This window comes from Vulpes vulpes, chromosome 2, assembly GCF_048418805.1.
Source record: "Vulpes vulpes isolate BD-2025 chromosome 2, VulVul3, whole genome shotgun sequence".
In the NCBI taxonomy this organism is placed as follows: Eukaryota; Metazoa; Chordata; class Mammalia; order Carnivora; family Canidae; genus Vulpes; species Vulpes vulpes.
Genome location: NC_132781.1, coordinates 22322533 through 22433666, shown reverse-complemented (window position 1 = coordinate 22433666; position 111134 = coordinate 22322533). Strand labels below are relative to the sequence as shown.

At 50.9% G+C, this 111134-nt stretch overlaps 5 protein-coding genes and 1 non-coding gene across 13 annotated transcripts; 4 read left to right on the top strand and 2 right to left on the bottom strand.

Annotated features, from left to right (window-relative positions):
* The first annotated feature begins 15018 nt into the window (after positions 1 to 15018).
* On the top strand, positions 15019 to 27616 carry LOC112918044 (gasdermin-A). Of its 2 annotated transcripts, XM_025996216.2 has the most exons (12): positions 15019 to 15194; positions 16696 to 16914; positions 17096 to 17276; positions 20966 to 21131; positions 21921 to 22017; positions 22506 to 22553; positions 22965 to 22988; positions 23708 to 23728; positions 24335 to 24489; positions 25233 to 25347; positions 26244 to 26317; positions 26816 to 27616. In XM_025996216.2, exons 2-12 carry the CDS (start codon positions 16701 to 16703, stop codon positions 27056 to 27058), a joined length of 1338 nt encoding a protein of 445 aa, XP_025852001.2. In that variant the 5' UTR covers positions 15019 to 15194; positions 16696 to 16700; the 3' UTR covers positions 27059 to 27616. The 2 variants fall into 2 exon arrangements, with proteins under 2 accessions (XP_025852001.2, XP_072598935.1); XM_072742834.1 differs by lacking the exon at positions 22965 to 22988 and having other exon boundaries at positions 15078 to 15194.
* A 2601-nt stretch (positions 27617 to 30217) lies between these two features.
* Positions 30218 to 44901, top strand: PSMD3 (proteasome 26S subunit, non-ATPase 3). Its single transcript, XM_025995747.2, has 12 exons — positions 30218 to 30846; positions 33454 to 33644; positions 35365 to 35502; positions 37096 to 37232; positions 37960 to 38150; positions 38322 to 38425; positions 42265 to 42379; positions 42483 to 42602; positions 42745 to 42848; positions 43106 to 43261; positions 44199 to 44249; positions 44448 to 44901. The coding sequence occupies exons 1-12, from the start codon at positions 30627 to 30629 to the stop codon at positions 44523 to 44525; spliced, it is 1605 nt and encodes a 534-aa protein (XP_025851532.1). The 5' UTR covers positions 30218 to 30626; the 3' UTR covers positions 44526 to 44901.
* A 6018-nt stretch (positions 44902 to 50919) lies between these two features.
* Positions 50920 to 52547, top strand: CSF3 (colony stimulating factor 3). The gene is made up of 5 exons (XM_025996214.2): positions 50920 to 50944; positions 51057 to 51211; positions 51634 to 51741; positions 51882 to 52028; positions 52383 to 52547. Exons 1-5 carry the CDS (start codon positions 50932 to 50934, stop codon positions 52545 to 52547), a joined length of 588 nt encoding a protein of 195 aa, XP_025851999.1. The 5' UTR covers positions 50920 to 50931.
* A 2454-nt stretch (positions 52548 to 55001) lies between these two features.
* On the bottom strand, positions 55002 to 90015 carry MED24 (mediator complex subunit 24). 7 transcript variants are annotated; one of them, XM_072747312.1, is made up of 27 exons: positions 89868 to 89993; positions 80889 to 81097; positions 80718 to 80800; positions 70606 to 70644; positions 70181 to 70254; positions 69591 to 69823; positions 69390 to 69446; positions 67823 to 67934; positions 67542 to 67692; positions 67116 to 67229; positions 66524 to 66571; positions 66043 to 66125; positions 65687 to 65773; positions 65132 to 65243; positions 64464 to 64606; positions 62762 to 62799; positions 62243 to 62325; positions 61721 to 61899; positions 61508 to 61607; positions 61022 to 61197; positions 58615 to 58879; positions 58096 to 58277; positions 57792 to 57882; positions 57378 to 57477; positions 56208 to 56288; positions 55735 to 55883; positions 55002 to 55563 (listed from the first exon to the last, which is right to left on the bottom strand). In XM_072747312.1, exons 2-27 carry the CDS (start codon positions 81016 to 81018, stop codon positions 55447 to 55449), a joined length of 3027 nt encoding a protein of 1008 aa, XP_072603413.1. In that variant the 5' UTR covers positions 81019 to 81097; positions 89868 to 89993; the 3' UTR covers positions 55002 to 55446. The 7 variants fall into 7 exon arrangements, with proteins under 7 accessions (XP_072603413.1, XP_025851530.1, XP_025851528.1 ...); XM_025995745.2 differs by lacking the exon at positions 89868 to 89993 and adding an exon at positions 81467 to 81536 and having other exon boundaries at positions 80889 to 81074; XM_025995743.2 differs by lacking the exon at positions 89868 to 89993 and adding an exon at positions 81467 to 81533.
* Positions 62407 to 62510, bottom strand: LOC112918206 (small nucleolar RNA SNORD124). Its single transcript, XR_003234637.1, has one exon. It is a non-coding gene; the product is annotated as a small nucleolar RNA SNORD124 (small nucleolar RNA).
* THRA (thyroid hormone receptor alpha) lies at positions 89527 to 110400 on the top strand. The gene is made up of 9 exons (XM_072747316.1): positions 89527 to 89687; positions 100259 to 100611; positions 103015 to 103082; positions 103686 to 103786; positions 105915 to 106062; positions 106696 to 106901; positions 107922 to 108068; positions 108683 to 108941; positions 109571 to 110400. The coding sequence occupies exons 2-9, from the start codon at positions 100559 to 100561 to the stop codon at positions 109819 to 109821; spliced, it is 1233 nt and encodes a 410-aa protein (XP_072603417.1). The 5' UTR covers positions 89527 to 89687; positions 100259 to 100558; the 3' UTR covers positions 109822 to 110400.
* Positions 110401 to 111134: the final 734 nt, after the last annotated feature.

Genomic DNA, 111134 nt, shown 5'->3' with positions numbered 1-111134 from the left:
CTCCCAGGCCTGCCAAGCAGGGATCCTTTTTCTGGGCTAGGCTCTGGGCAAGCAGCAGAAGCTCTAGGAGGCCAAGTCTCAGCCCCAGCTCAGAGAACAGGGACAGGAGATGCGATGTCAAAGCCTTGGGAGGGGAGCCTGAGGCAGAGAAAGGAATTGGGGCCTGGTTTCCCCATGGCAGAGTTCATCAGGGTCCAGGATCTGCCCTGTCTTGGCATCTCCTGACCAGGCCACGGCTCAGGTATCTGACACCTGGGGCCCAGAGTCACATGCCAAGAAACCCAACACTTGGGCCCCAGCCCCCAACGTCCAGCAGCTACGAGCAAACAGGCTTCTGGAGGAGGAAGCGGGTCTCCAGAGTTGGGCAGCAGGGAGACAAACTACTTCCGGGAGAAGACACACAGGAGGAGGCTCTCCCACCAACAGGGGTGAGAGGCTGAGAGGAGGAGGGAGGGGAAAGGGGAGGAAAAGCGGGGTGGAGAGGACAAAGCTGGGCCAGGCAGAGGAGTGGGTGTTCCTGGAAAAGGGGAAGATGGAAAGCAGGCCTTAGTGACCTAGCCTAGCCGAATGCCCTGAAGTCCGATCACTCATCTGTCTTCCTTGTCTCCATACCAGTGCCAACCTGGCCCTCTGGCAGCTACGAGGCCCACCTGGCAGCCACCCGGGTAGTTTGGCAGAAAAAGACTATTTATTCCAGTAGGAGAAATTAATACATGAGCGGAAGCAGAGACTTAGAAGCCCCCAGACCCAAAGGGATCAACACGGCCTTGGACCAAGAGACTTCATAGATTGACCCTCCAGAAACAAAGGGACGCTAGAAGAATCTCAGGCCCAGGGGACCTTATACCCAAAGGGCCTGAAACAGAAGGAGCCTTAAACTCCAAAGAAGAAGCAAAAGTCACCCAGACCTGAGTGAACCCCCACAGGAAAGCCCCAGCCCACAGAGTCTCCATGGGGTAACCTCCAGAAGAGAGAGCTAGTAGTGGTGGGGAATGGAATTCTCTCGACTCATTCTTCCTTTTTGGGGCTTTTTTTCCCCAGATCCTACTCCACTCCAGGACTATGCCAATCTTTAGCCATGCTCTCACCAGCCGGTCACCTGCTGTCTCTCCTGCTGGTGATAGGCACAGGTGGCACGGTGCCCAGTCCCTGGGTACCCCCCCAAGGCTGCTACGTGGCAGAAGAAGCTGGTGAGCGGACGTTCCGTTGCAGCCAGGCAGGCCTGAGTGCTGTGCCCACCGGCATCCCCAATGACACACGCAAGCTCTACCTGGATGCCAACCGGCTGGCATCAGTGCCAGCTGGAGCCTTCCAGCACCTGCCTGTCCTGGAGGAGCTGGATCTGTCCCATAATGTCCTTGCCCACCTCTCAGGGGCTGCTTTCCAGGGCCTGGCAGGCACGCTGCGCCACCTCGACCTCTCTGCCAACCGGCTGGCTTCAGTGCCCATAGAGGCCTTCGTGGGCCTGCAGATCCAGGTGAATCTATCCGCCAACCCATGGCACTGTGACTGTGCCCTCCAGGAGGTGCTCAGGCAAGTGAGGCTGGCACCGGGCACTGGAGCAGGCATCGTGTGCGGCCCCGGAGCCCGACCAGACCTCGTGGGGCAGGAGTTCCTGCCATTGGCAGGGGAGGAGGAGCTGTGTGGGACAGGGCGAGGCGGGGCCCAGAGGAGCACTGACGTGGCCCTGCTGGTCACCATGGGGGGCTGGCTGGTGCTTGTGGTGGCTTATCTGGTCCACTACGTGTGGCAGAATCGGGATGAGACCCGACGCCCCCTCAAGCGGGCCCCAGTGCTGCCCATGCGCTCAGAGGACTCGTCCACCCTCAGCACGGTGCTCTGATGACCAGCGCCACTAGTCCAGCCCCCCTGGCCTACACCCTCCCCCTGTGCCCTCTCTGACCCTCTCTGCCTTCTCTACAGCCCCATCCCATCTCCCAAGCTCCACCCCCCCCCTTCTTCCTCTGTCTCCCCTAAAAACCCACCCCTCTCTCTCTTTCTCTGTCTCTCAGCTAACACCCTCTATGATGCCTGGGTTGTTGTTGTTGTTTTTAAGATTTCATTTATTTATTCACAGAGAAAAAAAGAGAGAGGGGCAGAGACATAGGCAGAGGGAGAAGCAGGCTCCCCACAGGGAGCCTGGTGCAGGACTTGATCCCAGGACCCGGGGATCATGCCCTGAGCCAAAGGCAGAGGTTCAACCGCTGAGCCAACCAGGCGTCCCAGATGCCTGGAGTTTTTGATGCCTATCCCGTGCCTGATTTGAGCTAGACTCAGACACCCAAAGCTTCCCAGTCTGCAGTGGTGGGGGCAACAGAACAGAGAATGATGGTGGGTGATCCATATGCCCACTCAGGGGTAGGGGCAGGTGGTGTCAGAAACACGGAGGAGGAAGCCTTTACCTGGCTGAGAGATCTCAGAGCTTCACTGTGTGGATATTTGAAATGACTCTTCAAGAATGAGAAAGGTTCTGGGCAGAAGAGGGAGGACCCCAGCTAAAAAGTGGTGGACAAAGATAAAGAAGATGCAAACAACTTGGAAAGCATGGGCCGCAACGAGACCCACCCTGAGGCAAGGGAGGGTGGGCCTGTGGGCTCCTGCTCTCCTCTCTCCACCTTTACTGAGAAGCCTTCCCCTCCACCTTCAGTTCCTGCCTCTCTCTTGGCCCCAGGCTCCCCTCCCCATACCCTCTGTTGGGGACGTCCCTGGCTTAAGGTGCCCTGCTTCCTTTTCCAGAGATGTCCCATCTCTCTGCTCTCTGCTTTATACGCTGACAGGCTCTTTCCCTTAGGAGAAAAGTGGTCTCCTCTATGTCTGAGCAGAAAATGGGTCACTGGGAGCTGGAGGGGGATGAGACAGGAGGTCTGCCACTCCCAGAATATCACTGGACAAATCAATAAAGTCACTTTTATTAATGCCCTGATCTCTTCCTTATTGTTAATTCCTTTTTTAAAAAAGGATTTTATTTATTTATTTGACAGAGAGAGAGAGAGAACGAGCACAAGCAGGGGGAGCAGCAGGCAGAAGGAGAAGGAGGAGGAGAAGGAGAAGGAGGAGGAGAAGGAGAAGGAGAAGGAGAAGGAGAAGGAGAAGGAGAAGGAGAAGGAGGAGAAGGAGAAGGAGAAGGAGAAGGAGAAGGAGAAGGAGAAGGAGAAACAGGCTCCCCACAGAAGTGAGCCAGATGCGGTGCTCAATCCCAGGACCCTGGGATCATGACCTGAGCTAAAGGCAGATGTTTAACCAACTGAGCCACCTGGGCACCCCTACTGTCCATTTCATTGAACGCATGTGGCCTGACAGTGAGGAGTGGGAGAGTGTTGAGCTCTTTACCACAGCCTCTACCACCACTTTAGTGGTGGGTGCTCCCACTAGGATGGATGCCAACTCCTCTCTCCTGTCCTACCTCCCAGCTCCTGACACCGGAGTCTATCTGCTAGGGATGCCAGGGCCTATGAATTAGTGATGATGGAACCAGAATGGAGGATGGGAGGCGGCTGGAGGGAGGACAAAGAGGGAGGAGGGATGGAGGACAAGGTCCAGGCATCAGTCATTAGCTGGCAGCTTCCAGCCTGTTGGAGGGGCATAGGAAGCAAAGGAAGAGGGAGCTGTTAACCCTCTTAGCAACCTGTCTTTTCTCTCAGTGGGAGTCTGAGTTGGGGGTACAGGGAAACTAGATGTGCTCGACATTAATGAAAAAATTCCTGGGGTGGAGGGGACCAAGTTGGCTAAAGGCAGAGGGGAACCACATAAGATCTCTATTACCAAATGGGCTTCTCAAGGGGCCAAAGGAGTCAACACACTCCATCTCTTGCCCCCATGTAGGATGATCTACCCATGTGGCCTCTGGGGAGGAAACAGCTGCTTTGGGGAAGCTCATGGAAACCACAATAGAAGCTGAAGATAAGAACCATTGAACCAGGGTTCCACCCAGTTTGGGGCAAGGCCTGGGGCAAGCAGAGCAGCCACTCAAGGAGAAGCAAAGAGGAACCCATCACCTCCCCAATTCCTCTGACCCACCCTGACTTCCCTGTCTCCTTTCCAACACCCCACCTCCTCTTGCCATCTCTGAGGCTCCCTCCACCACTCCAAGGCTGAGCTCCCTCATGTCATCCAGGAAGTTTCGACTTGACCTGTCTCAGAAAAACTTGGGACCCCCCCATCCTCTTTTCTCAGGAGACATGGGCCTCTCCACTTCCAGGGATGCTCAGGGATAGGGAGAGAATAAGGGTGTGGGAAGATGCAGGCTGCAGTTGGACCTCCACCCCAGCCACACCCTGGCATCCGCCTTGGAATCTTGGCCCCGACCCTATCAAACCCTCCATCAGTTTCTCCCCCACCACTTCCTGTCCCTCTCTGTTCACCCACCTGTTCCTGAAGTCAGGCTGGGACATGTATCACTGAATGCTGGGAAACAGACTACGTAGATCTGCGGGGAAGCTGGGGGACAGGCAGAGCCCTGAGACTCTATCATCTGTGCCCATCTCTGGAGCCTCATTTGACTTCCTGTCATGCTGAGCAGCAGAAATGGCATCTTTAAGATCTGCAGAGAATTGGTTCCCCTACCGGGACACTTAACACCAATTCCCCAAGGTAAGCCCAGGATGGAAAAGGATCCTGGGAGGGAAACCTTGCCTGGAACCCAGATCAGGAAGGGTCCTAGAGCCCTGGATACTAAACGTTATCTACTAGTTATCCCCATGGCCCCCTCTGGCTCAAATTCCTTTCCCTCTTGGGATCTAGGGCAGGAGAGGGAGAGGAAGGACAAGCGGGGAGATTCTAGGACAGAAGATGGGGGGTTGGGAGGCGGCAGGAGAGATGTTTCATTGGCTCCTCTCTCCAGGGAGAGAGCCCTTCACCCCAGGCAGTTGAGGTCCTGAGTCAGAAATTGGTGAGAAGGGGGCATCAGAAGCTACAGCTTGAGCTCAGTGCATTACAGGACGCTGGACAGAGTGGGGCCTCCACAGACTTGGAGATGCTCCCTCCTGAAGCAACAGTCCCTGACCCCTAAGCCTGTCCCTCTGCACCCTGGCGTCTGGGTTGTATTTGTCCACTGGGCAGGCAGGAAAAAGTGGTGTCATAACTGGTTTCTCCCCCATTTTTCCCTCTACCAGGGACCAAGGATCATAGGACCTGTGTTCTGAGATGCCAAGGAGGAAGTTGGAAGTTGGACAGTTTCATTTTTGCTGACTGCCTCTCACACTTCTGGCTGATACAGATGCACTCTCTCAAAACCAACACTCCCACCGGGATGTGCAGGAGCCAGGAACAAAGCTGTCAGGTGCCAAGAGAGCCCGACCACATATCCGGTCCAGAGGAACCTGGGAGGTCTGGGGCAGGACCCAGGTTGGCATCCACATGCAGCATCCTGGAGCCAGCGGGCTGTAGGTAGGGGTGGGAGAAGAGAAGTCCCTCACTCAGCCCTTCCACCACCAATTCCTTCCTGCCTTGTGGAGCAGAAGCCTGGAGCAGCCCTGAGGGAGCTCCCAGCCTGAGGGGGGCGAGACATGAACTTGACTCTCAGGGAACTGCCAGACTAAAGGAGGAAATAGGATCCTTTCTCTTTGAGGACCTCTGAACCCAGGGAGACCAAGATCTACCCAAATACACAGACTCTGCAAAGCCTCGTTATTTACAAAAGGAAGTAAACAGGGAGCCAACCATGAGTACCCAGGGGCTGAGGGAAGCGGTGAAGAAGCATCGAATAGTGTGCAACTCCCCCACCCTTCCTGTCCTGGGCTCACATGCAGACATTTCAAGTCTAACACTGAGCTCTCCTAAAAAGGCGGGGCGGGGGGGGGGCATATCAGCCTCAAAACCAGAAGCAGGGTACCTGGGTGGCTCAGTGGTTGAGCCTGCCTTTGGCCCAGGTCATGATCCCAGGGTCCTAGGATCGAGTCCTACCTACATCAGGCTCCACAGAGGGAGCCTGCTTCTCCCTCTGGCTATGTCTCTGCCTCTCTCTCTGTGTGTGTCTCTCATGAATAAACAAATAAAATCTTCAAAAAAAAAAAAAAAAAACAGGCAAACCGACAGCTTACTCCAAAGGGAGGGCTGCACCTCCCCCATGAGATTAAGAGGAGCTCCCACTATAAAGTTTCGTCTCATCTGGCTGCGGACTTTGTCACCAGCAACCTCACTGCTTATGAAGAATGGTGACCCAAACCAGGAAGGCAGAACACAAAGCAGAGTGAGGCCTTGAGCTGCCAAAACAGACACCAAGACAAGCCCATTCATTCATTTGACAAACATTTATTGAGTTGCTACTATGTGCCAGGTACTACAGATACAAAGATGAGGAAGTCATCTTTTTTTTTTTTGAAGGTATCATTGCATTTTTATTTTCTCAGTATTTAACTGCGGTGTTGTAGCTGGGAGGAAAAAAACAAAACAGGGTTAAAGTACTTCTCTTGTTTACAGTAGCAGCTCACTTGAGATTAATTGCCCTATCTATAGAGTTAAAACAGTGCCTGATACATAAAGCAGTCAGCAAATAGTTTTGATATACATTTGTATGCTCTGGGGCACCTGGGTGGCTCAGCTGGTTAGACATCTGCCTTCAGCTCAGGTCATGATCTCCAGGTCCTGGGATTCAGGCCGCGTCGGGCACCCTGTTCAGTGTAGTCATTGGTGGGGACCTGACAGGGTAGTGATGCCAGCTCCCCTGACAGGCATGCACCGGGGCCATGTGAGCCCAGAGGGGCGCTGAAAGCAAATGCTAAGGTTCAAGCCAAATTCTCTTTGGATGGGTGAAGATGGCTCTGGAATCTCCAGTACCGGGAATGAGCATATCATAGTGCCTCTCAGCTCTTGTTCTCTACTGCCACCACCACTCCCACCACCTCCAGGTCCCTGGAATCTATCTTACCTGCTCCCAGTCGCAATGCTCATTTCTGCCGGTAGGGCCATCACTATCTCCCTCTTTTAGAACACTAAAAAAAAAAAAAAATCCAGTCTTTTGACTGAGTGTCTGAAGTCAGCCCTCAATTCTTCTTCTGGGGTCAGGGGCAATTTATCATGTTGGTGGAGTTTTCTGCAAGGGATGTATGGGAACAAGCACAAGGGCATATCTGTCCTCTAGAACCAAGAAGGTGAGGTAGGGGAGCAGGTGGAGGGTTCCAGGCCGGGTAAGAGGGGCTGGCACCAAGGGCTGTGCCCCCACCAGAGCAGCACAGGCTGTCAGAGCTGGCAGAGATATTTATTTTACAAAAAGGCCCAGAGAGGGCAGTGAGTAGTCCAAGATTATACAGGAAGTCAGGGAAGAACTGGGACTAGGACCTACAGGGGCCCTGTCCCTCTGGGACACACACAAAGACCCTTCTAAGGAAAAGAGACCAGGGATGGATAGGGAGAAACAAAGGTGGACCCAGGGATGCAAGGAAGAGAACTGGAGGGGGATAGGAAGAGCGCCCCACCCACTCAGAGCCAGCCCCACTCCACCCACCACAGGAGCTGAAGAAGCTTTGGCAGCATGAGGGGAACCTGTAGGTTCTGGTGACCGAGGCTGTGGAGACGCTGGAGGAAGCCACCCTGGAGGAGGCAGGCAAGGCCAGAGGGGACATTCCATCTCCCCCTCACTGCTGTGGGGTTCACAGCTGGGAATTTCCAAATGCTTCCTCTGCCCCACCACTGTGCTCACACACACTTGCCCATCTCCTCCCCTCCCACAGCCCTGGACTTTCCCCTGCATCCCTGCCCACCATTAGGGCAACCTGACCTCTCTCCTCCATACCTGCCTCTCATTCAGTTCCCCTAATAGTACCTTCATCTTTTACAATGCCCCTCTTCTCTTTCTTTTTTTTTTTTTTAAGATTTTATTTATTTATTCATAGAGATGCAGAGAGAGAGAGAGAGAGAGGCAGAGACACAGGCAGAGGGAGAAGCAGGCATCATACAGAGAGCCTGACGTGGGACTCGATCCAGGGTCTCCAGGATCACGCCCCGGGCTGCAGGCGGCGCTAAACCGCTGCGCCACCGCCACCGGGGCTGCCCCCCTCTTCTCTTTCTGAGGACATTTCTGTCTATTGTCTCAATTTGACTCCTGTGAGGCAGGTTAGATTGCATTGGAAAGGTCCAATGGCTCATCCAGGTTTCGGGGAGTCTCAGCTGAGCTTTCCCTCCCGGTCCCCGTGGGGCTCTCCTGCTCCTCTATCGCCGCCACTCAGGGTGTTGGGGTGTGTCCCTTTGCCCCCTGCAGGATCCTCAGTGCCCACTGGAAACTACTGTAAGGAGCAGAACCTGCCCTGATCATCTTCCCCTTGGGGAGGGGTATCTGAGGGAGGGTACAGGACACCACGGCCCAGAAGGGGGCCTCTACGCCAGGGGATGGGGGACCCTCTGAATAAAGTCGTGTCAAGGCGGGTGAAGCGGGGTAGGATCCTGGTCACCACTGTCCTGAACCCAAAGCTCAATCCGGGCCTGAGCCGGGAGCGCACGGAGTTTCGGGAGCTGCGGGCCGCGGTGGAGGGGAAGCGCCTGGCGCTGAGCCGCCCGACCCGGGAAGCGCAGCCGCCGAGTGAAGCCGGGGATGCTGCGGGAGGACGGGGACGCGGTGGGCCGGGCCGGGCCGGGCCGAGCTGGCTCTCTTAGGCCGGGGGTGGGGTGACAGACGAGATCCGGGGCGGGGGGTGGAGATGCTCTGGTAGAGGGCAGGGCTGATGTGACTGGCGGGTGTCCTGGCTTAGACCCAATGGTACCGAGCCAGACCTGCGACATAACGTATGGTCTCAGTGCAAAATGAAAACTACAGGAGTTCTTAAAACTTTTAAGAATTATTTTTCCAGGTGGAAACAGCAGAGCATTAAACCAAGCATGGAGTCCTGTGTGCCTTCACAGGTTGCACGCCCTCTGGCACCAAACTACAAGCAGAGTGAATTAGGATCCAAACTCTGTCGTCTCTTTCCGCAGGGAAAAGGCAGCAAGCCCACCTAGCTCTACACACACACACACACACACACACACACACACACAGGAGCATGTTCTCTCTCCCTCTCCTGGCGGGCAGGAGATTGTAATGTGGCTGCATCTCTCACACCATCTCCTCTCCTTTACCCTCTTCAGAGCTGAGCAAGGAGCACCAGCAGCTGCTGGCTGTGTCCACGCAGAAAGAGTTCCTTCCTGATGGAGTCGGTGAGGGGCCTGGGGGTCTCAGGACAGGTGTGGGGAATGACAACTAGGGTAAAATGGAGTTTGAGCACTAGAAGGGATGCAAAAGCTCATGCAGCTCCACCCCCTCAGATGACTTTTCTGGCCCAGAGAGAGGAAGGTACTTCTCCAGAGCCACACTGCAGGATCCAACAGAGCTCTATAGAATTCAGATTTCCAGACACTTAACCTGTGCCCATTTCTGCTCAACTCTGACACTAATGAGCAGAGGGGTGGTGGCAGGGGTGCTGAAATTTTAAATTTTGCTGCAGAATACCCCTGAAGCTGGCAGTTCCCCAAATGCAAATATCTCATGATATTTATTCTCTGTTGTGCAGATGGAGACCTCCTTGGACTAGAATTTCATCGAGGGGGAGGTAGGCCTCTTCTGTCTTCACTTCAAGCTGCTCAGGGACTTTCAGGTCGGAGCTAAAAGTGACACAGGCCCTGGCAGGCCTCTGCAGCCTTGCCATACCAGGGGATGGACCCCTCTATACCAGGGAGCACAACGCCCTGTCACCACCCTGCCCTCTATGCCACCCCTTCCATCCTTCAGGTGCTGGCCAAGAACACCTGGCTTTCCTTGACCAGGACTAGGGAAAGCAGAAGGGGCCTTTGCATAGACCCAAGGTTGCCAATGAAATGGGGAGGCACTTAGGTTCCAAGTTCTCTTGGAGGCAAACTTTCAAGCGTCCATCTGGGGCCCATCATTATGTTTTTTTTTTAAGATTTATTTATTTGACAGAGAGAGCATACAAGCAGGGTGAACAACAGAGGGAGAGGGAGAAGCAAGCTCCCCACGGAGCAAGGAGCTCCAATGCAGGGCTCAATCCCAGGACCCTGAGCTTATGACCTGAGCGGAAGGCAGATAACTTAACCAACTGAGCCACCCAGGCACCTGGGACCTGGTATCTTTTATAAGGGTCTAGGGGCTCTGTCCCATCAGGAGGGGCCTATCAATCACAGCTGAGGAGGAAAGCTTCTCTTTCATCAACTATGAAGTGGACAGGGGCGCCTGGGTGGCTCAGTGGTTGAGCATCTGCCTTCAGCTCAGGGCATGGTCCCGTGGTCCCAGGATCAAATCCCACTTTGGGCTCCCTGCATGGAGCCTGCTTCTCCATCTGCCTATGTCTCTGCCTCTCTCTCTGTGTCTCTCATGAATAAATAAATAAAATCATTAAACAAACAAACAAACCATGAAGTGGACAGAGCTCCAACACCCATTATAGCTGCATTTCACAGGCTCAGGAAGAGCTAGGGTCCTGAGGGGGATCAACTGACAGAGGAGGCATCTCTGGATGCACGGGTCAAGAGATTGGCAGTGAAGGGCTGTGGGTAGCGGGGACTGACACCTTGAAGTTTGACACACTTCTTTAGTTCTTCAGCACAAACTGCAAGTTGAACAAGTATCACAAGACCTTGAACTGTGTCTACTCAGCCAGGACTTTGGAGTTGTCTTGGGCTCCAAAGCTAACCTGGGAATTTGGGAACAGACCCCAAGGTATTTTAGGGATAAGAAAGGATTCTGGAAGTTTAACTTTGCTCAGAAAGAAGAATGTATAGAACTATAGTTCACAGTCTACAACCTGCACTCCAAAACTTCCAACCTCTCATAGGAAATATAAAATGCAAGGCCCCTGGGGCAGGCTCTTCCTGCCCCTCTACCAGACAGTCACGCCTCCATTCCAGCCTGTCTTCCTCCGTAGCCAGCTCACCTCTTTTTGCTCAGAGAAGATCTGGCATTATGTCTGTGCTAGCTGCTTCCCATTCTTGCCAGGATCAGTACCTTCCACCCTCTGAACTCCACTGCCTAGCCCCTCTCTGTCCTCTTTGGCCACTTCCTAGGGAGAAAATAAAAAATAATAAAGGCTCCCAGCATGGAGCCTGCTTCTCCCTCTGCCTGTGTCTCTGCCTGCGTCTCTGCTTCTCTGTGTGTGTGTCTCTCATTAATAAATAAATAAAATCTAAAAAAAAGGTGGGGGGCAGCCCGGGTGGCTCAGCGGTTTAGTGCTGCCTTCAGCCCAGGGTGTGATCCTGGAGACCCAGAATCGAGTCCCATGTCAGGTTCCCTGCATGGGGCCTGCTTCTCCCTCTGCCTGTGTCTCTGCCTCTCTCTTTGTGTATCTCTCATGAATAAATAAATAAAATCTTTCAAAAAAAATAATAAAAATAAAAGGAAAAATGGGTAAGGAAATAACAGCCCGTCCCAATGTCTGCGTCTGCAGTGCACTCTATGGGGCAGAGAGATATTCAGGTTCCCAGAGAACAGGTGGCTTCTTCCCCTAGGTCAGCTCCCTTCCCTGAGCCCCATTTTCCAGCAACTACACAGGAATCTCTAGCTTGGTGCCCACATTAGAGGTGATCATGGCTATTACCTCCCCCGAGTGACCACCAGAGGGAGATAGAGAGCAGAGCCTGCCACCTACAACACCACCAAGCACCACCCCGCCTCCTGTTTTCAGTAAGTCACTTTTAATTGACCTAACAGCTCTTACGAATTAGTCTAAATTAATTCTCTTGCAGCACAATTTAAATTATATCCCAGATTCCCCTGATGATAAACCAAGACTCTAAGGAGAAGGAGCCTCTGTACTCTAAAGGGATTCTGCAGGGACACCTGGGTGGCTCAGTGGTTGAGCACCTGCCTTCAGCTTAGGGCGTGATCCCAGGGTCCAGGGATGGAGTCCCGCATCAGGCTCCCTGCTAGGAGCCTGCTTCTCCCTCTACCTGTGTCTCTGCCTCTCTCTCTCTCTCTCATGAATAAATAAATAAAATCTTTAAAAAAAAAGGGCGGGGGGAGGATTCTGCAGCCTATCCGTAAGACTACAGGGAAGGGGGGCTGGAGAAGTAAAAAAAGGATAGGGTATCCTGGATAGGTGGGAGGAACAGCACTGGGATAAGCCCAACAAAAGCAAAAGATCTTCAACTTGCCTGGCGCCCACAAGCCCTTACTTCTTCTTTGCCTTATAACCTCAAAGCTGCCTTCTCAGAACACCATTAGGCAGTTTGGAGAATGGTGCGATGGGACAGAGGTGGGATGGCGGGTGGCATAAGGAGAACGAGGACAGGCCTGGTTGGGTCCAGAGCAAATGAAGGAGGGCGAGAGATATGAAAGGAGCAAGACATCCAGGTCAGAGGAAAGAAAGCTGGTGACATGGACTCTTGAGATTCTCAGAGAGAGCAGATACACATGTGACTTCTCAAAATCACTGTTCTCCAGATCTTTGGAGGATGACCTGGACAGGAAACTTCAACCTGCAGCCAGTGGAAAGAGGGTAGACACCAGTGGGAAACTCCCAAAAGTCTCACAGGGGCAATGGTGGGCCAGTGAGAGGGTGGGGAGTGGGGCCACCTTCTCCAGAGCTGATTAAAGATGAGAGACTGGGGATCCCTGGGTGGCGCAGTGGTTTAGCGCCTGCCTTTGGCCCAGGGCGTGATCCTGGAGACCCAGGATCGAATCCCACGTCAGGCTCCCGGTGCATGGAGCCTGCTTCTCCCTCTGTCTCTGCCTCTCTCTCTCTCTCTCTCTCTCTCTCTCTCTCTCTGATGACTATCATAAATAAATAAAAATTAAAAAAAAATAAAAATAAAAAAAAATAAAGATGAGAGACTGCACAGCCCAGGACAATGTGCTGATTACAGTGGCATCACATCAACACACTGATTAAGAGATACAGAAGGGAAGAGATGGGAAACTGGTAGAGAGGGAATGAATATAGCACATACACCTATTTCTGCATATGTGCACCCATGTGACGGGATCAAATGACTAATGACAGCTTTCCTACACATCCAAGCCCTTGGTGGTGGGAGCCATTGAAGGAGGAATGCTAGATAGCCACACAAGAAGGGGCTAGGGTATAGGAAGGAAGGTAAGCCCAAAGATAGAGGGCAGGGACCAGAGACCCAGAGGTTTTATTTTATGATACAGAGAAGAGAGATTTGGGAGCATGTCATATTGAATGACACTTTGGGGACAGAGGTATAATTCGGGTTTTAGGGAGTTTTGCCAAACATGGTGTGGTCTGCTCTTGGTATTCACCACCAGCCCCTCAAGAAAACTTCCAGTAGGGGGGATGCCTGGGTGGTTCAGTGGTTGAGCATCTGCCTTTGGCTCAGGGTGTGATCCTGGGGTCCTCGGATCAAGTCCCACCACATCAGGCTCCCTGCCTGCTTGGAGCATGGAGCCTGCTTCTCCCTCTGTCTGTGTCTTTGGCTCTCTCTCTGTGTGTCTCTCATGAGTAAAAATAAAAATAAAAATAAAAATAAAAATAAAAATAAAAATAACCTTCCAGTAAAGACCTAACTTCTCTTTATCTCATGACTTTCTCTTTTCTTTTTTTTAGAAAGAGAGAGAGAGAAAGAATGAGAGCTCAATGGGGGAAAGGGGAGGGGAGGGCAGGGGGAGACAGAAGGGGAGAATCCTAGGCAGGCTCTCCGCCCACCTCAAAGCCCAATGCCAGGCTCCATCTCACCACCATAAGATCACGAACCCAGCTTAAATCGAGAGTCAGACCCTTAACCAACAGAGCCACCCAAATGCCCCTTTTCAAGGCAGCTTTTCCTTTTTAATGAGTGGAACCGAGGAGAGCCCCAAAGTTAGAACATGAATCCAGGTTCAGTTGTATTCAGGTTATATATGCATACAGACATAGACACATATCCCAACACTATAGGAGTCTTACTTGGAGATGTCTTGATTTGTCATCTAGAAACCCAACCATGTGTGTAAAATGCCCTTTAAAATTCTTATGTGGGGGCAGCCTGGGTGGCTCAGCAGTTTAGCGCTGCCTTCAGCCCAGGGCCTGATCCTGGAGACCTGGGATCGAGTCCCACATCAGGCTCACTGCATGGAGTCTGCTTCTGTCTCTGCCTCTCTCTCCCTCTCTCTCTCTCTCTCTCTCTCTCCCTCTGTGTGTGTGTGTGTCTCATGAATAAATAAAATCTTTAAAAAAAAATAAAAATAATAAAAAATAAATAAAATAAAATAAAATTCCTATGGGGGCACCCGGGTGGCTCAGTGGGTTGGGTATTTGCCTTCAGCTCTGGTCATGATCTCAGGGTCCTTGGATAGAGCCCTGCATGGAGCTCACTCCCTCAACAAGGAGGCTGCTTCTCTCTTTGTGCTTGTGTGTGCTCTCTCTCTGTCAAATAAATAAATAAAATATTTTTAAAAATAAAATAAAATTCCTATCAGGCATGAACTTTAGAACAACTCCCAAGACAGATGTCCCTTAGCCTTGCCACTAACTCTGCTCTGCCTCTGCCTATGTTTGTGCTAGTATGTGTGGGTACAACACTCCAAGAGGAGCCTACACAATGAACACAAAACAACAGAAAACCACTTGGTCTCTCTCCATCTCTGCCTACACAGACAGAGGTGGCTAGCAGTGCCATTGATATGTGTATGTAGCTAAAACAAAGGGAGGGAGAGAGTGATAGACAACAGACCTGCAGAAAGATGGAGGACAACTTTTCAGGCACTCTGCTTTCTGCTGGAATCTGTAGACACACAAGATTTCTTATCCCCTTATCACATCCACAAGGTCTCATCATGAATCCTAAATACTTCCTGATGACCATGATGATGACAGAACAGAGATGCCTTTCCTCATCACACGTGCACAAATGTGCACGCGCACACACACCCAACTCCCACTGCCTCTCTGTTGCCCCTCTCCCAAAGGTACCCTCTTTCCTCTCCTCTCAGCCCATCAAATCAACCTTCAGTAGCCACCTTTCTGTGGTCTGGCTCCCTCCACCCACACTGGCACCTGCTTGGCAGCTCCCCACCCCCTCAGCCCTCAGGAGGCCAGGGCCCAGGGCCTGGGGCAGGGCACGTGGAACAGGTTGATGCTGTTCTCCTGGAAGTAGAGCAGGAGAGGGGTGGGGTCACTAGGGCAGGCGGGGTCCCTGGAAGCCTACATCCTTGACTCCAGAGAGGCATAAAGCTGTAGCCCGTCCTGGTGAGGGCCAGTAGCTCTCTTCATCTGCAGAGTCCTGGGCTCTTGTCCCAGGTGCAGCTGCTGGACAGGACCTAGAACTGCTCTCTGGTAAGTGCTTGATGACATCAGGGGAGGTGGGAGGTGTTCTGGGGATGAACAAGAACATGGGTGGGAAGAGGAGAGCCTAGGAGTCCCTTAGAGCCCGGGAAGGGGGGATGTATGTATCTTCATAGGCTTTGGAGAGAGATGTGAGAAGTGGTCCTGTGAGCACCTCTCTGGTAGGGAAGAGACAGAAGTCTTCTGGTGCCTTCCCAGGGGCATCTGGCCAACCCCTGGAGGTTGTCCTGTCCCATCCTGGCCCACCTAGGAATGAGGGGTGAAAAAGACACACTGGAACCTATGCGGTTGGCAGGTGGCCCCGTGCACCTATGTGTGTGCCTCCTGCTTCTCTGACTCTGTGAGGTGCCCACGGGGGTGGTGAGGCAGTTCTGGGCTAGCTGGTGTGTCCTCTTCCACCCACGGCTGTGCCAGCTGGCCACCCACCCAAAGCACCTAGACTTGAACCTCAAAGACAGGGACCTGAGACTATGAAGTTCAGGCTCTTGCAGAACCCACATCTCCAGGACCCTCTTGCCCCAATATACATCTCCCAGGGCCACATTCATTCATTCATTTCTTCATTCATTCTTTCCACAACATTTGAAAGGCTCCAGGCCTGCACCAGGCACTGTGCTTGGTGCTGACACTACAGAGATGACTAAGACTCATTTCCTGCCCTCTGGGAGGCCACAGTCGAGTAGGCGAGAGTCAGGTGAACAGATCGTAACAACATGAGGTTGCAGGTGTTTCTGAAGGGCACATATAAAGTGCTTTGGGGACACAGGATAGAGTGACTAGCTGCCTGTAGGGGAGCGAGAAGAAAGTCATGAGAAAGGTGACCCAAATTGAATCTTAAAGGATGAATGGGGATTCTTTAGATTGGGAGGGAGTGTAGTACAAGCAGGGGGAGCAAAGGCAAAGATTGAAACGCCTGGGTATATGGATGGCACCTGGAAGGAAGTGGGTCTACTCACAGCCAGGAGCAGGAGGTGGGCACAAGGGAAGCACAGGGTACAGGGAAGTGACCCCCACTCAAAGAAAGGGCAACTGGGCCAGGTGAACCGCATCCGCCCCCTCAGGCCCTCAGTACCAGGGGTGGCTGCCCCCCTCCTTGGCACCCCAGGTCTCAGCCATCAGAGTTCTCTGGGGAAGACAAGGTGGGCATAGTTGTATGAGAGGAGCTTTACTTCCATCACTAATGAGATGTTCCAGCCAGGCCCCAACTCCATGAGGAACATGAATGAGGGATAAGCAAAGAGCCCTTGACAGAAGCCCTTAGCTTCTTTAACCAGCCATGTGACTTCCGGGCAGGTAGTCTCAGCTCTCAGGGCTGTTTCCTCATCATAAATGGAGGAACTCCTTTGGTTCCTTTCAACTCCAACATTCCTAGAGTCTAGGCTTCTTTAAAGGCACCCTCTCCCCGGGAGCCAGGTGATCTTTCTCTCTGCTGGGGCCTTACCATCTCCTGGTCTCTCAGCTTGTCACCTCCTATCTTCCCCCACCTCCACAGAGAAAATGACCATATTTGAAAATGTCACCCGGGCCTTGGCCAGACAACTAAACCCTCGAGGGGACCTGACACCCCTTGACAGCCTCATAGACTTCAAGCGCTTCCATCCCTTCTGCCTGGTGCTGAGGAAGAGGAAGAGCACTCTCTTCTGGGGTGCCCGCTATGTCCGCACTGACTACACCCTCCTGGATGTGCTTGAACCTGGCAGCTCACCCTCAGGTCAGTTTCAGTATGGTGTTGGGTACTGAACAATGGGGGCTAGGCGTTGGCTTACCAGGAGAAGCCCGAAGCTCCCTCTGCCCAGATGTGGTTTGGTGTCATGTAGCCCAACATTCTCCCAGGAGGCAGAGGAAGAGGGATGCCTCTCAGCCTAGGCCCTTTCATCTTCTCTCTCCTGCAGATCCAACAGACTCTGGGAACTTTAGCTTTAAGAACATGCTGGATGCCCGAGTGGAGGGAGAAGTGGATGTGCCAAAGACAGTCAAGGTGACGGGGACTGCAGGGCTGTCCAGGAGCAGTACCCTAGAGGTCCAGACACTCAGTGTGGCTCCTAAAGCTCTGGAGACCTTGCACCAGGAAAGGTGAGAGGGCCAGGGCTGGGGGGCTACCGGGATGGGGTGGGTGGTGCATGGAAAGGGTGCTTGGGTCCCGAGTTAAAAGGCAGTGCCCTCACACTGACCTTCACTCCTGTGGTGACCACTGAGTATGGGGCCAGTACAAGGGAGCTCTTAAAGATGACCATTCTGGCCCATATGTGCATCTGGGCCATCCCCTAACCACTCCCCTCATCCTTCCACCACTTCTATTACCACCCCCCTGCTCTCTCTCTCTCTTTCTCTCTCTCTCTCTCTCTCTCTCTCTCTCTCTCTCTCTCTCTCTCTCACACACACATACACACACACACACACACACACGAGGATGAGCATATTGACATTAACTTGCTGTGTGACCTTGGAAAAGTCACTTCTCCTCTCAGGACCTCAGTTTTCTTTCCTGAAAAATGATGGGGCTCCAAGAAAATCTCTAGAGTTCCTTCCTAAACTATGACTCTATAAAATGGAAAGCATCTTTTCTGCTCCCTACTGAAGTTTCTGCTCCCCTAAATCAAGCCATCTGCCCGGTCCTGTCCATACACCAGGTAGCCCTCAAGAATGCTATTCTAGAAGCACAAGGGGTGTGGCAGATGCCATGTTGATGCTGAGTGCCTCAGATGTTTGGCTTGCCAGGGGAACTGATTCCTAATTAGTTAAGTAGTGGTTGAAAGAAGGGAGGCAGGAAGGAAGAGCTGGGATCTTGGCAAGTCACCCGGTAAACATTTATATATCCTCAACGGAGTGTAAAACACCCCACTAGGTGCCCAGGTACACTGAAACATCTTTGTCCAAGAACCTTGCAATCTAGGAGTTGTGAAAAAAGATATGTACAACAGTAACTATATAATCCAAGGCAAGGAGTACCATAGGAAGACTTTGCCTGAGTTTTGTGGCAGGCCAGAAAAGACTTCTGGCTGGGGAAATGAAGAAGGACTTCACGGAGAAGGAAGCTCATGATCTAGGCCTTGAAAGATGAGTAGAAATTGAACGTGCAGGTTTAGAGAAGGACATTACAAAGGCAAATGGGTGTGAAACCTCAAAACCTCTAGGGAACATGAACATCTGGTTGTGCAGGAGCAGAAAACGCAGGAGTGGAGCAAGTGGGAGGTGGACGGAAGGCCCAGGTGCCTGGTCAAGGATGTGAAACTATTCTGTAGGCTTCAGGGGGACCCTGATGATGCCTTGATGTGTGTCATGATTAATCTGGCCAGACGATGAAGTATGGCAGCTAGAGGATGAGAGACTGGGGTTTGAAGCAGGCAGACAGGCAAGACACTGTTGCACTGTCCATCGGAGATAAAAATGAGGATGTGAACTGGGAAGAGCAGTCAGAATAAAGAAGGGGAAGCTGTCAGGGCTGGGGGACCTCTGGGTTACAGAATAGACTGGACTTGGGGATCCCTGGGTGGCTCAGCGGTTTGGCGCCTGTGTTTGGCGTGATCCTGGAGTCTCGGGATCAAGTCCCACATCAGGCTTCCTGCATGGAGCCTGCTCCTCCTCTGTCTGTGTCTCTGCCTCTGTCTCTTGTGAATAAATAAATAAAATCTTAAAAAAAAAAAAAAAAAGAATAGACTGGACTTGGCAGCTGATCGCAGGCCAGATTGGTCAGAGATGACACTGATGGAGATCCAATGTACAGTGTAAAGACTACAGTCAATAATTCTACACCATACACTGAAATTTGCTGAAAGAGTAGATTTTAGGTGCTCTCACCACACATGCACAAAATGGTAACTATGTGAGAAGCTAGATATGTTAACTAGTGTAACTATAGCAATCATTTCTCTATGGATAGCTTAGATCAAAACATGCTGTGGGGCACCTGGCTGGCTCAGTTGCAAGAGCATGTGACTCTTGATCTTGGGGTTGTAAGTTCAAGCCCCATGTTGGGTACAGAGATTACTAAAAAATAAATAACTAAATAAACTTTAAAAAGTGTTATACACCTTAAGTATACACAGCTTTTATTAAAATAAATCATTAAATATATGAGAACGTTAAAAAGATTATGCTGAGATTTGCCCCAAGTGATGACATTAACAGAAACAAGAAGACAGACTTTAGAAGCGTTTTTGGAAAGAAAGACTCTGGAAAAAAAAAAAAAAGAAAAGAAAGACTCTGGATGCCTTTTGGACATTTTGAGTTCGGGGGTGCAGTGAGACATTAGGTGAGTGACCACAATTAACAACACTGCATTGCATATGTTGTACATCTAAAACTAATATGATGTTATATGTCAATTATATCTCATTTTATTTTATTTTTTAAGATTTTATTCATTTGTTTATTTAGAGATAGAGCGTGTTAGTAGGTGGAGGGGCAGAGGGAGAGAGAGAGAGGGAGAATCCCAAGCAGAACTCCACCTCCCTGCTGAGCCTGGAACCCAACGTGGGGTCGGATCCCACAACCCCAAGATCACGACCTAAGGCAAAACCAAGAGCCAGATGCTCAACAGACTGAGCCATCCAGGTGCCCCAATTATATCTCATTTTATATTCTTTAAATGTTATTTATTTATTTGACAGAGAGAGAGAGCACAAGCAGGGGGAGCAGCAGGCAGAGGGATAAGGAGAAGCAGGTTCCCCACAGAGCAGTGAGACAGATGAGGGGCTTGATCCCAGGGTCCTGGAATAATGACCTGAGCCTAAGGCAGATGCTTAACCAACTGAGCCACCCAGGTTCCCCTATATCTCATTTTAAAAGAAAAATTTTAAGGTAGTTGGAAATGAGGGCCCAGAGCTCAGGAGAGAAGCCAAGGTGAAGTTCCCTATGGGGTGGTCGGCCATATAAATATGGAAAACTATAGGAGTGGGGATCAGGGAGGGGATGTTCAAAGAAATCCAGACAGCAGAGAACTGAGAATAGAATCTTAGAGAACATAAAATTTTAAGGAACCAAAGAAACTAGCACAGGAGATGCAGACAGAGTGGATGTGAATTAGAAGCCTGAAGGTAGGAGCAGAAGCAGAGTGGCACAGTGGGACTGGAAGCCAAGAGAAGACCGAGTCTCAGGGGGGCTTTGGCTAGCAGAGTCAGTGTTGTGCAGAGTTAGGGAAAGTCTTTGAATTTGGTGGGTGCAAGATCCTTGGGATTTCAGTTGAGGAGTGGAAATAGAAGCCAAATTATACAGAATTTAGGAGTGGACAGGGAGAAAGTAAAGACAGTGTATAGGGGCTCATCTTTTGAGATACTTAGCAATGAAGGGAAGGAAAGAAACAGAATGGTAATTTGAGGGAGAGGCAAGATCAAAGGACTTGTTTCGGTATGCAAGCAAGTGGGGAGGAGGAACTGGTGTTGATCTCACGAGGGGGAGAGGGGAGGGGACACCTGGGTGGCTCAGTCAGTTAAACCACTGCCTTGGGCTCAGGTCATGATCCCAGAGTCCTGGAATCAGGCTCCACTGGGCTCCATCAGGGTCCACTGGGTTCCCTACCGGGAGCAGTGCCAGATGATTTCCTAGTTTTCCTCTCAGGCTCCCTGGAGAGAGGTGTCATTATCCTCATTTTATAGATGAGGCTCCCCGGACTCAGAGTAGCTGCCCTGCTAGTAAGTGGGAGAGCTGGGGTTCAGCCTCCATCTCTGACTCAGAGTCCTCACCCTTCCCCTAAGGCGACCCGGCTAGCTCCCGGGAATGACTGAAGAGAAGCAAGTGGCACCTTAATGTTTCTCCTGCCACAGGAAGCTGTCGGCTGAGCACCCATTCCTGAAGGAGATGAGAAACAGAGGGGAAAACCTGTATGTGGTGATGGAGGTGGTGGAGACGGTGCAGGAAGTCACCCTGGAGCGAGCCGGCAAGGCGGAGGGCTGCTTCTCCCTCCCATTCTTCGCTCCTTTGGGGCTACAGGTTTGGTTCACACACACATTTAGCCTCTCCTCAAAGGCCGCATTAACACATTGACTTTGCCTCATCAGTGCCAACCTAGGATCCTGGAAAGGACACACTCCTTTCTGCTTTTCAAGATCCAGGCCCAATTGGGCCAAACACAGATCCTCAATCTGGTCCAGGGTGCTCTGTGTGAGCAGATCCCCATGTTAGGTGCCACAGGGAGCTGTCAGGAAAGGGAAAACCTCATAGTCGTGGATTATTCCTCATGGTGCTCCCAGTATACCAGAGAGACATCCTTGCTCTCAGAAAGTTCTCGGTCTCATGGAGGAGACATGCAGGTGAAAGCCCCAAGAAGACAGCCTCGGAAAACTTGATGTAAATAAGCAATGCTCTACATACCTAAATCTAGTTTGTATAAATATTCAAGGGGTGAGTTGGAACTGAGAGGAGGGTTAGTCATGGAAGGCTTCCTGGAGGAGATGGGCATGGATGAGATGGCAAAGCGGAAGAAGGAACAGAGCTTGTGGAAACTCTCAGGTGGGATGGAGATGCACAGGCAGGTGATGGAGCAGGTCTGCCCAGTTCCTTCCTGTGTCTGAACCAGGAAGAGAGATACAAATCGTTAGAGGGATGATGCAGAAGGGCTCTGAAGTGCATGCCACCAAGTTCAGACTGGGTAGAAAGGCGTTCAAGGACACAAATGAAGGGTTTTCAACTTCTCATCTCCCCAGAGGCACTCAGGCCTGCCCCTCCCAACCCCATGTCTCAATCTCTGCAGGTTCCTAAATCCTCATTGTCTGATCCTAGGGATCCATAGACCACAAAGAGGCCGTAACCATCCCCAAGGGCTGCATCCTGGCCTTTCGAGTGAGACAACTCATGGTCAAAGGCAATGAAGAGTGGGGTGAGCAGACACTGGCATGTTCTCCCCCCAAGATGAGCATTACCCACATTAGTACTAAGGTGTCCTGGTCCCCTGTTGTGGCAAGCCAGGGAATGAGTGCAGGAATATACTGTACATGGCCCGACTGCCAGGCGCAGAAGTGCAGGAGTGGCTCTGGAGAGGGAGGGAAGGAACACCCTGGGTTCTGAGCACCTCCTGGGTGCTAGCTGGGGGCAGGAGGCAGAGAGATGAGCAAACACAGCCTTGCTCTCAGGAAGTCTGTGGCCAGTGGAGGAAATAAACACAGATACTAGCACCAGGATGCAAGGCAGAAAATAGTGTGGTCATAGGAAAGGATTTACAGAGCAACAGAGGTAGAGCAGGGGATTGGCTGAGGCATTTGGGGACAGAGACCTAATCCTTAGCAGAGTCCATGGACTTGGGAATAAAGAAGGAAAGATGGGCAGCTGTTAAGTGTCCTCCTGCTCTCCTCTCTCTTGCCCTTACAGATATTCCACATATCTGCAATGATAACATGCAAACCTTCCCTCCCGAAGGTAAGTGACATTGCCTACCCTATCTTTTGCCCAGCCCTGACATTATCTGCTAAAATCCTGCACCCTCTAATAGCATATATCATAATCCCTCAAGAAGCCCCTCATTTTCTTTTACAAGTCCCTTTATAAAGATATCTATCCTTAATATCTATCCTCTTTAGGAAAGACAGAAGCACATAAATACTGCCCTAGAGAGACAGAGAAAGATAAAGAGACCGGAGGGCACCATCAGAAGCAGAAATAAGACTCAGAGATATTGTGTGTTCCCAAATGCGGGGGGGGGGGGGGGAGCTAACATAATCTCCGTGTGTTTTTATAATGATCACTGATAAAGCTGCCTTGACATCCGCTCTAGATAAAAAGGTACAAATAGGTTTTATGCTGACATGTGTGCATTGTTTCTGTCTTCAGAAAAGCCAGAGGAGAAATTCACCTGTAAGTGTTTCCTCTCGTTTCTTTCTTTTTTTAAAAGATGTATTTATTTTAGAGAGAGCACAAGTGAGAGGGGCAGGGAGGGGGAGAGAGAATCTCAACCATTCTCTGAGCTGAGCGCAGAGCCCAACACAGAGCTCCATCCTGCGACCCTGAGATTGTGATTAAAACCAAGAGTTGATTTAACTGCCTGAGCCACCCAGGCACACCTTGACATAGAATTTTAAAACTCCACAATCTTTTTCTTCTCTTCTCAGAAAGACTGACAGGGAACATGGCAGAGCAGGTCTCAGCAAACAACTGTCCCCAAAATATGGCAGAAATTCCAATAGCTTAGGGAAAAGTGGTGGATGGGGGATCTCTTTGGACAAGGTACCCAGGTGGTCTCTGATGCCTTAGACCTCTGTCCTCGAGGGCCTCCTTAGCTATAACCTGTCCCACGCACATCTGTTGTTCTGCTGCCCAGGTTCCAGGAAGGATGAGTCACTGACTCACAGTGATGCCAACTCAATCAATCCAGGATCCCTATTTCACATCACATTAGCTTCTCTCTCACCCCATTTCTGCCTCCCATGAATGGAGCAGCAAGTATAGCCTTAAGATGGCTGAGATATCCCAGGAGACAAGATATATTTCCTAAACCCCATTAATGTTTCATCCCCTGGTATGTGGTATGGCTACTGTTTTGGAGTACATTCTTGTCTTTTCTTTTCTCCCCTCAGTTATCCTGGCATCTGATGCTGGTAAGGAATTTTTTAAATTTCTCCCAAGACTTTGGCAGGAAGGCAGTGGGGTGGAGGGAATGAAAGACAAGTGCTGAGTCCCAGCACTTGAGTCTCAGTGGCGATTGGAGCCACTCCCAGGAAGTTACTCTCCTGGACATATTCTTCGGATGCCAGGCCACTAGAGGGTCAGGCCAAGATTCAAATTACCCCTGATCCACGCACATCCCCAGATAAAGACCCACCCATCCTAGCCTTCACTCAGTCGCCAAAGTCGTTCTTTGTCGAATAGCTCATAAGAAGGGGAAATAGACTTTCCTTTTCAACTTTATGTGGAGTCTTAGAGGAAGGGAAGTCAACTGTCTACTGACACGTGATAGAGCTTTGGAGCCTAGGGAGAATCAATGCTCGCTTAGATAATAATATGGGTCCTGGTCCACCTCCTTGCCCCAGATCATCCCCAACAACACCTCAAGTCAGGGCTCGTGGAAACTTCATAATCATGTTCCCTGGTCAAGAAGAGAGGCCAGGCTCAGGCGGGGAGCAGAGCACAGGGCCCTAAGGGGGCTGGGTGGGAAGGCTGCCAAATGGAGGGCACTTTGTCTACCATATTTATTATCTCAATAGGGGAGGAACATGAAAACTTCAAAACCCTAAAAGAAGAAGTTCAAAGAGAGATCCAAGAAGTGGAGAAGCTGAGCAGTGTAGGGCAAAGATCCCTGCTCACCTCCCTCAGTAAACTTCTTGGGAAGAAAAAGGAGCTACAAGACTTGGAGCTCACGGTGAGTTCCCAGAGGAAGATTGCCAGTGGGAGCGTGTGTGGGTGTTGTAACTCACAGGGGATCTGATGTGACAGAAGGTGGTCAGTGGGCCTGGAGAATTGATAGTGGATGTCTTCCTAGAGGCTGGCCAAGTACCCCCAGCCTGCCTGGCTGCCACTGCTCCCCTCGTGCCCCTGGAAAAGAGCAAACAGTGCAGATTCCCTGAAAGCATGTGCTCCTTGCCGACAGACAGAGGGTAGGCAGCAGGCCAGCGGGGCCCTTTCTTGGAAAGGGGATGGGAAGGAACCTTTCCTTCCCAGAGCTCAAGGCTCAAGGACCAAGGAATCTAGGAGTCTGGTACTTTTCAGGACTTGATACCTTGAAATAAGAAACAGGGACATGAGGGGCACCTGGGTGGCTCAGTGATTGAGCATCTGCCTTTGGCTCAGGCCATGATCCCGGGATCCTGGGATCGAGTGCTACATCAGGCTCCCCTCAGGGAGCCTGCTTCTCCCTCTGCCTATGTCTCTGCCTTCCTCTGTGCCTTTCATGAATAAATTAAATCTTTAAAAAAGAAAGAAAAAAAGAAAGAAAAGAGAGAGAGAGAGAAAGAAAGAAAGAAAGAAAGAAAGAAAGAAAGAAAGAAAGAAAAAAGAAAGAAAGAACATGAGAGATGGTTAACACATCTCAAGGGACTGTGACGTGCCAAACACTGTGCTGGGCCTCTTACCTGTGTTATCTTAGTCACCCACCTTTTCCCACAGCTTGAAGGGGCTCTAGACAAAGGACATGAAGTGACCCTGGAGGCACTACCAAAAGATGTCTTGGTATCAAAGGAGGCTATGGGTGGCATCCTCTATTTCCTTGGAGCCCTAACAGGTAAATAGAGAACAAAGTCTTCATTTATATACCTTTTCGGTGATAGGAATGAATCCCTAGGTGAATTCTCAGATATATGAATGAATGAATGAATGAATGAATGAATGAATGAATGCCAAGCAAATTATACCACAAAGTAGTTTACATCTACATTTAAAGAAATTGGTTATAGGGTTGCCTGGCTGGCTCAGCTGGTAGAGCATGTGACTCTTGATCTTGGGGGGTCATGAGTTAGAGCCCCACGTTGGGAATAAAGATTGCCTTAATAAATAAAATAAAATAAAATAAAATGAAATAAAATAAATTTAAAAATTATTTACCTTTCTAAGGATTCATCTGGGCACCTTGGATCATCTGAGAAAGTGGCCTAGTCTTGCTAATAGAAGTTGGGAAGTAAGCTTAGTTTTACCAGCTACGTATTTAAAATTTCTACATATAGCTAAACTCATATCTCTTTTATAGAAATTTGCTAGCTTTAATTTCAGAGAGTAACACCTTCTATCTTACCCTGAATTCTCTTCTTCCTTCTGCATGAAACATTGCCCCACTTAGAAAAACTCTCGGGTCCTTTAGGAGTAAGCTGCAATGTTTGTCCCCTTAAAAAACGTCAAATGTCAAGACCAAAGTAGACTCTTCAGCTATCACTCCCTTAAAACCCTATATTGTCCCTGCACATGGCTTTGTCTTCTCCACTAGCCTGCAAGTTCTCTGAGTGAAGAGGTATGCTTTCTTGCCTGATACCCCCAGCAAAGGTGCCTTGCACTGAGCAACATTCAACCTTGAATAAATGTGTGGATTAATTAACGCTGAAATTCTGAAGTGTACCACTCTGGAGTCTGGAGTCCCCTTTGTACCAGCACCACACATTTATTTCTCTGATTTTTTTTTTCCTCCAGAGCTAAGTGAAGCCCAACAGAAGCTACTGATAAAATCGATGGAGAAAAAGATCCTATCCGTGCAGCTAAAGCTGGTGAGAAAAAAGAACAGGTGCTGGGGAGAGTTTGGGAGGGAGTCAGCTAGAACCAATGGAAAGAGAGACTTAGCTTAATGAAAGACTGTCCTGGAGGGCCTCTGTCATATATGCAGGGGCTCATGTCCACTGCCCACTTTTCTCCATGCTCTCCCTTGTTTGCTATTTCGCAACCAGAAGAGTGAATTTCTGGGAAGTTATCTGGGTTTTTCAGCTTGAGAAGACAGAAAACCCTGGCTTTGCTTATCCACAGCCAAGTGATGTGAGAAAATTTCTTCATGTCTCTGAATCTGTCTCAATTCACTCCTCTGTAAAATAAGGCTAAAAAGAAAAGTGCTGCCCACCATACAGGATTGTTAAAAGGCTCACAAGGAGTTGTAATGCAAGGAAGGGAGTTATAATAAGAGAAAGGTAGCCCTCTCCATGGTTTTTATGAGTTAAGAGAAAGGAAGACAGGTTTCCAGTTCTTTCTTTTCATGCTATTTTGGTTCCTTGCAGGTGGAGAGCACAATGGAACACAGTTTCCTACAGGATAAAGAGGGTGTTTTCCCCCTGCAGCCTGACCTGCTCTCCTCCCTTGGGGAAGAGGAACTGACCCTCACAGAGGCCCTAGTGGGGCTGAGTGGCCTCGAAGTGCAGAGATCGGGCCCCCAGTACACGTGGGACCCAGACACCCTCCCTAGACTCTGTGCCCTTTACGCTGGCCTCTCCCTCCTGCAGCTGCTGACCAAGGCCTCCTAATTTGCCTTTTTCCACCTGCTTCCTGCCTCCTAATGCCTTCCCTACCTCACTGTGCCATGTCCTTAATACCCAAGGGTATGTTAGAGCCATCAGGCAGAAGATGATTGAAACCCTAATCACCCAAGATAAGCAATTTCTACCTATCCAGCTCTACCTCTCCCCGTATCCCTTCAGCTCCGCAACCCAGCTACTAATGCTTAAATCCTTTAAAAGTAGAAAATTTCAGGGGATCCCTGGGTGGCGCAGCGGTTTGGCGCCTGCCTTTGGCCCAGGGCGCGATCCTGGAGACCCGGGATCGAATCCCACATTGGGCTCCAGGTGCATGGAGCCTGCTTCTCCCTCCGCCTGTGTCTCTGCCTCTCTCTCTCTATGACTATCATAAATTAAAAAAAAAAAAAAATCTTAAAAAAGAAAAGAAAATTTCAAAATTTTAAAACTATGAACCATTTCAGCAAAACCACAAATAATTAATTTCTTGTTCCAATTCCTCCTACTTATGCTTTTACAAATCAAGTTTTACTGGAATTAATGGAAAATATTATTTCACTTTGGATGAAATGTCTTTTGGTGTTTTTCTTAACTTCTGCCAAGAAAAAAATAGACATTATCCTACTACATATAGATCATGTGTACATAAATACTATTATACTGTTCACGGGCCAGCTGGAAAATGCCAAGAGAACTACAAGGGTGTAGAATTTAGAATCTAGATTCTAAAGTGAGAAGATCATAAAAGCAGCTTATCTTCAAAGAGGAGGGTTTAGGGTGCTCTGGACTCGAGTTGAGGGACTGGGACAGACTTATTTATGGTACAAACCCAAAACAAGAGTAAGACAACTTTCAAGTATATCAAAAAGAAATGCAGATAAGTGGGATGCCTAGGTGGCTCAGCAGTTGAGTGCCTGCCTTCCGCCCAGGGCATGATCCTGGAGCCCTGGGATCCAGTCCCACATCAGGCTCCTTGCATGGATACTGCTTCTCCCTCTGCCTGTGTCTCTGCCTCTGTGTGTGTGTGTGTCTCTCATGAACAAATAAATAAAATCTTAAAAAAAAAAAAAAAAAAAAAAAAGAGGGGCAGCCCGGGTGGCTCAGCGGTTTAGCGCCGCCTTCAGCCTGGGTTGTGATCCTGGAGACCCAGGATCGAGTCCCACATCAGGCTCCCTATGGGGAGCCTGCTTCTCCCTCTGCCTGTGTCTCTGTCTCTCTCTCTCTCATGCTCTGTGTCTCTCATGAATAAATAAATATTTAAAAAAAAAAGAAAAGAAATGCAGATAAGTTAAAAAAAATAGTACCCAAGAATAAGACTGACCCATAACTTTTAAAAAGAAATTGTGATAGTATCTTATTTCACCTTTCCCTTCTCTGCCCTCATTTCAGGGTGGTTGTGGGAGGAAGTAATGTGGGCTTGCCATATGGACCTGCAAATATGAATATTGCAATCTTATAAAACCAGTGGGTTCATACCATCCTCCTCTGCCTAAAGCTGGGTTTTAACATCTTTCACTAATTTCTTTCAAAGTAGTTTTATGAGAAGAACAATTTCTCCAAGGTTTTTGGCCTCAGGACTCAGACTCTCCCCATTCTTAGCCACCCCCTCCCCCGGCTAGTTCCCTCACTCAACAAGAATTCATGATCAACTGCCAAAAGCTTTGTGTTAAGCCATCCTCCCCCATTCTGGGGCATCTTCCAATGCCTCACTATATTGCTCAAAGACATCCTGAGTAATTATCTGCTGACTTGGTTGTTTTTCTCCTGTGATGTATACTTAATAAAGAGGTGAGCTAACACCTTAACTATCCAGAAGGGTAACTTCATAAGGATGAACAACAAAGCTCATCTGTTTTCTGTTTTCTTCCTTTACCCTTCTCGCCCACCTTCAGTTAGATTGGCGTTATGAAGAAGAGGCTTTAATGAGTTTATTCCAGCAATGATTCAAAAGTCCTGTTATCCATCCCACAGCCCAAGGGGGAAGAGAGACAGGGAAGAATTGGTCAAGACACGTTCCCTAAAACCGGAGAAAACATTTTTCCCTTCAGCAAGCAGTTGTTTAGTGCAAGGAGCTATTTGCTGCAATAGAATGACAAAGGGGAGACAAGGAACACCCTCTCTATATATGAATATAAAGAATATGATCAAAACATATTCTCTGCCCTTTATACCCTTATAGCAGAGCTAGATTGTCTTGTAGGGTCTGACCTGGTTTGAAATGTAGGACTTCTGGGACGCCTGGGTGGCTCAGCGGTTGGGCATCTGCCTTTGGCTCAGGGCTTGATCCCGCGGCCCCGGAATCCAGTCCTGCATTGGGCTCCCTGCATGGAGCCTGCTTCTCCCTCTGCCTGTGTCTTTGCCTCTCTCTGTGTGTCTCTCATGAATAAATAAATAAAATCTTTAAAAACAAAACAAAACAAAACAAAATACCTTAGGACTTCAGCTACAGGAGAGAGAAAAGTTTAAAGATAGGGAGTTTTTTATTTTGTGTCTCAAGTGGTTGGAACCTCCATCCTCCTCCTGCAGAATCACTGGAGAATTCCTTTGAAAAATAAGTGGACAGAGTTTCTGGTCCAATTTCCTTCCCCTGGGGATTCTTAGATTCCCTTTAGGTGCACTATTACTCTGCTCCCCATTGCACTACAGTGTGCTTGGATGCAAACAGGCGCCCCTAAGCCTCTGCCAATAGGAACTTCCACCTGCTTTCCTCACAATACAGGGCAGAGCAGGGCCTCCAGCAGGCTACATTCTGAAGCTGTTTTTAACAACTCCGCGCCCCGAACGTGCTAGCCTGGGCCGTACAAAGAGCGGACCCGTATATTTTATACTGGAGTGACTGTCCACAGGCGCACTCTCGCCCCATCCGCACTCCCAGGCTGCAGGGATTTTATGCCTGATTCACAGCACTTGCAAAAATCTGACAAGGAAGTCTGAATCCCAGTTCGGCGCTCACATCCCTCTTTTTTGCAGCTTCCTCCCTCGCGCCGGACACACTGGGCGGCGGTTGAGTACCAGCCTCGCGAACCGAGACCCAGACCCCAAGCTGGGGGCCGGGAGGCAGGCGGTGGCTCAGGCTGAGCGTCTGGGAGCAAGAAACCGCACAGCAACTCATGACGTCATTACGCCCTGCGTGGCTATAGGCCTCACCCGCTCCACGCTGGTTAGAACGCTCTTGGGAGTCTGATGTGATCCAGACTGGAGCCTGAGGGGCCATCTCGTGGACACGCACGGAAATGCACTCCGGAGGAACGTAGAAGAAACTCCACACGCTGAAGCACTCCAAAGAACAAGGGGCAAACCCATACTGGCTCCTCCCTGCTCCTTCCTCGAAGATCCGCCTCCATCCTGCACCTCGGCCGTTGATTTCTTTCGCTTTTGTGGACTCGGCCTTCGGCCTGTCGGGCCTGGCGTTTCCCAGAAGGCCCAGCGCCGGGAAGAGGTTTGCAGCTGCTCCGTCATCGTGCGGCCCGTCGCGAGCCCGCGCTTGTGTGCAGGCCCGGCTCGGTTCCTGGTCTCTGGTGGGAGGATTCACGCGAGGCCCCGGTCTCAGTCCCCGGGCTAGGCCGCGACCCCGGGCGCCATGAAACAGGAGGGCTCGGCGCGGCGCCGCGGTGCGGACAAGGCGAAGCCGCCGCCGGGTGGAGGGGAACAAGAACCACCGCCGCCCCCGACCCCCCAGGATGTGGAGATGAAAGAGGAGGCGGCTGCGGGTGGCGGGTCAGCAGGGGAGCCTGACAGCAAAGCGGCGGCGGCGGCGGCGGAGCACTCCCAGCGAGAGCTGGATACCGTCACCTTGGAGGGTACGAGAGCCCGGGCCGGGGACGTGCCGTGTTCACGGATGACAGCGCCCGGGTGATCCAGCCTGTCCTCGGGACCCCAGCGCAGCTTCCGCCACCCCCGATTCCTTAGGATCACCCCCGCTGCCCGCCCCCCCCCCCCCCCACCCTGACACTCCTGACCCCGGCCCTAGTAACCTCCTCTCCGGGCTCCGGACTCCTCCCTTAACACACCTCTTCTCTCCCCCTACCTGCGTTGAATCTAGTAGGTCCCACTGGGCTGGTGGTCTCCCTCCATCTTTTAAGTCCCCTCTGACCTACTCTATTTACATCCTATTCTAACACCCCCACATGTGATTGGTCCCTCTAGAAACCAGTGTTTGTATTTATGGTGTGAAGGGGTCAGGGCGATGCCCATGAATTTTAAGACTTTACAGAAGTTTTCTGTTGTCTTATCTACGCCTGGCAAACTCCCTTAAGAGAAAGAAGCCTTTCTACTCTTTTCTGTAATTAAGGTGCCGTTGCTCTTTCTCTCCCTTCAAGCCCTTATTTCTGTTCCTAAAGAGTTTAAAAACACATTACAGACTTTGGGTGTCATCCTTGAGTTCCTAATACATTCATCCTGAACTATGTAAGTCCCCCCCCACCCCCCATTTCTTTTCTCCTAGGTGCTCATTCCCTAGGATTGTTCCTCCAAGTTCACGGTTCACTTTTCTCAGAGCATCCTGTGGGCATTTGGAGTGAGCAGAATGAGAGCTTCCCACTGTGAACCTGGTGCTGTTTTCCCAGCTCTGGCTCAAGCGGTTTATGGTGTTTTCTCTCTAATTGCATGAGAACTTTGCTCAAAAGCATTGAGATAAGCCAAGTTATCCTCCTGGGTGATGTGTTTGAGGATGTAATGTTGACTGCATCTGCCCCTGTCGAAAGTTGGGCAACAGGCTCAGTTTCTAATCAAGATCCTCTTACCTAAAATGATGATACCCGGTGGCAAAGGTGCTACTGGGCACATACATATGTTTCTTATAAACACTTCATTTTGTTGTTAGGAAGGAATTCATGTTTCCTTGTAGAAATTTTGGAAAATATCAGAAGCAGGGAGTAACATGAACCATGATTAACATTTTTTCCTATGAATTTTTGAGCTGCTCTCATGCAATTGAGATCAAGTTATACAGACAGTTTGGAAGAAGGCCTAACCAAATACAGATGGTTTTGTGTGCTTTCATCTAACATATCTGTAAACATAGCATTCAATTTTTTCCAGAAACATTTATTGACTACCCAATGTAGTGGCTAAGCATACAAACTCTGGAATTAGTTTTTTCATCTCTATAAATGAAAGTATAGTACCTACTTCATTGGGTTGATGTAAAGATTAAGATGCTTAGAACATGTGCCCAGCACATGATGAACACATAGCAAACCCTTTGTAATGTTAGCAGTTATCATTATTGTGCCATTAAGGGGACCCAGGCACCCTATACTATGTATACAAAGTTAACTAAGAAACTACCGATTTAGAGTGTTCCCTTACTCCTGGACACTTCAGTTGTGTCAGTTTTTTACATTATAAATAGCTTTGCAACGTCATCTTTGTGGCCCAAGTTTTTAACCTATCTTTATGATTTATTTTTTTGGTATAGATTCTCAATATACCTGAGTTGAGAGAGTAGATCTCTTTTAGAGTTGAATACGTAGTGTCCAGAGAAACTGTACTGATTTACAATATACTAACAGAAATGTTGTGTTCACCCTGACTCTATGTTAGGATTTTTTCTTTTTCTTTTTCTTTTTCTTTTTCTTTTTTTTTTTTTTTTTTTGAAATTTATCTATCATAGAGAATGTACAAACGCACAAGCAGGAGGGGTGGAGGGAGAGGGAGAGAGAATTTCAAGCAGACTCCATGCTGAGCATAGAATCTGACATAGGCTCCATCCTAGGACCCTGAGAGCATGACCTGAGCTGAAACCAAGAGTTGGACACTGACTGCACCACCCAGGCACATCCACCCATGTTATGATTTTTTAAATATTACCAGTTTGGTAGTTGAAAACATTTCCATTTGCAATTATTCAAATGCTACTGAAATATATTTTCATGTCTGTTAGCTGTCTTTTTGTATTGTCTATTTGTGTTTGTTTTTACTTATCCTAATTTATGCAAACTCTTTGTAAGGAGTATGACTCTCTGATCACAGTTGCTGCAAATATTTTTCTTTTGTTTACACAGATACTCAGATTTTTTTTGCAGAGTAGAGCCCATCATTCCTGTGTGTTTGTGTGTGTGTGTGTGAGAGAGAGAGAGAGAGAGATTTCTCCATATTGTTTACATTTAGAAAATAAATCTCCACGTGTTTGTCTTGTTTTTTTGTTTCTTATGGTTGCTTTTCCTTTCTTCTTTTTGTCACCCTCTACCCTTTCCCTTACCCCAGCTTTTTTTTTCTTTGTCTCTTGGTTTTGTCTTAAAATCATTGTAGGCATCTCTTAAGTATTGTTTAACCATATTAGGCAAAAGAAGTGACTGGCTACATCTCGCCCTTTTATAAGAGGTTCCCTAGACCACTTGCCTAGAGTGGTGGGAGGAATAGGAAGAGTTAGAAGTAACATTTTTCTCTTCTGTGGTCTTCCATAGATATAAAAGAGCATGTGAAACAGCTGGAGAAGGCAGTATCGGGCAAGGAGCCTCGATTTGTGCTGAGGGCCCTGCGGATGCTGCCTTCCACATCACGCCGCCTCAACCACTATGTTTTGTATAAGGCTGTGCATGGCTTCTTCACCTCAAATAATGCTACTCGAGACTTCTTGCTACCCTTCCTGGAAGAGGTAAGTGAGTCAACCACCCCCACCCCCCAGCCCTCAATGTAATTGTTTCCCATCCTAAAGACCTGACTTATTACCTGCTATAGCTGAGTAGTGAAGCAAAAAGCAGGCCGTTTTAACAGCCATTTGTCCACTAACAAGGGAACCATCCTTCTGCCTTGTAGTGTCATTCTTCTGAATCAGGGGAAAAGAGCTGGGAATCAGGACCCTTCCAACCAAACTCAGTTCCCACTGCTCCCCAGCAGAATACTCTCCTCCAGTTGAGTGGTGTCTCCATTGTCTTAAGAGAAGGTACCACCACCTCTCTGCCTCTGAAGCCTCACCATGGAGGACATATAAAATAGTGATTAAGAGCACAGGCTCTGGGGACACCTGGGTGGCTCAGTGGTTGAGCATCTGCCTTTGGCTCAGGGTGTGATCCCGGGGTCCCAGGATCAAGTCCCACATCAGGCTTCCTGCATGGAGCCAGCTTCTCCCTCTGCCTCTCTCTCGGTATCTCTCATGAATAAATAAGATTTTAAACAACAACAACACAGGCTCTGAGGTAGAGTTGAATTTGAATCCCAGCTCTACCATTTGGTACCTGTGGGACTTGGACAAGTGAGCTAACCTCCTTATGTTTCATTTTCTTCCTTTGCTAAATGTGGCAAACAGATTTGGGGGACAAAGAGGTGGAAAGGAACATGTGTAAAGCTCTTAGAACCGTACCTGGCACATAGTAAATGCTGATGAAGTTTGTTTGGTGCTGGCAGCGGACTCTGTGTCAAGAAAGACTTCTCCTTTTCTGTCTAGCTATACAATCCCCATTATGTCCAGGTCCTGCCCCTTCTCAAACCTAAGTGTCCCTTCAGCTATCTCCCTAAAGCCATCGTGGACATGGGCTATTCCATAGAAGAGACTCAAAAAAATCCCTTGAGGTGGAATGGTGAAGAATTTATTGTCTGGGAAAAGGGAAAAGCACTCTTCCCCAACATCATCTGGGAAGAAAAATTTTAACCTGTATATTTCTTTTCTTTTCAAGATTTTATTTATTTATTCATGAGAGAAACTGAGATGGAGAGGCAGAGATACAGGCAGAGAGAGAAGCCAGCTCCATGCAGGGAGCCTGATGTGGGACTCGATCCAGGGACTCCAGGATCACTCCCTGGGCCGAAGGCAGACGCTTAACTGTTGAGCTACCTAGGCATCCCTAACCTGTATATTTCTAAATACACCCCACATGTTTCCCTTTTGAACTGTTGCACATTATCCCAGTTTTGGTGACTAGATCTTATAATAAGTATGACATATATGTCAGTTACCCCCAAATTTCCTTTGTTCCTACCCCCCAAAAATTGGATCTCATTATTCTTGATCTCATCTCTAGTATTATAGTACTTTATTAAATTCTCTTTGATAAAATTTGCAGTGGTTCCAAGTGTGGTGGTTTAATCTCTCTACTTAGATTGTAGGCTCTTTGAGGGGTCCTTACATCATCCTTTCCATCCCCATTATGTTCTATGAAGATGTCTGTTTTACTTCTCCAAGCCTTTTTTTGTTTCTACTGCCAGCCTCCTTGACTTCCTTTGGAAGGAGACTGTGCCATCTTTATTTTTATATCCCAGCACCTAGAAAAATCTTGCATATAGTAGTGAATATTTGTTGAAATGCATCGTGAGTGAAATACATTCTTGGTTGGTTGATCTGACTGAGCTTTTCCACAGTAATTCATGGTTTCTCCTAGCCCATGGACACCGAAGCTGATTTACAGTTCCGTCCCCGAACAGGAAAAGCTGCATCAGCACCCCTTCTACCTGAAGTGGAAGCCTACCTACAACTCCTCATGGTCATCTTTCTGATGAACAGCAAGCGCTACAAAGAGGTATCCAGGACCAGTGAGCGAGAATAACATGCCCCAAGCAGTGCATGGGGTTGGTGGGAGAGAATGTCTCTGGTGAAAAATTGAAGAGAGTCACTGAGTTCTTAATCGTCCCCCTAGACTCTTCCCCCATGTAGAAACATACCTAACCCCACATCCAGGGATACCCCCTTAGCTCCTGTTCAGATACCATGGGAAGGGGCTGGCAGCCGCCATTCTGTGCTTATCTGTGGCACAGTACCAGTGCAGTGGATTCTGTTTGGAAAAGGAGATTTGGAGACAGAAATTTGACTTCAAATCCTAGCTGTATCTTGGACAAATTAATTTCTCCTGGCTTTATATCAGATGGGAAAAACAATGCCCAACTCACAGCATCACCATTGACATTAAATAAAGTACTACCACAATGATCTTCATATAGTAAGCTCTCACAGTATTTCAGTAATTGGCAGTTCTTTTCATGGGACTGAACAACTCCATGGATACTGTACTGCCACTGCTTCCTCCAGTTGGGGCCAACTTCTTTGTCAGTCATAGCCACTATGCAGAAAGCACACTCAAGAAATGACTCCAAGGTCCAGGATGCATGGGTGGCTTAGTCAGTTAAGCATCTGACTCTTAATTTCGGCTCAGGTCATGATCTCAGGGTCATTGGATCAAGCCCCACATTGGGCTCTACGCTCAGCTGGGGGGTAGGGGAAGCATCTACCTGAAATTCTCACCTTTCCTTCACCCCCACTCTGCTCTTGAGTGTATGCACGTACCCACCTGCGCACATGCTCTCTAGAATAAGTAAATCTTTTTAAAAAAGAAAGAAATGACAGTTCCCTCTGCTCCATCCCTGTTTTGTTTTTTCCTTGCCTTGCCACAAGTTGATTTTTGTGTGTTTTTAGACTAATTCACCCCCTATAAAGGGTGCGATTCAGGGGCACCTGGCTGGCTTTCAGTAGAGCATCCAACTCTTGATCTCTGGGTAGTGAGTTCGAGCCCAACATTGGCTGCAAAGATTACTTAAAATAATTTGATTGGATGCATTTTTTAAAAGTGTAGGGCTCAGTGGGTTTTGGTATGTTCACAAGTTGTACAGCCATCATCACTGTCTAATTCCAGAATAATTTCATCACCCCAAAAAGAAACCCCATTGCTGTTAGTAGTCGCTCCCTATTCTCCCCTCACCCCAGCCTCTGGCAACGACTCATCTACATTTTCTGGCTCATGGATTTTCCTATAAATGGAATTATGTAACACATGGCCTTTCATGTCTGGCTTCTTTGACTTAGCATAATGTTTTCTAGGTTTGTCCATGTTGTAGTGTGTATTCAGCCCTTGTAATGGATGGATGATATTCTGTTGTATGGATATGCTGCATTTAACTTCTCCATCCGCTGGGTGATAGACACTTGGGTTGATTGTTTCCACTTTTTAGTAATTCTCAGTAATGCTGCTGTGAACATTTGTGTACAGACTTCTATGTGAACATACGTTTCCAGTTCTCCTGGATTTATGCCTAGGAGAGGAGTTCCTGGCTCATATGATAGCTCCTTGTTTAACTTTTTGAGGAATTGCCACTTGATTCTCTTTTCGCCGCCTCCCCAGGCACAGAAGATCTCTGACGACCTGATGCAGAAGATCAGCACTCAGAACCGCCGGGCTCTGGACCTTGTGGCCGCAAAGTGTTACTACTATCACGCCCGGGTCTATGAGTTTCTGGATAAGCTGGACGTGGTGCGCAGGTACAGGTGGCCAAGGTCTGACCCAAGGTTAAGAACTGTCCCCCAGGCTCTTCCCTATACTTCAATCAAGGGAGGACTGATCAAGGGTAGGAGGATGGGCTGGAAAACACTTCACTCCTCTGTTTAAAACTTGTGGCGGCTCCCCATTTTCCTCAGGGAAAAGCTGAAGTCTTCATGATTGCATGTGAGTCCCGACGAGGTCTAGCCCCTGCTCACTGCCTGCTTGACTCTACCTCTCACTGCTCCCTGACTCACTTCTCAGCCACACTGGCCTCCCTGCTTTTCTTGGAGCCAGCCGGGCACGCTCTTCCCTCTGCTCACAATGCTCTTCTCCCTCCTTCAAGCCTTTGTTTAATTGTTAAGTTCTCAGTGAATCCTACTCTGACCAAGGTACTTCAAATGGCCACCCATCCTTCTTGCCTCCTGTGTTCCCCATCACACTTACCCTGGTTTCTGCATAGTCCCGATCTTCTGTCATGCTCCCTAAGGCACTTATTTATCACAACTGTCATCTGTCTCACCTATTTGAATGTAGAGTTAGTTGTGTCCTTTTTGTACACCCAGAATAGCGCTTCACACCACAGGCACTCAATAGTTAAATGTTCAGTGAATAACCAGAAAGGCAATTTGTGTCACTCTTTTTGGAATTGAGAGACAATAGAGAAGTCAAAGCCATTCAAAGAGTTATTTGAGGTGTTTGACATCTTTTTCATTTTCCTTCTTGAAGCTTCTTGCATGCCCGGCTCCGGACAGCTACCCTTCGGCATGACGCAGATGGGCAGGCCACCCTGCTGAACCTCCTGCTACGGAACTACCTCCACTATAGCTTGTACGACCAGGCTGAGAAGCTGGTATCCAAGTCTGTGTTCCCTGAGCAGGCCAACAACAATGAGTGGGCCAGGTACCTCTACTACACAGGTGAGCAAGGGGCCCCACCCCTCAAGTCAGGGAGTGTGTCTCAGGTTCACGTGATGCAAATTTCCTGAAAATTTAGTGTACTTGGTGCCTGAGGGGCCCATTTTGGCACTCTGGTTTGTAGGGGGCTTTGGATGACACCATTCTTTGATCCACTCTCTTTTCCACATTCAGGGCGAATCAAAGCCATTCAGTTGGAGTACTCAGAGGCCCGGAGAACAATGACCAACGCCCTTCGCAAGGCCCCTCAGCACACAGCTGTCGGCTTCAAACAGACGGTGAGCAGCAGCTCTCATCCCTTCGATGCTTACTCATCTGATAATGCTTTAGTTCTCTTTCCCTACTTCGGGGCCAGGGAAGGCATCCTCAACCTTCATGATCCAGAGGTTAAATTGCATGTCCATTTGTGTATAACATTGATCAGAACACATTAAGCAGACACTCCCTGCACCTCCAGTGGTTTATATTCAGAGGACTCTCCTTCGTGGATGGGATTAGAATATTCCTGATTCCCCAGCACTCCTTACAGTCATTCCAGGCATGGACCTGGATTGCGTTGAGAAATCCCAGGCTCTTTACTGGTCCCTCACATGCCCATTTGAGAGCAATGTTTTCTGTGGCCCGGGAACCAAGAAAATCCCCAGGAGGCTGACTGATTCAGGTGTGGATAAGTCTTGGTCACCTAGAGCTGTCAGTCACCAAGGCTTTTTCTGAGTGCTGACCTTGGTGTTGGCACTGTGAGATTGCAAAAGATTATTACTCAGAAAGGCTTGAGGGCCTGTGTAAAGTCACAGAGCCTGGTAGCCACAATTTGGACCCTGCTTTCCCAACCATGAACACCTATTTCCACCTCAACTTGACCTCTACCTCCTAATGAAAGAGAACAAGATGGGATCCCTGGGTGGTGCGGTTTGACGCCTGCCTTTGGCCCAGGGCGCGATCCTGGAGACCCGGGATCAAATCCCACGTCGGGCTCCCAGTGCATGGAGCCTGCTTCTCCCTCCGCCTATGTCTCTGCCTCTCTCTCTCTCTCTCTCTCTCTCTCTGTGTGACTATCATAAATAAATTTTTTTAAAAAATTTTTAAAAATTTAAAAAAAAAGAACAAGATGAAGATGACTAAGAATGACTAGGTCAGTATAGTCAAGTTCAGAAGTTGAAAGAAAGGTTTGGTTTTGGTCAAATAATTAAAGATACCTTAAAGAAAAAGTTAAATTTAATCTGGTTTTTGAAGGTGGGTAGAATTTTCACAGAAGGGAATGGCTTTTCAGACATACCATGATACATGTGCAGATTATTAGATTGCTTACAATATATGACATACACTAAAGTTCCTAAAAATACACATAATCAACATATAAACTGTGCAGTGTCTGGAGAGAGGTGTGGGGTAAATCAGAGTTCTCAAATCAGACTTTACTATAGATGGATAAGGTTTCTGGGATTTCTGTGGTGGAGCCAGGTGGCAGGAACAGAGAGAGCTGGAGTGAGATCTTTGGCCAGCAGACTGTTGACGAGGAAGCCAGAAAAGAGATGGAATGGTTGCTTGAGAGAGGAAGAAGAGTTGGGGGAACTTCCACCCACAGAGACTTAAGCAAATAGGTGATAGGCCAAGGCCTTGGAGGAGCTAAAGAAGGGAAGGGTTAAAGAACACAGGTAGAGAAGCTGACTTGAGCTAAAAGCAGGGAGGCGGAGAATGTGTAAAAAGAGGCCTCAGCTTTGAAGTGGAGTCCACAACAGAACACTTTGAAAGCTTATCCATCCATAGTAAAACCCACATTCTCGCCTTGGGTGATCTCAGCTCAACGCTGACCTCCTGGTGCTTCACCAAAGTCTATTTCTAACTGTCTTAGTCTGCTGGGGCCATCAGAACAAGCTACCACCATCTGGGTAGCTTAAGCAACAGCAATCTATTTCCTTATAGTTGGGGAAGCCAAAAGTCCAGCATCAGGGTGTCACCATGGTTGGTTTCTCCTAAGGGTCTCACTCGTAGACGGGCGTCATCTTTTATTCTCTTAAAACTGTCTTCCTTCTGTGCATGACTGTCTTAATCTCTTGTAAGGACACCAGTCATTGGATTAGGACCACTCATATGACCTCATTTTCCTTAATCTCTTTAAAAGCTCTGTCTCCAAATGCAGACATAGCTTGCTTTACTGCGCTTTTTACACATACTATATTTTTTATAAATTGAAGGTTAGTGGTGACCCTGCATTGAGCAAGTGTCTTTGTGTCACATTTTGGTTATTCTCGCAACATTTCAAACTTTTTCATTATTATATCAGTTATGGTGACCTGCAATCACTGGTTACATGATTTGTTGAAGGACGAGATGATAGTGTTTTTTAAGAAAGTATTTTTAAATTAAGTTATGTACATTAAATTATTTTTTTTAGGTAATGCTGTTGCACACTTAATAGAGTACGGCATGGCAGAAACCTAATTTTTAGGTGCCCTGGGAAACCAGAAAGTCACGTGACTAGCTTTAGTGTGGTATTCGCTCTATTGCGGTGGTCTGGAACACAGCCCATGATTATCTCTGAGGTACTGAGGGGTTAGCACTTCAACGTACAAATTTGGGGTTTCACAGTTCAGCCTGTGATACTAATTCTGACCCCTCTTAATGAACATCAGACCTACGAATCTAGCTTCCCACCACACATCTCTGTATAGATACTCCTCACACTTAGCTTATCAAAAATAGACCCCTCTGGGTGCCCCTTACCAGTCCTTCCTCCTGCTCTCACGATAAAGATAGGAGCTTTGGAATGACCCCAGACTCCCCCATCCCGCCCCACTCCTCCTTCCCCATCACTCAGTTGTCTGTTGATTTGCCTCCATGTCTTTTGTATTTGTCTCCTTTCTGGAATCACTGGCGCCCTTGTTTGAGCCAGTAGCATCCCTGGTCATCGTCTTCCCCTTTACGAACCCAGCTTTCACACACCTGCCTGACTAACCAGAGCACTCTGCCTTGTCCAGGAAGCTTGCATTGCTCCCCATTATCTCCCCAATAGGGATGATAAGTTTTGTGAGGTAGTCAGGCTGGGGGTTATGAGGACACTACTGCTGCCACTGCCGCTGCTGCTGCCACTACCACCCATTTTAGGGACTGGGAAATTGAGGGCTTGGTTGCTCTGCTTTTCCTAGTTAGTGAGTGAAGACTAGCATTCTGTCTCCAAACTCTGAACTCAGCCTGGCATTCAAAACCGCACATCCCCAGGCTGGCCCAGCATCCCCCATAACCTTCCAGACTTCCTTGAGACATGTGCTACACTTGTCCGGTCTGTTCATTTGACTAAAACATCCTCCCTCCTCCCCCTGCTTCATCTGAATCCTTATAGCATGTGTACAGCATGTGTTAACTTCTGCCTTTTCCCTGGGTTTCCCATCACTCCTAGGTTACTCCAGGGAACAGGGCAGCATCGTAGGTGTGTGGGGGTGAGTGTGGGCACGATCTTATAACCTCTTGCTTCCATCATGACTCTTGCTTCGTCTGTGGTCCTGTCCATCCTGCTTAGTGGGCGGCTCCTTCATTGCTGGCATCACCTCCCCCATTGTGGTTTTCCTCGCTTGGTGCTAAATCCACAGTAGGCAGCATCTAGAAATCCCTCACAGTTCTGTGGAGAAAGAAGGGCCGGGTTTTCCCACCAGCCTCCTGTACCCTACCCGGCTGCAGCCCATTCACTGAGGTTCTCCCAGTCTCCTCCTGTGCTTCTGCCTCTACACGTTCACCTCCTCTCCTCCAGCGACCAGCACCGTGGGCCAACTCCTGTCCCATTCTCTAGCCTCTGGGCCCTGCTCCCCCAGTGTTTCAGAGCCACAGGACCCTCCCCTCTGGCCTGTACCTCAGAGCATTGCCATTGCAGAGTGGCGTGCAAGTGGAGTGGCAGTTGAGATGGAGCTTAGGGCTCGGCATGGTCAGAGGGGCAGCTTTGACCTGGCTGCCAATATTCCCAGTACCTGGCTCCCGGGGGCATGCCCAGCTCTACGTGGGCCTGATTGCAGTACCATCTTCCCCATCTCGCAGTGTGTCGGACTGCACTGAAGCCCCGTTTCTCTCTCTCCTCCCTCCTGCTGGGGCTCCCTGCCCTTTGTGTTCCTGTGTCGCACACCACCAGGTGCACAAGCTCCTGATTGTGGTGGAGCTGCTGCTCGGGGAGATCCCAGATCGGCTACAGTTCCGTCAGCCTTCCCTCAAGCGCTCGCTCATGCCCTACTTCCTTCTGACCCAAGGTAAGGCTGGTCCCGCTCACAGAGCTTGCCGAGGTCTGACACTGTGGCCTCTTCAGTGCATTTGCCCATTTGTGTCATCTGATCCACTCCTCTCCCCCTCCAGCTGTCAGGACCGGAAACCTAGCCAAGTTCAACCAGGTCCTGGACCAGTTTGGGGAGAAGTTTCAAGCAGATGGGACCTATACCTTAATCATCCGACTGCGGCACAACGTCATTAAGACAGGTGTGGATCAGAGTCTGAGGGCCACTGGAAGAGCAGGACCCAGATGAGGCTTCTGCAAGGGATGGGCAACCCTAGAGATATCCGTGGCTGGGTGAAGGGGCTGTGTCTACCCTGCCCACCCCAGTGCTGCTTTCTCCCCCAGGTGTGCGCATGATCAGCCTCTCCTATTCCCGAATCTCCCTGGCCGATATTGCCCAGAAACTGCAGCTGGATAGCCCAGAAGACGCAGAGTTCATTGTTGCCAAGGTGGAGCTGATTCGGAGATGGCAATTGCCACGTTGCTGCCACATTTCAGGGGATGGGAATGGAAGGAGATTGGCCAAGGGGGAGGGCATGGTCTTTTCAGAGAGTGCTGGTCTTACAGTATGAAGCCAGGAAGTTGCCAGAGAGAATGTGTACATGAGTGAGTGTGAGAGTGTAAGGAGGAAAGGGACAGGACAGGGTGTTCTTGGATTTAGAAGATGGGCTTTCTGGTGACTTTGTATCCCTTTGGGGGCCTGCAGGCCATCCGGGATGGCGTCATTGAGGCCAGCATCAACCATGAGAAGGGCTATGTCCAGTCCAAGGAGATGATTGATATCTATTCTACCCGTGAGCCCCAGCTGGCCTTCCACCAGCGCATCTCCTTCTGCCTAGATATCCACAACATGTCTGTCAAGGTGAGAAGCCCGGGCTGCAGAGGGGATTTTGGCAGCATCCAAGGAGTCCCCAGAGGAGACTAGCCTTAGTTCCTGGCCCATCTCTGTAAAGTCATTAAATGGCAGGGCAGGGGGCCCCAGATGGAGCAGAGAACTCGTGAGCCTGTAAGACCTTCAACAGCTTCTGAGGGTATGGTTGCCAGGGAGGACTGGATGGATTCAGGGAGCAGGGTTCTAGATTTGCTTCCAAATTTGAGTCACTCACTTTCTCTGAGCCTCTGTTTCTCCATCCGTGAAGCTGATGATGAGATTACCTGCCCTGCCTGCTTCAGGGCTGATGACATTAAATGCAGTCACTGTCTCCAGGCACCTAGTGAAGCCTAAACTGTGGGGAAGGCAGGATGGGTATCTAGTTCCACAAAAGGCTATGAAGCCCTTATCCAGTGGCAGACACTGACTTGGGTGCTGGTACTGTGTGCCAAGTATTTCCTGGTCTCTTCTTGCCCCAAGAAACTGGGGATATTGTTGCCTTGCTTTAAATCAGGTAAATGCCGTGCTCAGAGAGAGACAAAAGGCCCTTTGCAACCTGGTCCCCTGTGTCTGTAGCCTTACTTCCACCTGATGCACCCTCCTCTCTCCTCCCCCTCCTTGTTTTTCTTTCTCCCCCCACCCCCCAGCTGGCCCCACTGAGCTCAGGCCAGGCGTTTTCACACATTGAAACCTCTGCCTGGAATGCCCTTCCCCCTTTCCCCCACCAGTCTGTTCCCTCCCTCCTTTCCCTCCTCATTTAGCATGCTATAGTAGTAATTTGCCTGCATGCCTCGCTCCCCACTAGACCAAACTGGAGAGCGAATGACCTTATTCCTGTCGTGGTGCCTGGTACACAGAAGCAGCACAATAAACGTATGTTAAGTGCGTGCCTTCTCTTCATCTTACTCCTCTCTCTACTGTGCTTCAGGCCATGAGGTTTCCTCCCAAATCGTACAACAAGGACTTGGAGTCTGCAGAGGTAAGGTGCCTTTTGCTTTGGACAAGACCGAAAGGTCAAGCTTTCCTCCAGAGAGGGAAGAGGGAGGCAGTTTCTGGAAGGGCTCGGAGCTGCTCTGAAGCTTTGTGTTGTGGTCCCTGCCTTGGGGTGGCTGGGTGAAACACTGTGAGAGCCCCCTGGCCCCCAGCAGCCCAGCCCTCTCCCCACCTCTTGCCCCAGGAACGGCGTGAGCGAGAGCAGCAAGATTTGGAGTTTGCCAAGGAGATGGCAGAGGATGATGACGACAGCTTCCCTTGAACTAGGGACTGGGGGCGGGGGGTGAGTGGGGACTGGCTCTTTATCTTCCCCCTCAGGGTCCCCTGCCCAGGGAACCGGCCCCTCTCCTGTACATGTCTCACAGACTGCGCATGTGCAGGGCGTGAAGGGTGCAGGGAGCCAGCCACCCCCACCTTCACCCCAGGACCCCTCCCCAGCCGGTGACAGCACACGGTGGGCAGGAGGTGGGCAGGTGGCCTCCCCAGGGCAGGGTCCTGGCTACTGATACAGGCAGCAGGATGGGAGGGGAGAGCCCTGTGCTCTCCAGAGAGCTGGGGACTGGAATTGGGACATGGGTTGGGTTGTATGTTTTTTGAAGCTTCAATTATGATTTTTAAACAATAAAAAGTTCTCCAGAGTTCTTTGTGCATCATTTAACGACACTGCTTCGCTTTCACACCTATGGGTATTAACAGACCCAGATTTTTCTTGCTCTTGGGGAGAATGGCCCAATGTAATCATCCAGTATGACCTTGGTTGAGGATGAAGCCAAAGACAGGGTGAAGAGGTGATCTGTCACGAGAAGGGCCTCTCCTATCTAACTGGCTAGCCAGTATTGGGCAAGTCACTAAACCTCTCAGTCTCCTTCCCCACATCTGTCCAATAAAGGACTAGACTCAGTGACCTGGCCCTAAAGTTAGAAATCTAGACCTCTTGGGCAGCCCAGGTGGCTCAGCGGTTTAGCGCCGCCTTCAGCCCAGGGCGTGATCCTGGAGACCCGGGATCCAGTCCCACATCTGGCTCCCTGCATGGAGCCTGCTTCTCCCTCTGCCTGTGTCTCTGCCTCTCTCTCTATATCTCTCATGAATAAATAAATAAAATCTTAAAAAAAAAAAAATCTAGACCTCTAGATCATCAAAGAAAAACTGGGAGTCTAGCCCTCAGGTGAGGTTTGCAGAGGAGAGAAGGGGCTCTGATAAGTCTGCTGCAGTTGGAGGAGAGCAGGGCTTTCCCCAGTTAGCCCTTAAATACGGAAGACGGGCTCCTCCCTGAGAGCAGAGTGGGGTCAGGCAGGAGGGGGGACCCTGTGGCCCCTGCCCACTGACACTAGCTGCGGATGGTGAGGAAATGTGTCTGCCTAGGTCTCGAAGTCTCCTGGCCACTAACAGTGGTAACTCCCCATCTTGGGCCATTGAATTATTGCTACGTTCTCTGCTCCTGCCAAGCGCTCTGTTACCTGAACACAGCCTTGTGGGTTTCTGCCTCTACTTAACTGTCTTCCCTCCCCTGTGGTGCTCTGGCTCTCCACCTCCTGGATTTCTACACCTCCTCCAGGCTTCCTGCCTCACAGTGATTTATTCCCCTGGTTTCTGGAACACTCGAGATCAGATACTCATAGGAGATGGTGTGAAAGTCTTACCTTCCTAACTAGTTTGTAGGTTCTTAGAGAACATGAGGCATTTGTATCCTCCCTGGGCTTTGCCCAGTGCGTGGCACACTGGGTTCAATGAAGTCTTGTTTGTTAGAGGAGGTACACTCTCTCCATCACAACTGAAGATTTTCATCCCCCAATAACCCTAATTTCCATTAAAGGCATGTTTTAGACTAGCCTTGCTTTTGTTCCTCGTCCCATCCCAGCCATGGTCACAGTGATCTGGCATTGGCCACTTCCTTTAAAAGAAAAAATTGCCACCTGCCGTATAATGAAACCCTTAAAAAAAAAAAAGTTATTTTGGGGGCAACTGGCTGGCTTAGTCGGTTAAGCCACCAATTCTTGGTTTTGGCTCAGGTCATGATCTCGGTTGTGAGATCAAGCCCTGCATCGGGCTCTGCACTGGACATGGAGCCTGCTTAAGATTCTTGCCTTCTTCCTCTTCCCCTCCCAGCCCCCTCCCCTGTGGTCACTCATGCACTCTAAGAAGAAACAAACAAACAATTTTTAAGTGATCTCTCTACCTAACAAACCTACAACCCCAAGATCAAGTGTCATATGCTCTACCAACTGAACCAGCCAGGCACCCCCAAGGTTATAAATCCTAGCACCAAGCCCTTAGTCCCTCAGACCCTCTCCTGGTTGGTAACAGATTGGAGAGTGTGTCATCCTGGTCCAGGGCACTCTGGATGGTGCAATTGTTCGTTTTGTTTCATGACTTTTTTTTTGAAGGGTTTCATGACTTGCTGTGATTCCCTGGTTCTCACCCACCTTGAGTCTATGGACTCTTTTCTGTCTGCTTGCTGTCTGGAAGTTTCTTGTAATTCATTCCCGTGAGCTTGGTTTTCTCTTCCCGGAGAAGCTTATTGCCCTTTTTATGCTTGGAGAGCTCACCGTGTTCTCCACTTTCTGGGCGGTGGTGGTGTTTTAATTAGAGAACTACAGAAGGGCACCTGGTGTCTGCCTTTGGCTTAGGGCATGATCCCGGGTCCCGGAATCGAATCCCACGTCGGGCTCCCTGCATGGAGCCTGCTTCTCCCTCTGCCTGTGTCTATGCCTCTCTCTGTGCCTTTCATGAATAAATAAATAAAATCTTTATTAAAAAAATAGAAAACTACTATTAAAAAAATAGAGAAGCAGGAAGAATAACAAATATCCATGTGCTTTCCACCCAAGTTTAATAAATGGTGACACTGGTTATCATGCAAGTTTCCTCAACCAAGGCAAACTGTTACACGTCAAGTGAAGCCGCTCTTGTTCCTTTCCCAGACCCTTGCCTACCTTCTAGAGGCAGCCACTCTGATGAATTCAGCTGGGTAGCTTTCCAGTTTATGCTTTAATACATTTTGGTACATTAGTGTCTTGCGCTTTTAAATCTTTTAAATGATATATCACATGAATGTAACTTGCTCTCCACTCAGTCTTGGTTTTGAGATTAGTGGTGGTGAGACCAGGCTCAGCACTGTCCTCGGCACTGCGAAACCACAAATTCCTCAAGGAGTTTTCATCCTGTGACGACTTGGTGGGGGAGGCGCATGTGGGATGAACGGACCACGATTTATTTAGCCCTTCCCCGACTGGGGCGCGTTGGTTTGCTCGGACATAGGATGCCACTGAGGACAGCTCCGGGAGTCTCCTGCTACAGGGGACTGTGTACATGGTGTGCAAACCTCTTAAAGGGCCGGATCGCACATTTTTTAGGCTTCTGAGCCATATGGTCTGTCACAACTCTTCATTTCAGTGCTGCACTTCTTGAAAGCGGCTATAAACAATATGTAAACAAAATTATTTAATAACCCTGGGGTTTGAATTTCATAGGATGTTTACATGTTATGAAATATTCTTTTGTTTTTTCCCCCAACCATTTAAAAATGTGAAACCCATTCTTAGCTCGAGGTGTACAGATCTTGGCTCACAGGCCAAGTCTGCAACAAATGAGTCACTCCAGAGGCCTTAGAAAGAGGCTCCAAGTCCAGGACCAGATGAAAACAGGAAGCGTGAGGGGAAGTCGCCACCGGTTCTGGCCTTTGAGAAACACCTGGGAAAGCCTTTAGGAGGCTGGACGGCGGAATGACCAGTAGGGGTCTCTGGAGCCAGTGCCTTTGCCAGTGCATCATGGCTTCTAACAAGCCCTGGCTCTCTACTTGGCCTTTATTGTCCCTCGGGTAAGGCTTAAGTCTGGATTGAGCCATTCTCCAATACAGCTATCTGAACAGGAAGGTAGTGTAATGGGGAGGATGCGAGCTGGAGAAGCCTGGTGTCACATCCTGTCTGCTCTGCCATGACTCGTTCTGTGATCTGGGCAAGACCCTTCGCTTCTCTGAGGCTGTCCCTTGTCTATAGTGGGAGTAACCCACATCCTTTTACTAGGTTTGTAGGATGAAATGACAAGAGTGTAATGGAAGGTGCTTGATGTACAAGAGGTGTCAAATAAGTGTCAGCCAACATTTGGATTTTCTCCCTATGGAATGGATGTCAGAACACTTCCCGGGATGAGCAGTTCACTTTCCCCTGGAAGCTGCCCACTCCATCTTCTAACACTTCTGATCATTGGAAAGCTCTTTCCCTCTGTGGAGCTGAAAACTCGCTGGCTGTGGCTTCCACTCCCTGGGCCACTTCCAGCCCTGGAGACCCGGCAACAAACCCCCTCCTTCACTTTCCCTGGTCAATACAGCCTGCTTTCTTCAAGTGGGATCTTGAGTCCTTTCACCCTTCTGGCCCCCCTCGTTAGAATTAACGTATTCTCTCAATCAAATATCCTACGCACTTGGACTGTAGGTGAAGATAAGAGTCTGGCCCTGGGGCTGCCCAGCCACTGGTGAGGAAGGCCAAACACTGGTTAAGAGATCCGATGGTTAAGGAGCTCTTGGGTGGCCCGGTCGGTTGAACGTCCAACTCTTGAGTGCAGCTCAGGTCCTGATCTCAGGGTGGTGGAATCAGGCCCCGTGGTGGCTCTGTGCTCAGGGGGAGCCTGCTTGGGATTCTCTCCCCCTCCCCCTCTGCCCCTCCCCCCCCCACTTCTAAAATAAAATAAATAAATCTTAAAACAAAAGAATTTAAGACTGTGGCACAGAGCAGACCTTGATTCTGCCACTTGGTCAAGTTACTTAACCTCTTTGAGGTTAGATTACTCTTCTGTAAAAGGGGAAATGGTTCTAGTACCTTCCTCATAGGCTTATTGAAAGGCATACCTGGGGATCCCTGGGTGGCTCAGTGGTTTAGCGCCTGCCTTTGGTCCAGGGCCCGATCCTGGAGTCCCGGGATCGAGTCCCGCATTAGGCTCCTGGCATGGAGCCTGCTTCTCCCTCCTCCTGTGTCTCTGCCTCTCTATGTCTATCATAAATAATAAATAAATAAATATTAAAAAAAAAAAAGAAAGGCATACCGCTCTCCTTGTGTGGAGAGTGCTCAGCACAAGGTTAGGGGCCTTATGGAGTCAGATGAGTCCTCTGGAGGTTCTTTGGGGGAGGATGAAGGGACATGTTTGTGGAAGTGAATTTCCTGCCCCCCAGTTCCAAACTCACCCCTCTGCTGCCGCAGAGCTGGGCACAGAGCTGGCCTCAATCAGTGCATGGGGACCAGCTACCCAGCGGGAGGTGGAGGTGGGGGGCGCCCTGAGGCCCTGGGAGGACAGGGGACTAGAGGCAGGATGCGAGTCAACAGGTGAAGGCCCTGCCAGCTGTGGCCACCAGGGGGCACCCCCGCCCCAGAGATGCCCTCACCCAGACAGACACACCCACTCCTCATCAAAAGGTGTCCTTCCTTGGCTGGTGCTGGGGTAAATTGAGACAGAAAGTGACAGCCTTGGGCGTGGCAGGGCAGCCGGCTAGGCAGGCCCCGTGGCCCGTGGGAAACCTTCAAGTCTGATCTGAGGCCCAGGCTGCAACCCTGAGTCGGAATCGGCTCTCCTTGACCTTAGGCTAGGCCCTTCCCTCTCTGGCCCAGTTCATGGGGTTTAGAACCGAATCAGAGACTGGCGCGGTTCTGGGGTTTGGGGCTAGGGCAGTTTCTTCTCTCTGCCCCCCAGCCCTTCCCCGCCTCAGGGCAGCGCACACTCTGGCAGGCGGTGACCGGGAAGCCACGTCAGGGACCTTCCCCCAGCTCCCAAGTGCTGGGACACCACTGGAGGGAGGGGGAGCGCTGAGGAGGAGGAAGGGCAAGGTCAGGTGAACCCAGAGCCCCAGAACCTCAAGGGTCTTGCTTCATTTGGGACAGACATCCGGTTTCCTTTGGTTTCTGCCAGGATTCCGGGGGCTTGGAGGCATGAGTCATGGGGGGGAGTGGGGGGTTCCCAGCTAACCAGTTCAAGACAGGGACCTGGGATGGTGCCCATCAAAGTGTGGGGTGGAGACAGGAGGCTAGATCCCAACGGCCCCATCTCAGGCCCCTGGCCTCTCAGGAGGGGGACTCAGGAAAGCAGCCTCCTGGGAGTTTGAGGGGTAGAAAGGGGGGCAAGTAGCTTCTTCCCTCTCCAACTCTAGACTCTAGAGTCCAGGGAACAGGTAGCTTGGGGATCCCAAGGAGGGTAGCGCCAGGGGGCTACTCCCGCAGATCAGGCAGGGGAGGGAGGGAGGGAGGGAGGGAGGGAGGGGCTGCCCCTGGCCTGCCTGGGCAGTGTGGGCCTGACTGGCCTCCAGGCTCCTTGGCTCTTATCTGTGGCTCAAGCTCACTTAGTTCAGTGCTTCAGATCAAACACCCTGGGGCAATTCGGGCCTGGGCGGGGCTGAGGGGAGGAAGAGTGTGAGGGGGATCAGACGTCAAAGAACGATCAGAGATTCCACAATTTCACAAACTTTCGCAAACAGCTTTTTGTCCCAGTGCCCCCCTACATTGTCCTGACACCAAATTTGCATAAATCCTAGGAAATTATTACTAAGCCCTGGTCGTGGCACCAGGTAATTTCCTCCCAGGCCTCCATGAGCTCCTCTATAAAGGCCCTCTGGAGCCCGTCCCTGCCAGAGCCCAGAGCCTGCAGACCCACCCAGACCTTCGGCTAAGCCTGCTGCCCAGAGCCCCATGAAGCTGACCGGTGAGTGTCCTGGCCCCAGGGAGGGAGGCTGGAGTGGCAGAGGGCTGGGAGGGCCGCCAGGCCCTGCAGTGGACCGCAGGGCTCCTGAGCCCCCCACCCCATCTGCTCTCAGCCCTGCAGCTGCTGCTGTGGCACAGCGCACTCTGGATGGTGCAAGAAGCCGCCCCCCTGGGCCCTACCGGCCCCCTGCCCCAGAGCTTCCTGCTCAAGTGCCTAGAGCAAATGAGGAAGGTCCAGGCTGATGGCACAGCGCTGCAGGAGACACTGGTGAGGGAGAGCACCGGAGGGGACCTCGGGGCTGGGAGGGGGGACCCAGAGCGGACAGCTGAGGGCAGGCACAAGGGGGAAGAGCTGAGGGTGGGAAAGGGAATGGAGAGAAGATATGATCAGGGAGGGACGTGGGAGAGGAGAGACCCAAGGGAAAGGGAAGAAACTTAGAGGTGGAGCCATGGAAGCCTGGCTAGGAACCGGGGAACAGAGTGCTCAGGGACAGTGCTCACAGCAGCTGCTGGCTGGCGGGCCGGCCTGCCAGGATCGCCGTGGAGGGCAGGATGGGGCTGAGCAGCCTGGCAGCGGCCTGGGAGGGCTGGGAGAGAGGGGAAGACCTGGGAGAGATGGGGAGGGTTAGGAAACAGGAGCAGCCGTGGCCCTGTCAGGTGCCCCTCACTCAGCATCCTTCCTGTCCCCAGTGTGCCACCCACCAGCTGTGCCACCCTGAGGAGTTGGTGCTGCTCGGGCACGCTCTGGGCATCCCCCAGCCTCCCCTGAGCAGCTGCTCCAGCCAGGCTCTGCAGCTGGTGAGTTTCTGGAGGGGAGGAGGGCGACAAGGAGAGGGAAGGATGGTCTGGAAGTCTCCCTGGACCCCCAGGCTCCAATGTGGGGCCCTGAGAGGAGTGTCCCAGGCAGCACGTCCTGACTCCTCTACTCCATCCCCCAGATGGGCTGCCTGCGTCAACTCCACAGCGGCCTCTTCCTCTACCAGGGCCTCCTGCAGGCCCTGGCAGGGATATCCCCCGAGTTAGCGCCCACCTTGGACACACTGCAGCTGGACATCACCGACTTTGCCATCAACATCTGGCAGCAGGTGAGCCTCATGGGAAGCGGCAAGCCTTAGGGGCCTGGATGGAGCCGGTCCCCAAAGATCAGGCTGCAAGCCTGGGATCCCGGTTCTTTAGGGCCAGGGTGAGAGCATTCCCAGGGTGTGTGTCGGGAGCTACCACTCCATCCCAGGCCCCTCTTGCTGCTGGCCCTTCCCCGCTCTCCCTGGATGAGGGGGGAACCAGGTCACTGGACCCTGAAACAGACCTGGGTTCAAGGCCTGACTCCACCATTAACTGCTTGGTGTCACCTTCCATGGCCTGTCAGCCCTTTGCATTTCCTTATTCAAAAATGCCCACTCAGCAGGGCCTGATTGCAGATCTCATCTTTCCCCCCACAGATGGAAGATCTAGGAATGGCCCCCGCTGTGCCACCTACCCAGGGCACCATGCCAGCCTTCACCTCGGCCTTCCAGCGCCGGGCAGGAGGTGTCCTGGTGGCCTCCAATCTGCAGAGCTTCCTGGAGCTGGCATATCGCGCTCTGCGCCACTTTGCCAAACCCTGAGCAAAACCCTCCCCAGCCAGTGTATTTATCTTTATTTAATATTTATGTTTATTTAAATCTAATATTTAAAGATGAGGACAAACAGAAAGGAGCCCTGCACTCTTGGGTCCTTCCTGCCGTCTCTGAGTTTCATTCTCCTGCTTTTGCAGGAAGAAAAGCCCCTGTCTTCCTGTCCCCTGGACGGGGAGGTAGATAGGTAAATACCAAGTATTGATTCCTGTGACTGCTCCCTGGCCTGGCTCTGTGGTGGGCACTGGGTAGAATCCCAGTGACCCCTTTACCCCAAGGGTACCCACCTTGAGGGCTTGGAAGCATCAGGAAGTCTTCCAGGTGGGAGACAAAACAACCCTGTTTAATATTTAAACAGCAGTGTTCCCCTACTGGGTGCCCCCCCACTCTGGCCTCACCAACTTGGCTTGCACGTGCCAGGTGGGCTGTCTCGCTTCTCCTCAGGTCCCCTTCCCCACAGGCATCAAGCCCGGCAGAGGCAGCCAAAGTGGGGAGGCTTGACCCTGGGGTCCCACGAATGTGCTGGGGAATCTAGTTTTTAAGATGTTTTCGGGAATATTTTGACTTCCAGTAATGGGGAGCCTCGGCATCACTCTCTCCTCTTTCTCGATGCCCTATGGCAACAATGACAGGCTTCTGACACCTGTCCCACTCTCACCAGGGTCAGGATTCTGACCCTTCAAGGGCTGGCCAGCGGGTCATGTGTCGGCCCTACTGAGGGGGACTGGAAGTGGGGAGGGAAAGATGGGGGGGGGTTATGTGACACGTGAGAGGAACACGCAGCTCTTCACCCTCCACCTCTGCCCGTACCTTCTCACTGTAGCCAAACTTGGTGATAATAAAGTATTTTGTTTGTCTCCAGTAAATGTCCTTCCTCCTTCTTGGGTCCAGCTGGTGCCCAGCCAGGGGCTGGGAGGCGGGGAGTTGAATGGTGGTGGAAGCCAAGAGGGAGGGAAAGAGGGGGTGCAGGAGGCCATCCTCTAGCTCATCAACGTTCATGCTTTTAGCAGGGATTTCTCTTGTAGGGACGCTGGGCTGGTGCCAGGCTAAGTGCTAGGGATGTGGCAGCAGACCAGGCAGGCATGGCCCCTGCCCTCACAGAGACACAGCCTAGTGGGAGGACAGGACGCAGATGGGTCACCACACAGGCAGAGGGGAACGTGGGGTTGGGGTGGGGAAAGGGGAAGCTTAATGGTCCAGACACAGACACTGAGGCAAGGGAGGATTTAATATTTGTCATCTTCCATAAACTCCAGCCCATCCACGCTCACAGGTGCCCACAAAGGTAGAATGAGAAGTGCCGTTTAGAGATTAGGATCTGAGATCAAGGTTTCAACTTGGGTCAGAACTCAAGCTGATCTGAGCCCTGCACTCCTCTCCCTCAAGCTCTGCCTCTGATGGGCAAGGGAGCAACCTCATGCCAGCCACCATCTTCCTGCTGCTCTCAGCCTCAGGGGCTGCCGAGCCTGAGCTCACAGGGCGGCTGGGCAGGTGCATGTGAGGGAGATGCAGAGATTGGAGGGGCTGCTTCACACCACAGGTCAGATGCACTCCTGTGTCCCCAGCCGAGGATGTACCTGTGGTCCCAGGGTGCTTCCACCAGACCTGTGAAATCCAGACTGCCAGCTGGTCCCCAGGCCCCCGTCTCAAGGCTTCCCCTTGGCTCTTCGGGCACCTCCCACTTCCTTTTTTTTTTTTTTTTAAGATTTTATTTATTTATGAGAGACAGCAAGAGAGAGGGAGGCAGAGGGAGAAGCAGGCTCCACGCAGGGAACCTGACGTGGGTCTCCAGGATCAGGCCCCAGGCTGAAGGCAGCACTAAACCCCGGAGCCACCGGGCTGCCCGTGGCACCTCCCACTTCCCTTCCCAATCTGGCTCCTCAGAAAGGAAGGGCTGGCTGAGCAGGGCCAGAACCCCCAGCTGCATGGCTCAGAGCCCTCCTTCTCCACTTGATCCTGAAGAAACCAGGACTTGGGAGATGTGTGTACAAGAAGATCAAGGGTTAAACAGATCCAGCCCCTCAGCCCCTAGTCCTCCTCTGGAGAGGGGCAGACCAAACTGGAGCCAGTCAGGCTCGGGGTGGGGTTGGGTCTCCTGGGAGAGCGTCAGAAGGACAGGACACCCTACCCCAGCACCAGCAGGGCCTTTAGCCAAAACCTCTCCCTTCTCAGAGTTCAGTCTGACTTTGGGGTGTGAGGGTAAGCAGCGGGCGTGTGTTGACTCCTTACTGCCTGGTGCCAGTACGAGGAAAGGAAGTCCTGCCCCTTCTGAGCGGACAAACACAGGAACCCAAGCCTGCCCAGCCCTGCTCTGCACACCTCTCCTGCTCTCCTCAGCCAAGGACTGGGCCTCTTCCTGGGCACAACACATGGGATTCTAAGGAGAAGATGCTGTTCCCTGCCTCAGTGGAACAGAGGCACTGACATCACTTAGAATCACACAGGGACCCACAAAAGTCTTTATTTACAAATGAGTTGAGGTAAACTTCCCTCGTGTGTTACAAAAAAAACCCAAACAGACACACACACACACACACACACACACACACACACACACACACACACAACTTTGCACCTACAAAGTTCCTCGGAGGTACACGTACTGCTGGAAGAGGGCAAGCAGGGGTGCAGGGTGCTGAGGGCCTGGGCTAAGAGCCAGGCTGCACACATTCTTCAGGTGCTGGCAGTGAGCAGAGGAAATTACGAAAGAAAGAAACTGGGAGACGTCTTAGAGGTCAGATATCAGGATAGGGGAATGATCTGGAAATGACATAGGGCTCTTACATCACATGGATATGAGCAATGATGTCTCATCTTCCTTCACTGTTCCCTTCTGAGGCGCCTGGGGCTGCGTTCCCCCAGATGGCCCCCCGTGGTCACACCAAGCCCCTCAGAGTGCAGCAATGGCCTTGGCGGCCACCTGGCGACCCAGAGACAGGCTGAGGTCCGTGATGGCCAGAACCACCTTGGGGCTGGACATGGCTGATACCTTCACCAGCTCCGATACCTGCCAGACAAATGGCCACTCACTGAGGCTGCTCTGGTCCCGGGGGTAGCCCTCCTACTCTGAGGGCTGTACTTGAACCCCATCTGCGTTAAGACTTGCTGCCCCCATCTGAGCTCCAAGGTGGGGCCAGGGCCGGGCCGGGCCGGGCCGGGCCTGGGGCAAAACACTCACGGTGGTGAAGGGCATGAACTGCAGGATGCTGCCTCGGCTGCCCTGCTCCAGGCAGTCCACACACTCCTCCATGAACCACTGCACAAACTGAGTGTGCGGGCCAGCGGTGCGCGACCCCAGGATGGAGGAAATGAGCAGGAACAGATTGGCTGTGCAGAAGGAAGAGGGAAACACTCTGTGAGGGGGGACCTGAGAAGAGGAGAGACTGGGAGGTAGTGGCACTGAAAAACAAAAAGAAAGAAGTGCTCAGAGTGCCCCCCAAATGGGGGCGTCAGAAAGAGGAAGTGTGAAAGGAAATCGTGGGACTGGATGGGAGCCTGGAGGTGACAGGAGAGCCAGCAGCTGGGGAGATGGAGGAACGAGATGGGTACACATAACAGGGGTGAAAGGGCACCAGGAGACCCCCCCCCCCCTCCAGCCAGTGAGGCCTCAGCATCCCCATTCCCCAGCCAGAGCACAGTGGAAGGACTCACCCAGGACTCGATTCAGCGGGTCTCTCATGTTAACTGTGTGCAGCTGGGAGGCTGACAGGGAGCTGCTCATGGAGCGGTCAGCTGTGGGGCCAAGTGGAGGGAGCCTGAGGCAGAGGCCCCCTAACCTTTCAAAACCCCCCTTCCCAGGGGACGCCCTCACCCATCAGGCGTGGAGGAAGGCGTGGGGAAGTCCCCAGATCCAGAGTCACAGAGGGGCCCTAAATACAGAGATCTCAGAGGGAGATGAGAGAGAACATTTGGTGAGCACCGCCAGGTGCCAATCTGCTGGCTGCACACAGATCAGGCCACCTGATCCTCACACCCTCACTTCACAAATAAAGACACTAAGACTCAGGGATCCCTGCGTGGCGCAGCAGTTTAGTGCCTGCCTTTGGCCCAGGGCGCAATCCTGGAGACCCGGGATCGAGTCACACGTCGGGGCTCCCGGTGCATGGAGCCTGCTTCTCCCTCTGTCTGTGTCTCTGCCTCTCTCTCTCTCTCTATCATAAATAAAAAAAATTAAAAAAAAAAGACACTAAGACTCAGATTTGCTGAGTAACCAGCCAAAGGTCATAAGGTTTGTGGGTGGCAGACATAGCACCCTTCCTCTGCCCAAGTGCACAGTTGGTGCCCTAATACCTAAAAGGCCTTAGAGAAACTTCCTAGACTCAAGAGAAACTTCTGGAAACAAGAAAAATTAAATGCCACAGAAGCATCCCTTGGCAGGGAGCGGTAATGACATCAAGGGGAGCCGGTAGGGGAGGGGTGCTCATCAGGCAGGAAGAGTGGAGAGCAACCCCAGTCCCAGCCCAGGCCTCAGGGCCTGTTTCAAGGGAAGGAAGACCAGAGCTCGTGAGTCAATGGTATAGACTGTGCCTGAGGTAATGAGCTCACTTGTGATGAGTAAAGGGTAGGGAAGGGACGGTGGTATGTCCGGGGCTGGGTTGGGGTCTGGGCAGAAGAGCTTCAGTCTTCCAGAGAGTCCCCAGCAACCTCTAGTCCGCAGGCAGAAAGCAGAGCAGCAGTGGGGAGCAGAATGGGACAACCCCCCACCACATTCTCTGACAAGCAAAGATGCTGGTGGCCAGGTACTATGCCACGCAGTTCTCCCAGTCAGGAGTGAGTTCCCAGGAAAAGGAGGAGCCTGCCCAGCCCCATCTGAACGCTCACTGGGACTCGAGAGGATGTTGGCATCTTCCTCATTGGAGCTCAGCAGGCGCATCAGCTTTGAGGGCTGCATGTCATCCAAGGGGAAGAGACTGACATAATCCTGGAGGGTGGAAGGGTCACTATTAGCCACCCTGGGCCCCCAAGGTTTCCGTTATCAGGGAAAAGAGTTGGAGCTCATACAGGAGTGAGGAAGACTCAGCTCCCCATAGGCCTCTGCCGGCATCTCAGTAGGGCCAGCCTCCCTCACCCTCCCACAGTCCTAATGAGAGACACCCTCACACGGACACCCCTGCAGATGCTTGGCCAGCCAAGCCCTGACACAGCAACCCAGGGGCAGGACCCGTGCCTCCTACCCCAAAAGCCTCAGTAAATGTCTGCTGAGCACATGAACAAGTGAACAGAGGGGTCCCCTACCTCAATGTCTTCACGATGTCTCTTTTTTTGGCGGGAGGATGCCTGTCCCTTATGGGAGGAATAGGAACTCAGGGCACACCAGACAGCTAGCCTGGCAAAGGGTTCCAGGAGAAGAGGGTAAAGTCAGACGGCCCCAGAGCAAAGGGTTCCAGGAGAAGAGGGTAAGGTCAGAGGGCCCCAGAGCGGGTTTCTGTGCCTGTGCCCCAGCTGACAGGGCTTCCCCACAGCCCAGCCTCCCTGGGCGGCCCCAGGCAAGGGGCACTCGGCACCGCTGTGGGGACTTGGGGTTCCGAGAGAATCCTACTTAGCCAGAGCAGTGCCAGGGGGGTCCATGAGGCTGTGCCACTTGGAGGAATCGGTGAGTAGGCCAGGCAGGATGTGGCCCAGCAGGACCAGGGTCACTTGCTGCATGTCCAGACAGAAGATGGAGTAGAGCAGCTCCACGGCCCGCAGAGTGTGCTCCTTCCGTGTCTCCTTCAACAGCTCCTGGATGAACAGGGAAGGGTTTGGAGCCGAGGGCTCCCGACACAGGGTTCTCTAGAAGGGCACACAGGGGCAGCCACATCAGCCTCTGGCCACTGCTCCTGAGAAGCTGGCTCCCCTCAGAGCCCAGGAGCCCCGAGACCAAGCCCTGCCTCTGTATTTCAAGGAATCTTCTCACAGGACTGATGCAGCCTCTCAGAGAAGCCCCGCCAACCAGGCTATGTATAGGACTCTGGTCCTGGTTGGTATTTTCTCAGCTCTCTCCCAGTCTGAGGGTACCTGCTGCCCCAGCCGAGGACTCGGTGAGCATCTGGCCCCCCAATTGCCATGCCCTTGGTACCTTAATCAGGTTGTTGCAGAACCAGTAGACGCCTCCCATGTGCAGCAGAGTGTCAAAAATGTGGATGGAGCGACTGTCCACCCATCCTTTCTCCAGCACCTTGGCAAATATGTCCGTCAGCACCTCCTTGATGGGTCGCTTGGGGGGCAGCAGATTCCAGTAGGGCATTGTGTCCACACCGGTGGACGGGAACTTGATCTGGGTAGCTGTCTGCTGCAGCACGTCAGCACACATGTGCTCCAGAATTGAGCTCATGATCACCACCCTGGGGGACGGGGAGAGGACCTCAGGTTCAGGTTCAGGCAACACCAGGTTTAAGAGCAGAACAAACACCCAGGCCAAACTTATCCCAGGACTTGAGTTACGGAAATATTCCTAGGGAATGAACCCCATTCTGTGCTGAGGGAGGAGACAAGAGGAAGTCACAATCTCCTAGCAGACCTGACCCTACTGGTCCTGCTCCTGGCAGGTCTCTCACCTGATGGGCACAAAGCCTAAGGTGGGGAGCAAGTTTGCTCTCCTCCCCCAGGTTATTCCAGTGACATATTCATATTTTCTCTTTTTCTCTGTCTCTAACTTCCCCATCCCTCAAACCTGAGCCCTGCCAATCCCTAGACATAAATAAATACAATCACTTCCCTCTGGGCTGAGTGCTGGGGGGGGGGGGGGGGGGGTCCCCGCCCAGCCTTGGCCTCCTCCCAAAGTAAACTGTTACTTCCAGGACAGGGGCCCAAGGGCTGCCCCACAAGACTCTTCCCGGCCTCTGTTAGCTGGGCAAACAGAAGCATATGTCCAGGAATTTTCTAACAGTCTTTGACTGAGTTAGCACTCAGACCCCCATGAGTTACCCGGTGAGTTACCCAGTGAGTTACCCAGGTCTGAGTGCTAACTGTTCCTGGAATGCTGGATGGCTCTTGGAACGTTGCTATGATTCTCAGAGCCACTTCTTTCCACCTGCATAATGTATCCACAGATTTCCCACTATTTCTCACCCAGAGAGGAGTCAGGGTGTTTAGCATGGATTATGTCAGAGCAAATTCTCCATTACTTGTGAAGGAAGGATGTGAGGGAAGAAGAACAGAGAAGGAGGTGAGGAAAAAGGAGATGTGACCTTACAGGCCCTCACCAACCATATCTAGGCACAGTGTTTCCACTTCTCCACTCTAAGGCACCCTGACAGCTACTTGGTGAGTCCTCTCTCCTAGCTTACCGGTCGTGCATGCTCACTTCATAGCAGCACCATTTGCAACAGCTGAGAGGTAGAAGCTACCCAAGTGTCCACTGACCGATGGATGGGTAAACAAAATGTGGCACATACATATGATGGAATTATATTAGTTATATATAACTAATGGAACTAATTAAAATTAGTTATTTTGAAGGGAATTTTGACACAGGCTATGACATGGATGAACCTTGGGGACATTATGCTAAGTGAAATAAGCCAGGCACAAAAAGACAAACACTGTAGGATTCCAGCTACATGGGGTACCTAAAGTAGTCAAATTCATAGAAAGAGAAGGTAGAATGGTGGTTACCAGAAGATATGGAGGGGAAAAGGGGTGAGTTGTTAATGGGTACAAAGTTTCAGATTTACAAGAAGAAAAGATTCTGGATGTCTGTTTCACAACAATGTGAATATCTCATGTTGCTAAATTACATACTTAAAAGCAGTTAAGACAGCCAATTTTATGTTTTTTTTTTTTTAAGATTTTATTTATTTATTCATGAGAGACAGAGAGAGAGAGAGAGGCAGAGACACAGGCAGAGGGAGAAGCAGGCTCCATGCAGGGAGCCCAATGCGGGACTCGATCCCGGGACCCCAGGATCACGCCCTGGGCCAAAGGCAGGCACTAAACCGCTGGACTACCCAGGCGTCCCTATCTTACTAGAATTTAAAAAAGAAAGTTATTAGATAGGGGAATGACCCAAAACCACTGAACTTAACACAGATGGAAGCTGCCAGGGAGGTCCCCCACAGCTCTGAAAAGCCATGGCAGGAAAATGTTCACAAAAGATAGGCAGTTGGGAGGATAACGAGGGTGCGCAGGCTCAAGGTTCATAGTTCTACAGATGGGTTCCGGGTTATTAGCTACAGCTAATAAACTACTCTGTTCTGCTGGTAAGCTAGTTCTCCAGAACTTGAGCTCTCTAAACACCAGAATCACAGCTATTCAGGGTCTGCGTTTCTGGGACACAGCAGGGGCTAGATCATAAACACTCCTGGCTCAGAGACACACTCTACATGTTGCTGAGTCAGTGCATGAACACGTAAATAAGAATGTGAGTGAGCAAGTGAGCAGCATGTTTGGGAAAGTAAGAGAAGAGGGGGATACTAGTTACTGGAGGTGCCAACTTCTCACAACAGGCCTACAGAGTTCCAGAGGGGAGGGGATGGGTTACTGACCTCTCATTGTAGAACTGCAGGGTGTTCTCACTGTACAGTGGCCCTGCCAGCTGGCGGATCATCTGCAGCGACTTCTCACGCTCATCCAGCCCCAGCATCCGCACGTGGGCCACAAGCCAAGCCACAGCACATACTGCCAGACTGCACACTTTCCCCTTGATATTATCTGTGATTTTCTGGGGAAGGAAAGGGTGACTGAGGCCGCTTTCTTCCCCGCCCTGTCACTTTCCCTGGCCTCTGTGGGCAGCTAAGTGCAGCAGGTGGAGTCTTGGACTGCATCCCCCACCTCTTTTCACCACAAATATGCCTTTCCCAAAGTTACCTGGGTGGGAGGGAGTGGTTAAGCCTATGATTACAAGTAAAATCAACATCCAAACATGAGCTCCTGGATTAAGGGTCTTCTTGTTCTTATAAAGTGTAACAAGCTATCAAACACGGGCTCTGTGTCTCAGGGAAGAGAAAAGGCTGCTGGAAAGGTGGGGCTACCTGGATGGACTCGAAGGCCAGTACCCCATTCTCCCAGGCATTGAGGATCTCCAAGATGGCCGCTGAGATGCTGAGACAGGCTTCGTGCCACTTCATCTGCCTACGAGGTGTAGGGGGGAGAACAATCACCATGGGGGAGTGTGGGATGGGCTGAGGGAGAGGGTCATGGCCTGCCCCCACCACCACTCTTGGGGCAGGCACCCGGCCACTGACACCAGCTTCATCTCCGAGGAGTTGTTGAGCAAGGCCACCAAAGACTCCACTTTGGTAGAGTCAGGCCAGAAGCACGGGTGGTCAGGGTTCAGGATTTTGCCCTCTTCGGGCATGCAAGTCTGCATCCACGTCTCAAAGAAGGGCACCTGTGCTCCTGTGCTTGACTCGGACAGAATCACCTAGGGAAGGAAGGGAGGGAGGGAGGGTCAGCAGCCAGTGCTCTGTGCCTCAGTTTCCTGCCCCACTGCTGCTTCTTTCCAGCCTGAAGAACTAAAGATGAACTGGTCTCAGGGAGAAAGACAGGGGCTATGCTGCCACCTAGTGGTGGGTGTGGGTGTGGCACTGAAGGATTCCGGAGTAACCAAAGGGGGCGTCTATGGGCCCAGGGGCACCTTCATTCTGCACCCAGCAGAACTAAGCAGCTTGCGGGGTGGGGAGGGGCGGCCAAGTTACTGGTCATTTCCTTCCCCCTCTCCCTGCCCACTTGGTGCCCCTAATCCTGACTGCTCTCCTCTCACTCACCTCTGAACCATAGGTCTGGGCCACGTGGCACAACATGAGGAAGGAGATGTCGAAGAGCAAGGCTCGAACTGAGGCTGCTTTGGCTACGGGGAACAAAAAGCCTGACTCCATAGCCTTGAACAGGGCCCAGAGCCCTCATCTGGATCGGAAGGGGGGAGTCAGGATTTGCCTCAAGGAAGGTCAGTGATCAAGTGGCTCCTTCAAAGCTCTGAGGCTCAGAATCCTTTTCTTGAGTCTCAATTGGAACATCATCCCTTCCTTGGAATCCAAGACTCCTGATACCCTCCTCCTTCCCAGCACCCAACCAAATCATAAAGAGGGAGGGCAATAGACAGAGGTGGTTTTGGAAGAATTCTTTGCCCAGCATTCCCCTTTCAAGGCTCCCCAAAAGCTTCAGTCAGTCATTGCTCAGGGGAGAAAAGAGCCTCCCCAGGAGAAGCAACGGGCCCTCTGTCTTCCCCTGTTCTCTTCCCCAACCCTTCCACGGTGCTGGGTCCAGGGGGCACAGAGATGACTTACCGAGTTCTTCATTGCCATGTGTCGTGAATTCATTCAAACTGGGGGAGGAACAGAGATAGGTCACAGCAAGCAGGGCAAGGGTTCAGGGGGCTACGCCTGTCCAGAAAGGCAGTCACTAAAGTCTGAATTAAGGGTGAAACTTAAGGGATCCCTGGGTGGCGCAGCGGTTTGGCGCCTGCCTTTGGCCCAGGGCGCGATCCTGGAGACCCGGGATCGAATCCCACGTCGGGCTCCCGGTGCATGGAGCCTGCTTCTCCCTCTGCCTGTGTCTCTGCCTCTCTCTCTATCTCTCTGTGACTATCATAAATAAATAAAAATTAAAAAAAAAAATTAAAAAAAAAAAAAAAAAAAAAAAAAAGGGTGAAACTTAAAATGAACACTACCACTACAAAAAGAACTCTTTGTTTTTAAAAGATTTCCAAGGCAGCATGCCTGGCTGGATTGATCATTACAGCATGTAACTCTTGATCTCAGGGCTTTGAGTTTGAGTTCCACAACAGATGTAGAGATCATTTAAAAATAAAAATCTTGGGCAGCCCGGTGGCTCAGCGGTTTAGCACCGTCTTCAGCTCAGGGCGTGATCCTGGAGACCCAGGATCGAGTCCCATGTCGGGGTCTCTGCATGGAGCCTGCTTCTCCCTCTGCCTATGTCTCTGCCTCTCTCTCTGTGTGTGTCTCTCATGAATAAATAAATCTTTAAAAATAAAAAAAATAGGGGATCCCTGGGTGGGTCAGTGGTTTGGCACCTGCCTTTGGCCCAGGGCATGATCCTGGGGACCCTGGATCGAGTCCCACGTCGGGCTCCCTGCATGGAGCCTGCTTCTCCCTCCACCTGTGTCTCAGCCTCTTTCTCTGTGTCTCTCATGAATAAATAAATAAAATATTTAAAAAATAAAAAAAAAAAATAAAAAAAAATAAAAATAAATAAAAATCTTGGGGCACCTGGGTGGCTCAATGGTTGAACATCTGCCTTGAGCTCAGGTCATGATCCCATGGTCCCAGGATCGAGCCCTGCATTGGGCTACCCCCTCAGCAGGAAGCCTGCTTCTCCCTCTACCTGCTTATGCAGGTGCACACATGCTCTCTGTCAAACAAAATCTTTAAAAATAAAAATCTTAAGAAAAAAAAAAAATCCGGGATCCCTGGGTGGCGCAGCGGTTTGGCGCCTGCCTTTGGCCCAGGGCGCGGTCCTGGAGACCCAGGATCGAGTCCCACGTCGGGCTCTCGGTGCATGGAGCCTGCTTCTCCCCTCTGCCTGTGTCTCTGCCTCTCTATCTCTGTGTCTCTCGTGAATAAATAAATAAAATCTTTAAAAAAAAAGAAAAAAAAGAAAAAAAAAATCCAAGGCCCAGAGAACAGCTCACCGGATGGAACAAAGTTCTATGTATCAAATTCCATGTCAACCAAAGAGTCAACAGTGTTTGAGAGCCCCTTAGTAACAACTGGGTGCACCCGAATCCCTCCACTCCGCCCATTTAGTGCCTCTCATCTCATCAAACACCTCTACTTCATGCTCAGCAGCAGAGAAAAGAGCACTTGACATCCAGAGACCTAGCCCTTTGCTCAGTGTCTTCAAGTGGGATGCTCTGGCTTGCCCTAGGCATCTCCAGGGAGACCTAGACCCTGGGGTCTTGCCCCTACTCTGCTACCTCTTCCTTTGGACACGCCTTCCCAACCCAGTAAGGGGCTCACCATTCCTTACTTGATGAATTTCCGGGCAAAGGATTTAAGCTTCCCAGTGGCAGCAGCAGCGGCCAGCAGCAGATCCAGACTCTTCCCAGAGAGCATGTGGCCCAGGACTCCTAGCAGCCCCTCTGGGGACTTGGAGTGGTCTGCATCCATCGTCTAGGGACATAACAGGAAATCAAGTCCTGAAGAAAACCCGAAGACCCCCCACCACCACCAGATACAGCCTAATCAACCAGAGCTTCCTTCTCTGCACGTCTCCATCAAGTGGCATACCACAGCCTGAAATCCAACCTATATCTTTCTGACTCCAATCGGGAAAATCACTCCCCAAATCCATCTTTGCTCTCTGATCCATTCCTCTCAACTAAACTGGGATCATGGCGGTAGGGGTGTGTGTGTGTGTGTGTGTGAGTCCCCACTGCTTCTGCAGGAGCAGGTGGAAGCACCTACCACAGTGCCTATCTTCCAAGCAGTGCCCAACAAATGCTAGTTTTCATTGGCAGCTTCCCTGCCTTGCCTGCTTCTCTACTTCCAAAGTAACTACATATAAAAGCCAGAAGAAAAAAAAAAAAAGCCAGAAGACAAAGGGGGCTACAGCCTCAATTTCCTTTATCTGGAAGCAGAGGCAAAAGTGGAAAACAGGAAGAGATGACCCTGGAGACAAGGGAAGAGCATACTCACCTTGAGGATATTTGTGACAGTGGGCTCTGCCCGGAGGATCAGCCCAGGATTGGGCTGGATGTTGGCATTTTCTCCTGATTTCAGCTGGGGTGCATGTTCCCGGTCTGCTGCGCTGTGGCCATAAGCCATTGGCCAAGAGAAGGGAAAAGAAAGAAGTTCCTGATGTGCTCCCTGGTCTAGCACCAGAAGCAGAGGCCCAGAGAAGGTGGGGAGCATAGAAGAACCTCTGCGGTTGGGGTGATGTTCATGCATGCATGTCCACTGGTGTGACTGCCTCAGTTTGTCACTGATCATTACCTCAACTCTGAAAGTTCACTTGAGATTAAAGGAAGATTTAGGATTTTTATTGTGTTCACAGAGGGTGAGAATTTAAGTGCAGCACCCAAGGGTGCAGAACCCTAGTGAGCAGAAACCCGTGTCTGCCACTCCTGGTAAGCCCAGGCATGGCCCCAGGCACCTGCACGGGAAGGGGAGAGGCACCCAGCAGTCCAGCCTGGACAGGAGGAAAGGGGGGCAAGCGGCACGTCAGCCAGGCCGGGGGGAACTCATGCTTACCGCTTGGCCAGAAGGTTGGTCACACTGGCTTCGGACAGAAGCCCCTGCTTGCTACATTCTTGGAGGAGGAATTTTGTACAGTCACAGCTGTGAGGGAAAAAGATCATGAGGGGCCTGGGCACACAGCAGGGATGACTGAGGGATGGGGACAGTAGGCCTTTGCCTCGTTTCCCCCCTCCTTCAGGATGGCAGATGGGTTCTGGCACCCAGCAACTACGGGGCTGGGGCCTCCTGCCCCTGCTCAGGGGCACGAACCAGGTGACAGTCCCCTGAGATTGGCCTGGCACAGAGGAGCTGGGGAAGAGCCAGAACACCTTCCAGAAGGTAGAGCAAGGGTGAGCTAGGGGAGTTCGTACTTGCAGCGCTGGTCAGCTTTGTCCAGCAAGGGTGTGAGCTTCAGCAGGAACTCAAAAGCACAACTGACATCCTCGGTAAAGTCCTACAAAGAGCCAGAAGCTGCCATCTGCCTTCTAGGTCCTCTACTCCACCCATAGCTTGTGACGCAGGTTTACGAGGACACCCCATTGGACATAAACACCGAAAAGTTGGCCACGCCCACCACTGGCTTCCAGTGACATGACAGGGAGGAGTGTAGAGGACCAATCTCTACACTGGCCCTGGTCACCTTGGGCAACCCTGCATCTCGTGTGGCCTGGCCACCTCTATCTGGAGAATGGGCATGCACACAAGCATGTGCACTTACCTTTCCAGCCTGCCCCCAGGTGCAAGAATGCAAGACTGACCCCTCCCTTGCCCATTTCTCCTTTGCCCTTGTGGAAACAAGGATTCATGAATTCCCATGACCACCTTTCCCCTAATTTCATTTCTTCAACTTACCTTGTCCCCATGACAGTATTTCTTTAACTTCACCAAAACCTGTGGAATCTAGAGAGTGAGGCAAGAGAAAAACATGAAGATCAATTTCTTCTCTCTTTCCCCCAGAACTAAAGGCATCCCTTCCATCTCCCTGTTCTGAGCAGACGCAGGAACCCTTCCACGTTGGAAATGAAAGCACTCTTAGGGCCAAATTAGAAAATTGGCAGGCATCCAAGTGCTTAGTGCCCAATGCCTACAGGACACAGAGACCCCTCACTTCTGCTGTCTCCACAAGGAATTGCCATAAGCAAAGGGAATCCTGATTCAAGGACCGGGGCCACTGCTCTGGCTCCTATAACTGCCCCGCGCCAATCTTGCTGATGACTGAGCTAAACGGCACCTGTGTGCTAAGAGATGGCACACGCCTGCCAAGTAGGCTAAATATAGCCCCAGGACTTTCAGAGAAAAGACTCGATGGGAACTTGCACCGGGGGACCTGGCAAGCTGCAGCCAACACCAGCGGGCAGAAATGCTGGACAAAGATCCTGGGTGTTGCTGCTTTTCCTGAGAGCCATTTCTAGACTTGGCTCTGTTGCTCCCATGTGCCAGGTACCTTAAGGAAGGTGAATGCTGTCCACTTGAGCTCCTCCGTACCCTCGGGAGACTCGATAAGCCCCACAAAGCAAGCTTTCCAGATCTCCAGGACAAAAAGTGGGGTGGGAATATGCTGTAGGATGATCCGAAAGTGAAGACTAAGAGGGTGTCCATCCCCCTTCATCTTCTGAAGGTCCCAGGGTTTGGGGGGATGGTAGGGGCCAGTCAGGCAAGCTCAGAGACTGTGCAGGACAGGTGCTTCACCACTCCAATGTGAGAACAGGGACGTCAGGTGAAATGGCACCACCGTGCACGACAAGGATCTGATTGCCACCATGGATCAGGAGAAATCCCCTTCCTCCCAAGAAGTACCAGAAGAATCCTCCCCACTGCCCCAAGTGGCCAGGCCACCATGTTGACGGAGAAGCAGCCCTGGGCCACCCACCTGCATGCGCTTCACCATCATCAACTGTTCCACCAGGGGCTGGGTCTCGCCTGTCAGGTTCATGGTGCCCTCGAGCAGGACCACGGCATGAACTGTGGGGTAGCCGGTCTTGTGCAGCTGCTCCGAGTGTACAGCCAGCATTGTGGGGATGCTGAAGGGAACGGGTACACAGCGAGGGGGCAGGTGAGAGCAGGTAAGTGGAGGCCAGGGGCCACATCTCCCCACCAACACCCAGGGCCTTTCCTCTCTCCCTCCACCCCAATCAGCCTGGGGCCCAGTACCTCCTAATGAGCGTGCCACACTGCTCAGCCTGGCTCCGGAGCTGGGGGTTGCTGAGACTGGCCAGGATCTCCCCGAGCTTCAAGAGAGAATGCTCAATGGCAGTCCAGGAGGCTGGTGGAGAAAAGGACATGCAGACATACGATGGCAAACAGAGAGGAAGACACTGGCCCTGAGCTCCTCAACTGGCCTCTCTGGGCCCTCAAAAGCACACATGGAGGTTTCCCCTGAGGATGACATGGAGGCCAGGGGCCTGAGGGCAGCATGCACAGTTTCTAGAAGGGGGATGGGGAGGTGAGCACCAACAGTGAAGGCCCTAGAAACTATCCCCAGAGGCCTGCCTCCTAGGGTTTCATGTAGCTGACTTTAGAGCCTAACACAGATATGGCTTAACATGGGCAGTGGCAGGGAGAGGCACAGCGGGGCTGGAGTCCAGCAGCTAGAACAGAGAGACAGCCACAAATCGCCTTAGAAGCAGCCAGCCTTGCAAGCGGCCACCACTATATAGGGCTAAGTTAGATTCCCAACCGGCCTCCCGGGTTCACCACTGCCTTGCCCTGTTGAGGCCTCTGCTCTCACTGCCCTCCCTCTCTGCAGTTGCCCACACTCATCACCACCTCACAAACTCACTCTCCTCAAGCCTTTGTTCAAGCCCAGATCCTTCCTTCGACAACTCACCCAACTGGTCCAACCCACTGACCTCTCCTCCTAAATGCTTGTTTCACGGTCTATACCACATTATTTTGCACTTAATTAAGAGTCACTTATCCTAGTTACAACTCCAGAGGGTCAAATGATGAATACTGGTACCAACTAGCCTGTTAACCTCCATGTGGCATGGGGAAAAAAACAAAAAGGTAACACCTAAGATCCATTAAAATTAAGTTAAATATTCATTCACTTTTCAGCCACTAAAACCTTTGTCAAGGGCTCAAGATAGGTAAGACACTATCAACATAGTCCATTTTTATGGAGGGATCATCTCTCTGGACTTTTGACAGGTAACAAAACATACTTTAAGAAGTAACAAATATACAAATCCTATAATAAATTCTCCAAACAGGTCCTGAAGACCTGGGTGTAATCCATTCTAGCAATCTTGCTGCTGGAGAGTAAGAGAACCTTAGGTGGCCTCAAGCTACTACACGACTGTGGCCTTGGGCCCCATGTCCAGAAACACTACAGTTTCCCCTCCTATCAGGTGATCTGTCTCCTCTCAGACTCTGGAGAGTTCCAATATTTAACATCTGCACCTGAGTCAAGAGGTGTATGATACAACAGGCCTGATAGCAGACAGGTACCATGTTTAAAGGGACATGTTAGGCAACACTCAAACAACAAGAGGCATTTGTTTTCAGATGAGTAGTGTGGAGACAAACACAAGGATGGATGGTGTCCTTCTCTTGTCCTCTAATTTCTTCCATGTATATTACATACTGGTCTTGCTCCCCACTAGCATGTATGCTTTTTGAGGGCAGGGACCCTGCCACATGCTCCTTTGGTAGCCCCCCACCCCCCGCCCCCAGCACCTGGCACAGTGCTGGGCATACAATAATGCTCAGTAAATACCTGTTGGTTGATTGGCTCGGGTGCCACCCTGCCCAAGTCCCTGGGATGTATGCAATGCTTATGGGGAGAAAAAAAAGGAAGTGGGATGATTTCAGATCCTCCTGGAAAGAAGTGGGATGGCATCCTGCCTCTCCCCTCTCAATTAAAGAACCGGCTATGGGAACAGTGGCAGGTGGGGCTCAGGGGAACCAGGGGACATACAGGCCTCCTCTAGTTTGGCGATGTGGAGCAGGGCCCGGTTCTTGGTGCTGCTGAGGGTCTTCTCCAGGCGTAGCAGGCACATGGCAAGCTGCTTCTCCCCAGCGGCTGGAGTGCCGGCCTCCAGCCCCTCCCGGAGCCGCTCCGCAGAGGCTGCAGTGCAGCGCAGCAGCCAGTGGAGGGCGCTGAGAAGGGCCCGGCACAGCCCGATGCACTCCTCTGCTTTGCCATGACAGCTACCGGGAAAGGATGCAAAATCTGTCTTGGCTCCAAGGGCTGAAATATTACCCACATCAATGTTCCCCAGAGTGCCTGGCACACCCCTACTAGGGAAGAGAGCTGGGAAGCTAGCAAAGTCCTAGGGAAGACAGCCCCGTCGACTTCCACCAGACACGATTTCAAATGAGCCACTCCAAAGAGAAGAGGCTTTTTGTCCTAAGGGACTAAGTAGAGAAGGATGGGGATGGGTGGGTGCAGAAGAGCAGATGGGAAGAAGAAGTGCAGGAACCCACTGGGTTGGTGTCAGTCTATGGGCTAAGGAGCTTCTCTTTTACACTAAGATAATGCTGGAAGCTTATGAGCCCTGCCATTACCTCAGTCGGTCACAAAACATGTCCATGATATCCAGCAAAGCCTGGACACACAAGTCCCGGGAAAAGTCATCAAACTGTGGAAAGAACAGTAATGATGCTACGGAACATCCCAGTAGACCGCTGGTCTCACATGTGAGGCAGATGGCATATTCAGGATGCCTGCTCTTCTTTCCTCCTACCTCAGGTTTCAGACCCGGCATTCTTTCAACACTGAAAATTGGCTCCTAATTGCCATCCCCCCACTTCCCAGGATCCTCCCTCCTTCCAATGGAACACAGCAAGGCCAGCTACAGGCATCATGTGCTGCCTGTCCAGCCTCAGAGTTCCTACGATCAGAGCAGTTGAGGAGGTCAGGTCCCATCCATCACTAATATCTCCCTAACCCCCTGCCCTCCACCTAGCTTGTTTTATGGCTCTGGTCATACCTTACTGATTGCCGTGAGGACAGAGGAGTAGGACACCATCTGGAGGGAAAGAAGAAAAGACAAAGTTCAGACAACTAGTGTCACACAGCTGGACAGGACCTAATACTGACACTTCGCATTTCTCCAGCTCTCCGAAAACCTCAGCCCTCTCAAGAGGCCTTCATCAACCATTAAAAGAAGAGGCATTGTCCCCATTCCTGCGTCTATCAGATCACCGTAAATGACATCATCAGCATATGCCCACTGAGAAGATGAGGGTGGGCGTTCAAAGGTGCCGTGCTCCATGTTCACATGCTACTCATTGTCCACTATGTACAAGGTTAAAATGACTGCTGGGAGGCAGAAGAATGGACAGGAATGAGGTTATGTTACTTTACTCCTACAGCTTCTATAAAGAGCACTTTTATTTGCACAAGAACTGGAGATGAACATTCCCTGCAATGAACAGGTAGCACTTGCACCTTGAAACAAGTAGGAAATTTCATTACATACAATTCTTACTAAATTTCTAGGACTTACTCCCCAGGACTCCTCCAGGACACCTTTGATCAACCCCAACCTCCTGCCAAAGCTAAAATTCTTCCCTGTGTGCTCCAAGTAATTCCCTTATGTACCCATTATGATACAGTGGGTGCCTGTTGCCCCCACAAAATTAGGGGTTCCTTGAGGTCAAGGATGCTTTTACTCAGGGATCACCATGAACTCACAGAGAATGTCTGCAGAATGAGGAAGTAAAAACACACCCCTGGATGAGCATTTCTCACAGTCACTTCCAAGGTTGCACTGTCCCATAGGGAAGCCACTAGCCACACGAGGCTGTTTAAATTTAAATTAGGTAAAATTAACAATTCAGGTCCTTATCAGACTAGCTACATTGCAAGCGCTCAACAGCCACATGTGGTTGGTGGCTACTGTACTGGACAGCACAGAAATAGATCATTTCTGTTATTGCAGCAATTTCTATTGTATGATATTCCAAAGATTCGCCAAGTTGTTAAGAAATTTTACACACACACACACACACACACACACACACAGCTTCTGTGTGATAGGAATTTGAGAAACCCTGGAATAAATAAAGAACTTTCTTCACTATAGGGTATCTCTGAATCATAATATGCTTATATGCATTGACAACCTTTAAGATAAATGGAAACAAAAGTAACCAATACTTTCCAAGCTTATCTGACTAAGGGAAATCCTCCCTGAACTGTGAGCTCCCTAAGAAAAGAAATGCTGGTGAATTTATATCTGAACCTAGCTGGGGCCTAGGACATAGTAGGTCCTCATTAAGTTTTTACTGCTTTTGGGATGCCTGGACGGCTCAACAGTTGGGTGCCTGTCTTTGGCCCAGGGTGTGATCCTGAAGTCCCTGGATCGAGTCCCATATTGGGCTCCCTGTATGGAGCCTGCTTCTCCCTCTGCCTGTATCTCTGCCTCTCTTTCTCTCTGTCTCTTGTGAATAAATAAAATCTTAAAAAAAAAAAAAAAGTTTGGGGATCCCTGGGTGGCTCAGCAGTTTAGCGCCTTAGGCCCAGGGCATGATCTTGGAGTCCCGGGATCGAGTCCCACATCAGGCTCCCTGCATGGAGCCTGCTTCTCCCTCTGCCTCTCTCTCTGTGTGTGTCTCTCATGAATAAATAAATAAAATATTTTAAAAGTAAATAAATAAATGAATAAAATAGTGTTTATTGCTTTGGATTGATGAATTCTAGGATTGAGCATTCTGAAAAAATTATAAAGTAAATCTCTATTAGTAAAACCTGTTCATCACCATAAGACTGGAGATGTAATTCAAAAGAAATAACATATCCTGAATGAGATGAAAACCTACAGAAAGTCTTTTAAGTTATATTAAAAAATAATTACAGCATGCTGATAAAATATGAATAATACTTTAGAAAGTAGTTACAATTATATACTCAAAATCAATGGCAAAATATACCAAAATAAAAAAGCAGAATACAATGATAGAAACTGTCAGGATAATCACCTGCCTCATGAGTTGTCTTTCCTAGAGAAATCAAAATTTCCAAAGATTTAAGAAGAAAGTGAAGTGAGCTTCAATGGCCTTAGTGTGATGGATTTTACATGCATGATAATGCCTTCTGTGTATAATTTCTCCAGCATGTGAACAGAATGCTCTCTGTTCGGACACCTCTAACTAGTATTCTTGAATAAACAAGAGCAAAACACACAGAGGACTTAAATACACAATTAGTGTTTAGCGCCACTCTCAGCAAGATGTTCTATGAAGCCATAGCTGGTGTCTGATGGTGATCAGAAAGTTGGGAGCCTGCCTGGGCAGGATGACCATAACGTTCCAGGCGAGTGTTTGTTTATTTATAACTGATGTCCCCATAGCAAGAGCTTGGCAGAGAACTGAACCTTGTTGGATACCAACCTGAAGGGGGAGCTGGATGTTCCCACTGAAACTGACCCCAAATTACCAGAAAAGAAATCCCTCTAATTCTGTATGTTCAGAGGGGTGGTGTATGTTCCAATGTATTTATGGTCTCCAAATTCAGAACTCTGTCCAGTAAGTTTCTGCTAACAGTATCAATAAAGCAATGCTACTCTTGAGACCTAAAAATACTTTCCACAAGACGAACTAGTTTTCATAGCAGGATTTAACCTATTCTACTCTAGATTTATCTACCAATCTAGAAGTTCTAAGCTACCAAGCCCCTGAGGTTGGGGACCCTCTATGTGGCCCACTGCACACCTGGCTAGCCTGGATGGACCTGCAGCTGCTCTCTCCTCTCCTCTGTTTTCTTTTCTTTTTTTTTTCTCCTCTGTTTTCCATATTCAACACCCCCAACTACTCCTAAGTGTCCTCCATGTGCACAGACTGGACTGAAAAGCCTCTAGACTCTGAAGGAAGAATCAATGACTAATAGCACTTTACAAGTACTGAAGCTCCTGCATATGCATTTATTTCTCTGTTACTTCAGCCTTGCTCTCTCTCTTACTTTCTCCGTAGTGTTTACACAACTCGAGATTCTTCTATCTTTAAGAGAACTTCCTGCAGACCCCCCATTTCCAATTAACCACCACGCTCTCTCTCATGCTCTCCACAGACATGCATCCTGTGCACTCACTGTCTCTACCTCCCCATCTTCCGTGCTTAATTCAACCCACTCCCATCACTTGTGTCCTGACCACTGCAGGAATCTCCTCAGTAAGCTCATCAACAAACTGGTTGTTAAACCCCATGAGAGCTCTGTGAGATTCTCAGTTCCTATCTCACGGACCTCTCAGCAGCACCCAACACCAGGAAACACTTTCTCACTTTTCAGCCCTCTCCTCCCTTGGCTGTTCTCGATACCACTCTCTTGCTTTTCTTTCTTTCTTTTTTTTAAATATTTATTTATTTATTCATGATAGACAGAGGGAGAGAGAGGGGCAGAGACACAGGCAGAGGGAGAAGCAGGCTCCATGCCAGGAGTCCGACGTGGGACTCGATCCCGGGACTCCAGGATCGCGCCCTGGGCCAAAGGCAGGCGCTAAACCGCTGAGCCACCCAGTGATCCCCCCTTTCTTGTTTTTCTTCCCTCCTCACTGGCATCTTCTTTTCAGACTCTTATGAGGAATCTTTTTCCTATGTATGTTCCATTGGTTCCTTGGGAATTTGGCTTGGGTCACTTTTTTTTCTTTTTTAAGATTTTTATTTATTTATTCATGAGAGACACACAGAGAGAGAGAGAGACAGGGACACAGGCAGAGGGAGAAGCACGCTCCATGCAGGGAGCCTGAGGTGAGACTCAATCCCGGGTCTCCAGGATCACGCCCTGGGCCGAACATAGCGCTAAACCTCTGGGCCACCGGGGCTGCCTTTGGGTCACTTTTTTTTTGCTCACTCTCTACCCTCTCTGGGAACTGTCATCCATGCCCACAGCTTCAATTAATTACCATCTACAGTTGACAACTCCAAAATCAACAGTGCCAGTCTAGGCTTCTTCTCTTAAGTTCTGGAAATGGATGTTCAACTGCCTATATTTGGAAGGCAGCTATGCTAACCACTATACCACCAATGCTCAACTGCCTATATTTGATAGCCCACACAGGCACCTTACTTAACAAGGCCAAAATCAAGGGCACCTGGGTGGCTCTATTGGTTGAGCATCTGACTCCTGATTTCAGCTCAGGTCATGATCTCATGGTCATGGAATCAGACACTGCATCAGGCTCAGTGAGGAGTCTGCTTGAGATTTTCTCCCTCCCTCTCCATCTGCCCCTCCCCCCTGTTCATGCTCTAGGTCTGTCTCTAAAATAAATAAATAACTCTTTAAAAATACATATATATTTTTTAAAAAGAAGGCCTAGAGCACCTGGGTGGTACAGTTGGTTGAGTGTCCAACTCTTGGTTTCAGCTGAGGTCATGATCTCAGGGTCATAAAATTGAGTCCTGCCTGTGTCAGGCTCTGCTTTTGGCACAGAGTCAACTTAGAACCCCTTCTCCCTCTGCCCCTCCCCACTATGCTTGTTCTCTCTCTCTCAAATAATAAATCTTAAAAAAAAAAAAAAAAGCCCTTCCCGCAAAAAAAAAAAAAAAAAAAAGCCCAAAATCAATGTCTTTTCCACCCCTCAGCAGCACCACAACCCTAACAATGGCCCTACTCTACCCTCACTGTCTCCTTATGATCCCATCAACCATCTAGTTGTCCAAACCAGAAACCTAGGTACTAGCCATGATTTCTTCCTCTCTCTCATGCCCTCATTCAGATAATTACTGAACCTTCTCATTTGCCACCTCCTAAATGGTTCTTGAACTCATCATCTCTGCTGCCACTTCCCATGCTTATGCTAACATCATCTCTTACCTGTATTACTGCAATACCCTAAATCAGGAGTTGGAAAACCATGGCTCACAAGCCAAAACAGACTTATCATCTTTTTTGTATATAAAGTTTCATCAGAACACAGGCATGTCCATTTACTTATATACCATCTATATCTGCTTTCAAGCTATAATGATAGAATAATGGTGACAGAGACCACATGGCCTGCAAAATGGAAAGTACTTACTATCTGGTCCTTGGCAAAAAAAAAAAAAAAAAAAAAGCCTGGACGCCAGGTGGGCTCAGTGGAAGAGTATGTAACTCTTCATCTCAGGATCGTGAGTTTGAGCCCCAAGTTGGGTGTAGACTTTATATAAATACATAAATAAATACATACAATTTAAAAATATATATATACCTAACTAAATGGTCTCCTACCTCCTTCTAACTAAAACTACAACCAGAGTGATCCTTCTAAAATTAATCTACAAATTCCCCAAATCCACAAAGTCAAGGAAATCCCTATCAAAATACAATCAGATTTTTTTTTTTTTAAAGAGTTTAACAAGTTGATTTTAAAACCTGGAAAAGAAAATGCCTGAAAACAGCCAAGAAATTTTTGAAAAATAAAACAACTAAGGGAAGGGATCCCTGGGTGGCGCAGCGGTTTGGCGCCTGCCTTTGGCCCAGGGCGCGATCCTGGAGACCCGGGATCGAATCCCACATCAGGCTCCCGGTGCATGGAGCCTGCTTCTCCCTCCGCCTGTGTCTCTGCCTCTCTCTCTCTCTCTGTGACTATCATAAATAAAAAAAAAAAAAAAAAAAAAAAAAAAAAAACAACTAAGGGAAGACTTGTCTAACCATGCATCAAACACTAGAAAAGTATAGTAATTAAAACAGTAAAGTAAAAAAAAAAAAAGTAAAGTCCTATTACAAGAAAAAACAAATATATCAATGAACTAAACTATCAAGAAAGAGAACTTTGTCTGTAAGAGAATTTAGGATATGACAATAAATGGCCTATTCAATAAAGGCAGTTGAGCCAACTGTTCATCTATTTGGAAAAATAAATAAATTTGGATCTTTTCCTCACACCACAATAAATTCTAAATGGATTAAACAAAATAAATACAAAACATAAAAGTGAAAGTGAAGTGTTGGCAGAAATTGGAGAAGAATATATTTTGGTCCTTGGAGCAGAGAAGCCCTTAAGCAAGACAAAAGCCATACAGGAAAAAACGGTTAAATCTGACAACAAAAACATTAAAAACTTCTGCATATAAGAAAATAAAACCAAAAAGTCAAAAAAAAAAAAAAAAAAAGGAGCGATAGTAAATGCCAAACATAAATAACAGGGCAGCCCCAGTGGCTCAGCGGTTTAGCACCGCCTTCAGCCCAGGGTCTGATCCTGGAGACCTGGGATACAGTCCCACGTTGGGCTCCCTGCATGGAGCCTGCTTCTCCCTCTGCCTGTGTCTCTGCCTCTCTCTCTCCCTGTGTCTCTCATGAATAAATAAATAAAATCTTAAAAAAAAAAAAACAAAAAACATAAATAACAGATAAGGATTGCAAGATCAATTATATTAAGACACTTAAAAATCAGTAAGAATTTTTCTTGGGGTTCTGTGGTAGTGGTTGCACAACTCTGAATACACTATAATTCAGTAAATTGTATACTTTTAGAGGGTAAATTGTATAGTATGTGATTTATATCTCAATAAAGCTTTTACAATAAAAAACAAAAAAAAGGGCAAACGATATGTATAAGCAATTCCCAAAAGATATACAAAGAGCCAATAAACATATAAAAAAAAGTTCAAAATCACAATTACAGAAACACAAATTATAATGTGATATAATTTTTGCTTTCTAGAAAGGAATTTTAAAAAATTCTATTCAACATCAGAAAGGTGTTGGGAAACACTTTCAAACACTATGCAAGGGGTGTAAATTAATAACCATCCTTTCTGGAGGGTAATTTGCAGGATCTACTGCAATTGAATATGTGGGAATTTATCCTTCCTTCCTTCCTTCCTTCCTTCCTTCCTTCCTTCCTTCCTTCTTTCCTTCCTTCCTATATTTATTTTAGAGAAAGTGGAGGGGTTGGGGAGGGAAAGAGAATCGTAAGCAGGTTCTGTGTTGGGCATGGACAGACCAACCCAGGCACCCTGAATATGTGGGAATTCTTTAAACTAGCAATTCCATTTCTAGGTATCTATCCTAAGGAAACATTCCTAGAAGTGCAGACAAGTATAAGATTATTTAATGAAGGATGCCTGGGTGGCTCACTTGGTTAAGCATCTATCTGACTTCGGCTCAGGTCATGATCTCAGGGTCCTGGAAATGAATCCCACATCAGGCTCCCCACTCTGCAGGGAGTGTACTTGTCCCTCTGCCTCTCCTCCTGCTTATGCTCTTGCACACTCTCTCCAATAATTTTTTTTAAAGAAAGTTCAATGAAACATTGAGTATAACAGTAAAAAATTAGAAACCTGTATTACAGTACATATAGAACATTTTGCAGGAAATAAAAAGAATAAGGTAGATGAATATGTGCTCACATGGAAAGCAGACATAAGCCAAGAAGAAAAAGGAGTACAAGAACTACATGCCACCTGAGGGATACTACTCAATTTTAAGATTTTATTTATTTATCCATGAGAGACACAGAGACACACACACACACAGAGAGAGAGAGAGAGAGAGAGAGAGAGAGAAAGAGAGAGAGAGAGAGAGAGAGAAAGAGAGAGAGGCAGAGACACAGGCAGAGGGAGAAGCAGGCTCCACGCAGAGAGCCTAATGAGGGACTCGATCCGTGCTCTCCAGTATCACACCCCGGGCTGACGGCGGCGCTAAAAGGCTGAGCCATCCGGGCTGCCCAACTTTAAACTCTTTACATGGTTACTCGGTACCCTTGGATAAAGTCCAAATTCTTCAGCATCATCCACAGGTCCTTTATGCTTTCCCTTATCTCTCTCTAAATCCATCTCCTTCCTTTTCTTTTTTTTTTTTAAGATTTTATTTATTCATTCATGAGAGACACACAGAGAGAGAGAGAGAGGCAGGCAGAGACACAGGCAGAGTGAGAAGCAGGCTCCATGCTGGGAGCCCAATGTGGGAATCGATCCCAGGACTCCAAGATTACTCCAAGCCGCCAAGCCACCGAGGGATCCCAATCCATCTTCTTCCTGACGCGCTAGCCAACAATTCTCAAAATATGGTCCAGGAACCCCGGGAATCTGTGAGGTTAAAACTATTTTTTAAATATTGCTAAGAGGGGATCCCTGGGTGGCACAGCGGTTTAGCGCCTGCCTTTGGCCCAGGGTGCGATCCTGGAGACCCGGGATCGAGTCCCACGTCGGGCTCCCGGTGCATGGAGCCTGCTTCTCCCTCTGCCTGTGTCTCTGCCTCTCTCTCTCTCTCTGTGACTATCATACATAAATTAAAAAAAATAAAAATATAAAAAAAAATATATATATAAAAAAATAAATAAATAAATAAATAAAATATTGCTAAGATTGGGGATCCCTGGGTGGCTCAGTGGTTGAGCATCTGCCTCCAGCTTAGAGTGTGATCCCAGGGTCCAGGGATGGAGTCCTGCATCAGGCTCCCCACTAGGAGCCTGCTTCTCCCTCTGCCTGTGTCTCTGCCTGCCTCTCTCTCTCTCTCTCTGTGTCTCTATGAATAAATAAATCTTAAAAAAAAAAAAAAAGCATTGCTAAGATGTTATTTGCCTTTTCTACTCTCATTCTCCCACAACTTTATGTGGAACATCCCAAGGCTCCATGACATGTGAATCATATAATTAAATGTGTCAACAATTGGAATATCTGTGTAACCCAGTAACAGATATTTTCCACATGACCACTTCATGATATTATAAAATCATGCATGAGTAAAAGATCTGTTCAAAATGCAAGAGAGAGACCAATGGATTTCAATGTAACAGAGTATAAGAAGTTCATTGAGTGGAGCTTGGCTCCAACTGAGCCAGAGCATGAGACTCTTGATCTCAGAGTAGTGAGTGAGTTCAAGCCCCACATTGGATGAAGAGCTTACTTAAAAAATAATTAACTTTTTTTAAAGTTCATTTATGTGGTTTCACATCACCTGTTGAATTTTTGGTGTCAATGAATATCCAGTTATTTGAAAAGCTTATTAACATTCTCTGCCCTGGGCAGCCCTGGTGGTGCAGCGGTTTAGCACCGCCTGCAGCCCGGGGTGTGATCCTGGAGACCTGGGATCGGGTCTCAAGTCGGGCTCCCTGCATGGAGCTTGCTTCTCCCTCTGCCTGTGTCTCTGCCTCTCTCTCTCTGTGTCTTTCATGAATAAATAAATAAAATCTTTAAAAAAAAAAAATTCTCTGCCCTTTTCAAACTAAATGTCTGATGTGTAAGGCCAGATTTTCTTCATAAACTTCAACCAAAATAGCCTACTGCAACAATTGAATGCAGAAGCAGATATGAAAATTCAGCTGTCTTCTATTAAACCATTAAAGAGATTTGCAAAAACGTAAAACAATGCCACTTTCCTCACTAGCTTTTTTGTTTTGGAAAATATGGTTTCCATTAAAATGTTATTTATATTAATGTGTAATATAACAGGCTTTATTTAACAGACTTTACTTTTTATTACTTTTAAATAAGTTCATAATTATTCTTTAAATTTCTCAGTTTTCATTTCTAAAATGGTAAATATGGATAGACGTAATACATATAAACAAAAGCTTTGTGGGAGTCTCAACAGTTTTTAAGAAAATAAAAGGGTCCTGAGACCAAAACTACTGCTCTACCCATATAAATTTTTTTCGGTTCCTAAACAACATGTGATTTTTGCCTCCCAGCCTCTAAATATGCTTTTCTTTCTGCTTAGTACACTCTCACCAATATGCCTGGCTAACTCCTATTAACAATAAGATCTTGGTTTAAACATCACTTTCTCCAGAAAGCCTTTCCTGATTGCTTAGCTGAATTCCATGCCTCTCTCACATACTCCCCTAGTACTGTCTTAACCTTCGTCATAAACCCATCCTGTGACTGCTTATGTCTGTTATTACTCACTAAATTCCTTGTGTACTGGGATCAGGTCTTGTTCACAGCTATATCCCCAGGGCCTATACCACTATCTGACACACTTATGAATATTTATTAATAGAATAAATTCATGTAACATTCATCACAACCAATGAAGTATTATTATTTTCACAAAAAAACTGAGGCTCAGAGAAGTGTTGTGTTGAAACAAATCCACCTAGAAAGCGAGAGCTGACGATTGTACTCCAAGTCTTTTACCTCCAAATCCTCACTCTCTGGAATAGATGGGGCAGTTTACCTGGGAACTAATGGCATACTTCAGGTAGGACAGGATGAGAGGATTGGGGGAAGGTCCAATCATGGCCTGCTCCAGTAGTGCTTCTGCAAGGGGAATAACAAAGCAAGACTGAGTGGTTATAATTTTTATGGGTTTAGCCCTCCCATCTTTCCTTCCTACTCCACTTGAGACCTGCTAGGTTGAGGATGTCCCAGGTGGCTCCTTTGGGAAAGAATTTCTTCATGTTGATTGCCCACTGGTAGTCACTCCATCGCTCTTTCCAGGCTTGCAAAATGGCTTGCTTCAAGTTCACTACCTTCATGATTTCACTCGGAGAAGGGGCCGATGGCAGTCAGCTTTGAGGTGGGAGAAACTGAGCTAAGAGAAGGGGAGAGGAGATTCTGAAGGAAAGAACAGAGAAGGGCCAGGTTGAATGAAACGGATACGGGAAGATTTAAGGGAGGCAGAGGAACTACAAAGAAAAAATGGGGAAGAGGACAAGGAAGAGATTCTCTCAGGTTCCTCCCTCCTGAATCATCCTTCCTTAAACTGGAGCACTAAGAAAAGGGTGTCGAAGGGACTTAATATAAAGAGTAAAGAGGGTGGCAAGGGGTTAAGCCAATACGAATGCCTAATTACGCCCTCAGCTCTGGCTGCGTCCCTCAGCCCCTACCACCCCAAACCCACAGTTTTTCCTCCACCTCCCCCAACCTTGAAACTATAATTCCCTATTTCCTTTTCATCCACCACCTCCCCAATTTTATGCCTACCGTACAAGCTAGTTCTACATCCTAGGTGTCGCCATCTTGGCACTTATCAAAGAGCTTAACTTCTATTGGCTGGGAGTAACAAACATGAGCCAATAAGAATGCGGCAAGAGACAGGTCACTCCACGATGTCTTCTGGGAATTGTAGTTCCTTGGCCTGGGCTAGTGAGGAAGCTAAGGGACTTAAGCTAGTCAGCCTGCATTGTTTCTCTGCTTTGGAAAAGGACAGACAGGAGCTGAAGCATCACAGAGACTCGGGAGCGAAGAGGGGGAGAGCTCTCAAAAGACTGCTCGTAAACAGGCGTCGCCCAAAGACGTCACTGTTGACCAGGCATTTAAATGATATTCTGACACTCTTTCGTTATTTGCTAGTTAGTAGGCACAGTAGGGGTGTGGTTTTTGTTTAGTAATACGTTTTCTCTTCTCTGACCTTTTTTTTTTTTAATTAATTAATTAATTAATTAGTTGGTGCTCCTACACCTCTGCATATACCAGAGTTCTCGTATTCCAGAGGCGACATAGGGGCTTGATCAGTTGCACATACATCACCATTTAACCCCCAGATTTGGCAGTCCTCCCAGATTCTCCTGGCCCCGCATACTGCTTGAATATGGGGAGAACTAAGGAGGAAAATAGGGGTAAGGTTATTAAAATTAAGGAAAGTCTAAGAAACTGTCATAGCCAAGAGAGCTTAAGGAGACATATTTTTTTTAATTTATTTATTCATGAGAGACACACAGAGAGAGAGAGAGAGAGAGAGAGAGAGGCAGAGACACAAGCAGAGGGAGAAGCAGGCTCCATGCAGGGAGCCGGACGTGGGACCCGATCCCGGGACTCCAGGACCACGCCCTGGGCCAAAGGCAGGCACTAAACTGCTGAGCCACCCAGGGATCCCCAAGGAGACATAATTATTAAATGTAACTTGGTATCCCTCCCAGATGTTGTCCTGGAACAGAAGAAGAACATTAGGTGAAAACTAAGAAATACGAGAAAAGCATAGATATCAGTTAATAATAACATATCAATAGTAGTTCATTCATTGTAAAAAATACCATACTAACACAAGAGGCTAAATAAAAGGAGAAATTGGGTATAGGGTAGATGGGGGTTCCCTACTATATCTTTTCCTGTAAATCTAAACCCATTTTTATTTTTATTTTTTTAATTTTTAAAAAATTTATTTATGATAGTCACACAGAAAGAGAGAGAGAGAGAGAGAGAAACAGAGAGACAGAGAGGCAGAGACACAGGCTCCATGCACCGGGAGCCCGATGTGGGATTCGATCCTGGGTCTCCAGGATCGCGCCCTGGGCCAAAGGGAGGTGCCAAACCACTGCGCCACCCAGGGATCCCTAAACCCATTTTTTTTTAATTTTTTTTTTAATTTATTTATGATAGTCACAGAGAGAGAGAGAGAGAGAGGCAGAGACATAGGCAGAGGGAGAAGCAGGCTCCATGCGCCGGGAGCCCGACGTGGGATTCGATCCCGGGTCTCCAGGATCGCGCCCTGGGCCAAAGGCAGGCGCTAAACCACTGCGCCACCCAGGGATCCCCCCTAAACCCATTTTTAAAAAAGATTTTATTTATTCATTCATGAGAGACAGAGAGAGAGAGGCAGAGACACAGGCAGAGGGAGAAGCAGGCTCCATGCAGGGAGCTCGATGTGGGATTCGATCCTGGGTCTCCAGGATCAGTCCCTGGGCAGAAGGCGGGCACTAAACCACTGAACCAGGCACTAAACTCCCTGGCACTAAACCAGGGATCCCTAAACCCATTTTTTTTAAGTTTATTAAAAATACTATGATAGGGGGATCCCTGGGTGGCGCAGCGGTTTGGCGCCTGCCTTTGGCCCAGGGCCCGATCCTGGAGACCCGAGATCGAATCCCACATCAGGCTCCCTGTATGGAGCCTGCTTCTCCCTCTGCCTATGTCTCTGCCTCTCTCTCTCTGTGTGTGTGACTATCATGAAAAAATAAATAAAATTAAAAAAAAAATACTATGATAGGGATGCCTGGGTGGTTCAGTCAGTTAAGAGTGTGCCTTCTGGTCAGGTCATGATCCCAGGGTCCTGGGATTGAGTCCCACACCAGGCTCTTTGCTCAGCAGGGAGCCTGCTTCTCCCTCTGCCTGCTGCTCCCCTTGCTTGTGAGCGCTCTCTCTCTCCCTCTCTCTCTTTGACAAATAAATAAATAAAATATTTAAAACAAAACAATATGATGTCTTGCTTATCCTATGGAACCATATTGTGCATAATTATATTTAGGCCTTTAGACATTAGCTCTTTTTTCCCCCTCCAGTAGGAAGCTCAGAAGCAAATACTATTCCCCTCTGACTCCAATGTCTGAGCTTTCCTATAGACAGCCCTTATCCTTTGCCCTGGCCTGTAAACAGAGCATCCCTAACATTTATAACCTAGGACAAAAGTAAGCATGGAGGCCCCAGCCAGTTCCACCACCGCCCATTTTCAGCTCCCCCATCCTAAGCCTGGTATCCAGGTCCATGAGGCCAAGTTCCATCCGTATTCCCCAGCAACCATTCTGGCGACCCTTTCACTGGCAAAATCAGTCATCAGGGGGATGAATCTGGGAGAGCACTGTGTTCAGGGTCTGGAAGCAAACTTGTGGCCCTTGTGACAGAGAATAACAGGATCCCAGGTATTGGAGCAAAATCACAATACGGAGACAAGGACTCCTGTTCTGAGGGTTTGAGTGCTGCTGAAGGAGGGCCAGATCACATCCCTCTGAGGTCATGACTGCCTATGGCCTTTCTCTCTCCCCATAGACCCATCCACACCACCTCCATTCTGCTCCCTTTTGTGCCTACTCAAGTGACACCACCAAGAAAGAGTACTTCTGCAAAACAGCTGCCAAATATGAGGAGCTAAAGCTTCCAAAACAGGAAAGGGGGAGAACCCAGACTCCCCACACTTAACTTCCGAATTGCCCCAGCCACGCACACACACTCAAACTCGAGATGACCACAAACCCTGTTCCTGTGCGGCCTCACATGTACCTGGTCTCCCTCCTTTTTCCCAGATCCCCACTTTCCCTTTGCTCCTTCTTCTCCTTCCTTTCTGGTTATAGTGCCCCAGGGCCCCCGACCTTGAGCCATCCTTAGATCCTACAGTTCCTCTCCCATCCCTCATCACCCAGCCTGCCACTCTTAGAGAGAAGCTGTCAACTTTGAGACTGCTCCTGACTGAGTTAGTGGGTGTTGGGTACATTTGGGGGACTATCTGGGCCCTGAGGATAGTGATATTCTGAGCTTCAACCATCCCTCTCTGGCAGGAAGCCTGGCAGATCTCTGGGGTACCTTCTTCCCACTTCACAGAGGCAGGGAGGCGGCTTTTGTAGTCAGGCCATCTGCCTTCCTTGTCCCCCCACCTCTCACCAGCAGCTCCTTTCCTAGGCTTGGCAGGGTTCCCCCAAGGACTGGACTCCTAAGGGACTACAAGGACCCCCTTAGCTCTGAACATGGGCCATCTTCAATTTCTCTGCTTTTAATGTCTGGCTTCTCTAGTCTGTAAATATCAGAGACAATTTTTCTTTCTTTTAAAAGATTGTATTTATTTATTTGAAAGAGAGAGTAAGCGAGAGAGAGAGAGAGAGAGAGAGAGAGAGAGAGAGAGAAAGAGTATGAGCATGGAGAAGAGTGGAAGGAGAGAGAGAAGCAGACTCCCTGCTAAGCAGGGAGCCCGGATGCAGAACTCAATTCCAGGACCCTGGGATCAGGACCAGAGCCGAAGGCAGACACTCAACCCACTGAGCCACCCAGGTACCCCCAGAGACAGCCTTTCCACAAACTTCCTCCCTCCACCCCACATTAGCTTCCTAGGACCCACAGGCTCTCTGGCTGGATCCTCTTTCCCCAAGGATAGGACTCTATGAAAATCCTCCTGTGGGTAAGAGAAAAGTTATCAGCATCCTCTTTGGATATAAAGGAAAACTGCCCTTCCATACAGCCCCTCTCAAAAATCCTTCTTACCCCACTTCCTCTTGCTGTCTGTTTCTTCCCCCCTGAGCACTGATAAAGGCTTAGCTCCCACCTCTGCTCTCTTAGTTCCAAGCTCCAACCTCTTCACCTTATTGGCTGGTCTGGCTGGGGAAGGGGTCTACCTGGAGAAGTGGGGCAGATGGAAACCAGCCAGGTAGAGTTACATGGCAACACTGAACAGAGGCAGAAAAGGAGCTAGGCCAGAGTGGAGGCTTAGGGTTAGATAAGAGGCTGTAGGGAATAGGGGTTTTGGTGCCCAAAGGGATGGGGACATTCTAGGTGAAAAATAAATATAAGGAAAAGTGGCAAGAGTCTAGACCCAGAAACATTGAAATACTTGGTAAGCATACAAGGTACAAAGGGTTTCAGCTCCCCTTCTCTCCACAGGGAAACTGAGTCATTCCCCTCCCCTAGCTGGAACATTTTCTTTGGAAGCTTGCCTGGGTCCCCCTGCTCTGGGGAGTTAATTGGCAGCAGAGGCATGAAGAGTTGTTCCCACATACTCATACACAGCTGGTTCCAAACCAGTTCCCTTCTCCGACAGGTCCCACATTAAAATCTCCACTTTCTTTCTATCTGGGAGAGAAGAGGATGGGGGAGAAGCCTACAACGTGGACCCACTTTAAAATAGTTCCTGGATTTCCCCTGCCCTACAGAGGTCCAGAAAGAGACAAGCCAGGACAATGAAAGGCAGAATTTGAACTAATTATTGAAGTAGCTTCCTCTCCAACACCCTGAAGGATGCCTCCCCTTTCCACACTCCTTCCTAGCTCAGAGAAGAGACGTCCTGTGATCCTGAGGCCTGGACAGTGGCAGGGAAAGGAAGCCCGCTTGCCATTTCCTTTGCACCACCACCCCTCCCTTCAGGCCCTGAGAACCACTGTGTGCTCCTGGCCTCCACACCAGCTTGTCCCATCTCCTTTCATTGGAGGGGGAGGGCTGCAGTGTGGTAAGGCTCAAACCTCTTTCTTTTCTCCATTTCCACTACCTTTTCTCGATTGAAAGATCTCTAAGGGGGAGAAACATCTGGGGGTTGGGTTCTCTTAGCTGGTTTCCCCTGCTGCTTTTCCAGAACTCCCCAATAAGTGGGGCTGTGTCTGCAGAGTCGAGGGGTATCTGCTGGACACCTCATCACTTGCTGACATCACCCAGAGTGCAGGAGCTGGAAATGGGGGAGAGGTGGGGTTACTGAGGCTTGGGCCCTGGCAATAGTTCCAGGGCAGGTTGGTCCAGGGCCTGTCCCTTGTTTCCCCTACCCCCAATTGTTTGTGGCTTCTTGGCAGGGGTAGAGGATAATGTGTGGGGTCTTAGCTTCCAGGCTTTTGGGGAAGCTCTTCAGAAAGATATTTGGATCCTCTGGCTTCTAGGGGGGACCCTGAGAAATCTTGGGGTGCTTCCTAGCAACAGTCTGAGAGGAAAGGAAGGAGGAAAGGAGAGAAGGCGGGGCCCAGGCATAGCTGCTCCGATGGGAGCCCAGAGAACAGGCTGTTCCTGCTGCCTCCTTGGCAACCAAAATCTAAGAGGGAGGGGGCCTTCAGGCAGATCCCCCTCAGAGGGTCTTTATCCATCCTTACTTGTGCCCCACCCCCCTACTATCCCCAGGGATTGGGCCCTAAAGCAGAGGTGGGGGGGATGAGAGGAGACTGCAGCCCCGGGTGGGGGTTTCCTGGCAAGGAGACAACAAAAGCTGGGGCTGAAATGACTCTGAGAGGAGCTAGAAGCTTCAAGAAATGGGGGTAGGTAGGATGAGTGGGGTGGGAAGGGGGCTGATGCAATAGCAGGCAGAGGCTATAACTCCAGACCTGGGCTTTGCTTTGGAGGCAGTGTGCCCTTGACTTTGCCCTTGCCCAGGTCTGTTACCAGCCCATATTGGGAGCCAAGGAAGAGAGGTAAGAAGAAGATGGGAATGGTAAACTTTGGTCTTTGAGTTCAAGCTGCCCCATTCTGCCCCTGAGGGAGGTCGAGAGGTGGATCAGGAGGCACTTCATTTTCTATGGCTTTGGGTCTAGGATTTCAAAAAGTCTCCCTCACCAGATATCTTTAGGGCCTTTCGTCAGAGATGTGAGGGAAGCCAGAGTGGAAGGGAGACAAAACCATAGCACTTTCGTATTCCCGCTCTGGACTCCGTCACCCTGTCCTAATCCAGATTAGTGCCAGACTTCCCCATTGCCTCCTGGTTCTGCCTGACGGGTGCAGAGTATAAATGCAGCTCATCTCATAAATGTATCCCATGCACAGGGATTCCATCTCAACTCCCTGGGCAGGCTAATCCCAAGAGACTATTTCCATACAGGAGAGAGCATGCACCCTAAGCGTTGCACATTACAGCCTTGCTCCCCCGGGGTTTCAGCCAAACATGATCATCGAGGACGTCGCATTGACCCGAAGACAGTCACCTCGCACTGCACACTGCCCTGATGCTGCACGATGCAGCCTACTGCCCCACACTGAGCTGGTGCATGTCCACTGCAAGCCCAGGCTGAACCCACAGGTTCACTTATTGCATGCTGACTCTGCACCCTGCAGGCTCCCTTCACCCACTGTATAGTCCTCATCACCACCCACTCTGCATCCTGTGGGTTTCATCCCAGCTGCCCCTCTCATCCCCAGGATTCCAAGGAGTCCCAAGAGAGGCACCCTCCTCTGCCCTCCTCTATGCATTGCAGACCCCAATTATGCTCTCCCCCCAAGAGGAGTCGCTCCAAAAGAGCTGAGGAGGCAAGAGCCTGAGGATAATATGAACAAGGGCAGCCTGACTCAGATAGACTTAGAGCCCCACTTGGCAAGTGATTCTGCCCAGTATAAACTGGGCAATTGGTAGAGCAGCTCCCCTTAACACACACACACACACACACACACACACACACACACACACACACACACACCTTCCCAAGAGCAGACTGTAGAGACTGGGCTCCGCCCTGGGAGCCAAGGGAAGGCTGTGGCCCCCACTGGTAAAACTGGGCTAATGATAGTGGGGGAACCGGCGGGACCAGGGGGGTGCTGGGGTAATTAGGGTTCTGCCTGGCGCTGGGAGATCCTGAGATGAAAGGGGCTCTGGCGTCACTGAGATGGTTTTATATCCATGAATGCAGGTGTGTGTGTATGTGTGTGTGTGTGCACACACACGCGCGCACATGGGAGGTGGAGCTGGAATGGCGGAGACCTCTCCTTTGGGGAAGAAGATCCTTTTTTTGCAGCCTGCCCCCCTCTTTAGATTGGCCCTAGTACCATTTGGATTTGGGTGGGGGCAAACACAAGAGGAAATACCACCACTGTAGGGCTGAGAGTTGAGGAGGTAGGGCAGGCCTTGCCTCCTCCCCAGCTCACCAAGGGGACCAGTTGTTGAGGAAATAGCTGGTGGCAGTGAATAGAAAGCCTATATTGAAAGAGGGTGACATTTGAAAGAGGAGGCAGTGGATCAGGTAATAATGTTAGAAATGAGAAGGGGAGGGGGTAATAGGGAGTAAACCTCCAAAAGGATTAAAAACGTGGGATGATTGAGGGAGAAAGGACCTCAGGGGTCACTTGCCCAGCCCTAACATTTTAAGGTTGAGGAAGCTCCGTCCCCGAGAGCGGTGGTGATTTGCTCAAGGTCACACAGTGAGTAACTGGCAAAGAAGGGCCCCTGAACTCAGAAACAAATTCTAAAGCTCCTAGGGCTTGGTATTTAGACTTTCTCCCCGACTTAGAAGGTGCAGGCGGCCCGTCTATATTCCCTTCTCCATCCCCGTGGTGCAAACCCAAAAACCTCCGATTCTTCCAGCAAGCCAAAGCTATTTTTTAAAATATGTCACCGAGCACCACTCCTGCCGGCGGCGCCGGGAGTGGGGCGGGCGAGTGCGAGCGGGGCGGGGGCAGAGGCGGCCGAGGGGCGGCCGGGCGGCTGGCCGGGGTCCCGGGGCGCGGCGGGGGGCAGGGGGCGGGGGGCGGGGGCCGGCGGCGGCGCGGCGGCCTGCAGGGAGCAGCCGCGAGCCGGCCGGGCGCGCCGAGCCCGAGCCCCAGCCGGAGCGGGGCGGGGGAGGGAGGAGCCAAGAGCGGCCGCCGCCTCTGCCGGAGGAGCCGCGGGGCCGCCACACTCGCCCCCCGCCCCCCCCCGCGCTCACTCGCACTCACACCCGGGCGCTGGAGGCGGGCGGCCCGGGCCCCACCGGCCCCCCATGGACGCCCCCGGCACGGGGCGCTGAGACCCTGCGTCGCTGCCCAGCCCTGTCCAGCGCGCCACGCCGAGGTAAGAGGGAGGGAGCGAGGGGGCATTAATATGCAAATGCCTCGCAATTGATTATGCAAAGCCGTGGGGCTCTGGGGCCAGCTCCCCGGCGGGCTGGGGGCGCCGGGGGTACCTGCTGCCAGCCTCGGCTCTCCCCGGCGTCCCGGTCACCCTGTCACAGTCCGGGAGCTCGCAACTTACACCCTGGGGAAGGGAGGTGTTGCTGGGAGGTCGGTGGGCCCCGGGGTTCGCCGGCAGAGATGGCGTCCAGGCCTCCCCCTCGAGGGCCCGCCCGGCCTCTGTCCGGCGCGTCTGCTGCGCACTCCCGGGCCCGGCCCCGCTGCCGGCCGCCGGAGCTCCCCCGCCCGCCGCGGTTTGTTTACGGTGCGCCGGAGGCCTGCCCCCCCCCCGCGCCAGCCCCCACCCCTAGCCTCCGAGGCAGAGGCCGAGGCCGTGGCCGAGGCTGAGTGGCCTTTGCAAAGGCGCCTGCAGCTGCGGATGGCTGTATGAGTGGGGTGGGGGTGGGCTTGCACAGGCCCCGGGAGAGGGAAGCCTCCCCCCCCATTCCACCCGCCTCCCCAATTGAGCATGGCTCTCTGGTTGCAACACTCCTAATTGCAAAAACGCTGCTTGGAGGGGAGGGAGTGTGTGTGTAGGGGGGAGTGTATTTGAGGGTCCCTAGATGATCAGGAGAGTTGAAGCTAGTGTGGTTGGGGAAGAGAGGGAGGAAGGGACCTGTGTAGTGTGCCCCCCCTGTTTCCCTCCCCTTGCAACGTGTCTCTGGTGCCCCTTCTGTGCCTGGGGCCCTCCCCTGTCCGGTGTGAAAGAAAGGCCTGGGGCGGGGGGCAGGGATGATAGGGCCAAAGGAGAGAGCCACCGTTTCCAGGGGTGGAGGTCGCAGAAGGAAAGCCAGTGGGATAGGAGCCTGCCCCTCAATGCTGGCTCTGGCCCCGGGAAGGGGAAGGGATGAAGGGGGCTGTTGTCCTCCATGAGGGAGGGGAAGCAAATGTGACATGCAGGCACAGAGATATGCCCACACAGACAGCCACATGCATGCACACCCAGGGACACCCAGGCAGACTCAAGGACAGGAGCTGTTGGACACACCCACATGGGGACAAGGGAAGAGGCAGGCTGCCGCTGCTCCGGAGAGCTCACAGGGGTGGGACACACCCACGGGAGACCAAGAGTGGGGAGACCAACCTATGCACATACCCACGCACAGGGTCACACGGAGATGCTGTCACACACAGGGGCAAGGAGGAGTCGCTGTCACCCACACAGAAAAAGTCACTATCGAATGCATGCATGAACACAGAGCAATTGCACACAGCCGCACATTACAAAAGACCCTGTCACTCACAGGCACACACGTGCTAGCATGAGCCCAGTCACCCAGGCATCATTGCCTGCCTTGACAGTGCCTGTCACTCAGTCAAACGCAAACACAGTTACACATCAACACATGTGTACACAACTTAGCAACAAGTATTTTCCTGGACTCTTACTGTGGATCTCTAAGGTTCTGGATACAACAAAACCTCTACTCCAAGGAAAATCAAATTCATCTCTGTGAAAAGAGTCCTCCTGCATAATGGTGCAACACATGCATTCACGATAATATTATCAGTCTCTATCGCTTGTCATCCCTCCACTGCTTAGGTGGTGAGCTCCTTAAGAGCTCAGAGAATCACTCCAAGAGCTCTGGATCCCACCCAGAGCCTAGCACAGGAAGTGCTCTGTAAATACTTGTTAATTGATTGACTGGGAACTCCAGACACAGGTGTGCTCATTTGCACACAGTCTCAGGGACTCAGGTGCAGTAGGCATTCACAAGGCTCAGGTCTATGCAGTCACAGGTCCACGCCCACAGCTGTGTCCAGACAACCCCCAGACGTGCACACTGTACACTGTAGCCATGCAGTCAGGCGCACCCCTAGATGCACACACAGTTGTAGATTTTTTTTTTCTCTTGAGCTTCCTCCTGTCTTCCTCCATTCTCAGCCTTTTTTTTTTTTTTTTTTGAGGGGCAGAGAAACAAGAGCAATGAGAGCAGGGTCAGGGGGGTTCCAGAGGGCCGAGTCATGGGGCTGAAGCAATGTCCAGTGGCTTCCAGCAGCTGAGATTATCCTAGCTGCTGGGGGGGAGGGGGCGGAGTTGGGGAGAGCCAGCTCCTAGGGAGCGGTCCCTATCGCCACCTTAAAAGCAAATGTGGGATCTAGCGGCTTCTGCCAGGGTCGCATATCTGAGCCTTTCCCTGAGCCTTTCCTGGGGCCATTGACTTGCCCCCAGCAGAGTTCCTGCCTCCCACCATGAGTCTGGCCCCTCTTCCCACCTCTGCCCTCCTGTCTAAACTTGGAAGCCTTCCTTAGGAGGCCGTATGCTGGTGAGTGTCTGGGTGAGCGATGTGTATTTTTGACTTGGAATTTCTCTCTAATGCGCTGTCTTTCTTTGCCCTGTCTTGCTGTGTCTGATTTTCCCCTCTCCTTGTTTCTCTGACAGTCTGGAACTCTCTCTCACCCGGTCGCTGCCCCCTGTCTACCCATGTTCTTGTCTCTGCCACAGCCTCCTTTCTCAGAGCTGGGAACTGGCAGTGATGTGCCTCATACTTTTCCAGTTGTTAATCCTCAAACCCCGCCCCTCGCCCCGCCTGCCCTGCCTCTGGGGTCACCAAGAGGTTCCGGTGGGGGGTGTGGGGGGCTCAGCTGGCTGCTCAGGACATCCTGCGCTTCCTCAGCACTGCAGCTGCAGCAGCAAGTTTTAGGGTCTGAGAAGGGGGGGACAGGGGTCAGCTACAGCACACACTGACCTCTTAGGCTGGCATGCTCAGCCAGGGCACACCAGTGGAGTGGAAGCCCCTGGTATGCGGCCTAGAGCCAGCTAGCTCCTAAGACAGCGAGTGAGGAGGCTCCCCACCACATTGACCCACTGGAAACAGTCACCCCCATGGGCAGTGGCGGGAGTTGGCAGGGCTCAACTGAGCAGGGTCAGTGGCAGTACTCACAATGGCCTTTCTCCACACCCCTGGCAGCTGAGATCCACCTCAGAGATGCCCAACAGCTGTGCCCTTTGCCCAGCCTCAGAGCCTGGTCCTGAGGGTACAGCTGCCCAGATTATGTGGGGGGCTGAGTGAGGCCCTGTCTCATGAGTGTAGGCTTCAGCCCAGAGTGGGAATTGGGGCAGGAGGTAGTGGAGCAGGGAGCCCAGAGCCCAGGGGGCACCAAGCATTTCTGGCCATGCTCCCCTCTAGCCATGACCTATTTGGATGAGGTGGCATTGGTAGTGGTTCTACATTAGATAATCCATTGGCCACTACAGAAGGGGAAGTTGAGGCTCAGTCACAGGGGAGACATAGCTGGATCAAAGAACAAGGTATTGTTCCTTTAGCAGATAATAAAATGCTTAAGAGAAGGGATTTTTTTCTTCTTTTTTGGGAGCTGGAGTGCCTGGGTTGGCAGGCCCAGCTCTGCCACTTGCTGGTTGTATAACCTTGGGCAATCAATTTAACCTCTCCCTTGCCTTATCTGTACATTGAGAATGGTAATACCTATCTCATTCAGCTTTTTGAGGATGAGAGGAGTTAGAATATATAAAATGCTTGTAAAAGTGCCTGGTGCATAAAAGCACTGTATGTGTTAGCTGTTGTAATGAGGAAGCCTGTGGGTCTGGGATCCCCTGGATTTCTTGGGGAAGCTGGGTAGAGAATTGGATCTCCAGACTTCATAGGAATGGGGTGGGGGTTGGGGAGGATAGTGGGTTCCTAATCTCCAGCCTCCTCCACCTTCATATCACATCTCTCTCCCCTACAAGTTTTTGCAAGCTGGAGCCCCTCTACCTCTGGCATGTAGAGTACAACACCCTACCTCTCTGCTGGAGACCCAGCGTCCAGCTACCTAACCATTAGTTAGTCACCCAGGATCTAGCACCAGCTGATAGATACCAGAGTCCCCATCCCTGCACCAAGGGGGCATTTGTGTGAAGGGTGGTGGCACTGAGTAAAGACCAGCGGGTGGGTGTGGCACCTTGAGGGCCAGGGTCTGTCCTGAGTTGCCTCTCTTCTCTGGTGAGTCTGGTGATGAGATTCCTCTCTCCCCCAAATCCCTTTTCTTCAGCACTTCCTCTTGCAGGTCTTTGCAAGCAAAGACCGTACAGGGATGCCCTGTGGTGGGTCACTGGGGAGCTTCAAGGTTGGGAAGTTAATCTCAACTCCAGTTCTCACGGTTGCAAAGGGGACTTGTGCCTCTTGGGGAGGGAGGCAAGCATGCTTATAGTGGAAAGAGCACTGGCTGGGAGTTGGAGGCTGGGTTTTTGCCATTCACCAGTTGCTGACTTTGGCCTGAGTTTTCCTCATCTGGAGACAATGATGCCCCCTCACTCCAAGCGAGGATAAATAACATAATGTGGCCTGACACCTGTGGTCAAACCCTGTCACGTCCTGGCTTGATAAGCAATGCCCATGGGTTCTCCTGTTCTTCTGGGGGCTGCATGCTCCAGGGTGGGGATCCACCTGCCCCCTGGAACCAGAGATCGTTCCCAATCTCTCACAGAGGTATCTGAGGCCAGTGTGTGGTGGTGATGGTGGTGGCAGTGGAGGCATATGGTTTTCAGGCATAGTGGGTTGCCTGCCCTCCTCCCTGGTAGGCCAAGGTTGAGGTAACAAAGGGGGCCTCCTTCTAGCGTGTCTTTGTAGGAAGTGGTCCAGAGGGAGGGGACAGAAGTTCTCCCGGAAGACAAGGAAAGCAAGGTGGAACTCACTGGTGCCCAGGAAATGCTATGGTTTGGTCCCTTGCTCTGAGGGTGAGCCCTCAGTCTGGGGACAGGGGACTCAGGTTAAAAGTTAGGGCCAGAGGCACAGCCTCACCCCCAGCAGTGGCAAGGAGCAGCCCCAGCCCACCTCCCCTCCTTCCTCCTGTCTTCCTCTTGCAAGGAAGAGATGAGTTCTTGGCTTCCAGAGCCTAAGCTGTTTCATTTTCTCTTTTACCCAGGCGCGTGGGCGGGGGAAGGGGAACGCGGACCCGAGGCTATCGGCTATTGGTGGCTATCGGCGTTTTTGTACACATCAGTGAGTGGGTGTGTGGTGCGCGCATCCATGTGTGCGTGTTTTATGCATGTGTGGGCTGGGGAGGGCTCTGAATATCTGCTGGAACCGGGCGCCGGGCTCTGCGCATGCGGGGTGAGTGTGTGTGTCTGCACGTGTCTGTGTGTGTGCCGGAGACTCAGCTGCATTCACTTGCTCGCGCGCTCTCTCGCTCTCTCCTGCTGTCTCTTTCGCGCGCGCACACGTACTCACACACACACAATTTTCAATCTCTCTCTCCCCTTCCCTCCCTCCCCTTCTCCCCCTTCTCTAGCGCTCGCGCCGTCTCTTTCTCTCTCCCCCCTCCCTCCCTCCCTCTCCCTCCCTCTCCCTCCCTCTCTCCCTTTTTCACTCTCCCTCCCTCTCCCCGCCCCCTCTCTCTGCCTCTGCCAGTTCTGCCTGGGTGGGGGCTAAGTCCCGCGTCCCTGGGGTGCCTGGGAGAACATCCCTGCCTGTCTTTGCGCCTCCACCGTTCCCTTCCCTCCTGGGCGATGCTCCCCAGGGCTTGCAGACAACTCTATGGCCTCCTGGGAAGAAGAGAGTGGGGAAGGGAGGACCCCAAGCCCGGTGCCCATGGTGCCATCTGCAGCGAGTGCCTTGGCCCCGTGACATTCATGCCTCCAGCATTCAGCTGCCCTAGCTCCCAGCTCCGATTACCCTCCCCGGCTGGCTGCTGGGGGTGAGGGGGGCGGGGAGGGGGGGAGAATATGCCATGCCCAGCTTGGGGGTGCTCCTAACTGCCTTCTTGGCTACTTGGATCTCCCGCTTCCGTTCCTGTTCCGGAGGGGAACTGGGACAGAGGCAAGAAGTTCTGTGGGTTGGCAGGGAAGAGGCTAAGCTCTGGAGCGTGGCTGTGGGCGTGGGGAATGGAGTTGACCTCTAGACCTTGGGCACCCACCTTGATACCTGACTGGAGCTGGCCTGTGGTGGGAAGGGGGAGAGGAGAGCAGCAGGTGGTTAAGGTTATAGGGGTGGGGGGGTAGGATGCACACAATCTTTCCAGTCTTTGATGTTAATACTGGGCATCTGGCCCAAGTCAAGGCTGCTGTTTATGTCTTTCTGTCTCTGATCTGCAGGGGGGGAGTTTCCTGTTATATTCTTTGGGGGGAGAGGATCTTTTGTTTAAGTAACCATTCGCCCCCCATGTCATATCCCCTACCCCCATCTCTCATTCTCTAGCCTCCAGGGCCCCTTGGTGAGCTAGGAGAGCAGGCTTAAGGGTCACTGCTCTTAAGTTCCAGAATTCCATCTCAGGGGGCCAGTGAGAGCCCACCAAGGAGTGCTGCCTCCCTCTTCTCTTCCCTCCTGCTTGCCAAGCTGGTCTGTGTATTCCTCTGCCATCTCATTCCTGCCAAATAGTACCTTTCTTCCCGCCTTCACTCTCTTCTCTTTCCTGGCACAAGTCTAACAGTGAGTTGGGTGGGGCAGTCCTACTCAGTCCATACCTGAGAATAAAATAGGGTGACCTGGGAAAGTAGAAAGAGGGTCCTAACCCTAAGAGGTGCCTACCTACCCTTCCACACGGGGGCCTGTGTTGTGCTGTAGCCTTCACTCTCACCAGACTTCCCTGGGGCTATTGGTGTTCGTGGCTGCCCGTGGGAGCCCACGTTGGCACAGCGGTTGTGTGCACACAGATGCCTGTGTTTGCCTGTGCATGCCCCTGTGTATATTTGGGCTACAGTGGCCACCTGGGCCCCTTAGCATCACCCTTCTTGGCACCCATAGTGTGGAGTCAGGGTATCGATGCCAGGCTATGGGGGGGGAGTACTGCCCCCCACCCTAGCATCAGGCAAAGGGGAAGGGGAAAGGGAGGCGTGAACCTACCCACAGCACTATTAATAACCCACATGCCAGGCCACCAAGAACCAGCTGTCACCGTGGAAACCATTTCTACTCCCCCCCTCCCCCAGCCTCTGTGGGGTGGGACTTAGGCGGGGCATGAAGCACCCCCCACCCATCTTTCTTTGTTACCTTTCTCTCTTTGTCTCCCCTCTCCTTCATTTGTCTCTCCTCCCTACCTCACCCCTTCTGTCCCCCATCCCCCATCTCATTGCTGCCTTTCCCTCTACTTCATTGTCATCCCAGCTCGACCCCCCCACCCCTGCCCATCTCTTTGTTCTTGCCTCTCCTCATCTTTCTCCCCCTCTTCCTCCATCATCCCTTTTGCCCCTCTCCTCCTCCTCTCTCTCCACTTTTCTCAGCCCCCTCTATACATGTGTGTCTCTTCCTTCATGGTTGGCAAGGAGGAGGGCTGGGCTTTCTCTAGAGCATTAAGGACAAAGTCCGAGGGCCCCACACAGATGGGGCCAAAGCCAAGAGCAGACACTCAGAGGAATCGTGTGTGTAGAATTTGGGGCCAGATTCTGGGGGCAGAGAGGCCCCTTGGGCCCACAGGACTACAGAGTGGGGCAGCCCAGCAGTGGGAACCTGGCATGGTGCCCATGGATGCTGCATTGGCCTCTTGTCTCTGTCCCCCTCCACACCCCGTTGCAAAAGCACTTAAGCTTAATGAAATGCTTCCCCCTCCGCGGGCACCTTGCCCATACTGCCACCCAACAGCTCTTATCCGACAAAGAGGGAGTGGGTGGCCAGCCCACCTGACAGGTGGGTCTTGCCATCCGGCAGTCCAGTCTAGTCTCAGAACCCCACAGCTCCACCTCCCCTTCCTCAGGCTGAGCCTCCACCTCTGCAGGCCGAGTGCCAGGAAGGAGCTTGGGGAATTAAGCTAGACTCCAGGAAGAGGGAATAGAGGCTGCCCTGCAGGGTGGACATCCCTACCTCACCCCCTCTTCCCGGCTGAGCTTTTCGTTCCCACAACTAACCCAGGCTCACATGCTATCCACCTCCCTGCATGCTGGACCCTCTGTTTGCTCTTAAGATGTCTCAGAGGTCCAGGTATGTCCCTAGAGCCCAGGGGTCCCCAGGGGTTCTCCAGGCTCTTGCTGGGTGCCACGTGAGGGTGCCCTGAACATGAGGGCAGCACCTTGCTCCTCTGCCCCTTGACAAGGGTCAGCATGGCCAGGGCACCAGAGCACCATTCAGCTCAGCACAGAGGTGGGGCTCTGAGAGAGAGAGCTTGACCCTCCCCCCAGCAGGCACGTGCAAGCCCTTGGCAATGCCCAGACACATTTGGAGTGAAGGCTGGGCTGGGGAGGAGGAAGGGAAAATAAACATGGTGGCTTAGGTTGGCACTACCCCAGGTGTGCCCTGTAGCGACTGGCAGTGGCAGGGAGCAGGAGGAGGGGGTCCTTTGGAGCTTTGGCCCTAGGCAGGAGCTGTCCCGGCCCTGTGGCTGCTGCTAGTGTTGCCCGCCTGGCCTGGCCCCCAGCTGCTAATACCCATTCCCATATACCCTGGTCCTCTGGGCCTGCCCCCAGGGCCTGCTCCTGGGGGCTGCCCCTCTCTCAGCATGCCCACTTCTGTGCTTGCCTCCTCCCATCCCTGGGGGCGCTTGGGCCTCCGGCTGGCGAGTGGATTTTTCCAGCTTCTGTAAACAAGTGGTGGCAGCGTGCCAGGTGGGCAGGAGACAGGCGAGGGCAGCACCGCAGCCAGGGTGTGCCAAGCACCGAGGCACAGCCTCAGGGGGGAGACAGGGAGACACCCAGACCCAGAGAGAGAGAGAGAGAGACAGACAGACACATACACACACACACACATTCAAATGCAGACAGGCGACCAAAGGAAGCCTCGGAAGCCTCGCTGGGGCGCAGATAGAAGTGGAAACAGAGGTGACGCAAAATAGCCCTTACTTGTGCAGTCACACCCCTACAACTTCCCTGGCCCCCTACCTCTCAAGTAGCGGGCCCCAGTGCCCAGTCCCTGGGCATCCCCACCCACTCCTTCTCCTCCCCCTACCTCTACCCCTTAGGGCTGGCTACGCCATTATAAATTTATAACAGGAATTTCTTCACAAGCCAAGAAAAACTTGACCTACTTTCTTGACGGCTCCCTGGGCTAAGACTCCCCGCTCATTGCCCCCCCCCTCAGTCTCCTGTCCAGCCCCTAGTGCCCAGTCCTGGTCTGTGGGGGTAGCAGAGGCACCATGGGCCACCCTTCTGTGCTCCTGCCATGTTCCTCCAGCTGGGGGCTCGGTGGGGTGCAGAGGCCCTGTCCTGTTGCCCTGCCCTGCCCAGTGACCTGACTTATCTCTGCCTCCCCTCCCACCCTGGCTCCTTATCAGTTCCTGGGGGTGGGGCAGGGGGCCCAGGGGTGAGGTGTCTGCTACTGCAGCCACGTGATGGAGGCCATGTGTGGGGAACTGTACCCTTTGTCCCCCACTCACATGCCCACACCTGCCTGTGTGTGCACAGGCTGCAGTATGCCTCAGGTCTGTCACCTGTGGTCAGAGGGGCAGTGTGGACAGAACGGTGGGCCCTGGGCTGGCACTGCCCTGGACCCCAGCTAGTGGAGCAACACTAGCGTTGAGACAGCCTGTGAGGTTCTAATCCCGGAGTCACCTGCTTCCTAGCTACATGCATGGGAATGAATGATCCAGCCTGCAAATTCATCTGCAGAGTTCTGATGCCCACCCCGGAGGGGGCATATATTATGTATTCAGGTGGCACATGTTGGTTTCCTTTCCCCTTTCCCTTGCTGTCCTGGTGGGTGGCAGCACACTTACGCCAACTGGGAAGTCTGATCCTCAGGCTGGGAAGTGTGATTTGGGACCTTGGACAGGAAGTTCTGGAGTCCTTGGGGGACTGGGACTGGGGAGTCATAATTTGGTCAGCAGCAGGGGGGATGTCAGCTCCCCATTATTTTCAACATCTCTCTCCATAAAGGCACTCAGGTGGGGGTTCATGATCGCTGGATGTTGCCCCCACACCCCATGCTTCCTTCTTGAGTACCCCCACACACACCTGGGCTGAAAACTGCTCATTTTGGGTCTCCTCTTGCCCTGTAATACTGATAAATCTTATAAAAACTCGACGAGAGGGGTCGAGTAGCAATAGCTAACGATTAATGGGTGCTTTGTCAAGGGCCAGGTGCTTGATTGAACATCAGGATTGACACATGGGAGGGCACCTGGGTCGCTCAGTGGCTGAGCATCTGCCTTTGGCTCAGGTCGTGGTACCAGGATCCTGCGATCAAGTCCCGCATCGGGCTCCCCACAGGGAGCCTGCTTCTCCCTCTGCCTGTGTCTCTGCCTCTCTCTCTCTCTCTCTCTCTCTCTCTCTCTCTCTGTCTCTCATGATAAATAAATAAAATCTTTTTTTTTTTTTTAATAAATAAAATCTTAAAAAAAAAAAAAGGATTGAGACATGGTACGTGATCACCTCATTCTTTTCCTCCATACCTTCCCAGGTCTGGGGCTTAGAACGGGTATCTCCAGTCTTGCCTGCTGCACCTGTTGATCTAACAGATTGTCCCAATCCCCTCCCTGTGCTTGCCCTCCATGCCCCCCACCATCTTTTTATGAGCCCCCAAGAGCCCAAAATGTTGCCACCAAAGGAATCCTATCTACCTACTCCTACCATGGCCCTGCCTTATCCCTGCTTCTCTCCTCTCTTTGCAGGGACTTCTGGAGAGAACAAGACTCTAAAGCTACTCCCCCAGTCCAAGACCCCTCCTCGGACCCACACCCACCTTGCCCTCAGCCCTACCACCTGCCACTCCCTGGCCCCTCTCACCGCCCGCCCCCCTTGGGGCACAGGGCATGGTGTGAAAGGCCAAGTGCTGAGGCAGGCACCATGGGTGCTGTGCCCTAGGGCCTGGGTGGCAGGGGGTGGGTGGCCTGTGGGTGTGCCGGGGGGGCCATTGTGCCCACCCCAGTCTCTTGGCGTGCTGGAGGGCATCCTGGATGGAATTGAAGTGAATGGAACAGAAGCCAAGCAAGGTGGAGTGTGGGTCAGACCCAGAGGAGAACAGGTAATGGGTCTGGCAGCCAGGTCATGCCAATTCCTAGGCAACAGGCATGTTTACCTGGCTGGGCAAACGAGAACTGAGCTTGGGCTTTTTAAGCACCTTTGGAGGGATGGGCATGAGACCAGCATATCTGCTGCTTACCTTTGCCCAGGAGGTGAGGTCATGGCCACATGTGGCAGGGAATTAGGCACCTGGATTGAGAGATGTCCATTTCGGAGGGGGGAGGTGATGCAGAGCGATTACAGCAGCAGGCATGTGGCTCTTCTCTTGACAGTGCTAGGAAATTTCACATGCCCTCCCAGTGTCCCTCGGCAGTTCTCACCTGAGCATGTGGAATGCAGACAGCCTTGCCGTTTTCCTATTCTTCCTACCAGACTACTGTGTGGTCCAGAACCCATGGTGCATGGGACATGACATTTCAGGGCACATGCACCAGTGACTGTTGGTCACGGCCCATGCTTATATTTGGAACCTATTGGGAGCCCCACAAGCTCTTCCTTGTTCATGGGCAGGAGCGAGCACTGCTGTGCGACTCCTCCCAGGAAGTGGAAGTGAATGCCAGCTCTGAAGGTTTTACTCAACACGTGGAGGAGGAATCAGCCCTGTACACACAACTAGGGATGGGTTACCTATTATCTGCATTGCCCTTGAAGAGGCCAGAGGGTCTCCACTTCCCCCATCAGCCCTAAGTAGCACAGAGCTCTGTCCCAGTTGGCATGATGCCCCAAGAGCTGGGTACAGCCTGTGCCTATGGCCAGGGAGAGGGTGGGGGTGAGGGTGCTCTGGGGAGGAGTGTGGCCGTTGCCTTGGAGACCAGATCTTGAGCCAAGAGGCCAGAGGCTTGGCCAGGCAAAGCCTTGGGGCCCAAGTCTAGGTCCCTGGAGGGATGGAGGAAGTGGATGAAGCTGGCAGTTGTATAGGACACCTCAGGTATCCCTCCCAAAGCCTCACCCCAGAGGGCCTCTGAAAAAAAGATCTGGCCTGTCACTGCATACCTCTCACTTGCAGCCTCTGTACCTCCCTGCTCAGACTTATGTGAGTCTGGGAGAGTCTGCTCCTAATTCAGAGAAAAGTAGGAATGCAGGTTCCTGGTCCCCAGCACTACCCTCTTTCCCCCATCTTCCTCCCCTCCCCCCATGTCCGTGCGCCACCTTGTGGCTGTCCCTGGGACTGCACCCAGAGGCTGTGAGCCATAATTGCTGAAAACCGCCAGCTCAACTAGGGGCTGGAAGGCCTGGAGTTCTCCCACACCCACTCCTACTGGAGGCAGGAGGGAGATCTGAGCCTCCAGTGGTTGTAGAAATCAGACAGGGGTAATCCCCTGGGGGCCTAGAACACAGACTTGTCTGTGACTGTGACCCTGGCCAAGGTCACTGTGTCAGTGTGTTGGGAGCCGCATCAGGCTCTGGGGGGAGGAGCCCTGCAGTATGCCACATGCAGGGTGGGTGTGGGAGGTTATACAATCCGAGCATGCATGTAGAGGCTTACATAATCTGTGTGTGCTGATGTTATGTAACACATATGGGCAGAGGCCAGTGACATATATGTGCAGTGGCTGAGGGTTGCTGATACCTTGCATGGAGGGGTCCAGAGTCCTTGTCCTGGCTCTGACTCCAGTGCCCAGTGTCACCAGGCCACAGTGGGGCTTTGGTTTGTTGCTCTGTTAAATGGAGGCCATGAACAGGGTGACTCTGGAAGTCTCTTCTTATTCTCATATTCCAGGTTCTAGGTTCTAGTTGCTAGGCGCTATATGTTTTCAATACTATGGTTATTCACCATGTGTGCATGACCTGGAAATCAAGCAACATGTTCACTGGGGGGAGGGAGATGGTATTATTAAGTGTCTCTCCAGAGGGTTGTGTAACAGACGGGCATATCCTAGAGGTCATATAATGCTTTTGAGAATGCCCAGAAAATTTCATAGATATATAGATTTTGTTGCTTATTTACTATGCTTAAGTTTATACTGAAGGCTTAGTCATTCAGATGTGCTGGTCTTATGTTATGTATATCTGGGTGCTCTAAAGGTTATATAGCTTTAAGCGTGTCCTGAAGATTCTTTCTGCATAGGTGTCATGTATTGAAGGCTTAAACGTATGGATATCTTGTGGATTATGGGTGTTCAAGGATCTATAATGCGCGTGTGTGCATGTGTATGCACGTGCATGTAATGTGTGTTTGGGCCCTAGAACGTGCCTGCGTCCCAGCCAAGCCCTTTATCTCTCTCCTCAAAGCTTCTAGATAGCTGGACCCTTCTCAGTTTTGTCACCTGACCTAGGGGTGGAAGTAGAATGAGGACACAAGATGGAGGGAGTGGGACCTGGGGGATTATATAAACCTATTGGATGAGAAGGGGGCTGCCCAAAGAGACTGCTCTGTGATTCTGCCCACTTTGCCCCCATCCAGTGCCAGGTCACCAGATGGAAAGCGAAAAAGAAAGAACGGCCAATGTTCCCTGAAAACCAGCATGTCAGGTGAGCCTGGCTGTGTGTGCCTTTCCTCCCCACCCACAACCCCACTAAACCAGGCCAGGGCTCTTTCGGGGCCTGAGCATGGACCAGCAGCTCCTGTGTCCCTTGGGGAGAGCTTCCTAGAGGGCTTGGGACCGACTTGTCTGAAGGTTAGAGGGGTGAAGAGGGCATGCCCCAGCCTTTGAGGATGGATTAGGTCAAGAAGGGCCTCTTCCCTTCTCCGGCAACCCCCTTGCCTGAGCCCCACCCCCCTGCACCCTGGAATCAGAGTCTGGGCTAAGGAGCCAAGGGACTGTATTTTCCAGAGATTAGCTGCTGACATGTGCTTCTCCTGCATTCCCCCTCCCCGCCCCTCAGATGCAGCAAGAGAAAATCCCCAACTGGGCAGTCGGAAGAACTGGGATTCTCCATATTCTTAGGGAAGGGGATGGACAAGATGACCTCTGACGTGTCTCCAGGATTCTACCTGGACACAAAACCCTTCAAGGAGGCTGGGCTAGGGGATGGGCCAGGAAGGAAAAAGTTGGGGGAAGAAGAAAGTGTAGGAGCCTCTCTGCTGGGGGCCCAAGCCATGCCTGCCTGCCTGCCTCCCTTCCTCCCTCCCAGGGTATATCCCTAGTTACCTGGACAAAGACGAGCAGTGTGTCGTGTGTGGGGACAAGGCAACCGGTTATCACTACCGCTGCATCACTTGTGAGGGCTGCAAGGTATGGACCAGCCAGCTCCTGCCCCTCCCCTGCCACCTGAGCCCCCATCTCACCCACCTTAAGGCCCTCAGCACCTGGCAAGGCCAGCCCTATGAACATGTCACCTAAAGCCCACCTGTTGCTCCACCATTGCTCTCTCTCATTCATTTGTTCATGCACAATCTCTGCTCTGCCACTCATATGTAAGATGCCTAATTTCTCTGGGCCTCAATTTCTTCATCTATAAAATGAACATAATCGTCCTACCTACTTCAGAGAGCTGTTGGGAGAATTAAATGAGCTAAGTCATGGAGAGTATTTAATAACAGTGCCAAGCACATAAGAAGCGCTCAATAAAAATCCCAGCTATTGTCCATCCATTTGGTGTATCAGCTATGAGGGATGTCATATGTGCCCTGCCCTTGGGCTGCTCGTGGCCTACCCAAGAGAGGCACACTAGAAACAAACATCATTTTTCAAAATGTGGTTCAGGGGTTCAGTGCAGAGCCCCAGATCCCATTCCAGCCCCACTCAGTCAGAACTCTTTGTGGTGAAGCCTCGTGGACTCTGCCTTGAAACTGGTTCCCTGGTTGCTTCCCTTGCATCTAGAAGGTTGAGAACCAGTGCTGGGGGGGGGGGGGGGCATGGTGGGATCCAGAGTGGGAGAAGATGACAGAGTGTCCCTGGGCAGACGGGACAAGGTCATAGACTTGGGGAACCTTAATTAGATCTCACTTTGCTCATTTTAACCTGCTAGGGTTTTCCAGGATCATCACCTCATGAAAATGTAAGACCTTCCAAGAAACAAAAGTATTTAAAAATATGTTAAGGCTTCCAGTTTCTCTCTTTCTTGGTATCAACCAAGCCAAGAGCACCCGGGATTTAGCATCCTGTAGCATTGTTCATGGAAGCAATACAAATAGCGTAACATAGAGCAAGGATCCTCACCCTCAAGGACAGCAAAGTCCTAGAGGAGCATCCCAGAAAGACAGAAATGCCTTGGCCCTACCCCCAAGAGAGTCTGATGTTGTAAGTCTAGAGTGAGACCCAGGAATTGGTATTTTTTCATAAGTGCATTAGATGATTTCAATGCACTGCAGAATCTGTGAACTCGGACCTTGTGTCCCATATGTCAGGTCCAGTTCTGGCTCTCCTGCCCATTTAGCCAGTATTACTTTGGGCAGATTGCTTACTCTCTCCAAACTTCAGATTCCTAGTCTCAAAATGGGTTCCTACCTCATGGGGTTGACACAGCATCAAATATGATGCACCAAAAAACAAAACAAAACAAAACACCCCACAAATGCTTTAAAAAATAAACAAACAAATGCTTTTAAGTGCCTCATAGCATTCAGCACATGTTAATTCTTGGTATTATTACTGCCATCTTGATTCTTGAGGTTTTTCCTTTTTTTTTTTTTAATTTTATTTATTCACGAAAGACACACACAGAGAGAGAGAGAGAGAGAGAGAGAGAGGCGCAGAGACACAGGCAGAGGGAGAAGCAGGCTCCATGCAGGACGCCCGACATGGGACTTGATCCCAGGTGTCCAGGATCACACCCCGGGCTGAAGGCGGCGCTAAACCACTGAACCACCCGAGCTGCCCAGGTTTTTCCTTTAAAACAAAGATGAAACCCTATATATAGAATTAAACATTTTCTTTTAAAGCTGGTAGGGTCCACATAGTGCCTTTTCTTGATTTTTTTTTTTATCCCCTGCCCCATTTCAAGAATTCCACCTGCATGAGCAGCAGGCACCATGTATAGGAATGGTTTGGGGAGGTCAGTTTTATTTTCAGAGTTGGTTAGCAAGATGGAAAATGAGATATCAGTTGGACTTCCAAAGCTGCTCTTCCTTCAGGCGTCATAGCACCTGACACCATCCCAGGCTCATGTCTCTGTACTGTGCTCCTCATCCCTACCCCTGCCACCACCACTACCCACTTGCCCCTGCCCCTCAGCAGCCTAGGAGCTGAGGGCACATGTTTCTATGGTCCTTTGACCCAGCCAAGTGATCTTGGGCTTGCTGGTGTCAGGAGGATGCCAGGCTCCCTCATTAATCCCCCCACACCCCAGTGGACTGACTGCATGGTTGGTTAGGGAAGGGGAAATCACGATCACTCCATGCTTCATCTCCCTCCACCCCAGGGCTTCTTTCGCCGCACAATCCAGAAGAACCTCCATCCCACCTACTCCTGCAAATATGACAGCTGCTGTGTCATCGACAAGATCACCCGCAACCAGTGCCAGCTCTGTCGTTTCAAGAAGTGCATCGCCGTGGGCATGGCCATGGACTGTAAGGGGTTGCAGGGGGCAGAGTTGAGCCAGATGGCTGCGGGTGGGGGTGATTTCAGGTATGACTACTTTCTGCCAGGGAATCCTCAGGACGCTCAAGGCAGAGTGACAGTCCACATCAGGCTGATGGCGGAATGAATGTTCGGGATCTTGGTCCCTGCTGCCCTGGGGAAAAGGAAACAGAGGATCTCTCTTTGAGCCCTACATGTGGGCCCCAGTGCCTACCTGCCTTTCAGCACTCCAGGGCTTTAGAGAGAGTTGTCAGGTAGAAAGGAGTCCTGAGCATCCCACCCTAGCACAGGGTTCTTGACTATAAGAGAAGGTACCCCACTTCTGGGTGAGAGAGGGCATCTTGCATCGGCTAGAGATCAGATAGCAGGGTCTTCTAGTAACCAGTTATCGGAACCCTTTAGACCAGGATATGCGAGTCACCTGGATCAGCTCAAATTAGCATTGATGTGGTCCCACTGATTCTCATGATCCCAGACTGCGCCACCCAACTGCTAGGTGATTTGGGAAGCCACTTAACCTTTCTGGCCCTCAGTTTCCCAACCTGTACATTGGGAGGAGTAGTTTCTGAACAGGTTGCGGAGAGTGCCATGCAAAGGGCGTCGTGTCTCTCTGCTGTTGATAGTGGTTCTAGATGACTCAAAGCGGGTGGCCAAGCGCAAGCTGATTGAGCAGAACCGGGAGAGACGACGGAAGGAGGAAATGATCCGATCACTGCAGCAGCGACCAGAGCCCACTCCCGAAGAGTGGGACCTGATCCATGTTGCCACAGAGGCCCATCGCAGCACGAATGCCCAGGGTAGCCACTGGAAGCAGAGGCGGAAATTCCTGGTAAGGAGAGAGCCCTCCACCTCCCCCCCCACCCCACCCCCGGCCCCGGGAAGAGCTGCAGCCAGGTGACCAGGAGGGAGAGTGAGTTCAGAGTCTTGCCTCCTTCAGGAAGCCTTCTTAGTTTAATCTGACCCAAAGCTGATGCTCTCTACAATTTGGCAATCCTGACTCATACACCTGAGTATATGTTGCTGCTGTCTGAGCATGGCCTATTTCATCAGACTGGGGGCTCCATGAGGATAGGACCTGGCCTTCCTCCTTGAATTTCCAGAGAGCAGGGGCAGCTGCTGCTCTTTTCCCTGCCCACAGTGACTGGAAAGAGATGGTGAAGACTCAGTTATGTAACAGCATTTCGGGGCCCCTGATGGGTGCCAGGCATTGCGTTAGGCCCTGGCAAAACAGAGTGCTCAGTGAATGGTCAGTTAGGGAAGAGATGAACAGTTGGTTGTATATGGTGAGTAAAGGCAGAAAACTGGTGTCTGGTTCCCGGTGGAGTGTGCCAGTGGGTGGAACAGTATACTGTTCAGAGCACAGGCTGCAAGACCAAGCATATGTGTGTATAATGGTCAGGAGTCGGACTGCCTGAGTTTTAATCCTGGTTCTGCCACTTACTAGTCATGTGGCCTTGGGCTTATTATTTAGCTACACTATGCCTCAAGTTTTCTCATCTGTGAAATGGTGGCAAGTAGAACATCCTCCTCATAAGGTAAATGAGATATATAAAACATATAGCCTGGTGTCTCCTGTATTAAATATTCAGTAAACATAGCTTCTATTATTATGTTATTATTTCTACTACTGTTATGATCATTGTTATTATTAGCCGACTTGGAGCTCTGGCTCTGCTCTGTTTTCTGCCCCAAGGTGAAGGAGAAGCCTTAGGTCCTGGATGGGGCCTTCCCCACATACTGGTGGCCCCTCTTCCCCAACCTGCCTTGGAGCTCCCCCTGGTGGGCAGGCAGCCTCAGTGAGAGGTTGAAAGGGGTCTGCAGCCCCAGCTGACTCCTTCTTCTTCTTTAGCCGGATGACATCGGCCAGTCACCCATCGTCTCCATGCCGGATGGAGACAAGGTAGACCTAGAGGCCTTCAGCGAGTTTACCAAGATCATCACCCCGGCCATCACCCGTGTGGTGGACTTTGCCAAAAAACTGCCCATGTTCTCCGAGGTGAGTAGCTGATGGGAAGAGGCATGGTGCCACACTGGAGGAAAACCTGGGGCTGCTCCCTAGGTCACTTGGTGTCAGCACATGCTCATCTGAGGTTCTCTGGACAGGGAGCGATTCCTGTAGGTCAGCACACAGCTAACACACACACATACCCAGTGCCTATAACACACACACACACACACACACACACACACACACACACACACCATGCCTAAGGAACCAAAGGCTCCAAGTCCCCAGCCTCCCCAACCCTTCCCTACCCCTCTCCGCCCACATCTACATAGCCATCCTGGCTATAGCAGCGTGAGCACCACCTCTGGGCACAGACTGCCCTCCTAGCTGTGGGATCTTGGCCATGTTACCTACCCACGGACCTCATTTTCCTCCTTGGCAGTGGGATGGAGCTAATGATGGGAGGTAACTCACATAGGTGTAATTGTGAGGTTTAATGGCTTAGGCCATGCCCATGGCCCCAGAGCAAGGTTAGCCGCTTGGAGTACACCTTACTGGCTGAGGCCAGTGGTGACCTCCTGGCTCACAAAGGGCACCCACAGGAGACACTGGAGGAGAGGGAGGGGCATGCTGAGTGTTCCTGTGGCCCTGCCACTCTGCAGCTGCCTTGCGAAGACCAGATCATCCTCCTGAAGGGGTGCTGCATGGAGATCATGTCCCTGCGGGCGGCTGTCCGCTATGACCCCGAGAGCGACACCCTGACGCTGAGCGGGGAGATGGCCGTCAAGCGGGAGCAGCTCAAGAATGGCGGCCTGGGCGTGGTCTCTGACGCCATCTTTGAACTGGGCAAGTCACTCTCTGCCTTTAACCTGGATGATACGGAAGTGGCTCTGCTGCAGGCTGTGCTGCTAATGTCAACAGGTACCTGCCTACCAGCTGGGAGGGCTCAGAAGCTTCCAGGGGCCCAGAGGTTGGGTGGGCCCTGGGCACATCACACTCTTCTTCCCTGACCCCTATAGTTTTTCTCTGCTTCCCTTTGTCACTGAGCCCATTCTCTGTCCCCTGTGCCCTGCTCTGTCACCAATACCCCCTGGGTTCTGATGTCCAGGCCCATCTGTTGCCTGCCCATGCCTCCTCTGTTCCTCGTCCCATCTTTACCCCGTTCTTTCTCTCTGCTGCCCCCCCCCCCATCTGTTCTGTTGCCTGGATTCGCCTTTGTTCCCCACCCCCCAGCCACCTTCCATCCCTCATCCCTCCTCAGTGCCCAGTCCCCTCTCCCTGTGCCTCCTCCCCTCTGCCCTTCCTCCCACCAGCCCTGTCTCCAGGTTTCCCCTCCCTTCCCACCTCTCAGCCCCTCTGTGGTCTTTATTCGTTACCTCTTCAAGCCCCCAGCACCCCAGCCTCCTCCTCAGCTGGGCCTCTGGCTCCAGCTCCAGTGAGTGTACTACAGGGGGTTTCTCACCCTTCCCCCGCCCTGGCTCCTCTGCCTCAGTCTCCCTTCGCTGGCTCAAACCCCCCCCCCCACCCTGCACGTCCCTCCTTCCCCACAGATCGCTCGGGCCTGCTGTGTGTGGACAAGATCGAGAAGAGTCAGGAGGCATACCTGCTGGCGTTTGAGCACTACGTCAACCACCGCAAACACAACATTCCGCACTTCTGGCCCAAGCTGCTGATGAAGGTGACTGACCTCCGCATGATCGGGGCCTGCCACGCCAGCCGCTTCCTCCACATGAAAGTCGAGTGCCCCACCGAACTGTTCCCCCCACTCTTCCTCGAGGTCTTTGAGGATCAGGAAGTCTAAAGCCTCAGGCGGCCAGAGGGTGTGCGGAGCTGGTGGGGAGGAGCGTGGAGAGAAAGGGCAGAGCTGGGGGGCTGCGGGAGGCCCCCCACCCCTCCTCTCTCCTTCCTCTCCCACACACCCCCCTCCCCGCACTGCCCATCCCTCCTCAGAACCTCCAGCCCTGGGACAGGGCAAACACATGAACTTGCTATGAAAAGGACAGTGTGGGAGGTTGGGGGGCCGTGTCCTGCACTTCCCAGGACCCTGTCCTCTAAGAAGGTAGGGGGAGGGAGGGACAACCAAGAGGGGACAAGCCATCTTGACCGTAGGGGATAGAGGAATGTGGGGTGTGGGGGGGATGCCCTCGACTCAGCCCCTACACACACACAAGAGAGAGCTCCCTGGCCCAGTCCCTTGACTGAGGTTCCCCCCCTCCAGGCTAAGGGCCTCTCTGCTTCCCCAGATGCCTGGGTGCAAAGAAAGGCTTGGCTTGGCTCCTCCCCCTGGAGGTTAAAAATTAGTCATTCTAACTGCACTTTGGAAACCAGGCAAGGGGAGAAGATAAATGAAGAAAAACTAGACAGAAAAAAAAAGAAAAAAGAGAGAGTGAGCGACTGATGAGAGAGAGAGAGAGATGATATTAAGTTATTAACCGAGGCTGGCCCCCTACCACCCCTAAGCACTTTGAGAGCTGCCCCTCCTCCCCCCAAATCAGAGAGAACTGCCCCCCCATACCAGGTCCCCAAGGGTAGGGCTGCCGATCAGAGCTGTGAGTTACCACAACAGGGTCCTGGCCATCCCTCCTCGCCTTGCCCCTCTGTGCCCCTTCGGCACCCCAGCCCTCCACTCCTACCCCACCCCCTACCCAGTGCTCCCTCTGCTCTCTGCCACTCGTGCCCGCTGAGTTCCATCTACCTCTCACGCTGGATGCCAGCTGGCCCCTCACCAGCCTGCCCTGCTGCCCACACAGCTCCCCTTTCAAGTGCCCAGCCCCAGGGGCCTCTCCCCACCCCCACCCCCACTCCTTCCATACCTTGGCACCCACACAGGGAAAACTGTGGCTCAAACTCCTGCCCTCCTCACACCTGCAGTATTCGATACAATCCAGATGCTGCTGCACTGGGGGGCGGGGGGTGGGTAGTGGGGCGGTATGCGTGAGCTTCTCCCAGAGCCTACCCCCTTAGGACCCTGTCCCCATCTGTCTTCTGGGCTCTCTCTAACCTCTGCCCTTTTCCTTCCCCACTCCCACTCAATGCACTAACCTAGACTCTGGGCAGGCAGGCACCAGAATGGGGTTGCCTAGACAAATGGCACTTAGCTGGGGCCCTAGGAGA

Coding starts and splice junctions, on each gene's coding strand:
- LOC112918044 (XM_025996216.2), top strand. CDS start 16,701: ATGACCATATTTGAAAATGTCACCCGGGCCTTGGCCAGACAACTAAAC. Junction 17,277..20,965: donor GAGACCTTGCACCAGGAAAG/GTGAGAGGGCCA, acceptor CTCCTGCCACAG/GAAGCTGTCGGCTGAGCACC. Junction 25,348..26,243: donor TTTCCTTGGAGCCCTAACAG/GTAAATAGAGAA, acceptor TTTTTCCTCCAG/AGCTAAGTGAAGCCCAACAG.
- PSMD3 (XM_025995747.2), top strand. CDS start 30,627: ATGAAACAGGAGGGCTCGGCGCGGCGCCGCGGTGCGGACAAGGCGAAG. Junction 30,847..33,453: donor GGATACCGTCACCTTGGAGG/GTACGAGAGCCC, acceptor GGTCTTCCATAG/ATATAAAAGAGCATGTGAAA. Junction 42,380..42,482: donor CTACTTCCTTCTGACCCAAG/GTAAGGCTGGTC, acceptor CTCCCCCTCCAG/CTGTCAGGACCGGAAACCTA.
- CSF3 (XM_025996214.2), top strand. Junction 51,212..51,633: donor CAGCGCTGCAGGAGACACTG/GTGAGGGAGAGC, acceptor TCCTGTCCCCAG/TGTGCCACCCACCAGCTGTG. Junction 51,742..51,881: donor CCAGCCAGGCTCTGCAGCTG/GTGAGTTTCTGG, acceptor TCCATCCCCCAG/ATGGGCTGCCTGCGTCAACT.
- MED24 (XM_072747312.1), bottom strand. CDS start 81,018: ATGAAGGTAGTGAACTTGAAGCAAGCCATTTTGCAAGCCTGGAAAGAG. Junction 61,198..61,507: donor TGGCCTTCGAGTCCATCCAG/GTAGCCCCACCT, acceptor TTCCTTCCCCAG/AAAATCACAGATAATATCAA. Junction 58,278..58,614: donor TCTGCAACAACCTGATTAAG/GTACCAAGGGCA, acceptor CTGTTCATCCAG/GAGCTGTTGAAGGAGACACG.
- THRA (XM_072747316.1), top strand. CDS start 100,559: ATGGAACAGAAGCCAAGCAAGGTGGAGTGTGGGTCAGACCCAGAGGAG. Junction 106,063..106,695: donor CGTGGGCATGGCCATGGACT/GTAAGGGGTTGC, acceptor TGCTGTTGATAG/TGGTTCTAGATGACTCAAAG. Junction 108,942..109,570: donor TGTGCTGCTAATGTCAACAG/GTACCTGCCTAC, acceptor CCTTCCCCACAG/ATCGCTCGGGCCTGCTGTGT.